Source organism: Pipistrellus kuhlii, unplaced genomic scaffold, assembly GCF_014108245.1.
Source record: "Pipistrellus kuhlii isolate mPipKuh1 unplaced genomic scaffold, mPipKuh1.p scaffold_m20_p_16, whole genome shotgun sequence".
NCBI classification, from domain to species: domain Eukaryota; kingdom Metazoa; phylum Chordata; class Mammalia; order Chiroptera; family Vespertilionidae; genus Pipistrellus; species Pipistrellus kuhlii.
Genome location: NW_023425471.1, coordinates 9,226,661 through 9,370,154, shown reverse-complemented (window position 1 = coordinate 9,370,154; position 143,494 = coordinate 9,226,661). Strand labels below are relative to the sequence as shown.

General features: G+C 43.7%; 3 protein-coding genes, 2 long non-coding RNA genes, 1 other non-coding gene and 1 pseudogene across 10 annotated transcripts; 3 read left to right on the top strand and 4 right to left on the bottom strand.

The window, feature by feature from the left end:
• Positions 1–16,388: 16,388 nt before the first annotated feature.
• SAT1 (spermidine/spermine N1-acetyltransferase 1) lies at positions 16,389–19,204 on the bottom strand. Of its 2 annotated transcripts, XM_036439632.2 has the most exons (6): positions 19,065–19,204; positions 18,716–18,767; positions 18,538–18,621; positions 17,170–17,271; positions 17,036–17,076; positions 16,389–16,904 (listed from the first exon to the last, which is right to left on the bottom strand). In XM_036439632.2, the coding sequence occupies exons 1-6, from the start codon at positions 19,128–19,130 to the stop codon at positions 16,734–16,736; spliced, it is 516 nt and encodes a 171-aa protein (XP_036295525.1). In that variant the 5' UTR covers positions 19,131–19,204; the 3' UTR covers positions 16,389–16,733. The 2 variants fall into 2 exon arrangements, with proteins under 2 accessions (XP_036295525.1, XP_036295526.1); XM_036439633.2 differs by lacking the exon at positions 17,170–17,271.
• A 17,023-nt stretch (positions 19,205–36,227) lies between these two features.
• ACOT9 (acyl-CoA thioesterase 9) lies at positions 36,228–69,115 on the top strand. 3 transcript variants are annotated; one of them, XM_036439625.2, is made up of 16 exons: positions 36,228–36,402; positions 44,997–45,094; positions 46,045–46,071; positions 46,680–46,725; positions 47,385–47,555; positions 47,811–47,848; positions 52,344–52,427; positions 54,038–54,141; positions 60,851–60,924; positions 64,763–64,830; positions 65,297–65,408; positions 65,824–65,914; positions 66,090–66,175; positions 67,555–67,642; positions 67,788–67,938; positions 68,816–69,115. In XM_036439625.2, exons 1-16 carry the CDS (start codon positions 36,383–36,385, stop codon positions 68,938–68,940), a joined length of 1,383 nt encoding a protein of 460 aa, XP_036295518.1. In that variant the 5' UTR covers positions 36,228–36,382; the 3' UTR covers positions 68,941–69,115. The 3 variants fall into 3 exon arrangements, with proteins under 3 accessions (XP_036295518.1, XP_036295519.1, XP_045438281.1); XM_036439626.2 differs by lacking the exon at positions 46,045–46,071; XM_045582325.1 differs by lacking the exons at positions 36,228–36,402; positions 44,997–45,094 and adding an exon at positions 45,342–45,359.
• On the bottom strand, positions 61,830–61,900 carry LOC118720323. Its single transcript, XR_004988416.1, has one exon. It is a non-coding gene; the product is annotated as a small nucleolar RNA SNORD56 (small nucleolar RNA).
• A 13,351-nt stretch (positions 69,116–82,466) lies between the features above and the next one.
• PRDX4 (peroxiredoxin 4) lies at positions 82,467–99,289 on the bottom strand. 2 transcript variants are annotated; one of them, XM_036439630.1, is made up of 8 exons: positions 98,932–99,289; positions 94,861–94,978; positions 92,652–92,768; positions 89,821–89,943; positions 86,600–86,730; positions 85,569–85,603; positions 82,795–82,841; positions 82,467–82,577 (listed from the first exon to the last, which is right to left on the bottom strand). In XM_036439630.1, exons 1-8 carry the CDS (start codon positions 99,173–99,175, stop codon positions 82,574–82,576), a joined length of 819 nt encoding a protein of 272 aa, XP_036295523.1. In that variant the 5' UTR covers positions 99,176–99,289; the 3' UTR covers positions 82,467–82,573. The 2 variants fall into 2 exon arrangements, with proteins under 2 accessions (XP_036295523.1, XP_036295522.1); XM_036439629.2 differs by lacking the exon at positions 82,795–82,841 and having other exon boundaries at positions 98,932–99,287.
• Positions 94,949–97,283, top strand: LOC123652432. The gene is made up of 2 exons (XR_006741781.1): positions 94,949–95,638; positions 95,872–97,283. It is a non-coding gene; the product is annotated as an uncharacterized LOC123652432 (long non-coding RNA).
• A 1,676-nt stretch (positions 99,290–100,965) lies between the features above and the next one.
• On the top strand, positions 100,966–107,794 carry LOC123652445. Its single transcript, XR_006741800.1, has 3 exons — positions 100,966–101,080; positions 101,361–101,437; positions 106,428–107,794. It is a non-coding gene; the product is annotated as an uncharacterized LOC123652445 (long non-coding RNA).
• A 15,815-nt stretch (positions 107,795–123,609) lies between these two features.
• Positions 123,610–126,399, bottom strand: LOC118720156 (annotated as a pseudogene).
• Positions 126,400–143,494: the final 17,095 nt, after the last annotated feature.

Genomic DNA, 143,494 nt, shown 5'->3' with positions numbered 1-143,494 from the left:
TTAAGTCTGTATCACAACAGTCCCCTTGTTTACTGTGCTTTTTCCTGGGAAGCGCCTGTAACTGGTTCCCCAGACAAACATCTTCCTTTGTCTTTATTTTTTAAAAATATTTTAATTGATTTTAAGAGAAGAAGGGAGAGGGACAGAGAGTCAGAAACATCCATGAGAGAGAAACAACGATCAGCTGCCTCCCGCACGCCCCCCACTAGGGATCGAGACAGCAACCAAGGTACATGCCCCTGACAGGAATCAAAACTGGGACCCTTCGGTCCACAGGCTGACGCTCTATCCACTGAGCCACACTGGTTAGGGCTCTTCCTTTGTCTTTAGCTGGGGCTGGTATTTAAGGTGGAGGCTTGGGCCATTTCAGGGAGTTACTCAGTTTTCCTGGGTCTCTCCCATGTATACAGGAGGCATACATGTTATTTAACGTCTGTTGGCTTTTCTCCTGTCAATCTGTCTTTTATTAATTGGGGAGGGGGCTGGGAAAGGGGTGTCCAAGTGAAGAACCTAGGAAGGTAGAGGAAAAGTTCTCTTTCCTCCCTGACACTGACTTAACTCCCAGGGAACTGTTCCCTCAGGAGTTATACATTCCTGAATTATTCTTTGGTTTGGGGCTCAGAGGTTTTTACACTTGAAGGTAGCACACTCTGCTAAGATTCAGGGTGGATGGGGCATACATCTTATTTATTTATTTATTTGTTTGTTTGTTTGTTTACTAGAGGCCCGATGCATGAAGATTCGTGCAAGAATGGGCCTTCCTTCCTTTGGCTGCTGGCACTGCCTTTGCTCCAGCTAGAACCACCTTTTCCCTGGAGCTTCCTTTCCTCCCTGCCCCCAGCTGCTTGGCGCCTGTGTATGCAAATAACTCACCATCTTTGTTGGGTTAATTTGCATACTCATTCCTGATTGGCTGGTGGGTGTCGTGAAGGTGTGGTCAATTTGCATCGTACTCTTTATTTTTATTTTTTTTTTATTTTTTTTTTTTAATATATTTTATTGATTTTTGTACAGAGAGGAAGGGAGAGAGACAGAGAGTTAGAAACATCGATGAGAGAGAGTCATCGATCAGTTGCCTCTTGCACACCCCCTACCGGGGATATGCCAGCAACCAAGGTACATGCCCTTGACCGGAATCGAACCCGGGTCCCTTCAGTCCCCAAGCCGACGCTCTATCCATTGAGCTAAACCGGTCCCGGCTATTTTTATTTTTTAAAATATATTTTTATTGATTTTTTATAGAGAGGAAGGGAGAGGGATAGAGAGCCAGAAACATTGATGAGAGAGAAACATCGACCAGCTGCCTCCTACACACCCCCTACTGGGGATGTGCCTGCAACCAAGGTACATGCCTTTGACCGGAATCGAACCTGGGACCTTTCAGTCCGCAGGCCGACGCTCTATCCACTGAGCCAAACTGGTCTTGGCAATCTTACTCTTTTATTAGTGTAGATTTTTTAGGCACGTGGGAGAAGGGTAATTATGAAAGGCGAGATGGGCATACAAAAACTGAGGCTGACCTGTTCACCTCAGGATCATTGTCAGGCAGATTATTTCTTCTTTTTTTCCCCCCTAAAAATGTATTTTTCTTGATGTCAGAGAGGAAGGGAGAGGGGGAGAGAGAGATAGAAACATCAATGATGAGAGAAAATCATTGATTGGCTACCTCCTACATGCCCCCTACTGGGGATGGAACCCACAACCCAGGCATCTGCCTTTGATTGGAACCGAACCTGGGACCCTTCGGTCTGCAGGCAGACACTCTATCCACTGAATCAAACTGGCTAGGGACAGATTATTTCCAGAAGGAGTATATACTGAGTGGCCAGATTATGATGATCTCTGAACGCATAATAATCTGGCCACTCAGTGTATATCCTATATAATAAAAGGCTAATATGCAAATTGTCCCCTCAACCAGGAGTTCGACTAACAGTCAGGCTGGCCAATTGCCCATGTCTCCTCTTCCTGGCCAGGCTGGCTGGACCCCACCCATGCACGAATTCATGCACCAGGCCTAAAATATATATATATATATATATATATATATATATATATATATATATATATATATATATATATATACACTGAGTGGCCAGATTATTATGATCTCTGAACACATAATAATCTGGTCACTCAGTGTATAAGGAAACTTGAAGTCTGGAAACCAAGTTCCTAAAACTCAGTCCCCTGGAGAATTCTCCTATATCTCAAGTGGCAAATGTTTCTCAGTTCGAAAGCCTTAAACTAGGTATTCCTTCTGTCTGCTTGGGGCAGAGGCTTATATAAATGACCATAGAGAGCGACTTAACACACATCACATCCAGATGTTATTCTCAGGCCTCTGGGACAGAGGCCCCAAGCAGCATCCCACCATCTTTCCCAGTTTCCTCACAGCCCATTCTTCTCAGTGGCTCCTTTGACGACAGAGTGATTATTATTCAGTGCTTATTGTTGCAGGCAGATCATGTGGCGCCTCAGTCTGAAATGCAGGCCTCGGTGAAGTGGTCTAGACAGAAACAGAAACTTTTCTGAATGTGTCCCTCAGGGCTTGGAGCACTTGATACTTAAGAGCTTGTTTTCAAAGCCAAGTCCCAAAGAATTAACATTTGGGCTAAAAGGTTGTGTCTATGTCATTAGAGGAAAAGCACCGCTTAAAAAAAAAAAATGCTGCTGGTTTTGCCATATCGCTCGCAAATGTCAACTGTCAATTTTCACTTCCTTTCTTGATTCAAATCTCAGGAAGATACTTTCCTACAAATCACTGCCAGGAAATACCTAGGTTTTCACATGTACACTTTGCTTTTCCCCATTGAGCTGGAGTAAGAAAGAATAATAAACTCAGTGAAATTCAAACCTGGGACAATACACGGGGAAAAAGCAGAACACAATAACCTGGGTTGCAAAACTTGTCCAGCTAGTTTCAGCCGGCGGTTAATTAGAATCTGCTGGGAAAGTTCTTAAGTCCCTGGCAGGAATGACAACTGCACACACCGCCTAGGTTTCTTCCCTCAGGAGCCGTGTCCTCACCACTTCCCTGAAGCTCTGTGGGAACATTCCTCTTGAGTTCCATCTGGTCTGGCCTGAGACCACAGCGTCTGGGACCTTGGGGGTCGCTGACCGTGGCACAAGCCCTTTCCTCCTGGAGGGGAGAGGAAAATGTCCCATTTCTCTTCTCAGTTCTTCGGGGCTGGTCGAATAATGAAGACACCTTCACAGGAGAAAATAACTGAATTTAATTCCTTAAGAACATGGGGCCTTCCCGGCCAGTGTGGCTCAGTGGTTGAGCATCTTTGGATAAGCCAGGAGGTCACGGTTCGATTCTGGTCAGGGGCACATGTCCAGGTTGAGGACTTGATCCCCAGCAGGGGAAGTGTAGGAGGCAGTCATTCAATGATTCTCTCTCATTAATGTTTCTACCTCTCACTCTCTCTCTCCCTCTCTCTCTCTCTCTCTCTCTCTCTCTCTCTCTCTCTCTCTCGCTCTCTCGCTCTCTCGCGCTCTCTTGCGCTCTCTCGCACTCTCTCGCACTCTCTCTCTCTCTCCCTTCTTCTCTGAAATCCAATAAAAATATATTAACAACAGCCAGAACCGGTTTGGCTCAGTGGATAGAGGTCGGCCTGTGAACTGGAAGGTCCCGGGTTTGATTCCGGTCAAGGGCATGTACCTTGGTTGCGGGCACATCCCCGGCGGAGGCTGTGCAGGAGGCGGCTGGTCGTTGTTTCTCTCTCATGGATGTTTCTAGCTCTCTATCCCTCTCCCTTCCTCTCTGTAAAAAATCAATAAAATATATTTTAAAAAATATTAACAACAACAACAGCAAACAACACGTTAAAGAAAAAGAAGTTGGGTAGTTGTGGTTTCGGAGTTCAAAGGAAGGACAGCAATTCCCATGGAGATAGAAAAGCAAAGCAAACGTTTGGTAAATAAATGTTTGCTGGGCCAGCTTTAACAATGGGCACCAGAGGACTTTGATCAAAGGAGCTTTGTTAGGTTCCACCCTATCACACCTAATTCACATGAAACTATCTTTATCTGTAACTAGAGGCCCGGTGCACAAATTCGTGTACAGGTGTGGTCCAGCCGGCCTGCCCCGATGGGGGCTGTTTAGTCCGGGCTGGCGGGGGTTGGGGGCGGCTGATCAGGGGCGGGTGGCTGTGGGGGAGCTTGTGAGGTTCAGGGAGGGGGCCCCTATCCTGTCGGTTGGCCGCCGCAGTACACATCATAGCCACTGGTTGTTCCGGTTGTTCTGTCATTCTGGTTGCTTGGCTGTTATATATATAGACGCTAGCTTCCTTCCTGGAGCAGGTCCCGATCTCAGTTCTTTTAGGCAGCTGGGGGGAAGGGAGAAGGTCAAAGGTTTTTTCTCAGTATTTATTTCTTAAAAATAACCCTAGCTGGGTTAGCTCAGTGGATAGAGCATCAGCCAGTGGACTGAAGGGTCCTGGGTTCGAGTCCAGCCAAGGGCACATGCCTAGGTTGCAGGCTCGATCCCCAGTGGGGGAATGTTCAGGAGGCAGCCGATCAATGATTCTCTCTCATCATTGATTTTCTATCTCTCTCTCCCTCTCCCTTCCTCTCTGAAATCAATAAAGAAGTATATTTTTTAAAAGGATGGATTCCTGGTCAGGGCACATGCCTGGATTTTGGGCTTGATCCCCAGGGTGGGGCCTGCAGGAGGCAGCCATTCAATGATTCTCTCTCATCATTGATGTTTCTTTCTCTCCCTTCCTCTCTGAACTCAATAAAAATATTTTAAAAAATAACCAGCAGCTCTAACTGGTTTGGCTCAGTGTATAGAGTAGGGGTGTCGAACTCAATCAGAGAAGGGGCCAAAATCTAAAATCCAGCCTAAATCGCGGGCCAAATGGTTTACTGAACAGTCATAAACTGTCATTGTGATGGAAACGCAGCGGAGTGCAGTGATGACAGCGCGGTGCGGGCCACATTGCAAGGCCTGGCGGGACGGATTTGGCCCGCGGGCCTTGTGTTTGACACATGTGGTATAGAGCATCAGCTTGCAGACTGAAAGGGTCCTGGGTTCAATTTCGGTCAAGGGCATGTATCTTGGTTGCAGGCTCCTCCCCAGCCTGGGCCTTGGAGGCAACCAACTGATGTGTCTCTCTCACACCAATGTTTCTCTTTCTCTGTCTCTCCCCCTCCCACTCTCTCTGAAAATCAATGGGAAAATATCCTTGGGTCAGGATTAAGAAAAAGCAGCACAAAAATATAACCACCTGAAAACAATCAGCATCTCATAGAGGCATATTCTGGGGTTGCAAACTCTGCTCCCCTTCACGCCCATTGCAGGGGAGAGACAGCTGGACGGCGGGCAGTCAGTCCCACCTCGGCAGGTGTAACCAACTGCCTGTGTCACCGCTCCTGGGACAGTTAGCTCATCTGAGAGGTGGGGAGATGTCGGGATCCAGGACTGAGGGGTTGTAGGAACTTCCCACAGTGTTTCATGGTTTTTAAAAAATATATTTTATTGATTTTTTACAGAGAGGAAGAGAGAGGGATAGAGAGTTAGAAACATCGATAAGGATCAGCTGCCTCCTGCACACCCCCCACTGGGGATGTGCCCGCAACCAAGGTACATGCCCTTGACCGGAATTGAACCCCCCTTCAGTCCGCAGGCCGACACTCTAACCATTGAGCAAAACCGGTTTCAGCTCATGTTTTAATCCCATGTTTTAGGGCCACGTGCTTTAAAATACAGAGGAGCTGAGTGACTCTTCTGGGTGAGAGATCACAAAGACAGGCTCAAGGCAGAATCGGAGAGGTGGAAATGCCGCCTGATATTTTTGCCTGGCCTAGAAGAGCCTATTGAAGTGGCTGAACATTCTGGAACATTAGCTGAATACTCTCTCAGAAGTTCCTCAAGGTTCCGCTATCATTTCTTCTGTCCGGGCTTGTTTCGAGTGCTTGTCAGTTAACCCTGCCAGTGGGTGGATAAGCATCTGCGAGATGGGCAGGAAGCAGGGCTGGGCTATAATTATAACATAACGCTCTGACAACATTGCACAAGCCGGCCTCAGAACTGGATGCCAGAGCACACAGCGCCCGCTGGCTGACGGGCATTTGGATGGCACTCAGCGTTGGATCACGTCCTGGAATGAGGCTGGGAGCCAGAAAAACTGGAAAATGATTTTTGTTTTTCAACTCCTGGGAGGCCCATGTGGAAAATTTAGGAGAGCAAAGTCTTGTTTCTAGTAACAGAACTCAATCTAACTTGAGGAAGAGAAAGCAAAGGGGCCTGGTTTCCCAGCCCCTGGCCTTCCTGGGAGCGGGCCTCCTGTGGGGCGGGGGGTTCCTCGCAGAGCTGGCTGGGAAGTGAGGCGGGGAGCAGGGAGCAGGGAGCTCACATCCCCTTGGTTCCTCCAAACCTAACCTGACACCTTGTTCAGGTGACAAAGAAACAGCCAGCCACCAGTAGTAATGGCTGAAGGCCACTATGTCTGGTTAACTTATTATTTTTAAAATATATATTTTATTGATTTTTTACAGAGAGGTAGGGAGAGGGATAAAGTTAGAAACATCGATGAGAGAGAAATATCCATCAATTGCCTCCTGCACCCCCCGCCCCCACTGGGGATGTGCCCGCAACCAAGGTACATGCCCTTGACTGGAATTGAACCCGGGACTTTTCAGTCCACAGGCCGACGCTCTGTCCACTGAGCCACACCGGTGAGGGCTATGTCTGGTTAAATGAGACAGGTGTGATTCATGAGGTGTGTGTGGAGTCCCGCTGTCCACTTCAAATCTCAGCCCCCTCGCCTCTGGTTGTGTAACGGAAAACTGTAAGCTGCTTGGCCCCTACACCGTAGCTTCCGCATGCACACAAGGATGGCTTTGTTTTAAGGATTAAAGGACATAAGTCCTGTATCGCTCAAGGGGTATAGAAAGTGCTTTAGAATTATCAGCTCTTTTGTTTGTTTCCAATTAAATTGTGACTCAAAATGGGTGCCGGGCCCTGGCCAATGTGCTCAGTGGTTAGCGTGTTGGTTAGCATACCAAAGGGGTCATGGGTTCGATTCCTGGTCAAGGGCATGTATCTGGTCTGCAGGTTCGATCCCGGGCCACAGCCCGGGTATTTGTGGGAAACGATCAATCAATGTGTGTCTCTCTCATGACGATTTTTCTCTTTTTCTCTTTCTCACTCCTTCCCTTCCTCTTCCCCCTCTCTCCCTCCCTCTCTAAAAATCAGTGGGGAAAAAATACCCTCTGGTGAGGATTACCAACAACAACAAAAACACACACATTCTTTTCTTGCCTGTTACAAGAATGACATCAGAGTTGATTCTATCTGTTTTCCCATAAAGGGGGGCTGGTTATCCCACTTATTTTTTTTAAAAAAATGTTTCCTCTTTTCACTGAATTTAAACAAGTTGCAGGTGCACAGTTCTACAACACACCATCTGCAAACTGTATAGTGAGTTCACACCCTGAGTCATAGTCCATTTATTTAATGAATAAGTGTGCACTGTGTGCCGAGCATGGAACAAGGCCCTCGGGGTGTAGAGATAATGGGACATTGAGTCCCTGATCCCAAGCAGTGGACATGCAAGAGTCAATATTTACGTTCATGCCGTTATGGCAAAGGATAAATAAATCAGTCAGTCCGAGGTCAGATAGCGCAGAGCAACTGCTTAGGGGTGTCGAACTCAATCAGAGAAGGGGCCAAAATCTAAAATCCAGCCTAAATCGCGGGCCGAATGGTTTACTGAACAGTCATAAACTGTCATTGTGATGGAAATGCAGTGGAGTGCAGTAATGACAGCGCGGTGCGGGCCACATTGCAAGGCCTGGCGGGACGGATTTGGCCCGCGGGCCTTGTGTTTGACACATATGGCTTAGAAGGAGGGCATGCGTGTGGAGAGAATGCCATATTTGCAGGCGCACTGACCTGGTTGCCAGCACGGCCCGCAGCCCCTGCAGGGAATCCAAGTTGCTCAACTTCTCTAAGCCTGTTTCCTGATTGCAAAATGGGCCTGACTCGGTGGTGGCTGAGGCCGGCTCCTACCAGCTCCGGAGAATGGGGGATGTTTGCAAGCCAGTTGTTGAAACCATTCGTAGCTTTGAGTTGAAATCAGCCTTGGTGGAAATATTCATACCGTGTGAACCAGCAAATTCTATAAATCTAAGCTTCGCCCACCCCCGCCTTCTCCTGGTTTAAGCACACCGCTGGCATACTTGCAGAAGGTAAAACATTACCTTATCTTGATTCTCTTGGGGGTTTTGGCTGACAGGCATTTGGATGGTGAGCAGGCATTTGGCTGGGCCTGAGAATTAAGTAACAGAAAGCAGAAGAAGCGAAGAAGAGCATACATGTTTATTCAATGGAAGTTTAACATCACGTGGCTTATAAGGAAATGAAGGCTCAGACAAGTGGCAAAACCTAAACCTTACTATACCAGGTGGAACAAAGGGAGGCAACTGGGCAAACATAACTAAAATACTGTATATGGGGAATAAAGAAAGGATTATTTTTTAAATATATTTTTATTCATTTCAGAGAGGAAGGGAGAGAGAGAGAGAAGCATCAATGATCACTGTAACCGGTTTGGCTCAGAGATAGAGCATCAGCCTGCAAACTGAAAGGTCCCAAGTTTGATTCTGGTCAAGGGCATGTACCTTGGTTGCAGGCACATTCTTGGTAGGAGGTGTGCAGGAAGCAGCTGATCGATGTTTCTCTCTATCCCTCTCCCTTCCTCTCTGTAAAAAGCAATAAAATACTTTTTTTTTTTTAAAAAGAAAAAAAAGAAATATTAATGATGAGAGAAAATCATTGATTGGCCGCCTCCTGCACGCCCCACACTGGGGATCAAGCCCCGAAACCAGGCATGTGCCCTGACTGGGAATCGAACCATGACCTCCTGGCTCATAGGTCCAGGCTCAACTACTGAGCCACACTGGCTGGGCTCACGTAGAATCTATTAACACATAATGTCCCTCAGTTTCCTTTGACTTCAAGGGGAGTGTTCCTTCCTCCAGACCCTCACTGCCTCTGGACCTTGTCCCTCTGCAGTCAAGGATCATCGTCCTTGTGGGGTTAGCTGTTTCAAAACCACTTTTGTTGTTGTTATTGATTCACAGGAGAAAGAGAGAAGTTTGAACCAGGAGGCCCACAGCTGCTGGGAGCTTCTCTGAGCTTTGCTGGAAGGGAACACCCCTCCCCCCCTCAGTCCCCACTTAAAAGGCTCTCCCTGCTGTGCCTGTGTCATTATCAACACAGAGAACTGTGAACACTGCTTGTCCCAAATAAATGTTGCTTTTCTGGAAGCCTCTGAAGCTCAGAGTTCCCTAGACATTGATGTCAGGTCTTGGGTGAGGAACATTCCAGATGCACCTGGGACATCTTAAAAGTGAGGGAGCTCCCAAAGGCTTCTGGGGTCGTGTCTAAAGGATTCGGAGGCCATCTTGAAGGAGACCTCACTGGGCAATATGGGCATCCTGAGCTCCAATGACAAGTACAATGACAGCCCTAGCTGGTGTGTGTAATGGTTAGAGCATTGGCTTGATTACCGAAGGGTCGTGGGTTTGATTCCTGGTCAAGGGCACATACCTGGGTTGCAGCATCTGGGCTCCAGATTTGATCCCCAGCCCCATTTGGGGCATGTTCAGGAGGCAAACCATTAATGTGTCTCTCTCACATCGATGTTCTTTTCTCTCTCCTCCCATCTTCCTCCCTTCCACCCTCTAAAAATCAATGGAAAAAATATCCTCGGGTGAGGATTTACAATAACAAAAAAGAAATACACTGAGTGGCCAGATTATGATGATCTCTCAACGCATAATAATCTGGCCACTCAGTGGATATCCTATATAATAAAAGGCTAATATGCAAAATGTTCCCTGGACCAGGAGTTCAACCAGCAGGCAAGCCGGCCAACCACCCATGTCCCCTTCCCCTGGCCAGGCTGGCCGGACTCCACCCATGCACGAATTCATGCACCGGGACTCATATATATATATATATATATATATATATATATATATATATATATATATATATGTGTGTGTGTGTGTGTGTGTGTGTGTGTGTGTGTGTGTATGTGTATGTGTATGTATATGTATATACACTGAGTGGCCAGATTATTATGCATTCAGAGATCATAATAATATGGCCACTCAGTGTATAATGACAATGAAGTAAGACACAGGAAATGTTTAAAGTCTCTGAGTTAATAAAAACGATACTTGGAGGAGGGGGTGAGCCTAATTGGAAGATGCTGGAAAAGCCAAGTCATTCTTTTGAAAGTTAGTAAATACAAGGGAAGAATCCAGCATTTATCCTGCCTTTGCTAGGTAAACTATACTATGGCAATGAAATACAAGATGGGAGAAAGTTTTCTTTATAGAAGCATTTTAGCTAAAGAAGAAGAAATGATAAAAATATGATATAATCATTTTGGAACTCCTAATGAATCAGACGACCTAAGTATTCATTTGAACAGCTGTTAACATTACAAAAAGAGATGACCAGACATTATATGCCTCTTGATGGGAACAAAAAGTCATGTATGAAATATTCTTGCTAAAAAATCAAATCTGAATTTGATCAAGTTGGGGCCCAATTGGTAAAGTCTTACGTCTGACACCTTTGGCTTTTATTTTGTAACCAAGCAGAAGCAGGCACTATTTGCATTATGGTCATGGCAATAACTTGAGTGACATGGACTCTGTTTAAAAGAAATAACTTTCAGATCCCAAGTGGTGATTGGAATTTATTTTTTAAAAATATTTTTATTGATTTCAGAAAGGAAGGGAGGGAGAGAGAGAGAGAAATAAACACCAATGATGAGAGAATCACCAACCAGCTGCCTCCTGCACGCCCCACAGTGGGGACTGAGCCCACAATCTGGGCACATGTCCTGATCAGGAATCGAACTGTGACCTCCTGGTTCGTGGGTTGATACTCAACAATTGAGCCACGCCAGCTGGGCTGGAATTCTTATATTACTACAGACATACAACTAGATATGAACATTTTATGTTCATAACTGTTATATAACTCTAAAACCAGCATATTTATAAATCCAATACAAATAAAACTACCAAACTCATAAAATTCAAATGAACAACACTGATTGAATGTGAGGGAGGATGTTTTGCTGAAATGAAGTTGCTGATCCCTGGGATTTTGGGTTTCAGCGCTGTACACAGTTGGATGACACAATTCTGCCGCCATTTTTCTCTATGAACTTTCCAGATGGTTCCTTTCATGTAATGTGATGTCACTTCAGTTTGTCTTTACTTGGCAAGAGCTCACTATGAACGACCTGGTGCTAAGGCAAACAGCCTGGTTGTTTAATTCCGTTACAAGATGATTATCTGTTCATCTGTATCAGTGGCTCACAACCCTGGTCTCACTTTGGAATACCCATTAAAATGTAATTAAATTAGGAGTCTCTGGTGTGGACCTTAGTATTTTGTAAAAGATTTCTAGGTGATTCCAATGTGCAACCAGTACTGAGAACTACTGATTTTGATGATCCAGAAGATGCTTATAATGATTATTTTTTAAAGTATAATAAAAAACACCAAATTTAATCATTCGTATAGAGAATATGAAGTTTTTTTAAGATATGGCAGTGAGCGCCCAGGGTTTTGAGAAACTCAGTTTGGAGTTTGATTCCCAGGCCTAGTTATGTGCCCTTAGACAATTTCACTTCTCTGAGGTTTAGTTTCTCATTATAAAAAGAAGCTAGTCCCACCGGTGCGGCTCAGTGGTTGAGCATCGACCTCTGAACCAGGAGGTCAAGGTTTGATTCTCACTCAGGGCACATGCCTGGGCTGTGGGGCTTGATTCCCAGTAGGGGGCGTGCAGGAGGCAACCATCACTGATTCTCTCTCATCACTGATGTTTCTCTCTCTCTGTCTCCCTCTCCCTTCCTCTCTGAAATCAATAAAAATGTATTGATATTTAAAAAATAAAATAAAATCTAAAAATAGTACCTACTTAATAGGATGTTTGTGAGAACAGGAGGAGAAAATAATATATAGAAAAGCCTAAATATAATAACTGGTTCCTGCTGAGTACTTACTGTTAGCTCTTATTATAAACTATTATGTGGATAACCATCTGGAAGCCACTAAAACACTTCTCTGGGCTAATGTGAGCCCCAAGAAAGAAAGAGGTGATGGGGGAAGAGGATGCTGGGAGAATATTCTGAAGACGAGCACTTGGTGGCCTTTGATAAGTAGGGCAACAAAGGCAAGGATGACGGGGGTGGGGTCAGTAAGGGAATAGGTCTGTCAGTCTGAGCTGTGGATGACTGACTGCCTTCAAGCTCTGGCTTGCAGCACAAAGTCACCCTGAGCTGACAATCCAAGGAGGAGATGTTGAAGCAGGAAAACAAAGAGCGGCCAGTCAAACAGACTCCTAGGAGCAGACATGGTCACGTGCAGACTGAACAGGAAGCCAGGCCTGCCACAGTCAGGAGGAGGTAAATGGCTTCCCATGGCAATACCAGTTCCATCACTTGCTATTGAGCAGCCACTTGCCTCAAGGAGCAGTGATAAGTGCCATCCATGTAGGCCCTGCTGGGAACTCACAGGATAGGGGCACAGTGGCCTTACATCATTCATAAATCATTAGGTTTCTTCTGAGTTGTTGCTTCCATATTTCTGTGAAAAAGACTCCACTTTCTTCCCCTGGAAAGGCTGTCCCATGAAATCTCAGCGGTTGATGATAATCTTGGGCTATGGCTGGGACCACGACAGACTCTACTATGGATTTTAGTCAGATCTGTAGCAGGATGTCACAAGCCTATTCGTAGACAAACTCAGCTACTTCCTGTTTCACTAAAAAATGGCCCCCAAGTATAAGAGTAGAGATGCTGGCAATTCGGATGTGCCAGATAGAGGCCATAAAGTACCTGCATTAAGGGAAAAGCGAGTACAGTGCAGTAGGAAATTTTGAGAGAGACATAGAAACTGAGGTGACATTCATATAACTTTTATTACAGTATATTATTATAATTATTCTATTTTATTATTAGTTACTAGAGGCCCAGTGCACATCCGTGCACCAGTGGGGTCCCTCGGCCTGCCCTATGGGGATTGGGCCCAAACTGGCACTCTGACATCCCCCAAGGGGTCTGGGATTATGAAAGGGCGCAGGCTAGGCCAAGGGACCCCACTGGTGCATGACCAGGCCAGGGGGGGACTGTGGGAGGGCTCCAGGGCGTGTTCTGCCCTTCTGACCCAGCCCCGATCCACCGACCCCAGCAGCAAGCTAGCTAACCTACTGGTTGGAGTGTCTGCCCTTTGTTGGTCAGTGTGTGTCATAGTGAGTGGCTGAACAGTCAAACAGATAGTCAGACACTTAGCATATTAGGCTTTTATTATATAGGATTGTTGTTAATCTCTTACTGAACCTAATTTAGAAATTAAACTATCATAGGTATGTATGTGTAGGAAAAACATAGGATATTTAGGGCCTGGTATTATCTGTGGTTTTAGGCATCCACTACTAGAGGGTCTTGGAAGCATTATCCATGGATAAGGGGGGAACTGTATAAAAATTTTGATTTGATATGTTTTTTAATTGCCAGCTTTATTTTTCTATTTATTTATTTTTTTAAATCCTCACCCAAGGATATTTTCCCATGATTTTTAGGGAGAGTGGAAGAGAGAGGAAAAGACAGAAACTTCATTGTGAGAGAAACACATTGATTGGTTGCCTATTGCATGAGCCTGACCAGGGCCTGGGCCGGGACAGAGCCAACAACCAAGTACGAGCCCTTTGGTCCATAGGCCATAGCTCTAGCCACTGAGCCAAACTGGCTAGGGCTGCCAGCTTTATTTTTACTTTATTTTTATTGTTGACACTATTATAGATGTCTCAATCTCCCCTTCTCCCCTTTCCACCCCCCCTTTTCCCCACCTGCACCCAGCCCTGCCAACCCCCTCTCCAGCCATCACTACACTATTGTGTCTATGAGTTATGCATATACACTGAGTGGCCAGAATATTATGATCTCTGAACACATACTAATCTGGCCACTCAGTGTATATCCTATATAATAAAAGGCTAATATGCAAATTGTCCCTTTGACCAGGAGTTCGATCAGCAGGTAGGCCAACCGCCCATGTCCCTTCCCCCTGGCCAGGCTGGCCGGACCCCACCCATTCACGAATTCATGCACCAGGCCTATAATATACACACATTCTCACACACACACACACACACACACACACACACACACACCCTGAGTGGCTAGATTATTATGCCTTCAGAGATCATCATAATCTGGCCACTCAGTGTATGTTCTTTGGCTAATCCCTTATCTTTCTTTCATCCACTCTCCCCTCCCCCTGATTTTATAAGTTTTTTAAGAGATAGAATAAACTTAGCAAATAATAGTTATTTTAAAAAAAATACACACTCACCAGAGAAAACCCCAAAGTAGCCTTAGGCCTGCAATACAATTCCCAAATGACTGTCGGGATAATATTTTAGTAAAATAGTAATTTTAGTTATCTTTTCAGAAGTGTTGCTTACATGGACTTTTCTCCGTTTCCAGGCTTATGATTGTTTAATATTTCCTTTAATATTTCCCCAGAGCACGTTTTCTTTTTAAAAAAAATATTTTATTGATTTTTTTACAGAGAGGAAGGAAACATTGACCAGCTGCCGGGGATGTGCCGGCAACCAAGGTACATGCCCTTGACCGGAATCAAACCTTGGACCTTTCAGTCTGCAGGCCGATGCTCCACCCACTGAGCCAAACCTGTTTCGGCTAGAACATGTTTTCTTACTTGCCCAGGGATTTCAGGCTTTTCAGATTTGTTTTATAGTTCAGTTTTTAAAGAGGTGTCTGTGATTGAGGTGAATATATAGTGAGCTGGTGCTGGGGTGTTCAGCTTCCAATATTAAACGTAAGGAACTTCTTTAAAATGGACACAAAAACTTCATAAAAGCTTTCGTGCTGACTACACTGGGCCTTTAAGGTCAAGCTCAAAGAATGAGAAAACAAAGAGTTGTTATTGTAAGTTGCTTGGTTAATCTAATTTATTCACATATTTAACCACAGTCAGCAGGTAGTTGTTTTCCTTAAAGAGGCTCACTTTCCAAAACATCATTTTCAAAATGTTTTCTTTCCCCACAAGCTTCTTAGGTTCAGTTAACCCTTTTTCTGCTAACCAGCGTCTTGCCTGTGGTTACTGGCCACCTAGCAGTACCATGGGTGTGGGTGGACTCTGTAGGCCTGTTTTGGGGGCATGCTGAGCCACCAGGAAGATCTCCGCTGGATTAATCCAATATGAGTTCACACGTGTTTATATGGCCGCCCTCTGATTTAGGAGCCATAACAAACACTGAAACAAAGGGATTCAAGCCGAAACCAGTTTTGCTCAGTGGATAGCGCGTCAGTCTGAGGACTGAAAGGTCCCAGGTTCGATTCCGGTCAAGGGCATGTACCTTGGTTGCAGGCACATCCCCAGTGTGGGGGGTGTGCAGGAGGCAGCTGGTCGATGTTTCTCTCTCATCGATGTTTCTAGCTCTTTATCCCTTTCTGTAAAAAATCAGTAAAATATATTTTAAAAAAACAAAAACAAAGGGATTCAAGGCAAAATCCCCCTTCAGAGGAGCCCAGGATTTATTCCCTAGACCAGCCGTCACCAACCTTCCAGGCCTCACAGACGGTTGGTGTCCACTGTCCTAGCCAACACAGAAAGCAGAAGCGGAGGGTGGGTTTTTCAGGGATCTGTCAACTTCTTTTGGAAAACATTCATCTTGGCAATCAGTACAATTGTTCTTATCAATTACCATTTTCCTTATTGTGGTCATTAGTGGGTGCAGGGACTTAGATCAGTGCAATGGGTAATAAAAGTAGTTCTGAAATAGTCTCTTCCTCATGCCTCTTCTGAAGTTCTTTCTTCGTCCTGGGGAATATTTTTCTAGTTTGTTTTAAGGAACTGCCCTCCCAATAGGATGCTAATTTCCCTTCTTGGCACCTGTGTCCAACTCCAGCCTATTTGCAAATGTCCTGTACAAATGTGGGCTTTTTTGTTCCTGTCCGATTAGCAAAGTGAGCCACTTTTCCTTTGAGTAGTATTTTATGTAGGATGAGACTGTTTTGGGCAAGGTGTTTTTTTCTCGTGTTTCAGAATCCCACCTCTGACTCTTGTGTAACATACAGGCTTATTTAGGGAGTTCTAAGCTCTGGAAAATTCTGCAGGTGAAATGTAGTGTCAGCAATATAAAGTTATCTTACAGGTGTCGCTACTAATAAAACCGTGGCTTTCAACTGGCTTCTTTCCAGAGTTGTTTAAACAATTACCAAGTTTTAGGTTCTGTTTCTTGGCCATTTTTATTTTACACTCAACAGGAAAACTGTCTTAAGAAATAAAGGAGTAGTAAAAAGGCGTACAACAAACAATGAAATCAAAGCGTAATTTATTAAAAAAGAATCACAACAGAAACTCTAAGTACCAGTGTGTACATTGTACACATTTAAATGACTCACAAGAATGAAGTTTTTTTTCATATACATTAAGATTACACCACCGTGTTACGTTATCAGAAGATGTTCAAGGATAAATCTGCCTCCAAACTGCATTGCCATCTTAAAGTGACCACATTTCAAACATGCAACAACGCCACTGGTAATAAAGCTTTGGAATGGGTGTTCATTGTCTTATTTCACTACAAACATGATAGAAAGAAGAGAAGTTGAGAATCTGCTCTAAAATACAAAGGGAGGTGTCGTCTCCACCAGCACGCCTCACTCCTCCGCTGCCATTTTTAGCAAGTACTCCTTGTCAATCTTGAAGAGTCTCCATCCCTCTTCGCTGGACAGGTCAGAGGCCCCTCTCTTTTTGTAGAAGTTGATAGATGGTTTATTCCATTCTGCCACCAGGAAGTGCATGCTGCTGCAGCGACATTTCATCGCAACCTGTGACCCAGGGGAGAGTACGATACAAACTCAGTGGCCTTTTACTTGCTTTCCAGGATCCACTTTTGATTCAGTGGTTAGAATAATCGAGTTAACTCATACAATTTCAGGAAGCCAAAACCAAAACATACCTGGCTTAGATTCTTCAGAATTTCTGATCCTATCCCAAAGCCTAAAAGAGAGAGAAGTACCATTGAAAAAAGTCACGTGAAGGACTTTAAGCCCTGATTCCTCTTTAGGGCCACCCTTCTGAACTTTACCATACCTCTAAAATCACTCATTACGAAGAAGTCCTCAAGATACAGGAGTTTTCCAATCCATGGGTCATAGGTAAAATAGTACATGGCAAAACCAACAATGCTGTGTCCTGTAATCAGAGTACCGTATGAGCTATGGACAAAATGGATTCATGAAAGCTGTAGTTGCAAAATCCAAAGCCTATCATAGGTTTTAAAAACATACATGCATGTATTAGCGAGAAGAATGCTTTCATTACTTGCCAGAGCAAAACCGCTCTAGTCTTCAACTAAAGTCACACATTATTCACATCCTAGTCATAGACTCGTATGGTGACTTGGGAATAAGGCTTACACGGCAGTTCAGAATAGTAAATATCTGTAGTTTAGAAACCCTGCTTCCTTAAAGTCAGGACATGAGGCCAAAAGTGCAACATTTCATTTCAGATCTTTCCTTCCATTTCAAACATTTTCAATTTGCTCTCCCCGGTTTTTAAGCCAGAAGAAGCAGAGGTATCCAGAAACAGGTATCATGTAACATCCACATATCTCTAAAAAAAAAAAATACTTCATCCCTTATGCTTTCTGCTCATTTCTTCTAGCTTGGGGAACAGACTTCCGGGGGAAAAAGAGGTAAGCACCTACTCGAACAACTTCCCCTTTTAGTTCTGGATTGCTTTTTGTTGTTGTTGTTTTTTACCAGTTAATAGGGACCAGCAAATAAATAAAATAAGACTCCCTTTTATTGAATGTCTACAATTCCAAATGGAGGCAAAGGTTTCAAATTAAACTTTCTTGCCATTTGATAGTCCTTTGTAAACAAAGGAAGCGAGAATAGAGTTTCTGATCTACCGTGTTTAATATCTACCATGTGATAGTAGGGCCTTACCTCATTTTATCATGATCATCTACTTTATTGTGTAAAGGATCTTTTAGTTACCTCCCCGCCCATCCATGTACACGGAAGGGCCATGTACATGGCGAAGCTAGAGACTGTAACCTGAAGATTGGGACAAATTAAGAAAAAAACGTGATTTAACAGAATTACAAAAAGAAGAGCTTACGATAGGGTCAAACAAGAACCACTTATGAAACTGAATTACAACACACGACATACCTAAGTCTTTGGGAGCTCCACAGCACTCTGATACTTACTCTGAAACAGCTCAAGTACTTCCGGGTCTCCACGGCACTCTGATACTTAAATAGCTCTTTTCACCCGCCCTAATAAGCATGTCACCTCTATTTTACTTCCTCAGTGGTTAGAACACTAGCTGGCTATGATCTCTGGCCACATCTCAGGCACTTAAAGCCTGTGTTGTCAGCAGTGCTACACAGCAGACTACGTTCCTATCACGCTAGGCCTCTCTGGTTTCTGGAAGGGGAGGGCGGTTTACCTTCCGGAGTGATGTGCTCCTTGGATACTTCTGCCACCAGGCAGTGGTAGAAGGGATGGTCCCCGAAGCCATCCTCCAGCAGATCTGTGGGAAAGGGCAGTGGGGTCACTCAGTGTTGGCGTCGGGGAGGGTGACAGGCACCTGCCGCGCCCCCTCCAACCCGCCACTGTTGCGTTACCTTTTTCAGTTATTATTACTTGTTCTTCCATATATTCATATTTAGCCAGTTCCTAAGGCGATGCACATAGGAGAAAGGAAAAGAGGCAGAAAAGTGAGTGAGGGCCCGGCCAGCCTAGAGGGAAGGGGGGGAGGGGGTGGCGAGGCGGGGCAGGGCAGGGCGCGGCGGGGCGGTGATTCATTGGGGAGTCCCGTCCAGAGCCGCTGCCCGGCAGGGGTGGGGGGCGGGGGGAGGCGGGGAGGCGGGTGGAAGGAGAACCGGCCTGAGTCCCAGGCTCAGCGGAGATGGCGGCCTCCGACCTCCCGCCTCGCCCCCCGCCCCCCGGGGGAAGCCGGCGCCTCCCGCTAACCTTGATCAGGCGCAGGATGTCACTGCAGTCGGCGGCGGTGGCGGGGCGGATCACGAAGTTAGCCATTTTCGTCTTTTGCTTTTCTTCCCTTTGCGGACTAAGCCTCTGTACTTGAACAACAGGAGAAGGTGGTTCTTCATTCGTTTCCCGGGAGCGGCCTCTTCTCAGTCAGGCTGGCACCATGACCCGGGAAGCCTCGGTGAGCAACTGAAAGCCGTGACCAGAGCCGCTGGAAAATGTGAGGTTGTGGCGCAGCGCTCGGGCTTTTCAGCGCGAGGAAGCCCCGCCCCCGTCGTGAGGCGATGGCTCCTCGTCCAATGAGGCTGCGAGCTCCTTCCGGGGGTGTGGCCCTCCCTTCTGGCTCCCGTGTGAACCCTCGGGGCGCGGGCGGGGCGATGACGCACGCCACCAGCTCGCCAGCGGCGCCCTCTAGCGGCGATTTGCCGAATCTCCCGGAAGCCCGACGAGGGAGCCTAGGTGTCCCGTCACCTTTGCAAGTGGAAGAGGGTGACTTAGCTGTTTCCTCCTTGAAACGTGAGAGAAGAGAACTCAGGAAACCAGGGTTTTGAGCAGCGCTTCCGAAATTGTGGCCTGGGGGAGTCTTTGGGCTCCAAGATCCTCGTAGGGAGTCGGCGTCAAAACTAGTTTCATAACAATAGTAAGACGTCATGTGTCTTTTTCAATCTCCGTAGAATTTTCCAGAGGCAATCTGATGTGTGATTAAGTCATTACTCAGATGACTAAAGGAATAGGTTCTTGTATATTCTGTGTTTTGTAGGATGTCCTAGAGGAAGCTATTTGGATTTCTCAGTAATTTTTTTTCTCCTGTACAGTACTTGTAATTTAGTTAACAAAATATTTTCTTTTTTTTATTTAAAAATTTTCATCTTCCTATGGGAACACTCCTAAATTACACTCTTCAAAATTTCCTTTAGTGAAAGTCTGCTTTTGTAAAATTTTGTTGTGCTTGTATAAATGTATTTATTTCTTATTAAAACTGTTTTCTAAAAAATATATTTTAGCCAAGACTGGTTTGGCTCAGTGGATAGAGCGTCGGCTTGAGGACTGAAAGGTCACCGGTTCGATTCCAGTCAAGGGCATGTACCTTGGTTGCGGGCACATCCCCAGTAGGGAGTGATGCAAGAGGCAGCTGATTAATGATTCTCTCTCATCGATGTTTCTCGCTATCCCTCTCCCTCTCTGTAAAAAATCAATAATATATATATATTTAAAATATATATATATTTTTAAAAAATAATAATATATATATAAAATATATATATTTTTTTAAAAAAATAATAATATATATAAAATATATATATTATTATTTTTTAAAAATATATATATCAATAAAATATATATATTATTGATTTTTTACAGAGAGGAAGGGAGAGGGATAGATTTGGAAACATCAGATGAAAAAGAAACATCAATCAGCTACCTTCTACTGGGGATGTGCCCGCAACCAAGGTACATGCCCTTGACCAAGATCGTACCTGGGACCTTTCAGTCCTCAGGCCGACACTATCCACTGAGCCAAACTGGTTAGGGATCTTCTTAAAATTCTTGAAGGATTTATTTCACTGCTTATAGAATTTGAGGTTGGAAGTTATTTTCTTTCAACATATTGATGACATCTATGTTGAGGGTTGTTGTAATCCCTACTTGCTCCATCTTCTGTGCTTCTTTTTTCCCTTTATTTTTTATTTCGAAATAATTATAAATATACAGGATGCAATGGCATATTGCTCTGGTGACTAAAGGAATGTGTGCTTGTGTATTCATGTTTTCTAAAATTTTCAAACAGCATTTTTGCATTCGATAATTTAAAAAATATATTTTATTGATTTTTTTTTTATACATAGAGGAAGGAAGGATAGTTAGAAACATCAATGAGAGAGAAACATCGATCAGCTGCCTCCTGCACACCCCCTACTGGGGATGTGCCCGCAACCAAGGTACATGCCCTTGACTGGAATCCAACCTGCGACCCCTGGGTCCGCAGACCTACGCTCTATCCACTGAGCCAAACTGGTTAGGACTCGATAATTTTTAAATGTCAAAATGTTTGAAAACAGTTAAACTAGAATATAGCTATGCCTGGAACAATTACTCAAACCTCTTGCACATAGTTTTTCTTTTACAACCCACCTTCCCAGACAGACCCTCCTGAGGATCTTGCTTGGGCTGCCGTGCCTGGGTTTCCGGATGAGTCAAAGAGAAAGAGAAAGCATAAAAGGAGCCTGCAGTGTGTTCAGTCTGTAAAATGAGAGGTTGAACTATCACCAAATGATCCCCACCCCAACCATTCAACAAGTGATTTTCTGCCTTTGCTAGGAATATCCCACATGTAGAAAAGAAAGCAAAAGTAGGTTCACAGTTTTGAGAACCTCCTGGGGATGTCATGCGCAGTGACTCACAGTAAGAGTTTACGAAATGTCTTTCTCAATGATCTTTAAAAATGCCATTAGTTCTCAGTTGCCTAAGCTACTGTAGGTGTTTTCTTTCCTGACACCATGACGCACGCATGACCATTCATAGGTTCTTCCCTCCAGTGCTTTGGTCAAACATGCAAGAGGACTTAGGAGAACTTGCAACAAATTTACTGCTAATTATAAATTAGACTTCCGTGACTAGGCTGTAATGAGAGCTGCTTAGTTGAAGCAAAATGAAACCATTTAAAAAATATGTATTTTTATTGATTTCAGAGAGGAAGAGAGAGGGAGAGAGAAAGAAACATCAATGATGAGAATCATTGACTGGCTGCCTCCTGCATGCCCCCTATTGGGGATCGAGCCCACAATCCGCGCTTGTGCCCTTGACTGGAATCGAACCTGGGACCACCTTTTAGTCCCCAGGCTGACACTCTATCCACTGGGCAAAACCAGCTAGGGAAAAAAAAAAGCCATTTTTTATTTGGTTGCTTAGTGTTTTAGAAATTAATTATTTCATTAAAATGCATTATACTATTTTTTCTTTTTTTAAATTTCTTTATTGATTATGGTATCACATAATTGTTCTCATCACCCCATTCCCATCCCAAACCCCTCCTCACGTATGCTCCCACCCCCCTGTTGTCCATGGCCACTGGCTAGGCCCATATGCATGCACATGAGTCCTTAGGTTGATCTCTCCCCCTTACCCCACCCTCCCCTACCTTCCCTCTGAGATTTGAGAGTCTGATCACTGCTTCTATCTCCGGGTCTGTTCTTGTTCATCAGTTTATGTTGTTCATTATTTCCCCTATATGAGTGAGCTCACATGATACAAGAAATACACTTATAAGAACCGAGAATGAGACCAACCATAATGGTTATGCTGAGAGGCAAATGAATCAGACTGTAGCGAGTTCCTTTCTGGGCCAACAGTTCTTTTGAGTCCCAATTTCAATGTCAAACAGTTCCTTATGTGTACATGTCAGCCATGATATTTCAGATCTGGTTTGTGGACAAATGGTGGTGATGCAGGTCCGACCCTCTCTGGTTTGGTCCTGGGCATCCTTCAGCACAGCTGCTGTCTGCTAGTATGACGAGGCGTCGTCAGCGTCCTCCATCTCTGGACTGCTTCTCTTCTGTCTTCATGGCTGGGGCATAGCAATATGAAAACAGGTTGTATAATTGTACAGAAACTTCATTTCTTTAATATGACATTTTCTCCTTTCTTTCCTTTGGATTCAAACTGGCCTCATCCAGCACCTAACTCACCTGCCTCATTCTCCCTTGCATGTCCACTCCCGTAATCAGTAAGCCCGCAGGACACTGAGGCTCTGGTCAGCATCAAGTAACCTTAGGAATAAAACCTTGGGTCTGTTGACCCCAGAGATAGTTTCGGTCAAGCTAGAGATAACATCTAGGCCTCAGTTGTGTTTCAGCTCCAGGCCCCGCAAAGTGGCAAAACCAGATGGAGCAACGCCATGGCTGATATCAGGACCAGAAGTACTGATCAACTACCTGGTACCCTAGCACTAACCAGTAGAGACCATGACCCCTAACTTCCTTAAACACCATAACTAGTGATTTTACCCCTACATAAACCATCCCCTAGACACCAACTGGGAGCTAGGCTTTAGAGCACATGTGTCAAACACAAGGCCCGCGGGCCAAATCCGTCCCGCCAGGCCTTGCAATGTGGCCCGCACTGCGCTGTCATCACTGCACTCCGCTGCGTTTCCATCACAATGACAGTTTATGACTGTTCAGTAAACCATTCGGCCCGCGATTTAGGCTGGATTTTAGATTTTGGCCCCTTCTCTGATTGAGTTCGACACCCCTACTTTAGAGCAATAGCTCACCTGTAATTCAGGTTTGGTACCATTTCCTTAACTAATACACCTTTACTTCTCAACTGCAAACTCCTGTTCGAGTTTGATGGACTCAGGGGAACAAACCTTTAATTCAGTAACAGTTATCTTATAACATCCCTTTTGTATTAATCATCTGTTGTCACATAAATTAATGCAAATCTAGTGACAACTTATACATGTTTATTATTGTGGTGTTTGTAGGTCAGGAGTTGGGCAATGGCTTAGGTGAGTCCCCTGCCCGAGGTGTCAGCCAGGCTGTGATCTTGGGATTGTGACTAAGGAAGAATCTACTTGCAAGCTCAAGTTGTGGGCTTTGGAAGAATTCATTTTCTTGATTGAGGGTCTTGGCTTCTTGCTGCCTGTTGGCTGAGGCTGTCCATTGCTTTAGAAGCTGCCTGCAGTTTCTTATCACCTTGGCTTATCCAGCATGGCCATTTATTACTTCATTTGATATTATTTGATACTTCATCAAGCCAGCCAGGAGAATCTTTAGAGTAGTCTGCTAGCAAGATACAGTCTTTTTGTGTGTGCGTGGAAAAAAAACACCCATATAACATAAAATTTACCATCTTAGCCATTTATAAGTGTACTAGAGGCCCAGTGCACAGATTCGTGCACCAGTGGGGTCCCTCTGCCTGGCCTGCAGGGGGCAGGCCAAAACCGGCTCTCCAACGTCTCCCAAGGGGTACCAGACTGTGAGAGGGCACAGACCAAGCTGAGGGACCCCATTGGTGCAAGATCCGGACTGGGGTGGGACTCGGGAAAGCTCCAGGGTATGTCAGGCCCGTCTTGCTTAGTCCTAACTGGCCGGACCCCAGTAACAAGCTAACCTACCAGTTGGAGCATCTGCCCCCTGGTGGTCAGTGCATGTCATAGCAACTGGTTGAATGGTTGGACAGTTAGAATATTAGGCTTTTATTATATAGGACTAGAGGCCCAGTGCATGAAAATTCATGCACTTAGGGGGGCTCCTCAGCCCAGCTTGTGCCCTCTCACAGTTTGTGACACCACGGGTGATGTCTGACTGACGGCTTATGCCTGCTCCCCAGGGGATCGGGCCTAAGCTGGCAGTCAGACATCCCTCTGGCAGCCTAGGAGCCCTTGGGGGATGCTGCCATGGAGGCAGGTGAGGCTCCTGCCACTGCAGCTGCACTGGTTAGCCATGAGCTGGCTTCAGGCTGAGCCGTGCTCTCCCTGTGGAAATGCATTGACCACCAGGGGGCAGCTCCTGCATTGAGTGTCTGCCCCCTGGTGGTCAGTGCACATCATAGTGACTGGTTGTTCTTGGTTGTTCCACTGTTAGGTTCAATTTGCATATTACCTTTTTATTATATAGGATAGTAGTGTTAACTAAATGCATATTATTGTGTAACAGATCTCCAGAACTTGCAAAACTGGAACTCTATATGTACATACTGAACAATTCTCCATTTCTCCCTCCCTCAGCCCCTAGTAGCCACCATTCTGTCACTAGGAGTTGGAGTATGTACTTTAGATGTTTCATATAAAAGTGGAATCATATGTAGTAGTGTCTTTCTGTGACTGGCTTATTTCACTTAGTAAAATGTCCTCAAGATTTATCCATGTTATAGCCTATGGAATAAATTTCCTTTTTCAAGGCTTAATAATATTCCAATTTATGTATATACCACATTTCTTTTTTAAAAAGATTTTTATTGATTTTAAAGAGGAAAGGAGATGGAGAGAGAGAGAAACACCAGTGATGAGAGAGAATCATTGATTGGCTGCCTCCTGCCTACTCTCTACTGGAGATTGAGCCCGCAACCCACTAAGCTGTTCTGACTTGGAATTGAACCATGACCTCCCAGTTTATGGGTCAGTCAGTGCTCAACCACTGAGCCATGATGGCCAGGCAATACCACATTTCTTTATCCGCTCACCCATCAATAGATATTTAGGTTTTCTCCACCTTTTGGTTATTATGAATAATGGTGTAGTGAATATAGAACTGCAAATATCTTTTCAAGATCCTGTTTTCAATTCTTTTGGTTATATAAGTGGGGTTGCTGTTCATGTGGGAGTTCTATTTTTAATTTTTTGAGGAGCCTCTATACCAACAGTGCACAAAGGTTCCCTTTTCTCCACATCTGCACCAGCACTTGTTATATTCTGTTTTTTTTTTTATTTTTATATTTTTGGGTAATGACCATCCCAATAGGTGTGAGGTGATATCTCATTGTGATTTTGATTTGCCTTTCTCTGATGATTAGTGATGTGGGACATCTTTTTAAAATATATATATATTTTATTGATTTTTTTACAGAGAGGGATAGAGAGTTAGAAACATCGATGAGAGAGGAACATTGATCAGCTGCCTTCTGCACACCCTCTACTGGGGATGTGTCCGCAACCAAGGTACATGCCCTTGACCAGAATCGAACCCGGGACCTTTAAGAACGCAGGCCGACGCTGTATCCATTGAGCCAAACCAGTTTCGGCCGGGACATCTCTTTTATTGAATCTATTGGCGTGGCATTGGTTAATAAGATTATATAGGTTTCAGGTACACATTTCTGTGATATATGATCTTCATATTGCATTGTGTGTCTACCACCCAAAGTCAGATCATTTTCTGTTACTATATATTTGACTCCCTTTACCCTTTATGGTCCCACTCCCCTTTGAACATCTTTTTGGCCATTTAAATGTCTTCTTCAAAGAGCCGTCTATTCAAGTCCTTTGCCCATTTTATTCAAAAAATATTTTATTGACTTCAGAGAGAAAGGGGGAGACAAAAACATCAGTGATAAGAGAGAATCATTGATCGGCTGCCTCCTGCATGCCCCCTACTGGGGATCAAGCCTACAACCTGGGCATGTGCCCTTGACCAGAATCCAACCTGGGGACTCTTCAGTCCTCACTCCAATGCTCTATCAACTGAGCCAAACCAGCTAGGGCTCAAGTCCTTTGCTCATTTTTAAATCAGGTGTTTTGTTATTGAGCTATTGTAGGTCTTTTGGTATTCTGGATATTGACTTCTTATCAGATACATGAATTGCAAATATTTTCTCCCATTCTGGATATTGACTTCTTATCAGATACATGAATTGCAAATATTTTCTCCCATTTTACTCTGTTGGTTGTTTGCTAAGATGTGTGAAAGTTTTAAAAAGTTTGATGTAGTCTCATTTGTCTATTTTTTTCCTTTTGTTGCTTGGCAAGAGAGAGCTTTCCATAATGTAACATAATCCTGGGAGTGACACGCTATCGCCTTCAGCATATTCTGCGAATTAAAGGCAAGTCACAGATCTTGCCCACACTCAAGCAGAAAGGGCAATACAGAGGTATAAACATCAGAAGACAGGATCATGGGGGTCACCTTGAAGTCTGTCTGCATTTGAAGGGCAGTAAAAGCCTGCTTCTTATTCAACAAATATTTATTAAGGTCTGTTTCCTGCCAAGCACTGAGCTCGGGGATTGCTGAAATTAAAAAGGCTTAGTCCCTGCCCTCCAGGGATTTATAATTCAACATTACAATCCCTGACAGTTCTGGTTACGGTTGGAAGGGATTCAGGCACCTGGAGAAAAAAGATAGGAACATTCAGAACTGAGGGGCAGAGACACAGTCAGTGACCCATTCAGCATGACCTGCCTTCTCCAGGCCGCCCTCCCTTTCTCTCCTTCTGAAGTCATGCCCAAAGGGAAGACTAAGCTCATGGTCCAAGACTTAACTCCTCAGAAATGTGTAGGAAATCTGCAAAGTGCAATCAGCTATCCCTAGGTCTCCTGAAATGTCACCTCTATGAATCTGAGTATGGAGGTTACTCAATGAGACCGGTTTGGCTCAGTGGTAGAGCATCGGTCTGCGGACGGAAAGGTCCCAGGTTCGATTCCAGTCAAGGGCATGTACGTTGGTTGTGGGCACATCCCCGGTAGGGGGTGTGCAAGAGGCAGCTGGTCGATGTTTCTCTCTCATCGACGTTTCTAGCTCTCTCTCTCTCTCCCTTCCTCTCTGTAAAAAAAAAATCAATAACATATATATATATAAAATAAGACCAGTCTAAATAATTGCCTGTTGGTACACAAAGTAGAAGACACCCCCTCTTTTCTCTGTGGCTCCTGGGCATACACAATAGATTTTATTTTATTTATTTTTTAATATATTTTATTGATTTTGTACAGAGAGTAAGGGAGAGAGATAGAGAGTTAGAAACATCGATGAGAGAGAGTCATCGATCAGCTGCCTCTTGCACACCCCCTACTGGGGATGTGCCCGCAACCAAGGTACATGCCCTTGATCGGAATCGAACCCGGGACCCTTCAGTCCTCAAGCCAACGCTCTATCCATTGAGCCAAACCGGTCTCGGCCATACACAATAGATTTTAAAGTTCAGAATCCAGCTTCCCATTCTTTGTACCATTCATAAACTGGCAATTACATGTTAACAGTGATTCTAGGAAAATAGAGGATACTTCAAAGAAGGAAACACAGTCAGGAGTGAACTCCAGTTGAGCAGCCTCTGTTGACCTGAGAACAAGGAAGAGACTCACGTGCTTGCCTCATGTGAGTGGAGAGTGGGTATATTCTGCTGGAGACAACAGAGGTTATTACCTGAGAACTCATGCTGGGTGATGGAGGATATGGGGTGAGTGATTCCTTATTGGGGGATAATGGAAGTGGGAGAAGGGTGCAAGATCAAAAGGGGACCCCAAACCACAGGAATGATGAGATGTAATACATTTTAAGGTCTTCTTAAGAGATAAATCATAGGAGGCGGCTACAGGAGAGGAAGAAGTGAAATAACACAACTAGCATTTCTTAGTGTCTATTATGAGTGGCATGGCATGCATTGGTTGGCAGTTTACAGATGTGATTTTATTTAGTCTTTTAAAAATTTAATTAAGGGAGAGAGACAGGAGAGAGAGAGAGAGAGAGAGAGAGAGAGAGAGAGAGAGAGAGAGAGAGAGAGAGAGAGATTTGTTGGTCCACTTATTTATGCATTCATTTATTGCTTCTTATATTGTATTAATATGTGCCCTGACCAGGGAACGAACCTGCAACCTTGGTGTATCGAGATGATGCTCCAACCAACTTAGCTACCCAGACAGGGTTCACATAGTATTAATATTACTTATTTTTTTTTACATATGTCATCTAGATTTTTTTTAATTGAAAGGATATTTGTTGGTATACTAAAAAAAAAGGGTTAACTATACAGTTCCATTCAGAGCTTCAGGGAATATAATATAATCAGTCATTCAAATACAGCTGGCCTGGATAAATATAATCTGGAAGAATAAGGATGTTTTCCTCCAAAGCTCTTTAGTCAGTGTTGTTGAGAATTTCGCCATCATAGACACATAGGATGTTAATGATTCTCTAGTCCCAAATTCCTCATCTGGGAAAACCGAAGCCCATAGGATAAAGCACGTGTCCAAGGTCACACAGCTTGAAAGTAGCAGAGTCAGAAATACAACTGAGATCTCCTGACTCTTAGGCAAGAGATCTTTGACTACACCCTGTAATTATAGCCCTCGTAGATCTTCTGGCAAACATGGAAAGTTTAAAAACAGATTTGATGAAATACCGTCCTAGGGCTGGCCCTTCTGCTAAGAACTGTAAATATTCAACACACTTGGTCCCCTTTTCACAAATCAAGTTTCTCTAGCACACACCTTGTTTCATCACAAGATTGCTTGCTCTTAACCAGTTCCAGTCTTCCTCATGTGTCCAGCTTCCCTTCTTTGCCTTGCATCTATGCCCCCCATAATCCCAAGAATGGGACTGATAAGGACTGCAGTGTGGATCGGGAGCGCCTACAGCTTGCTAAGAGATCTCTGCACCCCCAGAGGCTGCCCCCATCCAGACTCCTTCACAGAAGGAGAATTCTCGAGGCCATAGGACTTTCTGCTCTTGGAGGATTCCTCTCTGGATGCCTCGTCAGTGAATCTGGGGCATCATAATAATCATCATTCTTTCTGAGATAAGTGCTATCCTACTACTTTGAAAATGGTCCACTGTTCTTCATGTATGTTCTTCCCTCTTAGAGAGCGTACCTCACCATCAGACGGGAAGTTTGCGTTTTCTTATCCAATCAAGTGACTTAGACAATGCCAACCTTGTTGGCACGGAGCCGAAGGGTAGTTGACTCAGTAAGTACGTTTATTATTTTTTTAATTTAAATGTTTTTTATTGATTTCAGAGAGGAAGGAAGGAGAGAGAGATTGAAACATCAATGATAAAAGAGAATCACTGATCGGCTGCCTCCTGCATTCCCCCAACTGGGGACCAAGCCTGCAACCTGGGCACGCGCCCCCGGCTGGAATTGAACCCGGGACCCTTCAGTTCACAGCCTGACGTTCTATCCACTAAGCCAAACCAGCTAAGGCAACAAGTAATTTTTGATTGGTGGAATTGAGTTCACTGGTTTGGCAGGAAAAGTAGGGATTTTTGAGGTCAGGCTGACCTAGTGCAAACCCCAGCACTGCCAGTTATCAGCTGTGTGATTTGGGACAGGTTTATGAAACTCAGGATGCTTATCTGTAAAATAGAGTTAAAAGTTTCCTCCTTCTGCCGAAACTGGTTTGGCTCAATGGATAGAGCGTCAGCTTGGGGACTGAAAGGTCCCGGGTTCGATTCCAGTCAAGGGCATGTACCTTGGTTGCGGGCATATCCCCAGTAGGGGGTGTGCAAGAGGCAGCTGATCAATGACTCTCTCATCGATGTTTCTAACTCTCTAGCCCTCTCTCTTCCTCTCTGTACAAAATCAATAAAATATATTAAAAATAAAAATAAAAGTTTCCTCCTTCTAGGGTTGTGAATATTAAATGTTGTGGAAAAGTCCTTTGTAGAGTGTTTAGAATATATAATGAGTGGCCAGATTATTATGATCTCTGAACACATAATAATCTGGCCACTCAGTGTATATCCTATATAATAAAAGGCCAATATGCAAATCATCCCCTCAACCAGGAGTTCGACCAACAGGCAGGCTGGCCAACCGTCCATGTCCCCACCCCATGGCCAGACTGGCTGGACCTCACATGCACGAATTCATGCACCAGGTCTCTAATATATAATATATATATATATATACACACACACACACACACACACACACACACACACACACATATATACACTCACACACACTGAGTGGCCATATAATTATGATCTCTGAACTCATAATAATCTGGCCACTCAGTGTAGTAGGTACCCGCTAGTAATAATTCCAAAACATATGTCTACCTGGTAATATAAAAATAGCAGGAATAATTGTGAATGTTTCAATGGGGAGAGAGAATAATTTGACCCTAAATCTATTTTTATCCTGCCTCTACACAGGATCATTCTCCTATTCATTGACCCATATCACGAAACTTTGACTTTCCTCATGAATAACAAATGTGCAATGATTCCGTGAATGTTCCCAACCAAAAAGCCCTGTACCAATGGTCACAGAATGAGGAATCAACATTGCAATGACTATTGCACTCTGCCCGTAGTGTTTTGTCTGCCAGGGCATGGTCTCTACTGATTGGTTGGGTAGTTGATAAGTGCATTGGTCCTGATGTGAGCCATGAAGTTGTTCTGTCCAGTTTTGCAAGAATTTGTTCTGTGAAATTGTTCTACTTTCCTGGGTTCAGAGCTAAAACACAACTAAGAAGGGAGGGTGGGAGATCAACCAAAGGACTTACGTGCACACATATGAGCCTAACCAGTGGTCAAGGACAATAGGGGGGTGGGGGAATGAATCCGGGGTGGGGATTGGAATGGGGGGTTGAGGACAAATATGTGATCAATAAAGAAATTAATTAAAAAAATAAAACACAACTAAGGCTATGATATTATTTTTAACTCTATCTCAGTAGTCAACAGCCCCAGGACCTTGTTCCTAAGATTATTGGATGCTGACCAGAACCTCATTGTCCTGAGGGCTTAATGATTAAGCAAGGGAGAAGGGAGGTGGGTGAGTGAGGGCATTAGGTGAGAGGCCAGTTTGAGTCAAAGGAAAAAAGAAAGGCCAGATTAAAGAACATAAAGTTTCTGCGTGGTTACAATCTGGAGGGATCAATTACAGAGAAAAGGTAAATGTTTCAATATTGCTTTCAAATCAGGGGCGGGGCACTTTGTTCAGTCAAGGGCCATTTGGATATTTATGACATTATTCGAGGGCCATAAAGATTATCGACTTAAAAATCCACCTGCTGTACTTGGTCAAACATTGAATTAACTCACCCCTAATGCCTTGGCAGGGCCAGACCAAATGATTTCTCAGGTCTTCTACAGCCCTCGGGCCGACGTTCCCCACCCCTGATGTAAAGCATAAAAGTTATTTATATCTGCAAAACAAAAGATTTAAAAAATTACCAACATTTCAAATAGAGAGTCATACAATTTTAGCTCTTCTCACCAGTTCATTCAGTTGGTTTATTAATTCAACTTGCTCTGCTGGAATCCAGTTTCCCCTTTAGTTCTCTTGGCCTTGACTGACAACTGAGGGTGATAGGGCTGGTGATGGGGTCAGTGATAATTCCAAGAAGTTTGCAGGGCCCTAACTGGTGTGGCTCAGTGGATAGAGCGTCAGCCTGCGGACTGAAGGGTCCCAGGTTCGATTCTGGTCAAGGGCACGTACCTGGGTTGCAGGCACATCCCCAGTGGGGGGTGTGCAGGAGGCAGCTGATCCATGTTTCTTTCTCATCGATGTTTCTAACTGTCTATCCCTCTCTGTAAAAAATCAATAAAGCATATATTTTAAAAAAAGAAGTTTGCAGGACCGTCCATCACGTCTTTTTTTTTTAATATATATTTTATTGATTTTTTTACAGAGAGGAAAGGAGAGAGAGAGCTAGAAACGTCGATGAGAGAGAAACATCTACCAGCTGCATCTTGCACACCCCCTACTGGGGATGTGCCCGCAACCAATGTACATGCTCTTGACCGGAATCGAACCTGGGACCTTTCAGTCCACAGACCGATGCTCTACCACTGAGCCAAACCGGCTTCGGCTCCATCACGTCTTGTATGACTTGCTTGGGTGCCTCGATCACTAGAGATTTTGGAAGATGTACCCCAAGTGGGAAACATTTTCTAACAGTTTCTTTGCCATTGTGAGGGCGTCATCCTTGTGGCAGGGGAAAGCTTTAACTCGTGCAGAAAACACATACCCAACAAGAAGAACATATCGATAACAGACTAAGTGGCAAGTGAATGAAGTTAAGCCCAAATGGTCTACGGAAGATGAAGGAATGAAAAAGAAGAAGAAGAAAAAAAAAGAATGCTAGGAACTGGGAAGAACCAAGCAGTCATTTGGGGTTTCCCATAGCCCTAACTATAGGTTTCTAGATTATTTTTTGTTTTCCAGTTTGGTCCCTCTGAGTCTGCAGAATCCCATGATTCAAACAGTGATTGCTGTTACACATGTCTGGAATCAGGAGCCTAATTCTCCAGATCTACTCCCATTAGCAGTTTTTCAGGGCAAGCCTGGGGTACAAGACTCTGCCCTCTGGTGGAGGACACCACTCACTCCACATCTGTAATAGCTCTTTAGACAATGCTTGCCAGCCATCACAATTTTTTTGAAAAGTTATTTAATGTCTCTATAACCCAATCTCCTTATCTATAAAATGGAAATGATGGGATTATCCCTCTCCTAGACTTTGTGAGGATTAAATAAGATAATAGAGCAATAAGTGCTCAATAAATAATGATTCTAATTTCTCATTAAAAAGAATATTTTTTATTGATTTTAGAGAGAAAGGGAGAGGAAGAGAGAAAAACATCAATGATGAGAGAGAATCATTGATCAGCTGCCTCCTGCACATCCCCTACTGGGGATTGAGCCCACAACCTGGGAATGTTCCCTTGACCGTATTCGAACCTGGGACCCTTCAGTCCATAGGCTGATGCTCTATCCACTGAACAAAACTGGCCAGGACATTTCCTCATTTGTTTAATAAATACTTATTTATGTCTGTTTCAACATGTTAGGCACTGAGATAAATACTTGATACATGGTAGCTATCATACTACTATTTAGTTACTTGGTCAATCCATATTATTTTATAATTACAGTGTATCAGGCACTATGCCTAGTATAAGATCCACAGTAGTAGACTCTGCATTAGCTTTTCTGGTTCTCCCTTATGAATTCTTTGGACTTATTTGATGATACCTTCTGTTAAGTGAATGAGATCACTGTTAGATGTCTTCCTATAACATGCCATGTTCTGGCTGACTACAGGTTGGAATGGGATATAAAAATGGGAAAAGCCTTTGGCTCATAGAGGCAGATGGGAGATAAGCTGCTCACGATGAGGGCTTTTTCCTTCCTTTCGCTCCCCTCTTCTCCCCTTTTCAATAAAATACATATTTTATTGATTTCAGAGAGGGTGGGAGAGGGGGAGAGAGAAACATCACTGATGAGAGAACCATTGATCTGCTGCCTCCTGCATGCCCCACACTGAGGATCAAGCCCACAACCCGGGCATATGCCCTGACCAGGAATCGAACTGCGACCTCCTGATTCATAGGTCAATGCTCAGCCACTGAGCCACGCCACAGAGGGTACTTCTGGAAATAGCCATGTTAGTAGATTCTGACCTGGCAATGGGTCTGGGCTGAGGGGGTTTCTGAGAAGTCAAATGGACCAATCATAAGACCTTTCCCTGCTGCCACAGGCAACCATGTTGCAATGCTGGGGCTGCAACAACATTGATTTTAAAAAAAATCCCTGCCTTCTGGGGACTTCCCTGGCAGGAAAGGAAAACAAATCAGCAAGCAAGTTAGCAAATAACATTTCAAGCATAGACCTTTTGTGCCAATGAATCTCTTCTCAGGACTTTTCGTACTTAGGATGCAGATTTTGGGGTCAGTATCTGTGCACATGATTGTGGTTGTAAGACGGAGCTTCTTTTTTTTAAATATATATTTTAATGATTTTTTAAAGAGAGGAAGGGAGGATAGAGAGCTAGAAACATCCATGAGAGAGAAACATCGACCAGCTGCCTCCTGCACACCCCCTACTGGGGATGTGCCCGCAACCAACGTATATGCCCCTGACCGGAATCGAACCTGGGACCTTTCAGTCTGCAGGCTGATGTTCTCTCTATTCTCTGAGCCAAACCAGTTTCGACTGGAGCTGCTTTTATCACACGGAGAAAGCCATTATACAGAAGAAAAGAGAATGAAGTCAATGCACAAAGGAGTGCCTGCTTCCAGCTATTCCAGTCCAAATTGATACTGTTGACACACCAGTGAGAACACATCTGGCTGGAAGGTGACTTGATTGCACACAAACTATAAGCTTTCCGTACCCATTGTTATACCATCTATGTATAACAATGGAAAATTCTCTTGAACTTAATTTTTCTCCCTGAACTTTCCATCACCTCACCCTAAAAGTTCAAATAAAAACAAAAAACCCAAACAGTATAATTCAATAAAATATTTATTGCACCGTTAGGTGTGGCAGAGTATAAAGAAGTATCGCTGACACAAAGCAAAACTAAACCATCACTGAACAGGTGCAGACAATGTGAACCAAAATAAAGGAGAGTCTTCTGGATGCCAGGCTGATCAAAGGGAAAAATGGGTGAAGACAAAAAGAGAAAGCCAAAGACCATGTCCTATTTGTAATTATAAAATTATTTTTATGTTAATCCACACCCGAGGATATCTTTTTCTATTGGTTTTTAGCAACCAAGGTACGTGTACTTGACCAGAATTGAACCCGCAACCATTCAGTCCACAGGCCTACACTAACCACTGAGCAACATGGCTAAGGCTAAAATGATTTTTTTTATTTTATAAAAAAGCCTGCTTACTCAGGCTGGTGTGGCTCAGTTGGTTGTGTCATCCCATGCAGCAGGAGATCCCCAGTTCAATCCCAAATCAGGGCAGTTGATTGATGTTTCTAAGTCTCCCTTCCCCTCTCTGAAATCAATAAAGACATAGTAGGAGAATAAAAAGCCAGTTTAATTAAAATCGGCACATTTTTGGTAAGCACGGGGTATCAGAAGAAACACACAACATGGACCCTGCCTTCTAAGAAATTACCATCTTCTCGAAAGACACTCCCTCATTACCTTATTTTATTTCCTCTTTAGACAGCTGTCCTACGTTTGAAATGTTATTTGTTAACTTGCTTGCTGACTTGTTTTCCTTTTCTGCCAGAGAAGTCCCCAAAAGGCAGGATTTTTTAAAAAAATCAGTTTTGTTGCACCCCCAGCATCTGCAACGACGCTCTGGCGCATTGCAAACAGCCCAGTAAGAATTCGTTGAATGAAATGCAGAATAAGGTCCTAGGGTAAAATCATAAGGGCGTGACCTTGAATTTTTCTGGCTCGACCCTAGGTTTCCAACTTGTCAACACTAGGGGGCAGGCGGAGACTAGAAGAGGGACGGATTTTTTCCCCATTCAGGGCAGTGGTTCTCAATCTTTGCTTACTTTAGCATCACCTGGGGCTCCTTAGACTCATCCTTAAGACTAAGGCCACACCCCTGACATAACTATAATAAATCAAGTCTCCAGAGGGTGGGGCCAGGCAGCAGCAGTTTGGAAAAATGCCTGGAAGATGACAACCTACAGCCCAGAACAGGATGGATGGGGAGCCGAGGCGTGGCCGTCAAAGGGATAATGGGGACACGCTCTCAGGACCTGGCAGCACTTGGCCCCCACCTCGCACCCCGGCCACGCTCCGCGGTGCCTTTAATCCACAATGGCGGGGTGCAGCCGGCCCGAGACTGAGTGGCAAGCTCCGCGGAGAGACGGACGCCAGTTTCCCGCCAATGAGCGGAGCTGCAGGCCCAGCGTGGCCACGCCCCTGGTAACGAGACCACGCCTCCTGTCAGCTAGACCCCGCCCCTGGCAGCGAGGCCCCGCCCCAGGCCACGTGGTTGGAGGGGCCGCCCCCGGGCTGCCAGGCTGCCGGGGCGCGGTCGTCCTGGGAAGCGAGTTCTGGTCTCCGTGGCGCTCGCTGTCGCCCTTTTCATCGCTTCTGCTTTCCCCCGCCGGGCCCGGGTCTCCGGTCACGTGCACAGCGGCGGAGCGCGATGAGGCCTGTGGCGCTGCGGTAGGTGGTGGGGGACCTGACGTGGCTTCAGTCGGGGGACGCCCACGCCTGTCAGCGGCGCCGCTAGCGGGCCCGGGCGGAAGCATCGGCTTGGCGGCGGGTGGCACCCATGCTAGGCATCTGGGCACAAAGGGAGGCTGGAAGGCAAAGGGCGCCCTCCGGCCCGGACCACGCCGGGCCCGGGTGCGCCCCCGCCTGGGGTGGGGCACCGCGCGCCCCCGCTTAGCGCCCTGTGGCTGGGAGGGCGATATTAATAGCGAAGCGGCACTGGAAGGGAGGAAGTTGGGTGTTCCCCGAAATTCCTTTGCGTTTGCTCATCCTGGGTGTGGTTTGGGGGATAGCCCCTAATCAGAAAGCTGGCATTCGGAGTCCCGTATCACCTTTGCAGCCCTTTGCCCTTCTTGGGAGAACATTTTTAGGGTGAAGTGCTTGGCCTACTTGGACTCAGCCTTAAGTGTGTTGTAATGTAGGGTGCTTACTGGGCTCGCAGGGCTGGATGACGAGGACCCCTGGTGCTGATTGCGACTTTTCCTTTAATGAGCAGCAAGGCGAGGGGAGGGGGGGAGCTTTGATGGGGTCGCTTGGACGAAGAGGATGCTATCTTATAAATGTCATCATCCCAGCTTACCCAGTTGAGGCCTGAGGCGTTAGATTTCAGGGTGTCTGGCTCTCTCCCAAACCCCTTCACTGGAGCGCTCCAGCTGTTCGAGTTCTTTCTGCTTGACTGGGTCCCGCGGGGCCCTTCACCCTTCTAGCTTCTGGAATCATCCAGCTACAGTGGCCCCGCCCGGCCCCTGTAGTGTGGCCCACAGTGCTTCTGACAGTGATTGCCCCTCAATTCTCTTGGGGATCCTGGTTCTCTCTCCGGGGGTCTCTGTGGCCCTTGCTATCACTTGAGAAAAGTTCTCTCTGTGTGTGTGTCTTGTTTATACCACTTAAAAATCACTTTTTTTTTTTTTTAATACTATTTGAAGACAGGTATAAAGTCAGGTTCAAAGAATGACCTGGGGGGTGGGGGGATGACATATGTAATACTTTTAACAATAAAGATTAAAAAAAAAAAAAGGACCACAGTTGGACATCATGTGAAAGGCTTCTACAAACTCCACAGTCTTGCCCATGCGCATTCTTCCAGGAAGCCTTTCTTGATCTCTCCCCCAATTTGGAAGTCCGCTTTCTTTGCAGTGGACACGCATACATGTGCATTCTGTTCTCGCGAGTCCTATTGAATCCTAAGATGGTACTCCTTAGTGCTTAAGAGAAAGCGTTCATCAATGCAGGCGGACTGTCCGAGATGATTAGGTTATTTGACTGATATTAGGATATTTTTGTCCAGCCGCTGAGCCATGCCAGCTGGGCCCGGTGGGCAAGCTCTGTAGCTTCTTTTCCTCCCACTCACAAACACCTGAATTTGTTTATTTCTAAATTGAAGCACTCCTTTAGAGCCGTGTTTCCCAAACTTCTCTCATGACGAGAATCACCTGGGGGAGTTAAGCTACAGATTCCTGAATCCCAACTAAGAAGTGCTAAACCAGAATTTTTGGGAACATATAGGTAAAATTGTATACCGTATTTTTCGGACCATAAGACGCACCAGTTTTTAGAGAAGGGAAATGAAGAAAAAAAGATTCTGAAACAAATAGTGTCCTAAAATATTTTATGTGCATTAAAACCCAACATCACAGTCATAAACACATGTAATCAACCCTGTAAAGTAAACAGCAGCATTTAGAACCATTTTAGAGCCGGGCAAGCACACAGAGACCACACAGAGCCAGGCAAGTAAAAAAACTTTTTTTTAAAAGTACCGGTATATGTGTAGGCTATATTTGGACCATAAGGCGCAGAGACTTTTTCCCCCCACTTCTGGGGGAAAAAAAGTGCGTCTTATGGTCTGAAAAATACGGTACTTAACTAGTGCTTTGTCTTCGTGTGGGAAACACTGCTTCAGAGTGTCAGGCAAGAATGGCGCTGCCTGTTATTGCGCTGAAAATGCTTCGCAGACACCCACCCTCAGCTTGGGATCCAGAACAGAGCCTTAAGCCGTGGACAGCTTGGGCTCCTTGGGCTCCTTTCCTTGGAAAGATTTAATTGGAGAGCGCTAGGGCCTGGGTTTCCCCAAAGCCTTTCGACAGTTTCTTCTACAGTAAGGTGACCAGACGTCCCGCTTTTGGCGGGACAGTCCCGATTTTTAACAATTTGTCCCATGTCCCCCGGCTGTGAACCTTCTGAAATAGTTTTTAAAAAGTCTTGCAAAAAATCGGGACTTTTTTTTTAAAACGCCGAGGGACACGGGACAAATTGTTAAAAATCGGGACTGTCTCGCCAAAAGCGGGACGTCTGGTCACCTTATTCTACAGGCCTAGGGCAGTGGTCGGCAAACTCACGTCACCAGAGCCAAATAGCACCAGTACAACGATTGAAATTTCTTTTGAGAGCCACATTTTTAAAACTTAAACTTCTTCTAACTCAACTTCTTCAAAATAGACTCGCCCAGGCCGTGGTATTCTGTGGAAGAGCCACATGTGGCTCCCGAGCCGCAGTTTTTCACGGAATAAGCCAGTTACTGTGGGGTGCTTGGGTGTTGGGTAATGACTAAATCATTCTCCCTCTCCCTTTCCTCACTGCTGCATATATAAAGGGAAGTGGCCGGGATTGTGAAAAGAGCAGCTGCATATGTGTGTGTGTGTGTGTGTGTGTGTGTGTGTGTACGGACATGTGTACGTATGGAAGAGGGATCAGAAGAACTGGGCGCTCTCTAGTTGACTGGCTCTGGGAAAAGTCATCTAATTCTTTGAACCTCAAGTTTTTCAGGCTGATCTGAATTAGAAGTTTTAAATATAAGGGCCTATGAGGGTGTCAAAAGGGGGTGGACTGTGAACCTTCTGAGATAGTATATGCTATTTTTATATATCCATTTTCATCAGATTATCAGTAGATAGAATACTAAATTGGAAGTTATAGGCTGAATGTTCAAGAGCAATAGAAATTTGTTATACCATTGTTTGATTAGTATAGTCAACAATTTTTTAAAGCATTCAAGTTGCCGGAACCGGTTTGGCTCAGTGGATAGAGCATCGGCCTGCGGACTGAGGGTCCCAGGTTCGATTCCTGTCAGGTGCACATGCATTGGTTGTGGGCACATCCCCAGTGGGAGGTGTGCAGGAGGCAGCTGATTGATATTTCTCTCATCGATGTTTCTAGTTCTCTATTCCTCTCCCTTCCTCTCTGTAAAAAAATCTATAAAATATATATATTTTTAAAAAAGTATTCAAGCCTTTGTTCTGTTACAGGGATATATCTCCAAATTTGTTAAGGCAATATATAAAGAACAGGACTGCAGGACCGCAGTTTTCCAAATAATTTGTCTCAAGTGTTTCTCTATGTCCATCAACTCAATTTGGTTCTCAATTCAGACATGGCCCATCATAGTGCCTCGCTTATGCTTTCTAAATTTTTAGTCCTTTTTTACTTTTAGGGGAGACTTTGGAGAAATATGAATTTCTGCAATAGTAATAGCTGATGTAGGTGTTTTGTGTGTGTGTGTGTGTGTGTGTGTGTGTGTTTTGAGGACTTTGCCAGTGTATCAGGCATACTTCTAAGGGTTTAACATAATAACTTCTTTTTTTTTTAAATATATTTTATTGATTTTGTACAGAGAGGAAGGGAGAGAGAAAGATAGTTAGAAACATCGATGAGAGAGAGTCATCGATCAGCTGCCTCTTGCACACCCCCTACTGGGGATATGCCCGCATCCAAGGTACATGCCCTTGACCAGAATCGAACCCGGGTCCCTTCAGTCCCCAAGCCGACGCTCTATCCACTGAGCCAAACCGGTCTCGGCATAATAACTTCTTGATCCTTATGACAATCCTATGGGATAAGTACTATTATCCCAATTTTAGAGATGAGGAAACTGAAGCTCAGAGAGGTCAGATAGCTTGCCCAAGGTCACTCTGCTAACAAACAGCACGTTCAGCCTCTTCTGTACTGTACTGCTTCTCACTCAGGCAGCATGGGATGGTTCTCATCACTCTTCAGAAATGCTGTTTCTTGGGGTAACAAAACAAAAATGCTTATGTATATGTGTATTTACCCAGTTTATGAGATGGTTATATACCTCCCATTAGTTTGTAATGCATATCTACACTAATAAAAGAGTAAGATGCAAATTGACCATACCTTCGTGATGCCCATCAGCCGATCAGGAGTGAGTATGCAAATTAACCAAACAAAGATGGCGGGTTAATTTGCATAGGCAGGTGCCAAGCGGCCAGGGGTGGGGTGGGATGCTCCATTGTCACCATGGCGATGATGCAGGTGTTTTGCACCGCTCCAGGCTTCTGGGCAGTGTGGGAAGGCAGAAAAGCGGCTCCAGCTGGAGCAAAGGTGGTGCCTACAGCCAGGAAAAGGAAGGCTCATTCTTATATGAATCTTCGTGCATTGGGCCTCTACTTCAATATATTTAGCTACTCAGAGTCAGGTCTTATTTCTTATATTGGGAGCATGTATTGCATCTATTGTAACTGCTAGTTAATATTTTGAGGGCATGATTTTTTGCTTTCAGCTAATAGTAGCAATGAGAAATACTGTAACCTAAATCAAGGTTCAGCTGCGAAAACCATACTCATGAAACAGATGCTGGTGAAAAAGGAAAGAGGTTTATTCAGGTGTTGGTCACTTTTGTCCAAAGCCCATCTTTATACCTCAGTGCAGGCAGAGGTTTTTATAAGGAGGGAGAGGGAAAGCAGAACAAAGAGATCAAGGGGAGGAGGTTGAAAAGTTCTCTCCATGCAGGCCAACACAGTTCATTCTGTTCAAGTGATGGTCTGCTGTGTATCATCCCGGTTTTCATCATCCTGGTTTTACTGTTGAAGGTCAGCAATTCTAGAGCTGGGATGACTGAAGGTCAGAGTCTTTATCTTCTGAAGTTTGTTCCTAGGATTTGTATACAAACACTAGAGGCCCATTGCATGAAGATTTGTGCAATGGGCCTTCTTTCCTCTGTCTGCCCGCATCGGTTTTCCTCTGGCACCTGGGACCCAGGCCTCTGCTCCGGCCGCAGCGGAGAAGCCAAACCTATTCCATCTTCAGTCTTCACTCAGGCCAGAGCCTTTAGTCTTCGCTCCACGCCTGCATATGCAAATTAATCTGCCATCTTTGTTGGGTTAATGTGCATACTCCTGGTTGGCTTGTGGGCGTCATGGGGGTACTGTCAATTTGAATATTTCTCTTTTATTAGTGTGATGCTGTTTATAAGCTACATATAAGTTTGAGTCAGCATTTACAGAAACAATGTCAGAACAATGGTGGGGTGAGTTACAGTTGCTCACTGTTATAATATTAGCTTTTCCCAGTGAGCTTAAATCCAATAAGTTCAATTGCAGAATGCTAGTGTCTGAGAAGGCAGAATGAAGGACTGTCTCCTTCAATAAGGGATTTGAACCTACAGAAAATATGTAAAGTGAAATAGTGAGAACAAAAGAAAATGCAGGTCATGTTCTAAGAAAATGCAAATTAGAAGGTCAAGACTTAGAAGACTTGAAATATTAATATACGTATAAAAGTATAGAAGTGGAAGGTTTATTGTGAAAAAAAAAAAGCCAAAATATTTAAGGTAGAGAGACTTATTACTTATTTGATTAAAGAATAAACACAAGGCCCAGCTGGCATGGCTCAGTGGTTGTATCAACCTATGAACCAGGAGGTCACGGGTTTGATTCCTGGTCAGGGCACATGCCCGGGTTGCAGGCTCAATACCCAGTATGGGGTGTACAGGAGGCAGCCGATCAATGATTCTCTCTCATTGTTAATGTTTCTATCTCTCCCTCTCCCTTTATCTCTGAAATCAATTAAAAAATATATTTTTAAAAGAATAAACACAAACCCCAAACTCCAAACACCCGAGCAAGTGTTCTGTTCTTAGTGGACCAGCAGGGATTGTATCACAGCTAGTGTGATGTTTGCATGGCTAAGGAGTTACATGTAGGTCTTACCAAATATTTTTTTACTGAGAGACTTTTCCTGAATGCTGTATATAATTCTGGAGAGGAATCTGTAGTGAAGTTGGGCTCTAAAGAAAATAAAAAATATACTTTATGTTGGGAGGGGAGTCATCACTTGTTCTGGTTCTAGGTAGAAGGACTTGTATGCATGCGTATAAGCAAAACCAATGGACGAAAAACTCGGGGTGGGGGGAGGGCATGTATGGGTGTAGGGGGGGCAATGGAAAGATATGTACACACATAATACCTTAATAAAAAAAAAAGAATTTACTAGTTAACTTGAGCTAGAGAGAGTAACAGTATTTAGGGTTTATGACCTCTTCAATACCTCGTCCTCTTTACCTGTGCTCTCAACAGTTCAGTTTGTTAATCCCTGATATATATATGTTATTCTTGATATGGCAGTGTATGGCTAGGAGTCAACACAGAAAGCAATAGTGAATAAAAACCAACTTAACTTATTTTTTTAAAATATATTTTATTGATATTTTACAGAGAGGAAGGGAGAGAGATAGAAAGCTAGAAACATCTATGAGAGAGAAACATCGACCAGCTGCCTCCTGCACACCCCCTACTGGAGATGTGCCTGCAACCAATGTACATGCCCTTGACCGGAATCGAACCTGGGACCTTTCAGTCTGCAGACCGACGCTCTACCACTGAGCCAAACCGGTTTTGGCAACTTAACTTATTTTTGGAGAACAGGGTAGGCACATTTGGATCATTAGCTTTTATTTCATTGGGGATTCGAAAATTTCTGCCTAAGTGCAATAAATACTGTCTTTGAATCTGGAAAGGGTTAATTCTCTTTTCAAAGTTGATAAATTTATAATTGGGTTTAGCTTATCTGTTGAGGAAATATGGTGTGATAATGAAAAAATATGTTTATAATTGTTTATTCATTTATCAAATCAATTCTGGGCTTCTGAAGCTAATCAAATAGAAAGAGCAAGAATTTATCCATTAAACCTGATTAGTATCTTTTATGTGTTTTGTAACTAGATACCTAATTAGTCTCCGCTCTCAAGAAATATTTACTTTGGCCAAAACCGGTTTGGCTTAGGCGTCCTCAAACTTTTTAAAGTGGGGGCCAGATCACGGTCCCTCAGAGAGTTGGAGGGCCGGACTATATGAACTACTAATTCCTACTGTAACACCTCGGCTGCGCTCACTGCCCAAAAAACCTGGCGGGCCGGATCAGACTCCTCTGCAGGCCGCATGTGGCCCGCGGGCCGTAGTTTGAAGACCCCTGGTAGTGGATAGAGTGTCGGCCTGTAGACTGAAAGGTCCCAGGTTCGAATCCGGTCAAGGGCATGTACCTTGGTTGTGGGCACATCCAGTGTGCAGGAGGCAGCTGGTCGATGTTTCTCTCTCATCCATGTTTCTTGCTCTCTATCGCTCTCCTTTTCTCTCTGTAAAAAAAGTCAACAAAATATATTTTTTTTAAAAAGAAAAGAAATATTTACTCTGAGCCCTGGCCAGTGTGGCTCAGTTGGTTGAGTGCTGTCCTGTGCATGGAAAGGTTGCCAGTTCAGTTCCTGGTTAGGACACATGCCTGGGTTGTGGGCTCAATCCCCAGAAGAGGCAGCTGATTCATGTTTTGCTTTCTCTCCCTCTCCCTTCCCCGCTCTGTAAAAAATCAATAAAAATATTTTTTTTAATCCTCACCCAAGGATATTTTTCCATTGGGATTTTAGGGAAAGTGGAAGAGAGAAGGAAAGAGAAAAACATTGATGTGAGAGAAACACATTGATTGGTTGATGGTAGAGAGGAGTCTGCAACCAAGGTATATGCCCTTGACCAGAATCGAACCCGGGACCCTTTGGTCTGCAGGCTGATGCTCTATTCACTGAGCCAAACCGGCTAGGGCCAATACAAATATTTTAAAAAAAGAAACAAGAAAAATGTTTACTCTGAGACTGATGGGTGTCAGAGGAGAGAGGTTTGGGGGACTGGGTGATGAGGGTGAAGGGACTGAGAAGTACAAATTTGTAGTTACAAAACAGTCACAGGATGTAAAATATAGCAAAGCAAATATAGTCAATATTATTGTAATAACTGTATGGTGGGTACTGAGAATACCAGGGGGAACACTTTGTAAAATATATGATTGTGTAACCACTATGCTGTACACCTGAAACGAATACAAAATCATATTGGATATAAATTGTAATTGAAAAATAAAAAAAAATGTGTACTCTGGAGAGATGATTTACGGAGTAGCCTCATATGCAAATGTGCATACACTGGAGAAATAAGTATAGACTCCTAGAAGACAATATACAGTACATCATGCATTGCTTAATGACGGGGAGAGTTCTGAGAGATGATTTGTTAGGTGATTATGTTGTTGAGTGAACATTATAGAATGAACTTACACAACACAAACCTAGATGGTATAGCTTACTATACTCTTAGGCTATATGGTATATATCATGTCGCATATGCGGTCTGTTATCAAAATGTTATTTGGCGCATGATTATGCCAAGGATGTGGGATAGCCAAGTCTCTGGGAGGAGGCGCAGGTCTTTGGGACAAGCCATGGGACCTCCTTTAAGTGTGTTTATTCTTGTTTATTTTTTTTGTAGGCTTTCTACCTTGAGCAGGGGGCTGCTTACTCCCGGCAGAGGTCTGACTCAAGGGTTCCAGAATCCTGAAAAACAGAGAGTCTTCCACATTCACGAAGGCAAGTATGGGTGTCTACTTTTTAGACTCAAGCGGTTAAAAAACCCTGTTTGATTTGGGAGGCATCTAGATAGAGAATTCAGGGCAAATGAGGCATACGACAGGTAGATACTTCATAAGCTTCTTATTGATAAAATGACCAGGTAGCTGTGGGCAGAGATCACATTCAGAACCTTGGGGACCGAGTTCTTTTAGTTAAATGATTTCCACTTCCCATGTGTAGGTACTGAAGAGGAAGACACGGAAAAGAGAAATCTGATACATGAGTAAGAGATGGATACTTTAGTCGTACCAACTAAACACTGCTAGTGCATAGTTTTTAGAGGGACCCCGTTTAATCCATGTTTAATTGAAACTAATTTCAATTATTAATCTGATATGCAAATGATAGATGTCTTTATCAACTTAGGAGTACTCATTATAATTAAAAGTGTGGGTTCTTTAAAAGGTCCACATACATATATATGTATAAATATAATTTAAAATTCGACTTTCCTTCTTGGCCCTCAGCACTGGCCTTCCTTCTTACACTGACTAAACCAGTAATAATCGTTTTACATTAGCGAGCATCAGTAGTCTGTACACTGTTCCAGGTACTTTCTGTTCATTTGTTTAAGGAACTCAGGAGAAAAAAATCAGAAATGAGACTAATTTACTAATTTCTTTTTAGTTTTCTATGATTTATTTATAATTAGAGTTTGCACCAAATTGACGGGATTTATATAATTGACAAAAAGCCAACCATTTTCCCATGTTAATCTAATCATATTTGGTTTTGCTCAGTTAGTATTGAAGGACAAGGACCATTAATTTCCTGTCACTGGCATATATATTGTTAAATGCTAGAAAGAAAAAACATGAACTCAACACATTATTTGAAATCCTAAAGATGTATGTTTTAGTTTTGAATCGCTACTGCTCCTCTAATTTATTTTCCCTTTATCCATATAGCGTCTTCACCTATACACGTGAATAATGGTGTGTGTGTGGTAATTAGTATCAACCAAGTGATTATTTTTTTATACTAATTATTCTACCTTTGGGCAGTGGCCATTAACGAAAATTAAATCACGCTCTTTGCCTTTCCTTGATTTACATTTTTGCTTCATTTTTTACCGGCTTAAGCTTTTCTAACAATTGGCATAGTATAAATATATGAGAAATCAATTAGAATAATCCTCAGATTTGGATATTATTGTTAGTCCCTGAACTAATTTGCTCTACTGCCTATAAGATAGATGGGGATTCTGTTCTTAGCATCTCCGTCAAAAAGGGGCTCCTACTAACACTGACATTGCCCTATCCAATGAATAATTGGAATTATCCTTTTTTTTGTTTGCTTATGTAAACCCCAGTGATTGGCACAAGGGTATTCTTTTCCTGCGCCTAGGAGACAATAATTGTTTCACGTTTTCAGGAAGCAGAGACCTAAACCCTTCTCTGAGCTGTCTTTGTGGCATTCAATGAAAATTCATGGATCTTTAAAGCTTCTGAGTGCATGAATCGCTTCTCATAGTTCTTGCGCTTGTTGCCATCGCTCTCATGTTTCTTTGATTCAAGGGATAACCTCTTTATTTTTCTTTCAGTTCGAGATAAGCTGCGGGAGATAGTAGGAGTATCTACCAACTGGAAGTACGCACTCTTGTATATCATTCTTTCATTCCTGAAGTGGTATGTTAGGCTGTGATTAGAATCAGTTGACGGTCTCGCTGTAGGGTGGGGGAGGGAGGAGCTGTGTATGGAAATAGGTTGAAAGGTGCTTTTTTGACTTCAGGGAGAAGATCAGCATTTCAACATATTCGTCATTGTTGACATAAAATAATGTGATTTACATGTACTCCACATTCTTCAAAGTGCACTCAGGTGTATTACTTCACTGGTTCTCAACAAGAGTTGTGAAAGGCATATGGTATATGTTCCTATCCCTTTTTATGTATGATGAAACAGAAACTTCAAGAGATTCAATAATTATCAGGGTTTGGGATTTGAACCCAAGCTTCCTGGTTTTTCTATTTCATGTAGCCTGATTCCTTTATTGTTTCTTGTTGACAGTTGAGAGAGAGACAGAGACAGAGACAGAGACAGAGACAGACAGACACAGACACGGGGGAAGAAGAGAAGAGAGGAGTTGGGGCACAGAGAATATGAGAACTTTCAAGTACAGAAATGGGAATATGGAATTCAGTGGAATTATTTCCTCTTTTGATGGTGCCTGTCTGGCCTGTGTACAACTGAAATTGTGGGGCAGCACTGCTCCTGTGTTGCATGAAGCTTTTGTCCTTTCTTCTCAGAGACCACATGAAAGCAATGGAGGAAAGAAAATTACTTCGTAGTTTTTTGGCGAAGTCACAGGAAGCACTGCCGCCTAGGAGAATGAAGGACAGCTACGTTGAAGTTCTCTTGCCTTTGGGCAGTCAGCCTGAATTACGAGAGAAATATTTGACTGTTCAAAACACCGTAAGGTAACATAGCACTATTTTTATTTGTGTTGTTTATTTGCCTTTATTTTATTTCTTTTCTTTATTGCAACTTTGAGATATCCTTCACACACCATGCCATTCACTTATTGAAAGTGTGCAATTCTGTGGTTTTTTTGTATATTCAGAGAGTTGTGTAGCCATCACCACAATTAATTTTTGAACATTTTCATCACCCCAAAGTGTTAGTTATTTCTATAAAAATTATTTTCACTTAATTCCGTTTTCTTTATCCCACAGATTTGGCAGGATTCTTGAGGATCTTGACAGCTTAGGAGGTACTGGTATTATTTTAGTATTTCGAAATACGTATTTAGACTAATACATTGAATCCTATGGCTAGAAAGGGATTTTTTTTTTTATTAACTTGTACAAAAGAGTCTATTGTAAAAGAGGAAAAAAACAAACAAAACAAAACCAGCTACTACTTTCGAATTGGCATAATTTCCCCCAATAATGTAGATTTCTACTTATCAGTTAGAAACTAATTAATCCTCCTTTCTAATAACTTTTTAAAAAGTCTTAAATCTACAGAAAAGTTGCAAACAAGTACAAAGAATTGTTCTTCCCTGAATCATGGAAGAGTATGTTGCTGACATGCATATCACCCCCAAATATTTCTTTTCTTTTTTCCTCCCCATAGCTCCCCTCCACCCGGTTCCCACCCCAACCTCTGCCCTTATCCCCTGCCCCCCAACTGTCCTCATCCATAGGTGTACAATTTTTATCTAGTCTCTTCCCCTACCCCCCACACAGACATCCTTTTCCCCCTGAGAATTCTCAATCCACTCCCATTCTATGCCCCTGATTCTATTATATTCACCAGTTTATTCTGTTCATCAGATTTTTAATTCACTTGACTTTTAGATTCACTTGATAGATATGTATTTGTTGTTCCTAATTTTTATCTTTATTTTTTTCTTCTTTTTCCTCTTTTTAAAGAATACCTTTTAGCATTTCATATAATACTGATTTGGTGGTGGTGAACTCCTTTAGCTTTTTCTTATCTGTGAAGCTCTTTATCTGCCCTTCAATTCTGAATGATAGCTTTGCTAGGTAGAGTAATCTTGATTGTAGGTTCTTGCTATTCATTACTTACAAGAAGTTTTCAGTCATTATTTCTTCAAATAGGTTTTCAGTGTCTTGCTCTCTCTCTCTTCTTCTGGCACCCCCATAATTTTGATGTTGGTTTGCTTGAAGTTGTACCAGAGGCTTCTTACACTATCTTCAACTTTCTGGATTCTCTTCTCGTCTTGCTTCTCTGGAAGAATGTGCTTTGCCTCTTTGTATCCCAAATCTTTGATTTGATTCTCGTGTTCCTCTAGTGGGCTGTTGGGTCTCTGTATAATATTTTTTCTTTTAGTTGTAGTTTTGAAATTGTGCGCGTCATCAGTTTAGTTGTTTACCTTTGTCACCATCTTGGTTTCTCCTCCATCACTTTGAATATTTCTTGCCACTCCCTTCTGGCCTACATAGTTTCTGTTGAGAAATCAGCTGACAGTCATATGGGTACTCCCTTGTAGGTAATTAACTGTTTTTTTTTCTTGCTGCTTTTAATATTCTCTCTTTGTCTTTTGCCCTTGGTATTTTAATTATGATGTGTTTTGGTGTGGTCCTCTTTGGATTCCTTTTGTTTGGGGTTCTATGTACTTCCTGGACTTGTAAGTCTATTTCTTTCACCAGGTGGGGCAAGTTTTTGGTCATTATTTATTCAAATAGGTTTTCAGTGTCTTGCTCTCTCTCTTCTTCTGGTACCCCCATAATTTGGATGATGGTATGCTTGAAGTTGTTCCAGAGGCTCCTTACACTATCTTCAAATTTTTAGATTCTTTTCCAGTTGGGTGTGTGTTTGTTTTTTGCTTCTTTGTATTTCAAATCCTTGACTTGATTCTTGTGATTCTCTAGTCTGCTATTGGATCTCTGTATAATATTTTTTATTTTAATCTGTGCTTAATTTCTAGTTGGTCCTTTTTCATATCCTTGAGGGTCTCACTAAATTTATCAGCCTTTTCCAGAAAATTCTTGAAAAACCTTATAACTGTAGTTTTGAACTCTATATCCAGTCATTTGTTTTCCTCCATTTCTGTCATTTGTGACCTGTTTCTTTGTCTCTGCATTTTGGCTGCTTCCCTGTGTTGACAGAGTGGCTTTGTGTGCTAGGTGTCCTATAGGGCCCAGTGGCTCAGCCTCCCTAGTTACCTGAGGTGGACACTCTTGGTGCACCCCTTTGTGGACTGTGTGCACAGTCTCATTGTAGTTAACCCTTGATTGTTGCTGGTATCACTGGGAGGAATTGACTTCCAGGCCAATTGGCTGTGAGAATCAGCCGTGTTTATGCTGATAGAACTTCTGTGCTGGAGACACCCTTATGAGGCAAGACTTGCTTCAGATGGGCTTTGGTGCTCACTGAGTCTGCCCCCTGAGTGTGTCCCTTATGGATCTGAGGAGTTGTAATCTGGATGGTCCCACTCTGACCCCTGGGTAAACTGGCTCTTGGATCTCCAAGGAGTTGTTAATTTAGCCTCTGCCTGAGGCCACCCAGCAGGAGCTACAGAGAGATCTGCAGATTCCTCTTCTTTGTTTGGGTTTTGGAGGTGCCCAGATGAGGCCCAGCTATGAAGCAGTGCAAGCTGCTGTGGGCCTTGGGCCTTCTTTTGGATGTTCTGGGTCTCTGTGACCCAGTTGCAGTTTGTTAGCTAAGTTTAGATTTCAAAGGACCAGGCCATTCATATGCAAAAGCCTCTGCGCACAGCTTGGATGGGGCAGAGTCTCAGAGTGGAGCAAACAGCAATGGCTTCCCATCAGCCCTGCCCTAAAAGGCTCCCTGGTCTCAGTGACCCTTGAAAATCACTGCAAGCACCTCTGAGACAAAGCCACCCTCGAGTTCTGCCCGCTGCCAGACAGCCCAGTTTCTCCCCATATGAATCTGGGTCCCCAGAGTCTCGCTCGGAACTGGAGTTCAGAGCAGTGGGGAACTGGTATCTCCCTCCCACTTGAAAAAGCCATCTGCATACTTAGTTGCCAGCTCTCTCCTCACTCCTGCACCTCCGTACCTCTGCACTTTACTTCCACAGCTCCTCTGAGTCTCAGTGTGCTGTTCTCTTCCCTTCTAGTTGTAGAATTTCCACTCAGCCAGCCTTCCTATGGTTCTGGATAATGTCTGTTTTGTCTTTTAGTTGTAGTTTTAAAGTTGTTGTGTGAGGCAGCAAGTTCAGGTGTTTACCTGTGCCCCCATCTTGGTTTCTCTCACCCCCAAATATTTTCATGTCTGTTTCCTACCAACAAGGCCCTTCTCTTACAGAACCACAATACAACCATCAACATCGAGAAGTGGCGAGATTATATATATATATATATATATATATATATATATATATATATATATATATATATATATATTTTAAATAAATAAATATAATATATATATATTATTGATTTTTTACGGAGAGGAAGGGAGAGGGATAGAGAGCTAGAAACATTGATGAGAGAGAAACATCTATCAGCTGCCTCTTGCACTGGGGATGTGCCCGCAACCAGAATTGAACCTGGGACCCTTTAGTCAGCAGGCCGATGCTCTATCCACTGAGCCAAACCAGTCAGGCAGGCATCTTCATTTAGATGGGCCAAAGGCTTCTCGAATTTGACATGTGGAAAACAGCCCCTTTTCCTCCTTCTGTATTATATTTTTCAGTGAATGGTATACCATCTTCATTCATGCCAGCTGGAAACCTGGCTTTAGTCAAGTCTCCCTTCTTTTTAGCTCTTGGATCTTTTTTGTTCTCTTCATTTCCATTGCTCTTAGATGAATATGGTTGTTTTTTTTGTTGGGGGGGGGGGTACCACAAAGGCTTTTAAATGGAGTTTCTTTGCCTTTAGCTTCTTATTCCCACTTACTGTGGTCGGCAAACTGCGGCTCGTGAGCCACATGTGACTCTTTGGCCCCTTGAGTGTGGCTCTTCCACAAAATACTACGGCCTGGGCGAGTCTATTTTGAAAAAGTGGCGTTAGAAGTTGAAGTTTAAAAAATGTGGCTCTCAAAAGAAATTTGAATCGTTGTACTGTTGATATTTGGCTCTGTTGACTAATGAGTTTGCTGACCACTGCCCCAGTACATCGTTTACCAGGTGCATGGATGGAAAATTCACTGTCACACAGCAAATACTTATTGAGCACACACCCAGTGCTGTTGGTGGTAAACATTTGAACGAATCATGGAGGAAGCAGGGAGGCCACGGAATACAGAAGTAGAATGATATTTGTAAGGTGCATAGAACCATACTTGGCACATACAAATGGTTGCTAAGTGATGGAAAGTATACAGATAACCGCAGGGTGGTATGGGGAAGGCGGGATAACTCTGAGTGAATTAATTGCTTTCTGATTAAGGAAGAGTCGGGAGGAAAACTGGGAGCTGAGTCCCTGTGATTGCTTTTCTTTTCTGAAGATGTTTGACGCCATCAGACTTTTGTGCCGGGCTATTTTCTGACTTAGGTACTGAGTCTCTCTGGAGTGGTGACAGGCCACCTGATGGACCTACGCTTTGGGCTTCAATTTCCTCACCAAATCTAAAACTGATTGGACAGCTAGACTAGAGGGCCCCTAGATTTCTTCAATGTATAAAAGTCTTGGGTCAAAGGATAAGACCACCAGTGGGACAGGGGGGTTGGATCTTCAAAACAAGATAAGACTTCTTCTAGATCTCAGGAGTGAATTGTAAATGCTGAGAAATAATTCTCCTTCGCTTTTATTTGGTTCTCTTCTGTCTTCCTACAGTTCTTATTTGCTATATGCACACCAAAGTTCATGAAGCTAAGATGTCTCCTTTATCCATAGTTACAGCCCTGGTGGACAAAATTGGTAAGTGATATTATTTTCTATGCATACTTTAAATTCTTAAAAATTACAAGACATTATTTTTTTTGTTATATTTTATTGATTTTTTACAGAGAGGAAGGGAGAGGGATAGAGAGCTAGAAACATCGATCAGCTGCCTCCTGCATATCCCCCACCGGGGATGTGCCAGCAACCAATGTACATGCCCTTGACTGGAATCGAACCTGGGATCTTTCAGTCCACAGGCAGATGCTCTATCCACTGAGCCAAACCAGTTTCAGCATTATTTTTTAAAATTTAAATCATTTTTTATTTTTCAATTACAGTTGACATACAGTATTATATAGTTTAAGGTGTGCACCCCAGTGATTAGACATTCTATAACTTAGTAAGTGATCATCCTGATAAATATTGTACCCGTATGATACCATACCCAGTTATTAGAATACTATTGACTGTATTCCCTATGCTGTACTTTACATTCCCATGACTATTCTGTAACAACCAATTTAATTACAAGATATTATTGCGATTAAAATTTTATAGGGGAATTTTTATGCATGTGGAAATATCTAGAATGCTGTATATCAAAATATTTATTATAATTACCTTTAGGTTGAAGGATTTTGTGTGGTGCCAGTTTTATTTTTTATATTCTTTACATTGTCTACATCAAAAAAAAAAGAAAAAAAAAAAAAAAAAGACATACAGCCTGGCTGGCATGGTTCAGTGGTTGAGAGTCGACCTATGAACCAGGAGGTCACAGTTTGGCTAAGGGCATAGAGAGTCACCTGAGGACTGAAGGCTCCTGAGTTAGATTCCGGCCAAGGGCACATGCCCAGGTTGCAGGCATGATTCTCAGTAGGGGGTGTGCAGGAGGCAGCCGATCAATGATTCTTTCTTTTTAAAAAAATATATTTTATTGAGTTTTTTATAGAGAGGAAGAGAGAGGGATAGAGAGTTAGAAACATCGGTGAGAGAGAGTCACCGATCAGCCGCCTTCTGCACACCCCCCACTGGGGATGTGCCCGCAACCAAGGTACATGCCCTTGACTGGAATCGAACCCAGGACCCTTCAGTCCACAGGCTGATGCTCTATCCACTGAGCCAAACCGGTTTCAGCAATTAATGATTCTTTCTTATCATTGATGTTTCTATCTCTGTCTCCCTCTCCCTTCCTCTCTGAAATAAATAAAAATATATTTTTTAAAAAGACAAGTTTCTGCCTTGACTGGTTTGGCTCAGTGTATGGCTCATCGACCTGCAGACTAAAGGGTCCCAGGTTCGATTCCGGTCAAGCGCATGTACCTTGGTTGTGGGCACATCCCTAGTGGAGGATGTGCAGGAGGCAGCTGATCGATGTTTCTCTTCCATCAATGTTTCTAACTCTCTATCCCTTTCCCTTCCTCTCTGTAAAAAATCAGTAAAATGTATTTTTTAAAAAACAATTTTCTTTTGTGTCAAAAAAGTCATTAGTTTTGGAAGACAAGAAATGTAGTGGAATTTTCCAACATTTCAAACGAAGTGGAATTTACCAAATTTTAAACGAAATTCTCTGTTTGCAGCACAGGAACGTTTGGGTATGATTTGAACTCAGATGGATTTTCTTTTCTTTTTTTTTTTTTTTTTTGCAGACATGTGTAAGAAGAGCTTAAGCCCAGAACGGGACATCAAGCTCAGTGGCCATGTTAGCTGGGTGGGGAAGACATCTATGGAAGCGAAGATGCAAATGTTCCAGGTCTGTAAGCTCCCCCTTGTTTCAATACAACCCACTAGTCTTAGTTAAAGGAAAGCTTACTTACCTGTGTGTCCACTTACCTGTATGTAGCCCCCCACTTCTAGACAAACTATTGAAAGTTCGGGTCACATAGATGGTGGATTATTAATATCCTCCTCCTGGACAGAGACCGATACATTACTTGGTGTGTATGTTTAGTGTTTATTACCTTCAAATTATTTCCGCTCCATGGTAAGGTACTTGCTTCTACTTTTGCATGGAGCGTTTCACAGATGTCTGAGTTCCGTTAGGCATGAATGGGGTCGGTCGCTGTGTTAGTTTCCTAGGGCTGCTATCACAAAATACTGTAAACCAGGTGGCATAAAACCACAGAAATGTATTTTTGCACCATTTTGGAGGATGGAAGTCCAAGATCAAGGTCTCAGCGGGATTCCCCCTCTAAAATCTGTAAGGGAGAATCCTTCCTTGCTCCTTCCCAGCTTCCGGTAGTTTGCTGCCAGTCCTTGGCATTCCTTAGTTTGTAGCTGTAACCCTTCAATGTCTGCCTCATCGTTACATGGCATTTCCTCTTGTGCACCTGTGTCTCCTCTCTTTATAAGGACATCAATCATTCATATTGGATTAGGGTCCACTCTACTCCAGTATGACCTCATCTTAACTGATTATATCGGCAACAACTCTATTTCCAAATAAATGCATGTTTATAGATACTTCAACATACATATTTGGGGACACAATTTAAAAAAAAATAATTTTATTGGAAGGAAGGGAGAGAGATAGAGAGCTAGAAACATCGATGAGAGAGAAACGATCGATCAGCTGCCTCCTGCACACCCCCTACTGGGGACGTGCCCGCAACCAAGGTACATGCCCTTGACTGGAATTGAACCCAGGACCCCTCAGTCCGCAGACCAATGCTCTATCCACTGAGCCAAACCGGTTTTGGCTGGGGACACAATTTAACCCAGAACAGACACTTAGACTATCACAGCAGTTAGGAACCTCTAATGAGCAAAACATAGAATAGCTACTATAAAGAAATGAAGAAATTTGACAAGGAAAATTACCTCAAAGAGGATAATAGCACAGAAATTAAATAATTCAGCATATGTCTAAGATTTCATTATGAAAACGTATTTAAGAATGACTTTTTAGTTTAGCCAGGGTATTCAGTAGACCTGTTACTTAGATACATTTTTTTTCTGCTATGGAATTTTGAAATACTTCACCTTTTGGAAAAAGTTTGAAGCTTGCTCTGCAGTAATTAAAGTTATTTGTTAAAAAAAGTTATTTGTCAAAGCCCTGGTTGGGTGGCTCAGTTGGTTAGAGCATCATCTGAGATGAAATTTGACATGGAAAACTACCTCAAAGGGGATAATAGCACAGAAATAAAATAATTCAGCATATGTCTAAGATTTCATTATGAAAACGTATTTAAGAATGACTTTTTAAGTTTAGCCAGGGTATTCAGTAGACCTGTTATTTAGATACACCAAAAGGTTGTGGATTTGTTGCCTGGTCAGGGCACATATCTAGGTTGCAGGTTCTATTCCTGATCGATGTTTCTCTCTGCCTCTCTCTCCTTCTCTCTCTTAAAAAAAAAATCAATAGTTATTTGTCAAAAATAGTTTAGTTTTTAAATCCTTATTCAAGGATATGATTATTAAAATTGAGAGAGAGAGAGAGAGAGAGAGAGAGAGAGAGAGAGAGAGAGAGAGAGAGAGAGAGAGAGAGAAAGAAACATCGATGTGGGATTGGCTGCCTCCCATACCTGCCCTGACTGGGGATTGAACCTGCAACCTTTCGGTATATGGGGTAGTGCCCCAACTAACTCATCCACCCGGCTGGTGCTTAAGTAGTTTTGTATTTGATGCTATATGTAAGCAGTTGGATTCTGTAACTCCAGTCCAGCTGTAACCGACAGTAGTACTGTTTTTGTTTTTGTTTTTAAGATTGGTTTTTTGTTTGTTTGTTTTTTAAAATATATTTTATTGATTTTTTACAGAGAGGAAGAGAGAGGAACAGAGAGTTAGAAACATCGATGAGAGAGAATCATCGATCAGCTGCCTCTTGCACACTCCCCACCGGGGATATGCCTACAACCAAGGTACATGCCTTGACCGTAATTGAACCCAGGACTTTTCAGTCCCCGGGCCGACGCTCTATCCACTGAGCCAAACCGGTCTCGCCAGTAGTACTGTTTTTAAAACAAAACACCATAAAGTTGTTGGGGATGTTGTATGATTTGTCCACATACTTTTTAAATCTTTATGGTTGATTCCAAGCCTGCTCAGTGCCATGTGCTGCAGATTGCTGTAATAGGACCAGCATTCTAGGGCAGTGGTCGGCAAACTCATTAGTCAACAGAGCCAAATATCAACAGTAACATGATTGGAATTCCTTTAGAGAGCCAATTTTTTTTTAACTTCTTCTAATGCCACTTCTTCAAAATAGACTCGCCCAGGCCGTGGTATTTTGTGGAAGAGCCACACTCAAGGGACCAAAGAGCTGCATGTAGCTCGCGAGTCACGGTTTGCCGACCACTGTTCTAGGGAATCTTGACAATTTGAATCTTGGACAAGTCAATTGAAAAGGAGATACAAGGATTATTGGGAGGAGAGAACCAATGAAAATCAGTGTTAGGCAAGTACGAACTTTTAAAAAAAATTTTCATTTCTTGTTGGCTATTTTGCCTAGTAACTCATTACTGGAGTGATCCTTTCCATTCCAGAGAGGAGCTTGATGATAGGTGCTTCCGGTTTGGGTGCATGTAGGTTCAAATCCCAGCTCTGCTGCTTATTAGCCACAGGACTGTGGGTAAATCACCTTTTCCGAGCCTCTGTTTTCTCAAGTGCAACATGGAAGCAGCAGCAGTCCCATGTTATATGGTGTGGTACAGATGAAATGGAAAACATATGAAGAACTTGTTACGTTGTTGACAATAATGCCAATTTATTATTGTTACTATGGAGATGATCCCAAATCCCTGTTCTGGGCTTGACCTTCAGACCCAACTTTCCAAGTACCTATATTATCTCCCCCGACCTGGGCTCTGGCTACTCCAGTCCAGTGTGTTTCAAATTGAGTGTCAGCTTCGCTTCTGATCCTGATCTTCCTTCAGTGTTTCCCCTTTGTCATCCTCCTGGTTTCCCAGCTGCAAACCTTTGTGAAAGCTTAAATGCTTCCCTTTCCTGTGAGCCTTTTGCCAAGTTTTACAAATTCATCGTCCTCCGCAACTCACCAGGGTCCTTTCTCCCTCTTGCCCTTGGCCCCTGTATTCTGCTCAAGCCCTCACTGCCTTCATGTGAGCATCTAAACTGTATTTCAGTTAGTCTGCCTGCCTGTTGCATGTTTTCACCCTCTGTTCATTTGTTACATTTTTATCAGGCCTTCCAAAGCTGATCTTAAGTCACACCACTCTCCTTCTCAAAAACCTTGACCATTATCTGCTCATTAAAGTCTAAACTCCTTTGATGAGTTAGGATCCAAGGGTCTCCAGAACCTAGCTCTAACATCATTTAAATACCTTCTTAGAGCTCACTGCTAGACGCTTTGAGCATCCTAAGAGTAGGCAGTTGTTCATTTTTTGCATTCCTCGTACTTGGCGCTAGTAGGTGTTCATGATAATAAACCATAATGGAAACAGTAAGCAAGTGGCTGAGTATTGTTGCTTATGCTTTTTCCTTTTCCTGAAATCCTTGTGCTCTGGCTCTGTACATCCACATTCCACTTGTGCTTCCAGGTCACTCCATGCTCGAATCCTTCCCTGGTCCTCCAGCTCATAATACCTGTTCCTTCCCATGATGCCTTCCTCAGAACCCTTCCTCTGACCTGCTGATCTCTGCTCCTCAGAGCTACGTAGGAACATGGTTTCTCTTTTACTAGGACATATGCTTCTCAACAACAGGATATGGGTGTGAGTCACCAAGCCCACTTCCTGACGTGCACTCATTTAACAGTTCACTTAGCAATCATGTATTGCCTGCCTTTCTTTGTTAGGTATACAGCCAGAAGCAAAACCCAATTCCATTTTCTTGGAGTTCACATTTTGGTAGTCCTCAATAATTACCCGCCTCAATTCATACACTGGTAGTCATTGATCAGGTACCTGTTGTGGGCCAGTCTTTGTGCTAAATGCTTAGGGTACAGATGTCAATGAAAATGGCCTTTGTCCTCAAGGAACTCATGATGCAGCCACTTGGTATAGTAGATTGAGTATTTATGCAGCATTTCTCAACAGGGACACGATTGGCATTGTATGTGGGGAAATTCTCTGTTCCGCAGGACTTTCCCCTGCATTGTGATGTGTTCAGCTACTTGCTTACCCCCATCCTGCTAAGAAGGTCTCCCAAGTCACGTGACAACCCTACACATTTCCAAATAACTCTACAGGGGTGAGCACCACTGTCAGGAGAGGACTTCCCATGTAGCCAGCAAACAAAGGAAGGAATGATGAGTTGTCTGGGGAGAAGGGATGAGTGTTTGCTGACTGGGCCCAGGAAGAGTGGTTGTGATGAATGTAGTCATGAGGAAAGCATCAGGCGAAGGCATGGAACAGAGGTATTCAACAGCATGGCCCATTCCAGGGCCTCCAGGTGGTTAGCCGTGGCTGGATGGGAAAGGTGCAGGTATGAAGAAGTTGTTTGGGAACAGCTGGGGAAGAATTGGGCTCTGGGGTGAAGAGCTGTATATACAGGGCCCACAGGCTTCGAGCAGATGCTAGAAGAAAGTCAAGGTGGGAGGTGCTAGGGCCCAAACAGGTGTTAGTGGTGATGAAGGAACTGAATGGACCCTCAGGTTATGATAGGACTATGATATGACTAGAGGCCCAGTGCATGAACTCGTGCACTAGTGGGGTCCCTCTGGGTGGCCTTCAGGGATCTGGCCGAAACCCACAGTCCAATGCAGCTTGCAGCTCCTACCTGCTGCTCCTGCTCATCCTGCCAGCCATGAGCCCTACATCTGGCGTCTCCCAAGGGAAGTGGCCTATGGGATCGGGTTGAAACCGGCTCTCTGACATCCCCCGAGGGGTCCCAGATTGCAAGAGGGTGCAGGCCAGGCTGAGGGACCCCACCAGTGCGTGATCGGGCCAGGGAGGGACCTCGGGAGGGCTTCAGGGCATGTCCTGCCCATTTCACCCAGTCCCTATCGGCTGAACCCCAGCAGCAAGCTAACATACCAGTCAGAGCAACTGGTGGTCAGTGCACATCATAGCAACTGCTCGACCAGTTGACTGACTGTTCCCTGGTGGTCAGTGCATGTCAAAGCAAGCCATTGAGCAGCCTTAGCATATCATTAGCATATTGTGCTTTGATTGGTTGTTTGATTGTTCTGCAGTTCAGTCTATTTGCATATTACCCTTTTATTATATAGGATTGTCCTGGAAGTACAGACTTCCAAGGGATAAAGAAACACCTTAAAACTTACTTCAAAGGCTTTTGTGCATTGTGAGTAATTAGCTTAATCCACAGATTTGTCACTGACCTTATTCCTTCTTGGGTGCCCCTTTGCTCAGCTAAGGGATCCTAAACGTGCTGATGGTTGGCACACCAAGGCTCCTGAAAACGCTCATGTCTAGGAGAGTGGCGGGAGGTCCACCTGGCTCCGTGTGCCATTTTGAGGACAGGGAGGCCTGGAGAAAGCCAGACTTCTGTCTGAAGCGGGACAGGGAAATGATGATGTAGAAGGTCCCTCTGTGACTCCTGTCGCTGGGGCCCAGTCAGGCACAGCTCCGCAGCCTTAGCTCACGTCCATCCCAGCATTTCCCACAATGCACTGTTTGGAGTTTGGGGTGTCTTTCTCCTGCTAGACCACAGGTTCCTGGTCATGCTGCTGTCCCCATACAGTGTCTAGTTCTGCATCTGGCAACTTAGCTGGTGGTTCATGAACGCACTTCTCTTTTTGTTTCTTTAAAAAAAAAATGTTGCCGAAACCGGTTTGGCTCAGTGGTAGAGCATCGGTCTGCGGACTGAAAGGCCCCAGGTTTGATTCCTGTCAGGGGCATGCATGTTGGTTGCGAGCACATCCCCGGTACGGGGTGTGCAAGAGGCAGCTGGTCGATGATTCTCTCTCATCGACGTTTCTAGCTCTCTATCTCTCTCCCTTCCTCTCTGTAAAAAAAAAAAAAAAAAAAAAAAAAAAAAAAAAAAAAAAAAAAAAATCAATAAAATATATATATAAAAAAAATGTTGAGGGTATTACCTGTGTCCCCCTTTTTCTCCCCCCTTGGCTTCCCTCCTCCGGACTCTGCCCCACCCCAGGCCTTCCCCGCACTGTTGTCTGTGTCCATGGGCTATGCATATATGTATATAAGTTCTTTGGTTAATCTTTTCTCCCCCTCTTCACCCCGTATCCCCTCTGAGGTCTGTCAGCCTCTTGCATGCTTCCATGTCTCTGGATCTGTTTTGTTCATCAGTGTATTTTGTTCATTAGGCTCCACATATAAGTGAGATCCTGTGATACTTGTCTTCCTCTGACTGGCTTATTTCTCTCAGTATAATAATCTCCAGGTCCATCCATGCTGTCTGGAAGGCTAAGAGAACCTTCTTTTTTCATAGCTGCATAGTATGCCATTGTATAAATGCACCAGTCTCTCCTCTTTTTCTAATTGCTGCCTTTCTCAAAGTATGCACACTGTCTGTTAGAATTGTAGTAGTCTTCCCAGGAAATGCATTTTTTACATCTGCATTTTCTTTCCTTTGTTCTTTAGTTACAAGACAGTGAATATTGTCCTGTTTTGGAAGCAACATTTGTAATGGTGGCCCGTGATTCTGAAAATAAGGGGTAATTGTTCTTTTTTTTTCTAATTCTTTAATTTGAAACATTTTAAAGATACACAGAGAGAAGAGCATAATGAATGTCTATATACCCATCACCTACACTGGAGTTTTAATATTTTTGCCATATTTGCTTCATCTTTTTTTTTAAGTATATTATTTTCTTTATAATATTTTAAAGCAAATCCCAGACATAATGACATTTCACCTCTAAAAACTTTAGTTTAGGCATCTCTTTAAAAAAAATGAGGATAGATATTTTTACCTGGCTGATGTGGCTCAGTGATTGAGCATCAAGCCATGAACCAGGAGCTCAGGGTTCAATTCCTGTTCAGGGCACATGCCTGAGTTGTGGACTCGATCCCCAGTAGGGGGGATGCAAGAGGCAGATGATCAGTGATTCTCCTCATTGATATTTCTCTCCCTCTCCCTCTCCCTCTCCCCCTCCCTCTCTCCCTCTCCCCCTCCCCCCCCCCCTCCCCCCCTCTCCCCCTCTCCCTCTCCTTCTCCCTCTCCCTTCCTCTCTGAAATAAAAAATATATGTATTAAAATATTTTTTTTAAATGAGAACATTTTCTTAAGTAACTACACTACCATTAGTACACCTAACAAAAATACTAGACAATCCTTAGTATATTCCAATAGTTCATATTCAGTTTTCCCCAAATATCTTTTTAATGATTTGTTCAAATTAGAATACAAACGAAGTCCACATACGGTATTTGATTTTTATGTCTCATAAGCCTGTTTTGTTGGTCAGTAGCTTCAGTGAGATAGAATTCACATACAGAATTCACCCATTGAAAGTGTACAATTTTATGGCTTTTAGTGTATTCACAGTTGTGCGGTGGTCTCTATGGGTTGTTTAAATCCAGAATAGTTGTGTGTCTCCACTGTCCTCCTCTTTTCCCCCCATTCAGACCCCAAGTATCAACACTCACTAGGTGAGCTGCTGTTGACATGAAATGTTAACATCATTGCATGCTCCCTTATTGTTTTATCAACTCTTGAAAGGCTCTTCTAGACAGGGATGGGGAACATCTTGCGCGCGGGCCATATAAGGCCAGTGAAATCATTTGGTCTGGCCCTGCCAAGGCATTAGGGGTAAGCTAATGAAATGTTTGTCCAAATAGAGCGGGCTAATTTTTAAAAAAATACGGACTTTTTACAGAGAGAGAGAGGGATAGAGAGTTGGAAACATCGATGAGAGAGAATCATCGATCAGCTGCCTCTTGCACACCCCCTACTGGGGATGTGTCCGCAGCCAAGGTACATACCCTTGCCCAGAATCGATCCCGGGACCCTTCAGTCCGCAGGCCGACGCTCTGTCCACTGAGCCAGACCGGTTTCGGCAGTGGGAGCCCCTTTAAGCTGCCTCCTGTGATAAGCCCTTTTGACATTTCCCCATTGGTTTTTGATGCCTGCCTGCTCTCTGGTGCAAGGAGGTATCTTGGGCTCATCTTACACATTTCCTGCCGCCCCGGCCTTGGAACAGCCATTTCCCCAAGCAGTCCTAAAGTTCCTTTTAGTGGGAACTGGTATTTAGAGACCAAAATCTAGGCACTAGAACTGTATTGTTACTAGTCTTTCATCATGTCTAGGCCTTTTAGTGGACAGAGCTTGGGTATATGTTATAAAGCAAATACATACACAACCTCATGAGTGTATAGTGTCATTGTTGAGTTTACTTGTACAGGCCTTACCTTATTTGGCCTTCCACTTTATCTTTTTTCTCTTAAATTGATTGATTGGTTCTTAACAACAGTTACACCCAAGGCCTTCAAACTGAGAAAAACCATCTAATTGTGTGTGGGGGGTGTAGGGTGGGTGAGAGTTACAGGATTGCTGTATGTACAGGACTGTCTAGAGGCAGTTGGGGAGTCTAATTTGTATTAGAAACTTGAGTGAGGAGTTTGCAATGAGAAGTCAGTTTGCTGCGTGGAAAGCTGACATGGAAAATGTGATAAGATTGAAAAATACCGCCGAAACTGGTTTGGCTCAGCGGTAGAGCGTCTGTCTGCAGACTGAAGGGTCCCGGGTTCGATTCCGGTCAAGGGCATGTACATTGGTTGCGGGCATATCCCCGGTGGGGGGTGTGCAGGAGGCAGCTGGTCGATGATTCTGTCTCATCGATGTTTCTAGCTCTCTATCTCTCTCCCTTCCTCTCTGTAAAAAATCAATAAAATATATTAAAAAGAAAAAGAAAAAGAAAGCAAAATACCTTGGTGAGGACCAAACCGGTTTGGCTCAGTGGATAGAGTGTCGGCCTGCGGACTGAAAGGTCCCAGGTTCAATTCCGATCAAGGGCATGTACCTTGGTTGCGGGCACATCCCCAGTAGGGGGTGTGCAAGAGGCAGCTGATTGATGATTCTCCCTCATCGATGTTTCTAACTATCGCTCTCTCTTCCTCTCTGTGAAAAAAATCAATAAAATATACATTTTTAAAAATACCTTGGCAACTGTTCTGAGCGAAGAATGCACCCAGATAGCTTCAGTCCTCCCACCATCCCCAGCCGAACTGCTTGCTGCTGCAGTGCCTGGCCTGGGGCTCCTTTGCCAGTACCGGGGGGTGGGGGGGGGCATTACTTAACGTTCCTCCCAGCTGATGGATTTCAGGTTCCCAAACTGCCATTTCAGGTTTTTTCTTGCCATTGTTCTTTCATTCAACTTTTGGGTTCTACCACAGTGCAATACTATGTTCCTTTTTGCTAGTTTTCTATTTTAAAAAAGTTGACACTTACAGAAAAATAGAATAATGCAATGAACAGTTATATATACCCTTTACTTAAATTCGCCAATTCATGTTTTGCCATCAACCTATTTTACATATACATTTCCCCCCCACCCCCGAAATCCTTTGAAAGTCTGAGACTGTTTCATGCATAAATAGTTTAGCATATATCTCCTAAGAATAAGATAATTCTCTTACATAACCTCACTGCTTTTATTATACCCAAGAAATTGAACAGTGATATAATTGTATTATCACATATATGATCCATATCCAAACTTTGCCAATTGTCCCTAAAATATCCTTTATGGCTTCTTCCCTTAAGGAAGATCTGGTCAAGGATCATGTATTGCAATTGGTTACCATGGTTCTTTAAATTAGTCAAGCTGCCGTTCTCTGTCTTGACATTTTTGAAGAGTGGAGTCCAGAGGTCTCATAGGATGTTCTGCAACCGGTTTTAACTGCTTCCTCGTGATTAGGATCAGGTGAAACACGTTGGCAGGCAGCCACGTCCTTTTGCGAATGTGAACTTTCTACTGTGCAGATGGGCCTGTAACCAGAAGCTTCCTCTATTGCTCCAGAGTCCTTGTGTGAGGCAGTCAGTCAGCGTTATTCCAAATGAACATCAAAGTCCTGTTGGTGTGGCTCATTGCTTGATTGTTGACCTATGACCTATGAACTAGGAGGTCACAGTTGGATGCCCAGTCAGGGCACATGCCCGGGTTGCAGGCTCAGTCCTCAGTGGGGGGGCATGTAGAAGGCCGGTCAAATATATTTTAAAAAAATGTTATTCTCTAATAAAAATGGAGGATGAACTATTACCCACTAGTTTTCAAGTCTTTGCTGTTTGCTTGCTTTTTAAAGAATATTTTAAAATATATTTTTATTATTTCAGAGGGAAGGGAGAGGGAGAGAGAGAGAAACTAATCAATGATGAGAGGGAATCATTGATTAGCTGCCCCCCATTGGGGATGGAGCCCGCAACCCGGGCTTGTGCCCTTGACTGGAAACGAACCCAGGACCCTTCAGTCACAGGCCAACATTCTGTCCACTGAGCCAGACTGGCTAGGGCAGATAATAACATTTTAATTTATACTCTTTTCTTCTTTTTAGGTCGGCATTTGTAAATCCACTCATCCCTGAAGGCCCTAAGGAAGAAGCACTCTTTAAACAAGGAGAATGTATATCATTTTTTTTTTAATTATAAGATAAACTTTTAAAAGCACATTAACTGTACTGCAGAAGAGATGATGGTTAAGAGTATGCATGGACTCCTCATATCAGTCAGGTGTCTTACTCATTCCAACAATTTATTGAAATTGAAAAATACCTTATTTTTTGTTCCATGAAGTTCATACTTTGAACAATTTTATCGATCAGACAACATTTATTAATTGAAGTAATTTTTTCTCACTGTTAATGAAATGGTAAATGTATCTTTAAGGTGATAACTTGGTTGGGGCTCGAGGTCAGGATGATCATAGCTGGTTTTACACTGAGCTGGCGAAGAATCCCAGAAGGCTTTTGTGAGATACGTGGACAATTCCAGGGGGATTGTTGCAGTCTGGAAGTACAGCCCAGCTCAGAAACCCCGGGGTGCAGTGTGACCCTCCTGACACCATGGTTCCTCATTGTCCCATATTTCAGTGAACAAGGGGAGAAGGGTCGCCTTCAGCTCCATGTCGTTACTGAAAATGGCTCCAAGTGCCGAGGAGAGGACGACCATTCATGAGATGTTTCTTAACACACTGGATCAAAAGTAAGTTAGGCTGGCCCGGCCGGTGTGGCTCAGTGGTTGAGCATTGACCTATGAACCAGGAGGTCACAGTTCGATTCCTGGTCAGGGCACATGCTGGTTGCGGGCTTGATCACCAGTGCGTGTGTGTGGGTGGGGGGTGGGCGGGGGTGTGCAGGAGGCAGCCGATCAATGATTTTCTCTCATCAGTGATGTTTTTCTCTCTCTCTCCCTCTCCCTTTCTCTTTAAAATAAAATATATTTTGAAACAAATATTAGTTAGTTAGGCTGGTGAGATTCCATGTTAGGAATGCACTCACGCTTGGTGTTCTCCATCGCCAAGCTTGCCTAAACATATTGGAAATTGTTTGCAAATATTTGACTTGTTAGCAGCTAAACCATGGTCCTAACAGGGTTTCCTGATTCTCTATTTGCACAGGACTATAAGTTTTCAAAGTCGAATTCTGCCCCCTAATGCAGTATGGATGGAGAAATCAAAACTGAAGAGCTTGGAAATTTGCCACCCTCAGGTATTGTGAGATGATGAAAAATCTTCTGAATGGGATAACTTGCATCCATGATATTCATCTAAGATATGACATCTTTACACTGGCCTCTGTTCTTTGGCATTGGTAATTCCTTTGTTCTGTATATGCGGCTGGCCATATATATTGTATTTCCTATCATTCATTTCATGCCCTATAGGAGAGGAATATTTTCAATCGGATCTTTGGTGGTTTCCTTATGAGGAAAGCATACGAACTCGGATGGGCTACTGCTTGTAACTTTGGGTAAGTTGGATTTAAGGTACTATTGACTTCTGAGAAGCAAATTTTACTACCCCACTGAAATGAAACTTTTTTTTTTAATACACCAGAGAAAGAAAAGGCACAGGTGCCGAAACCGGTTTGGCTTAGTCTGCGGACTGAAGGGTCCCAGGTTTGATTCCAGTCAAGGGCATGTACCCTGGTTGTGGATACATCCCTGGTGAGGGGTGTGCGGGAGGCAGCTGATAGATGTTTCTCTCTCATCGATGTTTCTAGCTCTCTGTCCCTCTCCCTTCCTCTCTGTGAAAAATCAATTAAATATATTGAAAAAAAGAAAAAAAGAAAAGGCACAGGTGTGTTCCAGAAAGAGCCCACTGAAATGAAACATTTTGGTCCAGTCTGGATGTACTAGGGAATTTGTTGTGTTTTTAAAATAAATGTCACACTTATACCAGCTGGGTTTGATCCTCATTTTAGAAGAATTTTCTTAAAAATATATTTTATTGATATTTTACAGAGAGGAAGAAGGGAGAGAGATAGGGAGCTAGAAACGTCGATGAGAGAGTAACATCGACCAGTTGCTTCTTGCACACCCCCACCAGGGATATGCCTGCAACCAACGTACATGCCCCTGACCGGAATCGAACATGGGACCTTTCAGTCCGCAGACCAATGCTCTACCACTGAGCCAAACCGGTTTTGGTTGATCCTCATTTTAGAAGTCTGTTTCTCTGACTAGGTAAATTAGTTAGCACATTGCAGGCATACCTCGTTTTATTGCGCTCCGCTTTATTGCACTCCACAGATGTTATGGTTTTTAAAATATATATATTTTATGATTCTTTACAGAGAGGAAGGGAGAGGGATAGACAGTTAGAAACATCAATGAGAGAGAAACATCAATCAGCGACCTCCTGCACCCCCCCCCCACTGGGGATGTGCCCGCAACCGAGTTACATGCCCTTGACCGGAATCGAACCCGGGACCCCTCAGTTCACAGGCTGATGCTCTATCCACCGAGCTAAACCGGTTTTGGCAGATGTTGTGTTTTTTACACATGGAAGGCAAGATTTTCCACCAGGAAAAAGGTTATGCCTCGCTTTATTTCAATGCTTGCTTTATTGCGGTGGTCTGGAACCGAACCTGCAATATCTCCGAGGTCTGCCTGTAAAGACCTCCGAGAAAGGGAGGTGATAACATGCTGAAGGGAAAAGATACAGTGACTTTGGCACTGATCTGGTCACAGTGATATGTCTTACCATTCCTCGCTGGTATGATTGCTTTCCCCTTGTCTAGGTTTATTTATTTATTTATTTATTTTTACCATTTCAGTCATTTGTTAGGGGGAAAATAGAGAGCATCTGAATTTTACACTTGATCCCAAATTCTGCCTTTCCCAATAGTGGTTCCCGGCCATTTGTAGTGGCGGTGGATGACATCATGTTCCAGAAACCTGTGGAGGTTGGATCATTGCTGTTTCTGTCTTCCCAGGTAGGTGTGCGACAAGATAAAATACAATCTATGATCATTCAGGCCTGGAAGAGAAGTTTTGGTATCCTACAGCTATCGCTTCTCTCGTGACTGCCTGTTCCCCCTGCCCGATGCGATGGGCTCACTCGTGTCTGTAATCCCTTAGGTTTGCTTTACTCAAGGCAACTACATTCAAGTCAGAGTCCACAGCGAAGTGGCCTCTTTGCACAATAAAGAACACACAACCACCAATGTCTTTCACTTCACGTTCATGTCGGAGAACGAAGTGCCTTTGGTTTTCCCCAGGACATATGGAGGTAAGCTGCCAGGATTGTCCCTGACAAAGGCAGGAACTTTGCAACAAATTTTCTCCTTTTCCCTGGCCGGTTTGGGTCAGTGGATAGAGCACCGGCCTGCGGATTGAAAGGTCCCAGGTTCGATCCCGGTCGAGGGCATGTACCTTGGTTGCGGGCACATCCCCAGTGAGAGGTGTGCAGGAGGCAGTTGATCAATGTTTCTCTCTCCTCAATGTTTCTAACTCTCTATCCCTCTCCCCTCCTCTCTGTAAGAAATCAATAAAATATTTTTAAAAAAGAAATTTTCTTTCAAATTGTTGTAGGAAGCACACTGATGCCTGTTAGCTCAGAGCACATCTTAAAAAAAAAAAAATATATATATATATATATGTGTGTGTGTGTGTGTGTGTGTGTGTGTGTTTTATTAATTTATTAAAAATATATATTAATTTCAGAGAGGAGGGGGGAGGGGGAGAGGGAGAAGGGAGAAACATCAATGATGAGAGAGAATCATTGATTGCCTGCCTCCTGCACGCCCCCTACTGGAGATCAAGCCCTCATGTGCCCTGAAGGGGACTCACACCACTGAGCTTCTCTTTAGGAGATTGCACATTTTCAGGTTCTGCAGCCCTGAAGGCCAGAATGCCTCCTGGCCCCACGGGTGGCTATGGCTGCTCTGCCCACCTGGCTGTCTCCTGAAGGGCTGGTGCCAGCTGCGAGCAGCCACTGGAGGTCAAAGACGGGTCCAACCAAAGGAAAGGGGTGCGGGTCGAGGCTTGCTCCCCTGGGAACCTCGCGCACTCCTGGCCCAATAGCGCTTGCCGAGTAGTCCTGTGTCTGTACCTCGCTGTCCTGAGACACTGCAAGGTTCTCCGTGGTCCTCTCTCTTGTGTTTCAGAGTCCATGCTGTATCTAGATGGGCAGCGGCATTTCAACTCCATGAGCGCATCGCAGACCCTGAAAAAGGACTACCTTCTGAAGCCGCAGGGCCAGCAACCCTTGGAGACCAGCGTGTCTCAGTGACGCAGTGCCTGACAAGGCCCATCACGTGGATTGGTTTAGCGTTCATGCTCATCCCCCGCAGAGAAAAAGAATGTATTCAGCTTTTAGGGTGATTAGAAAAGTAGAACGAGACAGTGGCTGGCTGGGGCAGAGGGAGAGAGAGTCATTAAAGAATAAACGCTTTCGAAACGATTGACATTGTGAATCCACCATGTTGCTTCCTGTCCGCTGAAGAGATCGGGACACATGCCTTTGTATGCCACTGAAAACTGCTTTTTCTTACACACATCACAGGCTGGCCCTGTGTCCACGGCTTCTCACCCAGGCATTTGGAGGCAGTTCCCCCGTGTCCTCTCAATCCCAGCAGCCCTCCATGATTCCTTAGTGTTTGCCTCCCCCTGCTTTCCAGCTTTTGTTGTTAGCAAAAGGTAGATGAAAAGGGGGGGGGGGAGGGGGATTGGATGACAGAGGTGGTATTGTGAAAGATTTGTGGGAAGCTTTAGACCTGAAGCCATAAGCAGAGGTGTTCAGAGATGAGCCAGATGAGGAAACAGGACTGCGTGTTCACTCTTTCACTAGACAGCTCCTGGTACTCTGCTGGCACTAGGTGGGATATATAATAAAAAACAAGTCCTGCCCTGAATGGTGTGGCTCAGTGGATAGAGCATCGGCCTGCGGACTGAAAGGTCCCTGGTTCGATTCCAGTCAAGGGCATGTACCTTGGTTGTGGGCACATCCCCGGTGGGGAGGGGGGGTGCGGGAGGCAGCTGATCGATGTTTCTCTCTCATCTCATCGATGTTTCTAACGCTGTCCCTCTCTCTTTTTCTCTGTAAAAATCAATAAAATACTAAAAACAAACAAAAAACAAGTCCTAGCTGGTTTGGCTCAGTGGATAGAGCATTGGCATGCGAACTGAAGGGTCTTAGGTTTGATTCCAGTCAAGGGCATGTAGCTCGGTTGCAAGCTCAATCCCTTGCCCTCATTGGGGCTGGGGCGCATGCAGGAGGCAACCAGTCGATGTGTGTCTCTTACATAGATGTTTCTCTCTCTGCCCCCCTCCCACTCTCTCTAAAAATCAATGGAAAAATATCCTCGGGTGAGGATTAACAACAACAACAACAGAAAACACATCCAAGAACAATAATAACAGCTGCGTATGCTTACGGATCATACTTGCTATGTGGTAGCTCATTTATTTCTTTAAAAAATATTTTTATTGATTTCAGAGAGGAAGGGAGAGAGAGAAACATCAATGATGAGAGAGAATCATTGCTTGGCTACCTCTGGCATGCCCCACACTGGGCAATGAGTGCGCAACTGGGCATATGCCATGACCACCGGGAATCAAACCATAACCTCCTGGTTCATAGGTCGACGCTCATCCATTGAGCCACACTGGCTGGACAAGCTCAATTATTTCTTCCATCAGTACTATGTGGTAGGTTTTGTAACCCCCTCATAGGGTTAGGTCGGGAAACAAGTACAGAGAGGTTAATAACTTGCCAGGGTCCCACTGCTAGTAGTGGGTGGTGCTGGGATTTTGTTTTTCTTTTTAAAAGAATATATTTTATTGATTTTTTACAGAGAGGAGGAGAGAGGGGTAGAGAGCTAGAAACGTCGATGAGAGAGAAACATTGACCAGCTGCCTCCTGCACACCCCCTACCGGGGATGCGCCCGCAACCAACGTACATGCCCTCGACTGGAATCGAACCTGGGACCTCTCAGTCCGCAGACCGACGCTCTACCACTGAGCCAAACCGGTTTTGGCGGTGCTGGGATTTTAAATGAGACTGTGTGGGGCCAGGGTACTCTTGACCAGTAAGTACACTGGACTGCTTTCTAGGAATGTAGCAAGGGAGGCCACACCCAGTATCAATCACAGTGTCACCTAGGGGGGAGCTGTACCCAATATCACAATTACCAAAGGGGGGTAACCTTTGAGATCGCAGCCAAGACACGGTTTCTTCCTGGATGGGACAGGAAGTCGATCAAGGTCAGAAGAGACAAAGACCGGGCTGCAGAGAAGAAAAAGCCATCTCTGGAAAGGAAGGAAGCAGTCTTTAGTGGGGGTTCCAGATCAGTAGTCACAAACTTGGCTCTGCCTCAGAGTCAGCTGGCATGCTTTAAAAATCCTGCTAGTCTAGTTTTTATGGAAATCATAGTTACTAGGAACAAACCTTTCTGACATCGCCAGTCCTGAGAACAAACAGTAGCCTGAGTGGCGTTCATCAGTCTTGGCCTCCTGAGCTGCATCAGGCCCTTTAGCACAGCGTTTTGTATATCTACCCACAATCCAGTGCGGCCCCTGAAGTGGCTTCTGGGAGCGATGAAGGAAGAGGGAGGAGCTCTGGGGAGTTGTGTGAATGTGTTAACTGGAGTTCAGTGAAGAGACCTAATCCTGTTGTGTGAAATGTACATTATCCATTCATCCATTTATTGCTGTGCACTGTAGCTTCTTCTAAAGCTTTCCTTGCTGTTTTAAGTAATCTATAATAATAAAAGCGTAATATGCTAATTAGACTGACGTCCTTCTGGACGACCTTCCAGAGGGAAGTGGGTGCCGGCAGCCATGGGAAGGAAGGCCTACTCTTGCATCAATTTCATGTATCGGGCCTCTAGTGTTGCAATCAAATATCTTAAGTAGTTAAAATATTTAACACTGCCAAAACCAGTTTGGCTCAGTGGATAGAGCGTCGGCCTTCAGACTCAAGAGTCCCAGTTTGATTCCAGTCAAGGGCATGTGCCTTGGTTGCGGGCACATCCCCGGTAGGTGGTGTGCAGGAGGCAGCTGATCAATGTTTCTCTCTCATCGAGATTCTGGCTCTCTATTCCTCTCACTTCCTCTCTGTAAAAAATCAATAAAATATATTTAAAAAATAAATAAAATATTTAACCCTTAAATTATTGTATTTTCCTAGGAAAATTGTAGAGAAGTGATGTTCAGGACCAAATAGAACATATGTTGAAGGCTTTGATTGTACTGCATATACCCCTCCAGAACAGTTGCACATGTTCATACGTTGAAGTACATACATGTTGAAGGCTTTGAGTGTATTTCACATTACCCTCCAGAACAGTTGCATGCGTTCACTTACTCATCAGCAGTTGGCCTGACCTTAGCCACATTTTATCCTATTTTAAAAACATCTTTGCCATTGATAGGCAAAAAAATTACATTCATCAATTGCCTGTCTTTTAATTCTACTGAGATTGAACTTTAAAAAATTTGCTCATTGTCTTTTTTAATCCTGACCTGAGGATATTTTTCCATTGATTTTTAGAGACAGTGGAAGAGAGAGGGAAAGAGAGAAATATTGATGTGAGAGAAACATATTGACTGGTTACCTCCTGTATGGCCTTGACCAGAATCAAACCGGGGACCTTCAGTTTGTGAGCTGACGCTCTACACACTGAACCAGATCGGCCAGGGCTCATTGTTTCTTTGGTTGTTACTTGTTCGAGTAATTTTGGATATTGGAGTCTTAACCACAAATCTGTTATCTACCAATATAGTTTTTTAAATGATAGAAACTAGAGGTTTTTGTTCGGTAACACTTTTAAAAAATGTATTTTCTTGATTTTTTACAGAGAGGAAGGGGGAGGGATAAAGAGCCAGAAACATCAATGAGAGAGAAACACCGATCAGCTGCCTCCTGCACACCCCTACTAGGGATGTGCCCACAACCAAGGTACATGACCTTGACTGGAATCTAACCTGGGACCTTTCAGGTGCAAGCTGACTCTCTATCCACTGAGCCAAACCAGTTAGGGCTAAAAAATTTTTAAGATATGTTTTATTGATTTTTTTTACAGAGAGGAAGGGAGAGGGATAGTCAGAAACATCGCTGAGAGAGAAACATGGATCAGCTTGTCTCCTGCACCCTCCCCCCCCACAACTGGGTACATGCCCTTGATCCAAATCATATGTACTATAGATCAGTAGTCACCAACCGGTGGTCCGTGAGGTCCAAAAGGTTGGTAACCACTGCTATAGATCCTTTCTTGCAACTTGAATACCCTGTCTCCATGTTGCTTTTGCTGCCTGCATGCTCTATGACATGATCTACTTTCTCTCATTTCTTTGTATAGAACCAGGAGCTCGATTCCTGAAGAACTGGTCTTTCTCTTACCCCAGAGAGTTCAGCATATTCTTTTTGATGAGTTTGTGCAGTAAGAGACCTTTGACCTTCTAAAGACATTTGATTCTTTGGGATGGCTGGGCTCATCTGGAGGTTCTTCTGCTTGATGTGGCACTGGGGTAGCTGTGTTCATCCGGGAGCTTGCCTAGTATGGGCGCATCTGGCACCTCAGCTGGGGTGGTTGGCATGGGTGGGGGCTGCCCACGCCTCTCTCATAGGCTGTTTGGATTTCTTTAATTGAGGCTCAAGGGGTCTAAGAGCAACCAGACACATTCTTTGGTCATAACTATATCCCCCTCCTGCCTCTCAAAGCCGTTTTTGTGGAGGGAATAATTGGTGGAAGCTGACAAAGATGAGCACTGGGAAAAGGGTACAGGTTGGATGATCAAGAGGTGCTGGTAAGGAAAAACAATTTTAAAAAGCTGAATAAGCCCTAACCAGTTTGGCTCAGTGGATAGAGCATCGGCCTGCAGACCCAGGGGTCCCAGGTTTGATTCCGGTCAAGGGCATGTACCTTGGTTGCGGGCACATCCCCAGTAGGGGGTGTGCCGGAGGCAGCTGATCAATGTTTCTCTTTCATCAATGTTTCTAACTATCCTTCTCCCTTCCTCTCTGTAAAAAAAAAAAAAAAAAAAAAAAAAAAAAAAAAAAAAAATATATATATATATATATATATATATATATATATATATATATATATATATATATATATATTTCATTTTTTTTTTTTTAAAGCTGGATGACAAGGGGCTGAGTCATTGCAAACATCCAGCTCTCTTTCCTGGGTGAATTCCTTGGATGCTGCTGCTAGTGAGATGCTGTTTTATAAACATTTTATTGACAACGTTGGGAAACAGCCTAGGACAGTGGTCGGCAAACTGCGACTCATGAGCCACATGCGGCTCTTTGACCCCTTGAGTGTGGTTCTTCCACAAAATACCATGTGCGGGCGCACACGTACAGTGCGATTGGTGAAACTTTGTGGTCCATGCGCAGAAGTCAGTTTTTGGCTCTCCAAAGAAATTTCAATCGTTGTACTGTTGATATCTGGCTCTGTTGACTAATGAGTTTGCCAACCACTGGCCTAGGATAACCCTCCTCTGATATCTAACAAATGGATATTAGCTTACAAAAGACTGAAAAGTAGGACCATAAGAACACCTGTTTAACTTGACCATGGACCTTTTTCTTTTTGTTAGCACCTACAAATAAATAAAAACACTAGGAGTTTTTATAACTCTTACAAAGCTGGGATCACATTCTTTATTCTATTTTGTTACATGAAAGGCCAGTATACTATACAGTATGTCCAAGGAGTAAATCATTTGCACTCTTTTTCTCTGAAAAATAAAATATTAGTATGATGTTTATTTTTTGTTGTTGTTAATCATCACCAGAGGATATTTTTCCACTGATTTTTTTAGAGAGAGTGGAAGGGAGGGAGGGAGACACAGAGAGAAACATCAATGTGAGAGAGACACATCAAGTGCCTCCTGCATGCGTTTGGACCAGGAACAGAGACGAGCCTGTAACCAAGGTACGTACCCTTGACCAGAATTGAACCGGGACCCTTCAGTCCATGGATGGATACTCTATCCACTGAGCAAAACCAGCCAGGGCAGTATTATGTTTCTTAAAACCAAAGGTTGGATAGCATTTTAGATCCCACTGACATTTTCATCTTTCAAGAGTTGGCAGTTTTGCTTTGGAGTATAATTGCTGTCATTGTTGATGTTTTATAAAATTAACTTCTAATAATGTGTTTAACTGTACAAGGAATTCTGAATAATAATATTTTAGCATTTAATCCTTTACAGATGAGAAGAGGGAGGTGAAAGGAAGTGCATCAGGAGGAAGGTGAAGGTTAGTTTATAGGCTATTTGCCTCTGTTTTGGTACATAGAATACAAGTTTGTGTCGCCCGTTTCTGTTTCTGGGAAAGAGCCTGAAGTTCAAAATGAATGCTTGGTGCTTTAACATGAAAGCTTAGGGATTTTTTAAATTTGTTTATAGAACCCCATGGCAACTTGTATGTTAGTGAAGTGTAGCAAAAACATCAGTTATAAGATGTAATCATGGGGCTGGGTGGGCCTTGGTGGAGAGAGGGGAGGGAAAAAAAGATGTAATCATTACAAAATAAGGATTTTTATATATAGCTAAAGCATGCTGGATTCTTTCTATGTGTCAGGCACTGTGTTGATGACATTAAAACGTACTTTCTTGACCTGGCTGGGTAGTTCAGTTGGTAGAGCATTGTCCTGATAAGCCAAGGTTATGGGTTTGATTCCTTATCAGGGCACATACAAGAATCAACCAATGAATGCATAAATAACTGGAGCAACACATTAATGTTTTTCTCGCTCTCAAATCAATAAATAAAATTTAAAGATGAACTTTCTCATTTAATTCTTACAATTGCCCTTTGAGGTAAATGCCATTATTACCCCCATTTTGCAGATGAGGAAAGTGAGGCTTAGAGAGGGGAACATAGACACAGACTAGATCTAGAATCTTGGCCCTTTGCCACATTTTATACTTATTTTCTCAGCTGTTAAGATAAAAAGTTAACACGATTTTATGTATATGGTATGAATATACTATATATATATCAGAACATGATAGAATCTCAACCATAATAGATGAGGTTGGCTGAGATATTTTTAGCATAAAAAACTCTCAGAATAAGACGTTTTCTACATTTGTGATTGACTCTTTAAATTGACTTGTGAATGTTTTCAACCCCTCGTTTGGCAACAAATAATGAATTACTATAAAACAGGTAACAGGAAAGAGGAATTAAAAACTAAGGCTTTGGTAAGTTTAAAATGGACTTAAAGGTCCTTAATAAATCACATTGTTTCATGAAACTGTTGTATCATAAGATTATTTGGATTTGAGGGGCTCAATCTGAGGGGGATTGGGGTGCTGTGGTCCAGGTGGGTGGGCTTGTGGCAGGCAGAGTGATGTGGGCAAGCGTGCTGGCCTGAATGTTCACGCCCGTGAGGTTGATCTGTGTCTTCAGGCCTCTAGTTTAGGGGTGTCGAACTCAATCAGAGAAGGGGCCAAAATCTAAAATCCAGCCTAAATCGCGGGCCGAATGGTTTACTGAACAGTCATAAACTGTCATTGTGATGGAAACGCAGCGGAGTGCAGTGATGACAGCGCGGTGCGGGCCACATTGCAAGGCCTGGTGGGACGGATTTGGCCCGCGGGCCTTGTGTTTGACACATGTGGCCTAGTTCAAGGGGTAGGGTGGGAGTATTCATTGCTTCAGGTCTGATTCTTCCTCCATAAAAGTAGGGGCATTGTTCTCACCCCACAGCCTTCTGATATCCCTTCACTTGAGTCAGCTGTTCAGTGAGTGAAATATTTTAATGAACATTTCTTTCAATATCATCTTAAAAATCAAATCCTATTTAAGATTTGTATGCTAGAAAGAAAAGGGACCTCAGAAGGAAAGAGGCCATTCTGAAAACCATTTAGGAATCCAGAGGCGCTGAGAAATTAATAGCCCAGCGAAAGGATTATAGTAACCAAAGGCAGGGTAGGAATATTTTGATTTAAATTTAAAAAAATGATTTCGGAGAGAGGAAGGGAGAGGGAGAGAGGAGTAGAAACTCAGTGATGAGAAAGAATCATTGATCGGCTGCCTCCTGCATGCCCCCTGCTGGGGATCAAGCCCGCAAGCCAGGCATGTGCCCTGACTGGGAATCCAAACATGACTTCCTGTTCATCAGTTGAGTATGCCAGCCGGGCTGGATATTATGATTTTTGTTTCACAGAAATTGTGCTCTAATAGAGGGAATAATATGGGTAATATGCCTAAAACAATATAATGGAAGTAAAATGAAAAGTATAGATGACAAGGTATTTATTTATATAGTAGGCATTTATTTTTATCCTGAAGATATATATATGTGTGTGTGTGTGTGTGTGTGTGTGTGTGTATGTATATATGTGTGTGTATATATATATGTGTGTGTGTGTGTGTGTGTATGTGTATATATATATATATATATATATATATATATATATATCAGGTGGTCATAATAATCTGGCCACTCAGTATACCACCTGAGATTTGTAGGCAAATTGTCTTTTCACTGCATCGTATGGGATACGGAAGCCGAAGGCCTGTTCGAACACCTTTGCTGTCTTCAGTTACCAAGATAAAACGTCTCCAATTCGCACAGGAACACAAGGATTGGACAATCAAGCATTTGGAAAAAGACATGTGGTCTGATGAATCATGTTTCCAGTTGCATCATGCAGATGGCAGAGTGAGAATTGCACAGAAATAGCATGAAAGCATGCACCCACATGCATGAGTACAACCTTCAAGCTGGTGGGGGCAGTGTTATAGTTTGGGGCATGTTTTCCTGGCATGATTTGGGCCCATTAATTCATGTGGAACAAGGTCTGAATAGCACAACATACCTAAGTATTGTTGCTGATCAAGTTTATCCTATCCTGTTGATGGCGGATCCCACGGAGATAGCTGCTTCCAAGAAGACAGTGCGCCATGCCACGGTGCTTGTATTGTGCAGGAGTGATTTCAAGAACATGAGGGAGACTTTACCCTACTTAGGTGGCCCCCACAATCACCAGATCTCAATCCAATTGAGCATTTGTGGGACGAAATTAAAAGCTATCAGGCAGCTGGTTCCACCACCATCCAATCTCACAGAACTGGACAGTGCTATTTGTCAGGCATGGTGTCAGATTCCTCCCATCACCCTTCAACATCTCGTGGAGTCAATGCCTAGAAGAATCGCCGCAGTACTGAAGGCAAAAGGTGTCCCAACGAAGTGCTGATGGGGTGGCCATAATAATCTGGCCACTCAGTATATATCTTGGGCCATGAAATTTAGTGGGTTGTGACCAGCATTACAAAAATAAAAGCTCAGAATGCATCATGCATAACGGTGTGTGAAACTCATTGTGAACGTGCAATTGCCCACGCATGCACCTGCATACTAGGTCACGATGTAAAATGTGCCTTTAACTGGGTCAGGGTCATTAGTGGGAGTATACTCAGTACAAATTAAGATGCCTACTTGAGTTGTAATTAGTTTTGAATTGGTCTGATTTTTTTCTAAATTATATTGGTTAAAAAATCCCATAAAATTGTTCTCATTCATTGTTGCTAATCAGTTGTAGCTTGAAGGGGGGGCGGGGGGGCGGGGGGGCGGGGGCGGGGCAGATGGCTGAGGGATTTCAGTGCGCCGAGCGCCATCTCGTGGCCTTTGGGTTACAATGCAGTGTACTCCCTTTAATAAAAACTTGTAAATCCTGTTTCTGAGCTATATAAATGACCAGAATATAAAGTTTAAAAAACCACACCTGCAGATTCAATTTTTAAAAATATATTTTTTGTTGATTTCAGAGAGGTATGGAGGAGAGAGAAACATTAATTATGAGAGAGAATCATTGATCAGCTGTCCTTTGCACGCCCCACACTGGGGATCAAGCCCATAGCCCGGCATGTGCCCTCACTGGGAATCGAACCATGACTTCCTGGTTCATAGGTTGACACTCAACCACTGAGCCATGCTGCTAGGGCTGCAGACTCAATTCTTACCTTCCATCTCACCTTGGCCATACCCTCACTGCTGACCCTAGCCCCATGGTCGGCAAAATGCGGCTCGTAAGCCACATGCGGCCCCTTTGACCCCATGAGTGTGGCTCTTCCACAAAATACCACGGCCTGGGCAAATCTGTTTTGAAGAAGTGGCATTAGAAGAAGTTTAAGTTTAAAAAATTTGGCTCTCCAAAGACATTTCCATCGTTGTGCTGTTGATATTTGGCTCTGTTGACTAATGAGTTTGCCGACCACTGCCTTAGCCAGTAAGCTCCAAAGTATGTGCCATTTCCCCACAAGATTATGAGAGGAACACCAGTCAGTGCTTTGTCTCTTGAAGTTGGGTCACAGTCTTTTCATTATAAGGACATTGCACTCATAGGTGACAGCCTTCAGTGGAGCAATCGGAAATGGGTTTACAATTCCCTCCTCTGTGACACCTTCCTTCATCCCAGTTTTTCCTTTTAGTTGCTTATGCTTGCTTTGGAGCTACCACAGGTGACAGTGTCTTTTAGCATTTATTACACCGTCTTGCTCTTTCTGCATGCTCTTATTTGGGAGACTGTGGGCTTCTTGTGGGAAGAGATGTCATATCTTTGTATCTGCATTGACTAGCAAAGTACCTTGTTTATGTGTAAGTAATAAATATTGTTTGTATGAACAAATGAATGATGTAGGTGAATTTGGGTGTTTGGCTTGGCTTTTGAATTTTGTAATTTAAAAAGTTGTCACACCGAAACCGGTTTGGCTCAGTGGATGGAGAGTCGGCCTGTGGACTCAAGAGTCCCAGGTTCGATTCCAGTCGGGGGCGTGTGTCTTGGTTGCAGGCACAACCCTGGTGGGGGGCGTGTAGGAGGCAGCTGATCCATGTTTTTCTCTCGTTGTTGTTTCTGGCTCTCTATCCCTCCCTCTTCCTCTCTGTAAAAAAAAAAAATCAATAAAATATATTTTTAAAAATTGTCAGGTTAAGCCTCGACTTAAAACTATATTGTCAGGATTTTACATAAATGTACATTATGCCAAAATTATATTATGTGAATAATGGAATTGGTAAAAGTTGCTTTGCTGTCTAAGACTAAATACCATGCTAAATATTTTCCTTCCTTTTAAAAGCTAGGTAAAATTTTTAATGAGTTTATAGAAGCATGTATATATATACTGTATATGTATGTTATATATATACACACACAAGCATATATCGATCTCCCCTGATATGGAGACCTTTATAGAGCTGTTTACCTGAGATACACGTTTTATCTCATTCATATATTAACTAGAGGCCCAGTGCACGAAATTCATGCACTTGAGGGGGGATCCCTCAGCCCAGCCCAGGAGCCCTTGGGGGATGTTGGAGTGGACCTAAGCCATCAGTAGGACATCCTTAGTGCTGCTGCAGAGGTGGGAGAGGCTCCCACCACCACTGCTGTGCTTGCCAGCCATGAGCCTGGCTTCTGGCTGAGAGATGCTCCCCCTGTTGGAGGGCACTGACCACCAGGGGGCAGCTCCTGCATTGAGTGTCTTCCCCCCCTGGTGATCAGTTCACATCATAGTGACTGGTTGTTCTGCCATTTGGTTGATTTGCATATTAGCCTTTTATTATATAGGATAAGTCTATTCAAAAATATTTCAGTGACGTAGCATCAGAAAGTTCATGGGTAATGAAATACAGTGATGCATTCCGTGATATCAGATGGTGGGTGGTTAGAGTATAGAGCATCATTACCTAGTGAAATAGTGATTAATGTTTATTTTATTTATTTTTAATATATTTTGATTAAAAAAAAATTTTTTTGCCCCCCTTTCCCTCCCACACATAAGTGATTAATGTTTTTGTGAACAAAATATATCATACAACCAGGAAGACTACCAACAGATGGAAAGTTTAGGATGTAGGATTAGATGTGACCATGGACAGAAAAGAAATGATGGGAGTAGGGACTGATTTCTTGTATGAGATTCTGGGATTCAGAAATCCCTGGAAGAACAGTCTGCTACAGTCACTGTAAAGCTCGGCATACTGGCAAGACGTAACTGGGAAATACTCAGCAGATCAGACCTGGAGGGAGAAGCATGGAATTATATATGATACATACTAGCATGTGTGTATATAAATGTGTGCACTGAAGAGAGATTGCCTAGTGATTTCATAGAACCTCCAAGTCACTCTTGACCTATTATTTTGGATAAGCTCCAAATGTCATGGCATGGTCTGTCTTGCTGCAGAGGCAGCTAGTAAACTGTACTGGTCTCCTTTCCTCAATCTGTGGCAGCTGTCTCCAGAGGGATCTGTCAACCTTGCCACTATTAACATCTTGGGCTAGATAAGTCTTTTAAAAATATATATATTTTATTGATTTTTTACAGAGAGGAAGAGAGAGCAACAGAGAGTCAGAAACATTGATCAGCTGCCTCTTGCACCCCCTCTCCCCGCACTGGGAATGTGCCCGCAACCAAGGTACATGCCCTTGACTGGAATCGAACCCGGGACCCTTCAGTCCGCAGGCCGGCGCTCTATCCATTGAGCCAAACCAGTTTAGGCTAGGTAAGTCTTTGTTGTGGGGTTGTCCTGCCCATTGTAGGATGATGGGCAGCACCCCCACAGATGGTGACAACCAAAAATATCTGGAAATTGCCATGTCCCCTGGGGGCAAATTGTGCTGGAGAAGCACTTCTCGATTGCATAGGTCAGCATGTTCTGGGAATGTCTCCTATAGCTGCCACCCTGTCAGGCCCAGGGCCCATCCTCTCCAGGGGGACTATCCTTTCTGGATGCTCCTTTCCCCCTCTTTTCTGTAAATGGCCACATGAGATCATCTTTAGGATGTAATTTTGGACATGTGGGCATTCCGGTCAGTTGTTAGAAGGGATAGTTGATAAAAGGCACTGAAAAGGAGTGCATTTATTTTCTTATTTTTTAAAATATATTTTGTTAGTTTTCCACAGAAAGAAAGGGAGAGGGACAGAGAGCTAGAAACGTCGATGCAAGAGAAACATCAACCAGCTGCCTCCTGCACATCCCCTACCAGGGATGTGCCCGCAACCAATGTACATGCCCTTGCCCAGAATTGAACCCGGGACTTTTCAGTCCACAGACCGACGCTCTGTCCTCTGAGCCAAATCGGTTTCGGCAGCAGTGCATTTATTGCTGTTTTATTCATGGCTATTTAATATCAAAGTGGTGAGTCAGGATGTATTTTCACTCATTTGTTGGTCTCCAGAAATTACGCTATCAACACCTGCTTCAGTAATCAAATACTGAGCTCCATAAGGGCAGAAAACTATCTTTGGTTGCTGATATATATCAAGTGTGTAGAGTAGGCGATCGATAGATGCTGTGTTGAATGAAAACAGTAATGAGTGGTAAGAGCCACGAACTGGAAGGAGACCGTCTGGGGTTCAAAGTCTCTTTCTACCTATCTAGCTGTGTGACTTTGAGTTAGTTGATCTGAGCTTCAGTTTCATCTGTAGAATAAAATGCCTGGCAGGTAGCAGTACCACATAAATGGCAGTTGTTGTTGTTACTAGTTCCATTCCATTGGACATTTTAAAAAATATATTTTATTGATTTTGTACGGAGAGGAAGGGAGATAGAGTTAGAAACATCGATGAGAGAGTCATCGATCAGCTGCCTCTTGCACACTCCCTACCGGGGAATCGAACCAGGGACCCTTCAGTCCCCAAGCCGACGCTCTATCCATTGAGCCAAACCGGTTTCGGCCAGTTCTTAGTTTGGAAAGAGAGGATAACTGCCTATCTTTTGGCATCAGTGTCTGACCCTGACATGGTGGTTTTATATTCTCCAAGAAGTAACTACAGTAACGCAATGTGGTAACAACATGGCGCCTTTTATTGAAGGCATTCAAGCATCGTGGCCTGAGGAAATTTTTCAGTTCAGTTTGTCGAAATACTTCAGTTTGCCAGCTGGATCTGGGATTATCTATGGAAAGAAAAAAGCAGATCGTTCATCATTAGTTGCCTGATAATACTTTCCCATCTCTTGACTAAAGAAGACTGTGTTTGTGTGCTAATGATATCATATATGTGTATATAGGAAACACTGGATTTGTTTGACCTACTAATCTCAGCGATGCCAAAAGGAGAATCATTTGTCAGTAAATTAACATCTGTACTCAAGCACCCCCGAGTTTACTTACAGCTCTTCTCTCGGCCACCAGGCTTTCATGGCATCTTCGGGTTTGATCTAATTAAACCAAACACATTAAGAGAGCATGGCTACAGATGTTAATGTATCTCTGAAATCATCTGCTGGTGAAGTGTTGGGGTGCCAACCACCAGAAAAGGGGGCAGTGTGTTCAAGTGGATTTTTTTGGAGGTCCAAAATGCAACCTTTTAACCTCAAACTGCAAAGGTAAAAAAAAAAAAATACTCAAATACAACCATGGAGCATTAATTTCAACAACTAGTGAATGGAAAAATACTCCAAGCAATAACAAAGCTCCCTACTAGACCTGTTTACTTGATAGTTATAGGTAAGTACTTCCATCCCTACATATAAAAAACCTCTTGTAATCACCTTATGATAGTTCTATATGTCTTCTATTTTTATTTTTTAAAATATATTTTATTGATTTTTTACAGAGAGGAAGGAAGAGGGATAGTGAGTTAGAAACATCGATGAGACAGAAACATTGATCAGCTGCTCCTGCACACCTCCTACTGGGGTTGTGCTTAAAACCAAGGTACATGCCCTTGACCAGAATCGAACCTGGGACCTTTCAGTTTGCAGGCTGATGCTCTATCCACTGAGCCAAACAGGTTAGGGCTATATGCGTCGTCTTCATAATTTTTCTTTAGCATAAAATCAACATTACCTAGTTTTTCAGGCATCACTTCAAGGAGCATTATGTTTTTGTCAGTTTATAACCTCTCTGAAATTAATATTCAATTTTTAGGTACTTATGGAATAACTACGTAGGGCCAATAGTGCACTGGGCAATGGGGATGTAGGATAGCTACCATGGTCACCACCTCTGAGGCTCAGACAAGCACGTGGGAAGGATGTCTGTGTCCGTGGCTATTTTGATGTGTATGACCCAGGCTGTGTGACTCAGTGAGGCTGAGATGGCATCAGGGACGGTCTCTGATTGGAGGTGACATTTCATTTGGTCTTGAAAGAGGAGTAGAATTTAGAGAAGGGGACAGGTATTTCAGGCTCTGGAAAGACCTGAGCAAAGTCACAAAGGTGTGACAAAACAGGGCTTAATTGGAGGGAAGATGAGTCATGATGTGGCGGGAGCATAGCATTTGTGCGTGAATCACAGGGAAGATGACCTGGGAGAGACTGATGGGAACAGAATGCAAAGGCTTGAAGGCTGTGCCCTGAATATCGGACTTTGTCCTGTGACGGTGAGCCGCTATGAGGTTCTGGTCTGAAGAATGACATGCATTGGAGAGAGACTGAATAAACTGAGGGATATAGAGGTGAAAAACTCATCTATCTTAAACACCAGCACAAAACCTTTTCTGATCCTGTATCCCCCTTTCCTACTTCCTTTCCATCTACTTTCTTTCTGTCTTTTTATTCAGAGACTGTCTATAAACTATACAGTCCCTCCCCCCCTACTGCTGTATTTCTTGTACTAGTTTCATATTTCATCTTTATTTCATCCTGCTCTCTCAGCACATGTCTGCAATACAAGGTGATGTTAATGCATCGGTCACTGTTGGTTCTGCTCTTGCTCCAGGGGGAAGTGCCCCGAGCTGGATACTTTTTAAGGCTTCTTAGGTGATACCTGTAGCTTCTGCTTCATATTTCTATCTGTGAGCCTCACTCAATAACTGTAAATTAACCCAATGACTGATTTATAATTTAAAGCACCAAGTGCTCAAAGTCTCTTTAACGCTTAACTTTAAATCCATCAGGGATCTGTGTGGAGTTGAATATTGTATTGTAGCATTAACTTTGACCCGTAAGGGCAAAGCTGCTTTGCATACTTATTGAAACTAGTTTAAATCAATGGAATGTTATTTTAACTAACCTGAGTGAGGTTACAGAGTGAATTTCTACCTCTCATCGTACTGTTTTGTTGTTGTTTGCTAAGGAAGAAAGTCTTAGGAGTCTATATTTTCCTTTTATCCTAAGATAATGCTTTCTTCCTCTAATTCTCTAGGTATTTTTCCTAACTGGAGTTTGTGTAAAACTCTTTCATTTTTAGAAGATAACATGTTCATTAAAGATTCAAGCCTGGCTGGCATGGCTCAGCGGTTGAGCATGGCCCAGGAACCAGGAGTTTGCTGGTTCAGGGCACAAGCCTGGGTTGTGGGCTCCATCCTCAGCAGGGGCCGTGCAGGAGGCAGCTGATCGATGATGTTCCTCTCTCATCGATGTTTCTCTCTCTCTATTCCTCTCCCTTCCTCTCTCTCTCAAGATTAATTAATGTATTTTGGCCAGAGACTACTTCAGGGACTATCTATAAACTATACAGCCTCCCTATGAATGTACTTGCTTCAATCTTTTCTTTCTTCAAATGATGAGAGAATCATTAGCTTCAATGTTAGTTAAGCCTGATTTTTTTTCAAAAGCTTTTTACCATGTATAGAAAAGCTTTGCTTGTGACTGTTTTCTTTGCCCACAATATAGGAAGAAATTCCGCAAATGTTCTCCCAGCCCTCTGATTTTTTTGATTCTACCAACTTTCCGCTGCTCCCTTTTGTTGTTGTTGATGTTAATGACATAGTCTGATGGTTATTAAGCTTTAACATTCACAGCATGAAGTCCTATCTTCTGCTTTCCCCGGTGTCAGCTACTCTCTTCACAGTTCAAAGAATGCCTGTGCTCTTCTGACTTTTGCTGAGCAATGTTTAAGTCATTTACAAAATCCAGACAGTGCTGTTACAGATGAGCTTAAGGCTGGCATTTTTGTTTGGTCCCAGACATCCCCTTAACAGAAAAATCAATTTGACTTACTGTATCGCTACCAGGTTTCCAGCCAGCAGGGCAGACTGAAAGGAACAAAAATTGGTAAAAGACAATTTAAAAACAGAGTTCAATTCTCTTCAGCAACTCTTGGCTTTTCTTTTCCCGAATGAAAATAAAAATAAAAATAAAAATGGAGCCTCTATTAATGAGACCATTTCTAGGCCACTGACCACCTGGCTCTTAGCTTGCTTGCTCGCACCAAGGAAGTTTGGTCACAGAGCGTAGCAGTAGGTAGCTAATCTATTTTCCTTTTTGCCAATTATGTTTACTTGCATTTACAGTATAAAAAACCAAATTGAGTGCTCCTCTAAGAAAGTTGGAAACTTTTGGGATGTGGTGAACTGAAAGGTCTGGGCATGGCAAAAATTTCTCAATGTACATAAACTTAAAATAAGCTGATTTGCTGTTTGTCAAAAGAGACTTTAAAATTATTCAGAAAGTAGGATTTTATTTGGAATATAACTTGACCCAGGCACTGAGTTACACATTTGAAAGAAATATAAAACATATATTTTATTTTAGGAAAATCTGACCTTTCCCATTTAGCTACCGCAAAAACTTGGAGTGAAAGGATGAATAGATTACTTGTGTGATCCTGAATAACCTTGCTGATTACTGAATTACATTGAGGAAAAAATCTAAATCAAATAATGTACCGATGCAAATAAAACCTACGTTACTAAATATTGCTAGAATGGTACATTTTAAGTTTTAGAAACATAATTTGAAATATTACAGCAGCAGAAACTTTTCTTTGTGCTTATCCAAAAGGACTATGCAAATAATGAATACTTTTGGATCTTTTAATTCAGTTAGTAGAATATATTAGTGATATTTCATTAAAATCACTTTAATAATTTGATTTACTAAAAAGATTAGCTAATGATTTGAAAACAGTCAATCAGATGACTTTGGAACCATCCGATGTACTTATAGGATAATAAACCAAACTAGTTATACTGCTACCTCTTCTCAAACTAAAAAATCAAAAGGCTATGATGTTTGGAAGGAAAGAGTACCTTCTCCATGTTTATCGGTGTACTGGAATGCTTGAACCAAACGTAGTGTCTCATCCACTGATCTGCCCACAGGAAGGTCATTGAGAGTAATCTGTCTTAGGATCCCTTTGTCATCAATAATGAAGAGACCTCTATAAAACACAAAAGTGGTAGGGGTGAGGCCATTTCACCTCAGTTAAGACAAATACTTGTTAATGTGAATCCACACAGAATTGTTATACAGAATCAACACACTTGACTAACACACACACACACACACGTATCTACTATACAATTTGGGATTATAATTGTTAAATTGCAGCTTTAAATTTTTTAAAAGGTTAAATTTATTGGGGTGACATTGGTTAACGAAATGACACAGGTTTCAGGTATACATTTCTCCTTTAACTTCTCTTACCATCCCCCAGCCCCCCATTAGCTTTAAAATTTTGTTTTGGTCTCTGAAATGTCCTGTAGTATTTATAGCTTAATCTTCACGTGCACTAGGTTTGGGATTTTATTGTACTGGAAATGAAATGAGGAAACTACACAGCAGAGTCTTCCTTGAAGTGAAGGAGTGATCCATCTTTCTCTTCACTGGCTGTTTGGAATGTCTTTTTATTTCCTTTTAATGGTGGAAAAAGAAAGGTTACCAATATAAGTGAAGTCACCTTTCCCTCTAAGTATGTGTGACTCTATGGCCTGGGGACTACCCTGTTTCCCTGAAAATAAGACAGTGTCTTATATTAATTTTTGTTCCCAAAGATGTGCTAGATCTTATTTTCAGGGGATGTTTTATTTTTCCATGCACTAGGTCTTATTTTTAGAGGATGTCTTATTTTCAGGGAAACACGGTAATGAAGCAGTTTGATTTAAAAGACCTGTTACTGAGATTGTGATGGCATTGCAAGAGTTAAAGTAGACTAGAGAAAAAATTTTTCAAAGAATTTATTGTTTATTTATTTATGTCAATATGAATTTCAATCTAATACTTACTTTAGATTAGAAAAAGATCTCAGATACTGGGACTAATTGCTTGTGTACAAGTATTATAAATGATGGGATATTTTTAGTATAAATACATGGTATTACATATCTATTTCATAATCATATTAAACATTACTAAAGTATTTGTGCTTATCTCACAATACATTTTTTGAGTGAGCAACTTGATGTCTGAAATAACTAGGACTCACTACCCTTGGACTAGGTCAACTTGCTTAATTATCCTATCTAATAAAAGAGTAATATGCAAATTGACCATCACTCCATCACAAAGATGGCTGCTCCCACAGCTGAGGCCAAGTTTCCTTAAGGAGCTTTAATGAGCAATCAGCAGGGACCTGAGGCTAAGCCCTCCCCTGCACCCATGGGGCTTGACAGGGGACCTTAGGCTGTGCCCACCCACCCAGCGGGTGCAACCCCAGTGCTGGGTAAGGGAAACTCAGGCTGGCTGTACCCCCTGCCCAGTGGGGCTTGATGGGGGACCTGAGGCTGCACCCCCCCACCTGGCGGTGCTTGATGTGGGATCTCAGGCTGGGCTTGATGGGGGACCTCAAGGCACATCCCCTGCTCCGGTCTGGGCTGGGGGATTCAGGCCATGCCCCCCAGCCAGGGCACCTGAGGCTATGCCTTCTGCTCGGTGGGGCTTGACAGGGTGGGACTGGCCGGGTCTGGGTCTCACACGATTTTTGAGGAGCATGTGGGAGGGCAGGGACTTGATTCTGGGTCCCATGGTGCACCCCAGACTCTGACAGGAGGAAGGTCTTCATATACATTTTACTAATTTTCTTTCATCTCTGACACTTCTATTATAGAGAAAGGGCAAGTAGCAATATTAAATTATTTCCTCTAATCAATGTGCATGAATTTCGTGCACTGGACCACTAGTTATTTTATGGGTGTTATTTCATGTAGCTGCTTTTACAGCTGAAAACTGTTGTCAATGGTAATCAACTCTGTTCTGAAGTAAGTGAGCCTGATCTAAAATTTTGAGCTTTCCTCTGTAACACACACCACACAAAAACAAATCTGCCTTTCTATTGCTAGCAAATTCTAGCTTTTGTCTTCTGTTTTAATTTTGCGAACTGTTTCTTTGGTAGACTTTGAGATTAATACATTTGCCACACTTGGTGTAATATATTAATACATGTATGTCTCTTCCACAGAGAAGAAACAGGTCATTTGTACAAAAATCTGAAATTAAAATGGCAAAAGACATCTCAATAACAACCCCAGAAGCTAAAGGAAGCAGGGCAATGCTTTCAAATGTTTGCAGAAAAATTGCCTTTCAATCTACAATTCTATATCCAGCCAAATTATTAATCATCATGAGAGTAGAATAAAAACATTATCTGATATGTAAGGTCTCAAACCATTTTACCTTCTAAAGATCTTTTACTAAGAATCTATGAAGATGTGTGTCACTAAAACAAGGCAGGCAGTAGTAGGAACTAGAAAATTAGAGAAAAGGGGGAATAAAATGGGTATGAGGTTTGTTTTTGGAATAATGAAAATGTTCTAAAATTGATTGTGGTGATCACTGCAAAACTCAATATACTAAAAGTATTGCATTGTATGCTTTATATTGGGTGAGTCATATAGTATATGATATATCTCAGTCAAGCTGTTATTAAAAAAACAGGATTATAAAATAATGAAACTTTCACAAAAAAACACTTAAAAAAAAGAAGCTATTAGCATTGAAAAGCTAATAAATAACACGACTATACCAAAATTAGTTGTTTTAAGCTAAAACTGTCCCTTTTCACCCAAAGAATTCTATTAGCATTTATTAGCTCAAGTAACCCAGTGAGAGCTGTTGGGTAAAATATTTCCTTAATTTTCCTTTCCAAAGACAAAGATTTGCTAAATACTATGATACTTGTATTAAGGAAAACCATTATTAGAGTCAGTTTGGAGAAGAGGAGAAAGAAATGGACAAAGAGTTTGGGGACCAGGGTTCAAGTCTACACTCTGCCATTAACTAATTATATTTCTCTGGCTAAGTTCATGGAACTCTATGAATCTGTTTATCTGTAAAATAAAAATAGGGTTGGTCAAAGACCTTTAGATAATATTCCAGCTCTAACAGTCTATGGCACTAATTATTTTAAAGAGTATACCATTTTTGCAAGTAGAGCAAATATTTCTTGATCAAACTTTGTCTCTCCCAACTCCGTTTCAATGAGGGTGACAAATATATTTGGATTGGTCATAATGTAAAACCACTAAAAAGGTACCTAAGAGTGTGGCCTGAGTCTTCCAGATATACACCGTAGTCCTTTGCAATCTGATGGGTCAAATCTGAAAGAAGTGGAATCTTTATTGGTCCAAGTCCTCCTTGTTTTCGAGGGGTGTTGATCCTGTAACAAACAGAACATTTACCTCTTAGAGTCAAGTAAATGGCATATATCAAAACAGCACTTTTTCTCTGCATGTGCACACACATGGACAAACGCCACACACCCATTCTTTCTCTAAAAAAGACAGGCTAATATGCATTCTATTTTCTTGCCCTTTCCCCCACTTAACAATATATTCATATCCTTTAAATACTAAATATGGAGCTACACATCACATTTTTAATGTATAAACATACCACATTTTACTAATCTCTACCGACATACATTTAAATTGCTTCAATTTTTTTTTCCTCTTATAAACACTGCTGGGAACATCCTTGCGTTCTTTTTAAAAAATATATATTTTATTGATTTTTTACAGAGAGGAAGGGAGAGAGATAGAGAGTTAGAAACATCAATGAGAGAGAAACATCTATCAGCTGCCTCCTGCACGCCCCATACTGGGGATGTGCCTGCAACCAAGGTACATGCCGTTGACCAGAATCGAACCCGGGACCTTTCAATCCCCAGGCCGATGCTCTATCCACTGAGCCAAACTGGCTTCGGCACATCCTTGTACTCTTAACATTATACACTTGTCTGATTAATTTCTAAAAGTAGAATTAATGCATAAAGAATAGACACTGTCATAAGCATAACCTTAGAATTGTGATCATCAGGCAATTCCTTGAGAGTCAGGCAAACAATGGGATATTTTAATATTCTGAGAGACAAAGAAATGCAGTCTACTTGCAGCAGTGAAGGAGGTTAGTTATAATCTCAGACACATAAGTTTTGAGATTTAAGTATTCTTTAAGTTGAAACGGGGGGATGTGGGCTGGTGCCCCAACTGGAAGACATTGACATAGCAGCCAGCAAACAGGGAAATAATGCTCCCCATGTCTGCAGCTCCAGTTCTGACATCCAAGTAGAAATCTCTGGTTGACATGAAACCTATCCAGCTGAGAATGCATACCCAAGAATTCCTTGGAAAGACAATCCCAAATTATTTGGGATGGCATAGATGTTTTCCCTTAGTGGATTTGTTTTAATCATATGGAGATACAGAATTAACTATAGAAGTGATAAAGCAAATTAAACCCATAGTTTTAATATTCTTACATTGAGAAATAATTAGTACCTATTTGTATAATGAGTTATTTATAATGTTTAAGAGCATTTGGCATATTAGAATAACATATACCTTCTGATTCCAATTTAAAATGTGTAAATTGAAATTTTATTCAGTTTACAAATAGTAACGAAACAATTTAAAAGGACTTAAGATGCACCACATCTATTTATTAGATTGCAAGAATTGCTTATATTTTTGGGATACTCAAGGAAAATAAAATAAAATATATAGTTGCTTTAAAAAATACTTGAGAGTTAAGTACTTAAGGTAATATAAATTAAATTATAATAAGTTGTGGCTCCTGAACCAATTAAAATTTTAGTTTTATATACATATACATGCACATATAATTTATATGTACACATAATTGTAAATGGAGGAAAACTTGTTTTGAATTTGTTACTCTATGAATTTAATGTTAAGTTTTTTTATAGTGATAATTATTTTTTATATATATTTTATTGAGTTTTTACAGAGAGGAAGGGAGAGGGATAGAGAGTCAGAAACATCGATGAGAAAGAAACATCGATCAGCTGCCTCCTGCATCCCTCCTCCCCCACTGGAGATGTGCCTGCAACCAAGGTACATGCACTTGACCGGAATCGAACCTTGGACCTTTCAGTCCGCAGGCCAACGCTCTATCCACTGAGCCAAACTGGTTTCGGCTAAAACAATGAACAGTCTTTACCATGCATAACATTTTGTGCAAAAAACTGTGGACATGATTAAGAACACATCAACACACACATTTCAGATTCTGAAACATGTTACCCAACTATTTTCCAGAAATGCTGAACCACCTGTGTGTTTGGGAATGCTGTTTCTTCCCACCTTTGAAACTTTAACTTGCAATTAATTAGGTGAAACAATTACCGTATTTTTCGGACCATAAGACGCACTTTTTCCCCCCCAGAAGTGGGGGGAAAAGTCCCTGCGTCTTATGGTCCAAATATAGCCTACACATATACTTTAAAAAAAAAAGTTTTTTTACTTGCCCAGCTCTGTGTGGTCTCCGTGTGCTTGCCCGGCTCTAAAATGGTTCTAAATGCTGCTGTTTACTTTACAGGGTTGATTACATGTGTTTATGACTGTGATGTTGGGTTTTAATGCACATAAAATATTTTAGGACACTATTTGTTTCAGAATCTTTTTTTCTTCATTTCTCTTCTCTAAAAACTGGTGCATCTTATGGTCCGGAGCGTCTTATGGTCCGAAAAATACGGTAATTAAAATATTTCTAAAATAAAAAATCATTGCTTCTGGAAAATTATAAAAGCTATTTTGAATTTGGCTTTATACTATACAACTGTATAACAGAGAAATGGTATTTTAAACATTCCCCCCCCAGATGAAGGCTACCCAAAATTTGTCATAATAAAATAATCATGCAACTCAATAGTTTTTGTTATGGACATCTTTTGCATTGAACTTTCCCCCTCAATTTTATTTTTATGTAACTTCATTGAAATAGCTTTACTCAGACAAATCTGAATTGTCTGATAAATAACTGTATTCCTATAATGTTGAGTTGTCTGCCAATAATTTAAAAGTAAATCCATTTCCCCCCCTACAAATGTAAATGTAAGATACTGACCAGGCCAAATGGGTAAACTGAGAATCGACAGAGCATGCCACCACTTCAGTGTTTATGGATCTAAATTCTTCAATTCTATCACCAAAGGCGATAATTTCAGTTGGACATACAAAAGTGCTGAAAGTAAAAAGAAAATATATTCAGTATTTTCAAAATACACATATATGCGAGTTTTGAAATGACTCAAGTCTTTACAAACACATTTAGTATATAAAAATGCACATTAAGAACAACTTTATATAAGAATCCTCTCAATATTGAGTAGTCTAAAATGCTTTACAGCTTTCAAAGGATCTATACAAATCTGACATTTCATGATTTTTACATTCCTATACCAGCCTTATGAGCTAGATGCATCTATTTGGATTTTGGAAATGAGGAAATGCCCTCCCATTCCTTCTATTTTTTGATAAAGTCCCGTTGTCAGAAGGGTATTATTTAGAGAATATTACCTTAGGGAATTGTTTTTCAAGCTGTGGTAGGAATTAAGTCAATTTACTGAGTTCCAATTAGCGTTTTAGAAAATATGAGAATACATCCTTCACAGTAAGGGTAAGTTATGAAACATGTATATACCAGTGCATGTACATATATGTGTGTGTTCAGGAATAATACTAAAAACACTTAACAACCTTATTTCAAAACTAGAGGCCAAGTGTACGGATTCATGCACACTGAAAGGAAATTAATTAGAAAGTGGCAGGCGGGGCAGGGCTGGTTGAGACTGGGTCCCTCCCATGGTCCCTCCCTGGCCGGCCACACCTGGGGTGGTGCCAGGGCTCAAAGGGTGTCTGCGGAGTGAGCGGGGTCCCTCAGCCTGGTCTGTGGGGATCAGGCCAAAACCGGCAGTCTGACATGCCCCAAGGGGTCCTGGAGTGCAAGAGCGCACTCTGCAGTTACTGTCACTTAGCAGCTCCTATGTTGAGCATCTGCCCCTGGTGGTCAGTGCATGTATGTCATGCCTACGGGCCAATTGCTTAGCCTTTTATATATATAGATTGGCTTTAGTGCTGGAGGTTTCGAAAAAGGATCAGGTAGGAGGAGCAACTTGGGGAAGGGGTTGAGAAAGTGGCTATTTACCCTCTGGTATGGAAGTTTTTCAGTATTTCAGTATAGCATGGCTGTACTGGTGCATACAGACTGAATGTTACCGTTTATGTGTGTGTAAGTGTATTGGGCAGCAATTAAACATTTATTTCCTATGGTGTGTGATGGCCAAGAAAGTTTAAAAAAAATGTAGATTTAGGGGCCAAGTTCCTACCACCCCCCAACATAGGCTTTTCAAATGTTTCAGTGGTTCAAGTGAAGGACTGTCATATGCAAGCAGAAAGTTCTAGACTATGTCCCTGGAACCTGGGCTATACTGTGTATTTTTAATATTTTCCACAATGTAGGTATGGTCAGGCCCTGCCTTCCTTCCTGTTATCCCAAGAAATGCTATTTAGAGACACATTTGCCTGACTTATTAGTGAAGACAGAGAAAAGGGTCTGGCAGAAAACTGAAGGATTGTTTGCGACTTTCATCCTTATGGACTGTGGCAAATGCCTGAGAATTCTTCCTTATCTAACTAGGTCCTGTCTGACTTTATACAGTAACAACAGAAAGAAGCTATCTTAGCCAGGAGACCATTGCTAGCATCATGCATAATTAGCTATGTCTTATTCATTATGGAGTTTTAAATAACACTGGAGAGACAGTGTATTTGTCTGCTATGTTAGACTAATTTCAGAATTCAGATTTAATGTTTTATTTTACATACGTTTTAACTTTGGTTTTAGAACATGAATTTAGAAGGCCTATACTTTTTATATATTAAGACTTCAACTTCTGGTTTCTATTGGAAATTAGATTATACATTTCAGCTAGTCAAGCTTAATTTAAAAGGTTACGTATTATGTAGCTTCATGACTTGTATTTATCTCCATGTACTCATTTTTTTGAGAATCCTTCCCATTTGGATAGACTAGGTGTCAGCAAACTTTCAGCCACAGGCCAAATCTAGCCTATCTTATTTTTTGTAAAGAAACTATTCTTAAACTATATATTTTTATTGATTTCAGAGAAGAGAGAGGGAGAGAGGACATCAATGATGGGAATCATTGATCAGCTGCCTCCTACACACCCTCTGCTGGGGATCGAGTCCTGACCTTGATTAATGATTGGTAATAACTGAGGTCTTACTAGCTGCTGTGTACATGTATTACTTACAAATCAAGCGGGTAGAAGAAAAAAACCAGGTATTTCCCGTGGTAATCAGTTAACTTGAGCTCCTTAAATTCTCCATTTATCACAGCGGTTCCTTCCCAATAAGGTGCTGGCTTGGAAACTAAGGAAGAAAAATAGAGGATGTTTTATAACACTGAGAAAACTGATGGGACGACAGGAGGAGAGCTTTAGGAAATTACTGAAAATCAAGGGTTCTAAACCTTTGGACCTCTTTAGCAGTCTGGTGAAGCTTACATACTTCTCAGAATAGTGTTATTGGATATATAAAATCAAATATACAGAATTACAAAGCAGAAAAATTATATTAAAATGAAATGATCAAAATTTGACAACAGACCCATATTGGTGATGTGGTAATACATGTTCCCTTATATTGAGACTTTAAAAATGCAAGATCTAGCAGTGATCTAATTAACTACCAAAAATAGTGAAGAGTGTAAATGTTTCAGGATACCTGTAACAACCAACAACCAGAATATGGCATGAAAATACCTGGGGGTCTATTGACAACAGGTCCAAGCAAGTCCTGCTGAAGCTAATGTGGTTTGTTGCTGATGTTTATAATGGAAAGTAATGCTCAATTTCAGTTGGAGGTTATTGACAATGCTTTTAATTCTATTCATGCTCACAGGAACCCCCTCCCCTACATCCCATCCCTGCACTACCCTCTACTGGATCCTTCACTATAGCCCCTCCAAGTTGAATAACTTAATATATTTCAGATAATTAGGTATGCCTTTCCCTAATGGCAGTCTTTCAGGTGTACTGATTTATTTATTTTATTTTTTAATTGATTTTTTTACAGAGAGGAAGAGAGAGGGATAGAGAGCTAGAAACGTCGATGAGAGAGAAACATCGGCCAGCTGCCTCTTGCACACCTCCTACCGGGGATGTGCCCGCAACCAATGTACATGCCCCTGACTGGAATCGAACCCGGGACCTTTCAGTCCGCAGACGACGCTCTACCACTGAGCCAAACCGGTTTCAGTTCAGGTGTACTGATTTAAACATTTGGCCAGTTTCTCACATACTCACGGAGGACCTGTAGCCACACTCAAAGAGTAGGAAATGTACAAATACATCAGGCCGGAAGTGCACAATCCCAGACCATGGGATTCTTTTCCTAGAGGGCTTTGAAAGAAAAGACCCCCCTGAACAGGTTTCAAGTGACCTAATGCAAATTGAATAGTTGGTGCTGCTCTCTTGTAAGGGCATGCTGCAATTCTAGCCAACATGCTTTGAGAATATACCTTCTGTTACATTCAGATAACACTTGAACTTTCAGAACCATTACACATATGGAAGTCAATCCTTGCTTCCAAGTCTGACTATGGTTCCTAGAAAGTAAGGCTCATAATAGCCAGCATTTACTATATTTGGTATAATAGCCAGCATTTTTGGTCACTCTGAAAAGAGACATAAACTTAAGATGAATTTCTCTGTGAAGTGAATATATAGCATGTGATTACTTGTCTTGAGTCAGCAGCCTACCTCATATAAATATCCTGATCTGATTAGGTAAGGTCAAGGGGGGGGGAATTAAGTTAGTAGAAGGGTACTGAACTATACATGCTTTGTATACATTACTGAAAATGTTACTCAATGGGGTTGGTTAACAGGATATGTTAAGTAAATTTGTGGTAGGAATAATAAATGACCTGTTATTCCTTAATGATGCTAGCATATGAGGACAACCAAGTCTGAGAAATAAATTTTGTTCTCAAAATTCTGAGTTTGACAATTTTGGGTTCTTAAGAATTACAAAGTTAATTCAAAGAAAAAAAACCTGTCATCAATTTGTGGAGCAAAAAAAGAATGCAGTTAACTTTGCTACGATCTATAAATAGAATCCCCAAAGCAACCCCTTGTGTGTATTGAAATCTTGAATATAAATCATGCAACAGATTCCGGCAAATGCAAAGCAGTATAAAGGATATTTAAACCTCCTCTTCCCATAACCCCATTAATTTAACTACTGTTAACGTTCTGATGTCTTTCCTTTAAACACAAATTTGGATCTTGTTGCAGCCCTTTAAAAAAAAAAAACCAACAGTAAATCATTTGCAGTTTTCATGTCACTAAAAATTATTTTAAAGTATGACCTTAATAATATTCCACTTTATGAATAAAAGTCCTCGTATCTTTAATTCTAGATGAACCTACACGACACAGAGATGTAGCAAATATCTAACATGTGAAGACGTTGTCTGGTCAAGGGAAATCTATTACCACTGGTTTTTGCTTTTATGAGCAGACTTGGATGGGATTTGTTTCTTATGGGAAATATGCAATGCCTGACACAGTTCAAAAGATCTTCCCAGGTAAGTGAAACAAACGACACTTTGAAATACTGTGATTTTAAAAGCGCAAGACTGGGACTCAAAGATTCTCCCCTGCTGGCCTTGACAAAATAAGCTGCTATGCGGTGAGAGGGCCTGAGAATAAAGAAACTGCAAGCAGCCGAAACCGGTTTAGCTCAATGGATAGAGCTTCGGCCTGCGGACTGGAAGGTCCCAAGTTCAATTCCGGGCAAGGGCATGTACCTTGGTGGTGGGCACATCCCCAGAGGGGGGTGTGCAGGAGGCAGCTGATCGATGATTCTCTCTCATCGATGGTTCTGACTCTCTATCCCTCTCTCTTCCTCTCTGTAAAAAAACCAATAAAATATATTAAAAAAGAAAGAAAGAAAGAAAGAAACTGCAAGCAGCTGGTTCCTAGGAATTAAGCGTGGCACCAGGTCACAGCCAGGAAGAAAACAGGGACCCTGTCCTTAACCTCAAGAACTGAATTCTGCCAACCACCATGTGGGTTGGGAAGATGATGTTGGAAAGGAATGCAGCCCAGCCAACATCTTGACTGCACTTTGTTAAGATCCTGAGCAGAGAACCCAGCTAAAGCCTCCTGCGAAATACCTAATACACATGTTGTTTAAAAAAACAACAACAGCGCGAGACTGGTTTTTTACACAAAATCCAAGTTTTCAGGAGGAAGGAACTGCACATGTTTAAGAAGGCAAAACAGTTTTTCTCACTTATTACTCCCACTCTGTCCTAAGTTATAACATCCCACTTAACACTGAGGATTGGTAACTGTGAAGCACACTCTTTTCACTGAATATGGGCATAGAAATGGTGTAATTGAACCACAATACACATCTTCAGAATGCGGTAGGAAAAGCAGGTTACTTAAAAGCAAGCAAGGGACAGTCTTTATCCTTTAGTCCCTGCCCACTTCTTTTTGGCTAATCTTAGAGGCAGCAGGCGATAGCTTTCTCAGTATCTCAGCCTGACGTGTCCTTCCTGAAAGTGGCCATTACCTGTGTACACTGGACAGAAATGTAAATAATCAAAAGCCAAACTGGCAGGACACAAATTTGCCAGGAGGTTTATCATCAACCAAAACACATTACGTTGAACCTCCTTTCTCTTCCTTTCCTTACAAAGAGCCTTCAAAACACACCCTGTAAGAAGTTCTTCACTTCTAAGAGACACAAAGAATACCCATTTATTATAGGCTTTGGGGAAGGGCTTTTCATAGTCTTTATACGATGAAAACAAAGAAAAAAGGTGACATGTTTGCTCTCCTGAACATTTTGTTTGGCCAATTTTCTGTTTAACCAAACTTTCTATGAATCATTATTCAACTTAACCCAGTCTTCCCTGGACTAGGACTTGGAAACAGACGCGATCGGCTGCAGCCGCTTTGCAATGTTTGAGGAAGTGTTTCAGTTTGCACAACATCCTCCGATGCCTGCAAGCCCGGGACCTGGACCACCCTCTTTGCTTTTTCTGCGGCTTTTGGGGTAACCACTACTTACAAAATCTGATTAATGGAAACAATCCTTTTCTCACAGCAGGAACCCTCCACCCTTGCCCTGCTCCCAAAGAGCCAGGCCCGGGGACCAGAGTCAGGCCGGGCGGGGGGTGGGGGTGGGGGGCGCCGCCCCAGTCAGGCTCCCCGGGAGCCTAAGCAGGACACACGTGTCTCCCGGTCCTCCCAACTTCCCGCCTCCCTCAGCCACCGCTCACCCCCCCTCGGCGGGGCACCACCTACTCTTGGCTTTGCTGAGGTGCAGGGAGTGGTCGGCGGCCGACACTCGGGACGCCTCCCCGGGGTACACTTGTCCCCCCGCGTAGAAGTGGCACTCCTCTTCCCGGGTTCGGGGCCTCTCCTCCGCCTCCGAGCCCCGCAGGGTCTGGGCCAGCAGCAGGAACAGCAGCAGCGGCAGCAGCAGCAGCTTGAGGCTCCGGCTGGCGGCTGGAGTCTTCGCGGCTGGAGGCAACCCCGGCGCCTCCATGACCACGCGAGCGCAGAAGCACGTTCTTTGGCGCGAGCGCTACTTCTCCCGCCGCCAGGCAGCGCCGATCGCGCGCTGGTCACGCCGCGAGCCTGCGCGGCCTCGCGAGAGCTGCCCCGCCCTCCCCCGCCCCCCGCCCCCTGCGCCCCCTCCCGGCGTTCCGCTCGCCGGATTCCAGGCTGCCCCGACTCCCACCGCAGTCCCCTCACCCCCCCCCCCCCCAACCCTGAGCCCTGCCACGTGGCCTGCTGGCAGCGGCCCGCTTTTGCGCCTGCGCCTTGGGGAAGACCTGTCTGGCGCGCAGCCCCTCAGCGAAAGCTGTTTGTGGAGAGGCCAGTGACTGGCCTGGCCTTAAGATTCCATCCTGTGCACGGTTCCCCGGCCATCTCTTCCCAAAAGCCTCAACACCGCCCGCCATCCCCCTTAACGAACTGAAACTAACCTGTCTGCCCCTGATCCGCCTGCATTTTATGCTTGTAACAGTCTTTTCCTTGTAGTGATCTGTGAACAGTGCCATGGCTACCCCCGCTAGTTGCAGATCTTTTAAGTCCCGAGAAACTCGGGAGAAGAAAGGTCTGTCTAATCCAGTGGTCGGCAAATTATGGCTCGCGAACCAGATGCGGCTGGCGAGCCTTGGTTTGCCGCTCTGTTGACTAATGAGTTTGCATGCCACTGGTCTAATCATTTATTCTCCAGCAAGCAAGGGCAGCCAGGCACTTAGGTGACCTAAGCCTGCCTCAAGGTATCTTTTCTTCTGTTTTTCCCATCAAGACTTGAAAAGTTCCTAGACTTTCTCCCAGGACATTATGGTTCCATTTGATGACAATTATCCTATCATATTATAGGGGCCAGAATCCCTTTATCCTCCTGGGAGCTGCTGTCTTATTTCTGAATCCCACAGAAGGCTATCAGCCTGCCAGCTCCCTGGGATCCAAGTGGGTGTGGAATTCATCTTTATCTCCCAGGAACCTATCCTTACACCTGCGACGGCCCTTCGAGGCAGACAGGACACCCGCCCTGTTCACACGTGTCCCTCCTGGCCCTGCCCGCTGTGCCCCGCCCTCACAGCCGCTGGCGCATGCGCCCCGGGGGCAGGCCGAAAGGCGCATGCCCAGTCCGCGGCCACCCGGAAGCATAACTGGTGGGAGGCCCAGTAATGGCGTCCACTGTGCCGGGTCTCCGCTCCCCTGCCCTCCCTTCTGCCAGCTGTCAGCATTGTGTGAGGCCCGGCTCGTCCTTCTAGGCCCATCTCTTCCCAAAAGCGCCCGCCTTTGCTACTCTACTGTTGGCCTGCCGCCATCCGGGAGCCGGTCCTGCCGCCATTACAGCAGGTGGGCCTGCCGCCATTACGGGAGCCGGGCCTGTCACGCTTGTGGCCATTGCAGTAAGAGTAAGGTGACCAGACGTCCCGCTTTTGGCGGGACAGTACCAATTTTTAACAATTTGTCAGGCGTCCGTGGCGTTTTAAAAAAGTCCTGATTTTTGGACACTTAACGTTACAGGAGCCGGTCCTATCGCCATTAAGGTAGCCGATCCTGCCGCCATCACTGAGGGGTCTTCGCACGCAGCCTGTGTTACATCCTTCTCACCCTTCCGCACCCGCGCATAAAAGCCTCTCTGCACCACACCATCCTACCTCCTCCCCAAAGGTGACATGAACCCTCTGCCTCTGAAATGCTGCCTTTTATACCTTTACCGTTTATTTTCCTTTTCCTTGTGCTGAGCAGGGTGAACAGTGCCCTGACTTCCCGCACGGCCTTAGCCCTTTTAAGTCCTGGGAAAACTGGAGAAGAAAAGTCTAACCTGAAAAGCAGTATCTGAAGACCCTGTATTCTCTTCCAGCAGGAAAGGACCGTTTCCAGCCGGGAAGTCACAGCTTGGTGACCTCACCCTGTCTGCCTTAAGGTATGTCTTATGTTTTAAATCAGCACTGGGTGAGTTCCCAGAACTTACCTCTTCTCCCAGCTCAGTGTGGTTCCCTCTCTGACAATCCGCCATTCCTCACTCTTTGGCTGGAATGGCAGGTGAGGATGGGGCAGGGCAGGAGAGGTGAGACCCAGCCCACAGGGAATGGCGGGAGCCATTGGCAGTCTCTGTGTCCCAGGACCCTCCCATCTTCCTAAGCCCTTGTCCTCCTTCCGAATCCCTCAAAAGCTCCCCTAACTGTCTGCCTTTTCTCCATTAGATTGTCAGCTACCTGGGGTGGAAGTCCATGTCAAACTCATCTGTTTCCCAAGGCTCCTCCTCATGGAAGTTGCTATTGTAAGTACTTGGCTTTGTAAACACCACCAGCAGCCTGTCTGGGTTACAAGTGACTTTCACACATTATAGCTTTGCTCCTGTGACAGCCCTTTGAGGCCCACAGGAACGTGCCCTTTCTAAACTCACCCCCACCCCAGCCTGTCCATAGAGGTATGCTTTGTGCTCCCTGACCCCTGTCTCCTGTGGGAACAGGAAGAAAGATAGGAAGCCACCCCCCTTTTGTGAGAAGGGGAGAGCTGGCCCTTACCCATCACATGGTCTGGCAGCTCCTCCCTTTCCGGGGGCGTGTGGACAGCAGTCCTCTGCCTGGGGGGCTCTCGCCGCTCCTGTCCTCGTTCACTGACCCCCCGTTCCACTTGCCAGGGGAACGGGGCTCTGGGGGTTCGGGACCGAGTGCGACGGGTTTGGCCCAGGCGTCTGCTGTGAGATCGGCTTCGGTGATCCATGGTGAATCCCCAGCCACGCAGCCTCAGTGGTTCTAGGCCCTGTGCTGGGCCTCTGAGTTTGGGAACTGGGAGAGGGAGTTGGGTAGAGAGTTCTCTCCTACCAACTGTGCTCTGGGCCGAGCTGAGGTGCCCAGTCGGCAGCAGGCGTGCCCACCAAGTGGGCCCGGGACCTCCTGCCACTGGAGAGGCCAGACAGGCCAGCTCCCCAGCGCCAGCCAACTGTGCGCCCCTGAGTTCCAGCGGAACCCTTGGGCAGCTGAGGTTCTGAGTGGCGGTTTGCTGTGAGTCCTTGTGTCCAATGGTGTTTCCCGAGGGCCCCCTCCTCAGGCAGGCATTGTGCTGTCACAGTGGCAGGCAGTCCCAGGGAGCTGGGCAGGGGCACTGCCCCAATCACCCACCAGCCAGCTGGAGCCGGTTAGCCATGGGAATAGCATGCAGCCCTCAGGCACCCGGGGGTGGTTCTCTATACAGAGTGCACCTGGGAAACACCCGGGGAGATGAAAACGCTCAGGTGTATGGAACCAGCCCCAGAAATGATGTACAAGTTCCGGGAGGGGTGGTCCCAAGTGTCCATGGTTCCCAAAGATGTGTGGGGTGAAAACCCACCCCTGATGGAGGCTAACAGCACAGGTTTGGGGTCAGCTGGTTCTAGTTCCAGTGAGAGTTCCAGGGCCCCTTGTCCTTGTGGCCTTGGGAAGGTATTGGAGCTCTCTGAGCCTGAGCCTCCTCTGTGATGGGAGACTGACGTCCTACCTTCCCCTGTGACACTGAAAGGGTAATGTGTTGGTGACATAGTGTAAAACCTGACTGGGAATGTGGGCCGACTGAGGGACTGACTTTGGTGCACCCGATGGGAGGAATGCTTTGTGCCTTCTGAGGCCAGATCATAAAAAGATGGTTTCTATCTGTCTTGCAGGCAGATTACTTTTGTCCACACATTTTTTGAGGTGAAATTCAGAAAACATGATTTATCCTTACAAAATGTATAATTCAGTGGTTGTTGGTGTAGTCATATTGTTCTGCTTTGTGCTCACTGCTGTGTAATTCCAGAACGTTTCTATCTCCTCCAAAAAGAAACCTCCTGCAGGCCAGCAGTGAATTCCTCCCTTTCCCCAAGCCCCTGGCAAAGACCAATCTGCTTTCTTTATGTATAGAATAGAGGCCCGGAGCCCTTCAGCCTGGCCTGCACCCTCTCCAGTCAGGAATACCAATGGGGATGTTGGACTGATGGTTTAGTGGGACTGAGCCGTCAGTGGGACATCCTCAGCTCGGCCAGGGAGGCGGGAGAGGCTCCCACCACTGCCCCTGTGCTGGCCAGCAGTGAGCCCGGCTTCTGGCTGAGTGGCCCTCCCGCTGTGGGAACACACTGACCACCAGGGGCCAGTTTCTGTGTTGACCGACTGCCCCCTGGTGGTCAGTTTTTATCATAGTGACCTGTCATTTCTCCATTTGGTTATTTATTTATTAGCCTTCATTATGCAGGATATATGCTGTAGATGTGTATCCTAGAACCATAAGAAATGGAAAAAATTCACTGTAACTCATTCTCAAATTGCCCCACTTAAAATCCAATTGCCCCCCTGTGGGGCGTGTGCTGCACCTTGGGATCCCCTGGCCTCGGCACTTCCTCTCTGAGCTGCATTTCTGAATACATACGCATATTCCATGGGAGCTGTCATCTCTCCTCCCCTACCTCTCTGGGTTGTCATGAGGAGGTTCTGATCTGATAAACCTAGAAATGTTTCATCAAGTAACTGTCTGAACGGGAAGGGATTGCTATTTTCAAGCCCACGGGTAACCTGGCAGGTAGCAGGTGCTGATTGGGGGCGGAGGGCATGATTGTTTCCTGGGACTGTAGCTATGGAAGCTTTGCAGAGGGTTCTGCAGGCCTTGGAGGGGCGGGCTCTGGCCAGCAGCCCTGTATCAGAGGTTATTCTTGGAGGCACTGGTGGGGGTTGGGGTGTTGGGGGCACTAAGAAGGTGGCAAGGCCAAAGGGGGAGTAACTGCATACCTTCCCACTTTGCGCCATTCTTTAAATTGTATGCAGTTGTTTTGGAGCTGTACCTGCTCAGGGCAGGGCTCCAATCTCCTGGAGCGCAGTGGTGTCTGATCCATGGCGAACCAGGCAGGCTAGGAGGGCGGATATAGCGATGCCCCCCTGGATGTTCAGAGTGCTTGCGCTGTTGAGATGGAACTGCTGTGTTGGGTGGGATAAGGTCTAACCCTGGGGGGCCGCTCAGTCCTGCCTCCACCCGGGTCTGGAGTTGTAGGGAGGAGAGGCATTCTAGTCCCCAGCAGAGGTTGCCTGGCTGAGCCATCCTCCCCATTGGGCTAGATCCAGATCCGGCCAGTCCAACCCTTGTCAAGTCCTGCCAGTCAGGGGGCATAGCCTCATATCCCTCGGTCCAGCGCCAGGACGGGGGGCATGGCCTGAGTCCCCCCAGTCTAGACCAGGGGCGTGCCTTGAGATCCTCCATCAAGCCCTGCTAGGTGAGGGACACAGCCTGAGATCCCTGTCAGACCATACTGGGCCAGGCTAGGGGGGCAGAGCCTCAGGTCCCCCGGCCCAGCACCAGGAGGGAGCGCAGCTTCAGGTCTCCCATCAAGCCCCATGGGTGGGGGGCACGGCCTGAGGTCCCCTGTCAAGCCCAGCCAGGCATGTATTATAGCACATGTGTCAAACACAAGGCCCGCGGGCCAAATCCGTCCCACCAGGCCTTGCAATGTGGCCCGCACCGCGCTGTCATCACTGCACTCCGCTGCGTTTCCATCACAATGACAGTTTATGACTGTTCAGTAAACCATTCGGCCCGCGATTTAGGCTGGATTTTAGATTTTGGCCCCTTCTCTGATTGAGTTCGACACCCCTATATTATAGTCTTAGCCTCAGGTCCCCTGGCCTGGTGCTGGTGTGGGGGGTGCGGCCTGAGGTCCTCTGTCAAGCCCTTCTGCATGGGGGTGTAAGAGATGTAAATGTGTGAGGGCCTTTGCATTGCTCACAGGACTTGATTGCTTGTTTTATGAGTCTGATGGGCGTCTTCAGGCGCTCTAGACCACAACCCAGGCACATGCCCTTGACTGGAATCGAACCTGGGATCTTTCAGTTCCCAAGTCAATGCTCTGTCCACGGAGCCAAACTGGCTAGGGTGGGAAGCACATCTTGAGGCCCCCTGTCAAGCCCTGCCGAGTGGGGTCATGGCCTGAGGTCCACCTTCAAGCCCCACGGGGTGGGGGAGGGTGTAGCTTCAGGTCTCTGCTGATTGCTCTTTAAGGCTCCTATGGGACCTTGGCCTCAGCTGTGAGTGCAGCCATCTTTTGGATGGAATGATGGTCAGTTAGCATATTTCTTATTAGGTAGGATTTTAAACAGTTTAAAAATATATTTTATTGGTTTTTTTTAAAGAGAGGAAAGGAGAGGGATAGAGAGTTAGAAACTTCGATGAGAGAGAAACACTGATCAGCTGCCTCCTGCACCCCCCTGTGGGAATGATCCCCCAATCAAGGTACATGCCCTTGACCGGAATCGACCTGGGACCCTTCAGTGCGCAGGTTGACTCTGTATCCACTGAGCCAAACCAGTCAGGGCACTGAGAACTTTTTTTAAATGAAACATGGGTGTTGCATTTTATCGAATGTTTTTCTGGCTCTACTGATATTATCATGTGTTCTGTTTTTTCGGTTTGTTTATGTGATGTGTCACATTTATTGATTTGCAAATATTGTGCCAGCCTTGCATTCGTGTAATAAATCCCACTTGGTCATGGTGTATGATCTTTTTAATATATTGCTGGATCTGATTTGCTAATATTTTGATGAGGATTTTTGCATCTATGCTCATCAGGGATATGGCCTTTACCATAATTCCATTTCTTTGTAATGTCTTCTGGTTTTAGAATTAGGATAATGCTAGCCTGGGAAAAGAGCTTGGAAGTGTTCCTCCCTCTGGAATTGCCTGGAATAGTTTGAGGAGGATAGGTGTTACTTCTCTTTTGAATGGTTGGTAAAAGTCCCCCGTGAAGCCATTGGGATCAGGACTTTGGTCTGCTTGGAGTTTTGTGGTTACTGCTTCAGTTTCATCAGTTGTTTTCAGCCTATTCAGGTTTTCTGATTCTTTATGCCCGAGTTTTTATACAAGTTTTTATATGAACATATGCTTTTAGGCCCTCGCAGTGGTCGTCATACTCCCCCACCTCCCAGTCCCTAGGCCTTTTGTGACCCACCCCTGTACAAGGTTCTTCTGCTTCCCTTGGTGGCCTGCGTGGCTGTTTTTCCTTTTATGACAATCTCAGCCTACTGTTTTTTGCGGGGTCCTTACCTACTCACCAGAAACACATATTTTTCTGCATTTTCTGGCAGTTCAGTTTCCATCTAAGGCTATCATTTTATTGTCCCTTCTGCCACAGACAGTTCCAACTCCAGTCTGTAGACTTGACTTGTGTGAGTCAGATGCTAGTTCCTGTGATCCTCAACCTACAAGGAGACACAGCTTTCTGAAACCTTTTTGTCATGTGCTTGAGGTAGCAACATTTGTCTCTCATTCTAGAAGTCCTCTACTAAGTCATAAGGACGCCCAAGCCGTTCCTGGAGAAGCCCCGGTGGGAAGACACTGAGTCCTCCCAGGAAGTGCCAGCACCAGCTCGCCAGCCTTGTTGTGACTGCACCTCTTTGAACCGGGTCCTGCAGCTCCAGTCAGGTCTGATGACTGCAGCCCCAGTGACATCTCAGCTGAAGCCTCATGTGACATCCTGGGCCAGAGCCACCGAGCTCCCTTCTTCGTGAATTCATGACCCACACGAACAGTGAGTTTGAAAATGTTCGTTACTGCCTAAGTTTGAAGGGTTTTTTTTTTTGAAACACAATTCATATACATAACTGTCAGCATATTAGAGTGTACAGTTCAGTGATATTTAGCACATTCCTTGTTATACGACCATTGCCACTGTCTGATTCCAGAATATTTCCATCCCCTCAAAATGATATGCCATGCCTCGTAGTAGTCACCCTTATTTCTCTCTACTGCCCATCACCTAGCAACTGTTAATTTACTCTCTGACTGTAAGGATTTGTTTATTGCTGACATATGCTATAAATGGAAACAGAACATATGGTTTTTAAAAAATACATTTTTATTGATTTCAGAGAGAAGAAGGGAGAGGGAGAGAGAGCTAGAAACATCAGTGATGAGAAAGAATGATTGATCGGCTGCCTCCTGCATGTTCCCAACTGGGGATCAAGCCTGAAAACTAGGCAGTGCCCTAACTAGGAATGGAGACATGACCTCCTGGGACCTGGGTAGACACTCAACCACTGAGCCACACCAGCCAGGAACAATATGTGGTTTTTTTTGAATGACTTCTTTTAGATATCACAATGTTTTCAAGGTTTATCTGTGTTGCAGGACAGGTCAGTCACTTATTCCTGTAAAAGAAAGACTCTTTTTAAAAACAGTTCTAGGTTTATATCAAAATCTAGAGGAAGGTATAGAGACCTCACATAACCTGCTGCCCTCACACATGCATAGCCGCTTTCATTGTCGGCATCACTAACCAGAGGGGTACATTTTTAACCAGGGATGAACCTACATTGGCACATCATTGTCACCCAAAGTCCATGGTTTACCTTAGGGTTCACTTTTGATATTGTGGGAATAAGTTTGGATGAATATATACTGGTATTCAGCGTTGGGCAAAAGTGGGTTTACAGTTGTTCCTTTGAGAAAACAATAGTTAACAATAATACAAGAATAAACTGTTTTGCATATTCATAAATGTGAACCTACTTTCCCCCCACCCTGTATATCCATCATTATAATATCATACAGAATGCTTTTACTACACTAAAAATCTTCTGTACTCTGCCTGCATTCTTTTTTGTAGGTGCATAATATTCCACTGTAATGCTATACTGCGTTTTGTTTACCCATTTATGAGCTGATAGATATTTGGACGTCTAGTTTGTTGTTATGAATAATGCTCCTATGAACCTTTGGAGATAAGTTTTTATGTGAACATATGTTTTCAGTTCTCTTGGGTATATATACCTATACTGGAATTTCTGGATAACAAGGTAACTGTGCTTGACATTTTGAGGGCTTGTCAAAGTGTTTGCCACAGCAGCTGAACCATTACATGCTGGCGATGTACAAGGATTCTGATTTCTCCAAACCCTCTGCAACACTTGTTAATGTCCTGGTGGTTATGCAGTGGTATCTCATTGTGGTTTTGATTTGCATTTGTTTAATAACTGATGATGTTTAGCACCTTTTGAGCATCTTTTTCATGTGCATTTTGGCCATTTGTATATCTTCTTGGGAGAAATGTCTATTCATGTTTTCCATTATTTAATTTGGTTGTCTTTTAAAAAAAGATTATTAATTGACTTTTAGAGAGAGGAAGGGAGAGGGGGAGAGAGAAACATCAATGGGCTGCTTCCTGCATGCCCACTACCAGGGATCAAGCCTGCAACCAGGCTTGTGCCCTGACTGGGAATTGAACCAGCAACCCTTTAGTGTATAGCCACCCAAGCCACACAAGTTAGAGCTAATATGGTGGTCTTTTGATTGTGGAACTTTTAAGAGTTCTTTGTATATTATGGATACTATAACCTTATTTTCCACTGTATGGCCCTCTGGAAAAAATTTAAAGTATGAAGAGTATGACTGAGTTTTTTTTGAGGTGACACCTAACATCTTTCTCTTCCCCCCTTTTTTATTGCATTTTAAGAGTAGGATAAGCTCTTTCAACTATTGCTTGACCTTGAGTGTTGTAAGGGATATCAGTTTTGTGACAAATTTAATATTGCTGACAAAAGTGCTGAAAAGCAGAACTACTATATGTCTGCCTGGGGCTTCTTTTTCTAGCATTAAGAAAGTTTCAGCAATCTGTAGAAAGGCTGTGTGTAGATTACATTGGAGTCCAGAGACAAAAGATAATTTTGAAAGGCATTGAGGGTCAGAGGAGCTTTAGCTAAATGAGCTAAATTCTCCTTTTCTAAGTACCCTTGCTTTTTATTAACACAATTTGTCCTAAGGCAAGTTGGAGATAATACACTTCAAAGGGTAGAGTACAGAAGCATTGTCATATTGAGGAATAGCCTATGGCTATTGCAGTGTTTGGCCAGCAGGAGGCAATAATTTGTAGATTAAGATGCCCTGAGATATCTGGCAGCAAACAGTCATCCTATCTATTCTTGTTTGGGCAATCTGTAGAAAGGCTGTGCGTAGATTACATTGGAGTCCAGAAACAAAAAGATAATTTTGAAAGGCATTGGGGGTCTTTTAGCCTTTCCAGCAGGAGATAACATATGTGACTCACCCCTTGTTGAGTCCCCATATTCCATCAACCTTTTGATGAAACTCTTGCAATTATGACATGCTGGAACTGGTTTCTGTCATATGCGGGTCCATTGTTTGTTTTTAGCTCTAAGGCAGTCCTAGTAATCAAATGCGGCTAAGCAAGGATATCAATTTGTCAGACTTATTTAGCTTTAACACCCCTAGGATTAGGCCCTAAAGATCGTACTGGGCAGTGAACCACACACTGAGGGCACTTCTTAACAATTTGAGATCTTGCTCAGGAGAAATATGGAACTGTTTGTGCAAGGCAGCAGCATTTTGATGCAAAGCATGGAAGCACTGGTCAAGCAAACATACGGTAGCCTCTTGCATTACTGCAAGGAGGCGATCAATATCCTCATTCCCTATAGCTGACGGAACAGGGAGACCTGAATGGGATCAGATATGACCGATAAAGTAGGGAAATTGTTCTCTAATGGCCTTTTGAAGGCTGAAAAAATAAATGAAAGAGTTCCTCCATATTAGTGTGCCCTATAGTAGCTGTTTTAATAATTTTTGCCATACCTACCACATAAGCACTATCACAGTATAGGTTGATGTGCTCCATAGCAAAATCAGTCAAAGCATAAATAAGATCTTACATTTCTTATTGTAAGAAATATAAGGGTTTTGAAGGACTTTTGCCTTAAGATCTCTAATACCTATGTGATATTTCAATTGGATGCCTGTAGGGGATGGTAACCCCGACTAAAGGGGCCTCGTAATCTTCATGGTTTTATTAATTGTTCTCAGGTCTTATAATAGTCTCCATTTAGCAGATTTCTTCTATATTACAAATATAGGTGTATTGCATGGACTGTGAGTGGGTTCAATATGCGCCTCAAGTTGTACTCACACCAATTCTTCTACAGCTTTTAACTTCTCTTCTAATGGGGGCCATTGATTAACCCAGACAGGAATATCTGCAAGCCTGGTCATTTTAGCTGCTGTATGCTGGGTCGGAGACATGATCAAGACACCTCTTGAAAATTTTGATAAACTAATCCATGCCTCCCTTTTGAGTGGATATTGGGATAGACGAACGCCTCCTTTGCTGATTTCTTCCCCAGTCCTTTTAGGGGGTGAAATCCTTAAGAGTCAGGTTTCCCAAAATTGAACACAGTATACTATTTGCGGGAGCCTTCTCCACTCCTTCTGAGCATTCACCAATGTGTGCTGGTCACTATGGTTCACCTTAGGTTTAGCAATGACAGGTTACTTGAATTATACAACTGAGGCCCTGGACTAGCCCTGCAGTCTGGCTCCATCCAGGTCATTTTTGTTTGCCCAATGCTGCTTCCTTACCAGGGGAATGGAGGAAATGACAGCTGGGAACAGAGTGTGCCCGGTGCCTGGCTACTTTCTGTTTCCCACATACTTCATGAAATCCTTTTCGTTTGCTTGACTTTCCAAAGCTGTCTTTTCAGACATTATGTGGGAAAAGGGAATTTGGTCCAGAGTGCAGATTCATGGGTCCCAAAGAAGAATACCTGGGTACTCCTGTGCTGGAGGCTTCTCCACTCCCTCTGAGCGTTCACCAATGTGTGCTGGCCACTGTGGGTCAACCTAGAGTTAACAATGACCAGATATCCTGCCTTGTACTGTTGAGGCCATGGACTAGCCATCCAGGCCCGCCCCTCCTCCCTTCCAGGTCACTTTTGGCCGCCCCAATGACGCTTTCTGATGTAGGGAAAAGAGGAAATGACAGAAGGGCCACTAGTGTGCCAGGGGTGCCCACATACTTCATGAAATCCTTTTCATTTGCTTGACTTTCCAAAGCTGTCTTTTCAGACATTATGTAGGAAAAGGGCATTTGGTCCAGAGTGCAGATTCAGGTGTCCCGAAAAAGAATACCTGGATACTCCTGTGCTGGAGGCTTTTCCACTCCCTCTGAGCATTCACCAAAGTGTGCCTGCCAATGTTGCTCCCCCTACGTTTAGCAACAACCAGACGACCTACCTTGTACTGCTGAGGCCCTGGACTAGCCATGCAGGCCACTGCCTTCCAGGTCATTTTAGGTCACCCCAAGGACGCTTTCTGATGGCGGGAAAAGAGGAAATGACAGCTGGGATCTGAGTGTGCCCAGGGTGCCTGGCTACTTTCTGTTCCCCACATACTTCATTAAATCCTTTTCGTTTGCTTGACTTTCCAAAGCTGTCTTTTCAGACATTATGTGGGAAAAGGGCATTTGGTCCAGAGTGCAGATTCGTGTATCCCAAAGAAGAATACTTGGACACTCCTGGGCTGGAGGCTTCTCCACTCCTTCTGAGCATTCACCAAAGTGTGCCTGCCAATGTTTCTCCCCCTATGTTTAGCAACAACCAGACGACCTGCCTTGTACTGCTGAGGCCCTGGACTAGCCATGCAGGCCACTGCCTTCCAGGTCATTTTAGGTCACCCCAAAGACGCTTTCTGATGGCGGGAAAAGAGGATATGACAGCTGGGAGCTGAGTGTGCCCATGGTTCCTGGCTACTTTGTGTTTCCCACATACTTCACTAAATCCTTTTCGTTTGCTTGACTTTCCAAAGCTGTCTTTTTAGACATTATATTGCAAAAGAGAGTTTGATCCATAAATTAAGAAGTTTCTCAAAAAAAGGACACAGGATGCTCCTTTGCTGGAGGCTTCTCCACTCCCTCTGAGCATTCACTAATGTGTGCTGGCCACTGTGGGTCACCCTAGGTTTACAATGACCAGATATCCTGCCTTGTACTGCTGAGGCCCTTGGCTAGCCATGCAGGTCGTCCCCTTCCAGGTCATTTTTGGTTGCCCAATGATGCTTCCTTGCCCGGGGAATAAAGGAAATGACAGCTGGGCACAGAGTGTGCCCTGGTGCCTGGCTACTTTTTGTTCCCAACATACTTCATGAAATCCTTTTCGTTTGCTTGACTTTCCAAAGCTGTCTTTTCAGACATTATGTGGGAAAAGGGCATTTGGTCCAGAGTGCAGATTCATGGGTCCCAAAGAAGAATACTTGGATACTCCTGTGCTGGAAGCTTCTCCACTCCCTCTGAGCATTCACCAATGTGTTCTGGCCACTGTGGGTTACCCTAGGATTAACAATGACCAGATATCCTGCCTTGTACTGCTGAGGCCTTTGGCTAGCCATGCAGGCTGCCCCCTTCCAGGTCATTTTTTGTTGACCCAAATATGCTTTCCATACCAGGGAATAGAGGAAATGAGTTTGGGGCGTAGAGTGTGCCCGGGGTGCATGATTTTTTCTGTTCTCCACATACTTCATTAAATCCTTTTCGTTTGCCTGACTTTCCAAAGCTGTCTTTTCAGACATTATGTGGGAAAAGGGCATTTGGTCCAGAATGCAGATACGTGAGTCCCGAAAAAGAATATCTTGATACTCCTGCGCTTGAGGCTTCTCCACTCTCTCTGAGCGTTCACTAATGTGTGCTGGCCAGTGTGGATCACCCTATGTTTAGCCACAACCAGACAACCTGCCTGTACTACTGAGGCCCTGGACTAGCCATGCAGGCCACTGCCTTCCAGGTCATTTTAGGTCACCCCAAAGACGCTTTCTGATGGCGGGAGAATAGGAAATGACAGCTGGGATCTGAGTGTGCCCAGGGTGCCTGGCTACTTTCTGTTCCCCACATACTTCATTAAATCCTTTTCGTTTGCTTGACTTTCCAAAGCTGTCTTTTCAGACATTATATGGGAAATGGGCATTTGGTCCAGAGTGCAGATTCGTGTATCCCAAAGAAGAATACTTGGATACTCCTGTGCAGGAGGCTTCTCCACTCCCTCTGAGCATTCACCAATGTGAAAAGGGCATTTGGTCCAGAGTGCAGATTTGTGTGTCCCAAAGAAGAATACTTGGATACTCCTGTGCTGGAGGCTTCTCCACTCCCTCTGAGCATTCACCAATGTGTGCTGGCCACTGTGGGTCACCCTAGGTTTACAATGACCAGATATCCTGCCTTGTACTGCTGAGGCCCTTGGCTAGCCATGCAGGTCGTCCCCTTCCAGGTCATTTTTGGTTGCCCAATGATGCTTCCTTGCCCGGGGAATAAAGGAAATGACAGCTGGGCACAGAGTGTGCCCTGGTGCCTGGCTACTTTCTGTTCCCCACATACTTCATTAAATCCTTTTCGTTTGCTTGACTTTCCAAAGCTGTCTTTTCAGACATTATGTGGGAAAAGGGCATTTGGTCCAGAGTGCAGATTCGTGTATCCCAAAGAAGAATACTTGGATACTCCTGGGCTGGAGGCTTCTCCACTCCTTCTGAGCATTCACCAAAGTGTGCCTGCCAATGTTTCTCCCCCTATGTTTAGCAACAACCAGACGACCTGCCTTGTACTGCTGAGGCCCTGGACTAGCCATGCAGGCCACTGCCTTCCAGGTCATTTTAGGTCACCCCAAAGATGCTTTCTGATGGCGGGAAAAGAGGAAATGACAGCTGGGATCTGAGTGTGCCCATGGTTCCTGGCTACTTTGTGTTTCCCACATACTTCACTAAATCCTTTTCGTTTGCTTGACTTTCCAAAGCTGTCTTTTTAGACATTATATTGCAAAAGAGAGTTTGATCCATAAATTAAGAAGTTTATCAAAAAAAGGACACAGGATGCTCCTTTGCTGGAGGCTTCTCCACTCCCTCTGAGCATTCACCAATGTGTGCTGGCCACTGTGGGTCACCCTAGGTTTACAATGACCAGATATCCTGCCTTGTACTGCTGAGGCCCTTGGCTAGCCATGCAGGTCGTCCCCTTCCAGGTCATTTTTGGTTGCCCAATGATGCTTCCTTGCCTGGGGAATAAAGGAAATGACAGCTGGGCACAGAGTGTGCCCTGGTGCCTGGCTACTTTTTGTTCCCAACATACTTCATGAAATCCTTTTCGTTTGCTTGACTTCCCAAAGCTGTCTTTTCAGACATTATGTGGGAAAAGGGCATTTGGTCCAGAGTGCAGATTCATGGGTCCCAAAGAAGAATACTTGGATACTCCTGTGCAGGAGGCTTCTCCACTCCCTCTGAGCATTCACCAATGTGTGCTGGCCACTGTGGGTTACCCTAGGATTAACAATGACCAGATATCCTGCCTTGTACTGCTGAGGCCTTTGGCTAGCCATGCAGGCTGCCCCCTTCCAGGTCATTTTTTGTTGCCCCAAATATGCTTTCCATACCAGGGAATAGAGGAAATGAGTTTGGGGCGTAGAGTGTGCCCGGGGTGCATGATTTTTTCTGTTCTCCACATACTTCATTAAATCCTTTTCGTTTGCCTGACTTTCCAAAGCTGTCTTTTCAGACATTATGTGGGAAAAGGGCATTTGGTCCAGAATGCAGATACGTGAGTCCCGAAAAGGAATATCTTGATACTCCTGCGCTTGAGGCTTCTGCACTCTCTCCGAGCGTTCACTAATGTGTGCTGGCCAGTGTGGATCACCCTATGTTTAGCCACAACCAGACGACCTGCCTTGTACTGCTGAGGCCCTGGACTAGCCATGCAGGCCACTGCCTTCCAGGTCATTTTAGGTCACCCCAAAGACGCTTTCTGATGGCGGGAAAATAGGAAATGACAGCTGGAATCTGAGTGTGCCCAGGGTGCCTGAACCGTGGGAGGCTGGCTATCCAAGGCCAGTGAGGCCAATGGAGGCCTGCAGCGTTGCCTTATAGTTCCACCGGGTTGGGATTCTGACTTGGAGACTCTCAGTCATAATCCCACAGACGGTAGCTTTGCCCCATTGGCTCCCCAGCCAAGCACATACACCAAATGTCTGAACCTGCTGTTCCTCTGGGACCGATCAGGATTACCATGGCAACAACACACCAGTAGGTACAATGTTCTTACCAGTTTCAAGTCTACTTCTTTCCTGCTGTTGCAATTCTCTGAACTCTAGTTTGGCAGCACTTGCTGCACCTCCCGGAGCCCACATCCCTCAGCCACCTAGGACTACAAGGCCATACTATAAGGTCAAGCTTACATATAACCATAGGTTTTGTCTGTAATTGTGTTGGGAGGGCTTCAAGCTGGGATTTGTATGTGGCTTTGCCACAAGAGGACCTTGCCCTGTTATCAGTTCGTGGCTTGAACCTGTTCAAACTCTGTAGCCACTCTCCACATTCAGTACCTGTGAGTAAATCCACATCTGTCTGCAAATACTTCTTTGTTATCTGCCTTAACAGATTGCTGAGCCTGAACATATAGTATGAAATTTGCCTTTCATTTTCAGTTAGCTTTTTCCCAACATCCTTCTCTTCTATAAAGTAGATTGCCGTTAATTTCATGTCTCTCTGTTTCCAAGGAACACTTTATGTTCTTTATGTTCATAATCCAATTACTCCCACCATTTTTCCATATTTCTCTTCACTTCCAAAGATTTTGCAATTTGGTTTTCATATACCATTTCATTGTCTTTAAGGTATATCATTAGGAGCTCAATGTACCTTTTGAGCTTCCTCCTGTGACTAGCTGCAGCTTCCTCAGTGGGTATCGGGCTGATCCTGATGGTCTGATGAGACCCTGTACTGGGGACACAACTGTTCCAGGTCCTTCTCACAGAACGGGGTCAGAAGCTCTTGGTGCTTCTTACACTGGGGATTATCTTGCCTTTTTCTTTTTCTCCTCATGGTGGGAATCTGCTTAATATCAGTCATGTGACATAATTGAAGTTCTCTTGAAGTTCTGACCAGGGCAGTGGTGGAGGCAGACGGGACAGAGAAAGATGCCTGTAGACCTACCCAGCATTGGTGGTGGTATACCCAGATTTGGTGATCCCCAAAGACCACCAGGGAGCCGAGTCTGATGCAATAGCAAAAAGCCAGTATTCGGACCAGTCCGAGCTCTGTCCCACTTACACTAACAGTGGCATGGCGGAAGAGATCGAGCTTCAACAGATTAAAGAGTGTTATAGGGGTCTGGGGGAGGGGTGGTGATATCACTGCTTTGGCTGACCCCGATATGTTGGGTAAGGGCTAGGGTCCACTTACATAGTGATATACAAAATGGAGGATCAGGAGTTAGCCCTGCCCTGCCTCACAGTACAAAATGGAGTCAGGAGTTAGCCCCGCCCAGCCCTTTCATTCCCCCCTTGTCTTGAGACTTATGGGCCCAATCATCGGACTGTTTGCACTTCTGAAGGGTGAATAAAGTCCCTTCTTCCAGGTATCCTGATCTGACATTTTGGGGGAGTCCACCAGATGTGTCCAGTGGAGACACAAGACTACACTGCGGAGTCGGGAGCGTCCAGGGCACATGCAGAAGTGAGTCTTTCCTTCCGAACCAGTGTATGGAGTGTGGGGACCCCCAGCAGGCGGAGCGGCCGCAAACAGAATTTCCAGTATCAGGCAGGTTGAGTACTCCGTAACTTGAGCTTGAGGGGGTTGTCTCGGTCCTGGTCGATGCTCCATCGGTTGGTGAAGTCTTCCTGGATTGCAGAGGAGTCAGCTGGCCGAACATGGTGTGGTGGACCCAGGTCGCAATGCTGTCCACTTTGAGGGCGGTGGGCCTAGTCAGCACCATGATGTATGGTCCTTTCCAACGTGGTTCAACCGTCTCCCAGCGTTGTCTTTTTTTTTTTTTTTTTTTTTTTTTTTTAATATATTTTATTGATCTTGCACAGAGAGGAAGGGAGAGAGACAGAAAGCCAGAAACATCGATGAGAGAGAGTCATCAATCAGCTGCCTCCTGCACACCCCCCAGTGGGTATATGCCTGCAACCAAGGTACATGCCCTTGACCGGAATCGAACCCGGGTCCCTTCAGTCCCCAAGCCCATGCTCTATCCATTGAGCCAAACCGGTCTCGGCCCAGCGTTGTCTTTTGACAAAGACCCAGTCTCCGGCCTCATAGATGGCCTGTAGGCATGGCCAAATGTCCTTGTGCACCCTCTGGAGCCCTCTTAAAGAAAAAGATATTTCTTGGTTTTCAAATTCAGTTAGCAGTTCTGCCTTAAAATTGGGGATGATAGGCAGGGGCCTACCAAACATAATTTCATAGGGAGTGAAGCCTAGTGTATAGGGTGAATTCCTCACCTGGTAAAGAGCATAGGGAAGGAGAGCCACCCAGTCCCCGCCAGTCTCCATCGTTAGTTTAGAAAGGGTCTCTTTTAATGTTCTGTTCATTCTTTCTACCTGTCCTGAGCTCTGGGGCTTATACGCACAAAGTAATTTCCAATTTGCCCCATAGCCTTGGCTACTGCCTGTGTTACCTGTGAGATGAAAGCCGGGCCGTTGTCCGATCCTATCATAGCTGGGAAACCGTACCTGGGTAGAATGTCCTCCAGTAGCTTCTTAGCGACCGTCTGGGCTGTTTCATGTTTAGTTGAGTATGCTTCTACCCATCCAGAAAAGGTGTCAACAAAAACTAGAAGATATTTATAGCCATACTTTCCCGGTCTTACCTCAGTGAAGTCAATCTCCCAGTGCACCCCTGGCTTAGTTCCTCTGAGCCGGGTTCCTTTTTCATTTGACCCGGCCCTTGCATTTGTAAGCTGGCAAGTTTTACAGGCTGATATAATTTGATCTATTCTGGCGTCCAGTTGGTGAATTTTGATCTTAGCATGCCGGACCAGATACTTTAGTTTCCTGGGCCCTAGGTGAGCCGAATGGTGTACCGTATTTTCCGGCGTATAAGACGACCCCCTAATTTTACAGTTAAAACATAGGGTTAGGCCTATATTCGCTGTATAAGACTACCCCCCACTTCCGAGGCAACACCAGTTCATTTTAAATTAAATTTTTAATGAATGACATTTTTCAAACATACCGTAATATACCGTACATTGATACGATAAATGGAAGGTCTCTTCACAAATGGCAGTGCCATGAACTTGACAGAGAAACAAGAAATCCAAAAGAGAACATTAACAACGATGGCATCATCTGGAAAGAAAATTACATGAAGAACTTGCAGAAAACGCTTGTTTGTGACTGACTGGGATTATAAGAGGTTTTTCTAGGCAGAGGAGCATTGTGAGCTTAAAATCCTTCAAAATCCTCATCATATTCTTCTGACATCATAAGTTCATCAATGACCTCTTGTGGTACATTTGTAAGACAGTCATCATATGGATCAAATTCCGAATCAGATGGTGTGGCTTCAGCTTCGGCTTCCCCTTCATCTTGCCACAAGAAGTCATCCTCCATACCGTCCAAAGAATTTGATATGCCACACTTCTTGAAAGACCTGATTACTGTTTCTTCAGTAATATCATTCCAGGCTTTTATGACAAAGTTACACAAAACATCCAATTGTGGTGCACGCATGTTTCCTCCTTTTGTGAATAACTTTTCGCTGCTAACCATCCACTCATTCCACTGTTCTCTAATGCCATCTTTAAACGGCTTGTTTAGGCACACATCCAGTGGCTGTACCAATGATGTCAATTCTCCAGGAATAACTGCCGCATCTGTGTTTATTCTTGCCAGCCTATTCTTTGTGCTAGTAGTTGAATGAGCCCTGAACATATCCCACACCAGTAGGCTACTTGATGAAGTCCACCTGGTTGTCTACTCCATACATTATCAAGCCATAGCTTTACCCCTTCTTCATCCATCTATCCTTTTTCATTCACATGTACAAAAACTCCAACAGGGAACTTGATTTTCGGCATTGTTTTTCTTTTAAAAATAATCATTGGTCTTACTTTGGCACCATCAGCTGTACATGCTAGTACCACTGTAAAACTGGGCTTCTCATGTCCTATTGTTTTAATTAACACTGTTTTTGCACGTTTTGGATTAACAGTTTTATTTCCAACCATATCGAAATTCATAGGAGTTTCATTCATATTTCCAATCTGACTTAATGCATAGCCATGTTTTTTGCACTGTTGTATTACATATTGATGGAAAAGACTTACTTTGCGGTCAAGATCTGCAGGTAATTTTTGTGCAATTTTGGTCTTTTGCTTCAGTACCAGATTGTGCCTTTGCAAGAACCTAGTACTCCAGGATACAGTGGCCTTCAATCCTTTGCTGTTATCTGGGTTAGATTTGGCCCACTGAAGTGCAAACATACGTATTTTGTTTTGTGTCACTACATAACCATTTTGACGATGCTCAAGAACCATGTCTGCAACATGCTTTTCGAGTTCTGGCCAATAAGGGGTGCCTCTTCTTAATGCACACTTACTCCTTGGCATACTCTTTAATGCATCTTCATTTGCTTTCCAGTCTCGGACCATTTTTTTCTGTTACTCCATATAGTCTTGCCGCAGCACAGTTATTGTGTTTTTTGGCAAAGTTTACAACTTTCAGTTTGAAACTGGCTTCAAATTTCCTTCTTCTTGCTGGAGCCATAATGGGTTCTTTTCTACCAGCCATTTGTTGTACACCTACTAATCTTTTAGGCCGGGGTTATACAGTACTGTAGCTTCAGCTACACACAGAATGTTCTATTATGGTACCTTTTAACTCACTATATGTGTCCTGATACAGCAGCTTTGGCTACACAGAACGTTCCTGTGCTGCAACTGTATGTACCACGGTGAGCCAATCACAACAAGCAAAGGTTCAAAGGTTATAATAGACCGCCTCTCTGACTCTGGCCAATCTGAGCAGGCTTTTTACTAGAGCACAGTGTAGCTTCGGTACAGAACATGTATAATTTGCATGCATAAAAAGCCTGCTTGGATTGGCTGAGTTAGAGAGGCGGTCCGAGCAGCCTTGCAGTGATTGGTGCGTGATCGAGTTGGAAAATTCATTTAGCGGCATATCAAGATGTTTTTCGGGATATACTCGGCGTATAAGACGAGCCCGATTTTCGGTTGACTTTTTTTTCGTTTCAAAAGTCGTCTTATACGCCGGAATACGGTATGTGTTTCTTCATAGGGATCCTTAGCTGGTCTGGTAGCAGGAGCTTCCTGTCCGGAGCATACCACCAGCCTCTGACTTCCTTGTTCGTGGGGTGGCTTTTGATTTGCTGTAATTCTTCCTGGGAGTATCCGGGCTGATCCGGCAGAACTGGGTTCTCTGGGTCTGGCAATTGCAGGGCCAATGCGGGGACTGCAGTGAGGGCTACTTCCTTGGACACCTACCTGGTCAGCCCTCTGGTTGCCCCTGGCTACAGGATTGTTGGCTTTCTGGTGTCCTGGGCAGTGGATGATGGCTAACTTGCCTGGGAGCCATAAGGCAGCTAGCAAGTCGAGTTTTTTATTTTTATTTTTTATAGTCTTTTCTTCTGCAGTCAACAGCCCTCTCTCCTGATAGATTGCCCCATGGATGTGAGCCGTAGCAAACGTGTATCGGCTCTGTAAAGATGCTGAGTCGTTTCCCGGCCCCTAGCGTCAATGCCTTTGTTAGAGCGATGAGTTCTGCCCGCTGGGCTGACGTTCCAGACGGCAGAGCCTCTGCCCATAAGGTGTCAGTCTCAGTTACTACTGCTGCGCCCATGTAGTACCTGTTTCCGGTTCTCATGAAGCTGCTCCCGTGGGTGAACCATGTGGCCTCTGCACCTGAGAGGGGCCGGTCTGTCAGGTCCTTCCGGAGTCCACGCACCTGTTCCAAGATCCCGGCGCAGTCATGTAGCGGGGCATCCAGGTACGGGTCAGGCAGGAGAATTGCAGGGTTCATCAGTGAGATGACACTGTCTTTGATCTGACAGTGTTCTTGGCTCCATTTATTCAGGGTAAGGTGCTGGATGATGGTAAGGTCAGGAAGGACAGAACAGTCGGGCCCTGCCATCTGCCTGGAGTTGAACTCGATTGCATAATTCTTCACCAAGACATGAGGCTAGAGTGCCTGGCTCTCCAAGGCAGCAGAGGGGGAGCACACTGGGTGCTTGGATCTGAGGTATGGAGGGGGTGGGGTATCAGCCAAGGATACCAAGTTGAAGGCCCTCTGAGCTGTGTCCACAGAGCCCCCAATCCTGAATTCTACTCAAACAGTACTCACCTCTGCTGGAGCCCAAAGTGAGTGGCTGCACACAAAATTTTATGCATTGGTCCTTTAAGAGGGTATCTGCTTTCCTAGCTGCTTCTCCCTGACAGACAAACTCTGCTGCTTTTCAAAGCCAGATGTTATATTGGCATCGTTCTCAGTTCTGGTGCTCTGGGTTGTGGAACCTAGTTTGGTGTTTAGACCCCAGAGTTCTCAGTGGGAACCCTCTGCAGCTTAGATATCCCTTTGGAACTTTACCTGCTGTTAGTAAGAGCCTGGTCAGCCTTCTTGCACCTCTGCCCTTCCTATCAATCTCTATGGTCCCCATTTTTCATCTTTGGTATTAGGGCTCTCTCCAGCTAAACTTGTTTATTACTCTGGTTTTTTTGAATTCTTTGGGTAAAGTGTTTCCCACATTCATTGCACTTCTAAGGTCTTTCTCCTGCATGAACTCTCTGATGATTATGAAGGCTACTACTACTGGTAAAGGAATTTCCACATTCACTGCACTTCTAAGGCCTTTCTCCAGTGTGAACTCTCTGATGATTAAGAAGGCTACTACTACTAGTAAAGGAATTTCCACATTCATTGCACTTCTAAGACTTTTCTCCAGTGTGAACTCTCTGATGATTAAGAAGGCTACTACTACTGGTAAAGGAATTTCCACATTCATTGCACTTCTAAGACTTTTCTCCAGTGTGAACTCTGATGATTAAGAAGGCTACTACTACTGGTAAAGGAATTTCCACATTCATTGCACTTCTAAGACTTTTCTCCAGTGTGAACTCTCTGATGATTAAGAAGGCTTCTACTACTGGTAAAGGAATTTCCACATTCACTGCACTTCTAAGGCCTTTCTCCAGTGTGAACTCTCTGATGATTAAGAAGGCTACTACTACTAGTAAAGGAATTTCCACATTCATTGCACTTCTAAGACTTTTCTCCAGTGTGAACTCTCTGATGATTAAGAAGGCGGCTACTACTGGTAAAGGAATTTCCACATTCATTGCACTTCTAAGACTTTTCTCCAGTGTGAACTCTGATGATTAAGAAGGCTACTACTACTGGTAAAGGAATTTCCACATTCATTGCACTTCTAAGACTTTTCTCCAGTGTGAACTCTCTGATGATTAAGAAGGCTACTACTACTGGTAAAGGAATTTCCACATTCATTGCACTCCTAAGACTTTTCTCCAGTGTGAACTCTGATGATTAAGAAGGCTACTACTACTGGTAAAGGAATTTCCACATTCATTGCATTGATGGACTCTGATGATAACGGAGGCCAGAAATGCTGGTTGCAGCCAATAGCTTTCTTACATTCTCTCCTAGTGTAATAACATTTTGCCCTCTGAAAAGTCATCCCAGACATCAAGACTTGATTTGTCCTGTCCCTAGTATGAGTAGCCTATTGTTAGTTATGTTCTGAGCTGATAAGGACATACTCCGCAACTGCCCCACAGGTAAAACACTTCTGGGACACTGAAACTGTAGCCCTTTGCAAGTGAGACCCTATCCACACCTTTTATGAAAGCCTTCTCTTTCACTTGCTGCTCCTCATGCTGGTGAAATTTTGCACCAAATAAAATCATTTTACACATGTCCCACTCTGAAACAGTGTCTGGCTGTGTTGTGTTCCTTGCTGTTCAACCAAGTGGAAAACTCTTCTCAACCCTGTCCTCTTAAGAGGGAAAACACAGCTACTTTTTGGTTGAGTTTTGGAAGATTGTATGTTTCCAGGAATTTTGGTGCAGAAATGCAGAGTCATGGGTCCCAAAAAAGAACATAAGATTCTCCTTTGCTAGAGGCTACTCACTTCCCTCTGGGAGTTCACCAATGTGTGTTGGCCAGTGTGGGTAGCCATGCAGGTCATCCTTGGTCGCCCCAAAGACGCTGTCAGACCCCGATGAAAGAGGGAATGCCAGGTGGGCACAGAGAGTGCCCAGGGTGATGGGTTATTTTCTGTTTCCCACAATCCTTCATTAAATCCTTTTCGTTTGCTGGACTTTTCCAAGTTGTCTTTTTATTTGCTATATGGGAAAAGGGTCCAGGAATGCAGATTCATAGGTCCCAAAAAAGAACACAGGATACTCCTTTGCTGGAGGCTTCTCAGCTCCCTCTGGGCATTCACCAATGTGTGCTGGGCAGTGCAGGTAGCGCTTAACTTCGCAAGGACCCGATCACCTGCCCAGTACTGCCAAAGCTGTGGACTCGCCATGCAGACCGCTCCCCTTCCAGGTCATCCTTGGTTGCTCTGAAAATGCTGGTTGATGAAAGGGAAGGAGAGAATGCCGGGTGCGTGCAGGGCATGCACGGGGTGCAGCTGGCCCGGAAAATCGAGGCCTGCCCCACACATCTGCCTGATATCAATGACTTAAACAGGGGTAAAAATGTCTTTTTTTTTTCATAATTAAAACACGAAAGGGTTACCTTAATTAGTCCATAGAAACTGGGGTTAAGTCAGAGACGACAAGGACCGTGTTGGTTCCTATGAAATCTGAGAACAAGAGACAAGCAAGTGCACAACCTTGCTGTGGCTTCTTTAAATTTAGTGTTCACCAGCGTGGTTAGTTCCCGGGGCTGGTTCGCTACAAGTCTGAAGTTGTGTTTCTGGTGACAGTGCTAGCCTGTTCTCCCTCTGCAGTGCTTTTTTTGTCCTCTTGGCAGTCTTTGTCTTTCTCAGCCGGAAGACTTCCAGGAACATATAGAGGTTTCATGGAAGGGTAGGACTGTCTCCCTTTGGAGGCAGTATTTTCATTCTTTTGCCTTTTCCATCTTCTTTGCTTGTATCCTGTTCTTCCATGCTGCTTGTATCTGCAGTGTTCCAGCGTTCACCCTCACTTATTGAAGAGCTCTGCTGTTCAATTACACAAGATCCAGTGAAATTTACTCCCAGGTCATTATCCGGATCCAACAATCTTTCATGAAATTCTGGTCGTTTGCTGGACTGACCAAAGTTGTCTTTTATTCACTATATGGGAAAAGTTCCTTTGGTGCTGAAATGCAGTTTCATGGGTCCCCCAAAAAACCACAGGATACTCCTTTGCTAGAGGCTTCTCTACTCCCTCTGAGCATTCACCAGTGTGTGCTGGCCACTGTGGGTCACCATAGGTTTACAAACAACCGGATAACCTGCCTTGTGCTGCTGAGGGCCTGGACTAGCCATGCAGACCGCCCCCTTCCAGGTATCCTTGTTCACCCCGAAGATGCTTTCTGATCCAGGGAAAAATGGAAATGACAGCTGGGCACAGAGTGTGCCCGGGATGCCTGGCTTTTTTCTGTGCTCCACAATACTTCATTAAATCCTTTTCGTTTGCTATACTTTCCAAAGCTGTCTTTTCAGACATTATGTGGGAAAAGGGCATTTGGTTCAGAATGCAAATTCATGAGTCCCAAACAAGAATACCTGGGTACTCCTGTGCTAGAGGCTTCTCCACTCCATCTGAGCATTCACCAATGTGTGCTGGCCACTGTGGGTTCCCCTAGGTGTAGCAACAACCAGACGACCTGCCTTGTACTGCTGAGGACCTGGACTAGCCATGGAGGCTGCTCCCTTGCAGGTCATCCTTGATTGCCCAGTGACGCTTTCTGAGCCCGGGGAGAATAGGAAATGACTCCTGGGCCAGGATTGTGGCCTGGGTATCTGGCTACTTTCTGTTTCCGACATACTTCATTCAATCCTTTTCGTTTGCTTGACTTTCCAAAGCTGTCTTTTCAGACATTATATGGGAAAAGAGCATTTGGTGCTCAGTGCCGATAAGTGCGTCCACTGTGGGTCACCCTAGGTTTAGCACCAACCAGACAATCTGCCTTGCACTGCTGAGGCCCTGGACAAGCCATGCAGGCCACTCCCTTCCAGGTCATTTTTGGTCACCCGAAAGATGCTTTCTGACCCCCGGAAAAAAGGAAATGTCAGCTGGGAGCCATGTGTGCCCAGGGCGACTGGCTACTTTTTGTTTCCCACATAATTCACTAAATCCTTTTCGTTTGCTTGACATTCCAAAGCTGTCTTTTGAGACATTATATTGCAAAAGGGCGTTTGATCCATAAATTGACAGTCAGGTTTCTCAAAAATGAACACAGGATAGTCCTGTGCTGGAGGCTTCTCCACTCCCTCTGAGTGTTCACCAGTGTGTGCTGGCCACTGTGGGTCACACTAGGTTTTGCAACAACCAGATGATCTGCCTTGCACTGCTGAGGCCCTGGACTAGCCATGCAGGCCACTCCCTTTCAGGTCATTTTGGTCACCCGAAAGATGCTTTCTGATCCCGGGAAAAAAGGAAATGTCAGCTGGGAGCCGTGTGTGCCCAGGGTGACTGGCTACTTTTTGTTTCCCACATACTTCACTGAATCCTTTTCGTTTGCTTGACTTTCCAAAGGTGTCTTTTTAGACATTATATTGTAAAACGGCGTTTGATTCGAAAATTGAGAGTCAGGTTTCTCAAAAAAGAACACAGGATACTCCTGTACTGGAGGCTTGTCCACTCCCTCTGAGCATTCACCAATGTGTGCTGGCCACTGTGGGTCATCCTAGGTTTAGCAATGTCAGATTCCTTGCCTTGTACAGCTGAGGCCCTGGACGAGCCCTACTGTCCGCCCCGTTCCAGGTCACTTTTGGTTTCTCAATGATGCTTCCTTGCCCGGGGAATAAAGGAAATGACAGCTGGGCCAGGAGTGTGCCTGGTGCCTGGCTACTTTCTGTTTCCCACATACTTCATTAAATCCTTTTCATTTGCTTGACTTCCCAAAGCTGTCTTTTCAGACATTATGTGGGAAAAGGGAATTAGGTCCAGAATGCATATTCATGGGTCCCAAAAAAGAAGACTTCATATTCCTGTGCTGGAGGCTTCTCCACTCCCTCTGAGCGTTCACCAATGTATGCTGGCCACTGGGGGTTACCCTAGGTTTAGCAATAACCAGAAGACCTGCCTTGCACTGCTGAGGCCCTGGATTAGCCATGCAGGCCTCTGCCTTCCAGGTCATTTTTTTTCACCGCAAAGACGCTTTCTGATCTCGGGAAAAGAGGCCATGACAACTGGACCAGGAGTTTGCTCAGGGCGCAGGCTACTTTGTGTTTCCCACATACTTCATTCAATCCTTTTCGTTTGCTTGACATTCCAAATCTGTCTTTTTGGACATTATATTGCAAAAGGGCATTTGATCCATAAATTGAGAGTCAGGTTTCTCAAAAAAGAACACATGATACGCCTGTGCTAGAGGCTTCTCCACTCCTTCTGAGCATTCACCAATGTGTGCTGGCCACTGTGGGTCATCCTAGGTTTAGCAATGTCAGATTCCTTGCCTTGTACAGCTGAGGCCCTGGACGAGCCCTGCAGTCCGGCCCCGTTCCCGGTCATTTTTGGTTGCTCAATGATGCTTCCTTACCAGGGAATAAAGGAAATGATAGCTGGGCCAGGAGTGTGCCCCGCTGCCTGGCTACTTTCTGTTTCCCACATACTTCATTAAATCCTTTTGGTTTGCTTGACTTTCCAAAGCTAGCTTTTCAGACATTTTGTGGGAAAATGGTATTTGATGCATAAATTAAATCAGGTTTCCCAAAATTGAACACAGGGTACTCCTTTGTGGGAGGCTTCTCCACTCCCTCTGAGCGTTCACCAATGTGCTCTGGCCACTGGGGGTTACCCTAGGTTTACAAACAACAAGAAGACCTGCCTTGCACTGCTGAGGCCCTGGATTAGCCATGCAGGCCACTGCCTTCCAGGTTATATTTTTTTCACCGCAAAGATGCTTTCTGATCTCGGGAAAAGAGGCCATGACAACTGGACCAGGAGTTTGCTCAGGGCGCAGGCTACTTTGTGTTTCCCACATACTTCATTAAATCCTTTTGGTTTGCTTGACTTTCCAAAGCTAGCTTTTCAGACATTTTGTGGGAAAATGGTATTTGATGCATAAATTAAATCAGGTTTCCTAAAATTGAACGCAGGATACTCCTTTGTGGGAGGCTTCTCCACTCCCTCTGAGCGTTCACCAATGTGCTCTGGCCACTGGGGGTTACAAACAACAAGAAGACCTGCCTTGCACTGCTGAGGCCCTGGATTAGCCATGCAGGCCACTGCCTTCCAGGTCATTTTTGGTCACCGCAAAGAGGCTTTCTGATCTCGGGGAAAAGAGGCCATGACAGCCGGGCCAGGAGTTTGCTCAGGGCACAGGCTACTTTGTGTTTCCCACATACTTCATTAAATCCTTTTCGTTTGCTTGACTTTCCAAAGCTGTCTTTTAGACATTATATTGCAAAAGGGCGTTTGATCCATAAATTAAGTCAGGTTTCTCAAAAAAAACAACACAGGATACTCCTGTGCTGGAGGCTCCTCCACTCCCTCTGAGCATTCACCAATGTGTGCTGGCCACTGTGGGTCACGGTAGGTTTACGAACAACCAGAAGACCAGCCTTGTCCTGCAGAGTCCCTGGATTAGCCATGCAGGCCACTGCCTTCCAGGACATTTTTGGTCACCCCAAAGACGCTTTCTGATCCCGGGAAAAAAGGAAATGTCAGCTGGGAGCCGTGTGTGCCCAGGGCGCCTGGCTAGTTTGTGTTTTCCACATACTTCATTCAAACCTTTTCTTTTGCTTGACTTTCCAAAGCTGTCTTTTCAGACATTATATGGGAAAAGGGCATTTGGTGCAGAGTGCTGATACGTGCGTCCAAAGGAAGAATACTGGAGACTCCTGTGCTGGAGGCTTCTCCACTCCCTCTGAGTGTTCACCAATGTGTGCTGGCCACTGTGGGTCATCCTAGGTTTAGCAATGTCAGATTCCTTGCCTTGTACAGCTGAGGCCCTGGATGAGCCCTGTTGTCCGCCCCGTTGCAGGTCATTTTTGGTTTCTCAATGATGCTTCCTTGCCCGGGGAATAAAGGAAATGACAGCTGGGCCAGGAGTGTGCCCCGCTGCCTGGCTACTTTCTGTTTCCCACATACTTCATTAAATCCTTTTCATTTGCTTGACTTCCCAAAGCTGTCTTTTCAGACATTATGTGGGAAAAGGGAATTAGGCCCAGAATGCATATTCATGGGTCCCAAAAAAGAAGACTTCATATTCCTGTGCTGGAGGCTTCTCCACTCCCTCTGAGCGTTCACCAATGTATGCTGGCCACTGGGGGTTATCCTAGGTTTAGCAATAACCAGAAGACCTGCCTTGCACTGCTGAGGCCCTGGATTAGCCATGCAGGCCTCTGCCTTCCAGGTCATTGTTTTTCACCGCAAAGACGCTTTCTGATCTCGGGAAAAGAGGCCATGACAACTGGACCAGGAGTTTGCTCAGGGCGCAGGCTACTTTGTGTTTCCCACATACTTCATTCAATCCTTTTCGTTTGCTTGACTTTCCAAAGCTAGCTTTTTGGACATTATATTGCAAAAGGGCGTTTGATCCATAAATTGAGAGTCAGGTTTCTCAAAAAAGAACACATGATACGCCTGTGCTAGAAGCTTCTCCACTCCCTCTGAGCATTCACCAATGTGTGCTGGCCACTGTGGGTCATCCTAGGTTTAGCAATGTCAGATTCCTTGCCTTGTACAGCTGAGGCCCTGGACGAGCCCTGCAGTCCGGCCCCGTTCCCGGTCATTTTTGGTTGCTCAATGATGCTTCCTTACCAGGGAATAAAGGAAATGATAGCTGGGCCAGGAGTGTGCCCCGCTGCCTGGCTACTTTCTGTTTCCCACATACTTCATTAAATCCTTTTGGTTTGCTTGACTTTCCAAAGCTAGCTTTTCAGACATTTTGTGGGAAAATGGTATTTGATGCATAAATTAAATCAGGTTTCCCAAAATTGAACACAGGGTACTCCTTTGTGGGAGGCTTCTCCACTCCCTCTGAGCGTTCACCAATGTATGCTGGCAACTGGGGGTTACCCTAGGTTTACAAACAACAAGAAGACCTGCCTTGCACTGCTGAGGCCCTGGATTAGCCATGCAGGCCACTGCCTTCCAGGTCATTTTTGGTCACCGCAAAGAGGCTTTCTGATCTCGGGAAAAGAGGCCATGACAGCCGGGCCAGGAGTTTGCTCAGGGCGCAGGCTACTTTGTGTTTCCCACATACTTCATTAAATCCTTTTCGTTTGCTTGACTTTCCAAAGCTGTCTTTTAGACATTATATTGCAAAAGGGCGTTTGATCCATAAATTAAGAGTCAGGTTTCTCAAAAAAACAACACAGGATACTCCTGTGCTGGAGGCTTCTCCACTCCCTCCGAGTGTTCACCAGTGTGTGCTGGCCACTGTGGGTCCCCCTAGGTTTAGCACCAACCAGACGATCTGCCTTGCACTGCTTAGGCCCTGGACTAGCCATGCAGGCCACTCCCTTCCAGGTCATTTTTGGTCACCCGAAAGACGCTTTCTGACCCCCGGAAAAAAGGAAATGTCAGCTGGGAGCCGTGTGTGCCCAGGGCTTCTGGCTACTGTTTGTTTCCCACATACTTCACTAAATTTTTTTTCGTTTGCTTGACTTCCCAAAGGTGTCTTTTTAGACATTATATTGTAAAAGGGCGTTTGATCCATAAATTGAGAGTCAGGTTTCTCAAAAAAGAACACAGGATACTCCTGTGCTGGAGGCTTCTCCACTCCCTCTGAGCATTCACCAATGTGTGCTGGCCACTGTGGGTCATCCTAGGTTTAGCAATGTCAGATTCCTTGCCTTGTACAGCTGAGGCCCTGGATGAGCCCTGTTGTCCGCCCCGTTGCAGGTCATTTTTGGTTGCGCAATGATGCTTCCTTGCCCGGGGAATAAAGGAAATGACAGCTGGGTCAGGAGTGTGCCCGGTGCCTGGCTACTTTCTGTTTCCCACATACTTCATTAAATCCTTTTCGTTTGCTTGACTTCCCAAAGCTGTCTTTCCAGACATTATATGGGAAAAGGGCATTTGGTGCAGAGTGCTGATACGTGCGTCCCAAAGAAGAATACTGGCGACTTCTGTGCTGGAGTCTTCTCCACTCCCTCTGAGCGTTCACCACTGTGTGCTGGCTAGTGTGGGTCACCTTATGTTAGGCACAACAAGACGACCTGCCTTGTATTGCTGAGGCCCTGGACTAGCCATGGAGGCTGCTCCCTTGCAGGTCATCCTTGATTGTCCAGTGAAGCTTTCTGAGCCCGGGGATATTAGGAAAAGAGTCTTGGGCCAGGATTGTGGCCGGGATATCTGGCTACTTTGTGTTTCCCACATACTTCATTAAATCCTTTTAGTTTGCTTTACTTTCCAAAGGTGTATTTTTAGAAATTATCTTGGAAAAGGGCCTGTTTTTCAGAAATGCAGAGTCATCTTTCCCAAAAAAGAACACAGGATAATCCTGTGCTTGAGGCTTCTCCGCTCCCACTGGAGTTCACTTGTGGGCTGGGAAGTTTGGTTCCCACTAGGTTTAGTATCAATCTGACGACCTGCCTTGTACTTCTGAGGCCCTGGACTAATCATGCATGCTCCCCCTCCCAGGTTATCCTAGTCTCCCCAAACACTCTGTCAAACTTGAGGAAAAGAGGAAATGACTACTGGGTGTAGAGTGTCCTTGGAAAAGGATTTTTGGTCCAGAAATGCAAATTCATGTGTCCCAAAGAAGAATGCAGGATACTCTCTTGCTGTAGGCTTCTTCGCTCCCTTTGAGTGTTCACCAAGGTTTGCTGGCTATAGTATGTCACTCTGAAGGCAGGTTCTAATTAAACAAGTTTATTCTGTATCTATAAAAGGCTAAGTTGAGTCACGCTTGCATGATACATATAAAGAAACCTCTTGCTGGCACCAATCATTGGTGTGTTTCCATCTATCATTGTCGTTCATGAGTTTGGTTGACACTTCTATTATAAAGGTTGAGTAGGGATATTAAAATATTCTAATTTCCTTCAACGTGCATGAATTCATGTACTAGTCCACTAGTATATGACAGAAGTACATTGGAGTAAAAGTACAGTGGCAACATACAACCTCATATTCCATATTGTATATATAAGCTGGGAATGAGAATACTGTGCCAATTTGCACGAGAGCCCATCTTCTGAGTGTAAATTTAGGTAGAATGTGATTCATGACTCTTCCATCTGATCAGTTTATGACGACTAACAAAATGTGCAGGTCCATGTCTTCAGATGCCTTTTCCTCTGTATCTTGTCCCTTATACTTGATTTTTGTAGGTTAAGGATTTTGCATCAAATACACAGAAGTTTTACTTTTACAACCACAAATTCATGTAACCAAAAAGAAGCAGATGAAAGTAATGAAGTGGAATAACCATGTGAGAGGGGGAAGAAAAATGTTTCCATGTAAAATTTAGTAGTTCCTCTAGGTGGTAGCAAATGATTGCATTTTATACATTTACTATTTTATATATAATGCTCACTTCTAAAATTAGAAAACAAAATTCTGAAAAAGTACAAGAAAACACTGGTACCTTAAAAGCTCCAAGTGAAATCAAGGGGCAACTATCACCTCTTTTAGGAAAAAATTCTAAATTAGATAAATTCCTGAAAAAGGGAACTGGTTCTGTTGAAACTAGAACAAAAGGGAGATCCTTGGAAACTTTTACCCTTATGCTTGTCACTTGAAATTACATTTACTGAAACACCCCCAGATCCTTTCTAGCCCCCCCCCCCCTTGTCTAGCACCCAAACTACCCTCTACTTCCCCTCCTCCACTATCTTTGTCTTCAGATGGGCAAAAGCCATGTGATCCTCAGGCTTTGCCTCTTGAGCCACTTTTTAATCTTTACCCAGGAAAACCTGCCGCTTTATAGCTTTTCAGGGTCATTCTCTTTATTTGTGGATCCATAGTTTTTCTTTTGTGTTTTGCATTATTGTACCGTGTGTTTATACATGTCTGGGTTTGTTTCTTATAGATACATCATTAGATGGTGCTGCCAGAATGTTTTGTTTTGTAAATTCAAATTTAGATTATAAAAGAGCCCTATTTAATGGCTTAAAACAAATGCAAGCTCATACAAATAGGAGAAACTTAACACAATTACTTTTAAAGTGCACATGAGGCAGGATTAATCTTAGTGAAGAAAAATGACCTTACGGATGTTGGCTTCATTAAGGACAGGCAGCTGTTCACTTCTCTCTAGCCTTGAAGCTAACTGACCAGATGGGAAACCAGAGTAATGAGGTGGAGACTTTAATGTGTCCTTTTGCAAGGTTAGAGGGGCATAAGATGCCTCAGTTTAAGATCCAGACACTTGTGATAAAGCCTGAGTAGGATGTAATGGTGATTTTAAATGATTTCTCATAAAGAATAAGATGTGTGGCTTGGGATGGTTTTCTCAGTGGTTAGACTAGAGGGTCAGCCCTGCACACCAGAGAGTCAAAGGTTTGATTCCTGGTCAAGGGCACATACCTGGGTTGCAGGTTTTATTCCCAGCCCTGGAGATACAGGAGGGAAACAATCGATGTATCTCTCATATATATATATATTTTTTTCTCCCTCCTCCCTCCCTCTCTTACTCTCTCTCTCTCTAAAAAAAGATGTGTTTGGTTAAAGAAGGTACGTGGAATGGAAATATATTTTTATTGAAGACAAAAGAAAGTAATTTTGTTCTGAAGTAAATGCAACATGAAAATAAGACAAAAGATGAAAGGTTTATGAAAGGTGCAAAATGTTTGTGTATACTGTAGAAGGTTCACAGAAATGGAATCTTGAAAAAGAATTCTTAGTTATGGTCAAACTAAGACTGGAACAGGATTTTTTTTTTCCCACTAAAAGTACACTGATACAGAACTGGAATTTGAGTTTCGGTTAAAAGGATGAACATTTTTTTCCCCTCTGCTATTGGTATGTTGTTAATATGAAATTATAAAGGGAATCTCTCTTTACAAAAGGAGGAAATAAGACTAATGCGATGTTAGGAAAGTGAATTTCAATCCATCTGCCCTCCCTTAAGGATAAAAATGTATTAATGATGATTCATGTGTATCCTATATATTCTCATTGGGTAGATGCATTCCCATCTTAAAGGGTTACAGCCATAGCAGCTACTAAAATACTCCCTGCAGAGTTCCATAAGGAAAGGGGAACTCATTTTACTAGACAGATTCTATACCAGGTTTGTAAAACCAGGCTGATACTGGAGGATTGCTGTTGCGCTTATCATCTCCAGCCCTCTGGTTTTATAGAACACACTGACAAGACACGTAAAATTCAATTGGTAAAACTTACCGAATCTGAATCTTTTAATCTGCCTTGGCCCGATGCCCTTCCCTTGGTATCGCTTAATTTAAGATGTATTCTTTTGGTAAATATCGATTGTCCTCTCCTAAAATTATTACTAGAAGACATACCTGTGAAACTGGATCAGACTGTGCAAACGTGTCTTATAAAGGAGACCTTCTATTATAACTTACTACAAAGAATTTCAAAGGCTCTTCAAATTCACTCAAGCTTGTAGAGTAGTCTTTCCACAGAGCACTCCGGGAGACGAAGACACTGAACATTATGGCCTACAACCTAGATATGTGATCCATTAAAAAGGACATCTCCACAAGGACTCCCTCCAGCAAGGCTGGACCACATTGGGTATTGTTAACTAATCGTTGAATTGCAATGTTAAAAAGATATTGATAAATAAATTTATGTTTTTCATTTTATGTGTTTTTGTGTGTGTAAATATTAGTTTTATTTAACCAGTTTTCATAGCTGAACAGTCTATAAAAACTTTACATATTATATAGTTTATATATATTTCAAACTACTGAATGAAAAAGTAGGTCCTACAGATGCAAAAACACTGCACCACACAATTCAAGGTAAAGGCAGATTTATATACTGTACAGTTCTCCACACAACGTAGGTATGTTTCCCTGACTTGGAATCGAGGCAGCAACCTTTTGGCATACAGGATGACTGTCCAATTAAGCCACCCAGCCAGAGCTGTCCAGCACCTTTTTAGAGTCTGTCCTAGAAGGGAAAAATAAGGAAAACAAACATTATTCCAGACTTTTCTGCCACCCAAAACCAGCAAAACATACTTTTTTAAATACAAGCCAAAATAATGAAAACTAGAGCTTCAAAGAATAGTCTCGATCTCACCATTATATACACTTTTGTGTATATTAATTGTATAAAATGATATTTAGACAAAGGTAATTTTTTACTTCTAGAGTTATAGTACTTAAAACCTATTGACAATGAATAGCTTGGATATTTTAAGTCCTGCTTCCAAGCATGAGCTAAGAGTGAACTTGTCTCAGGCTATGAGTACCCCCTTGGAGCCACAGGTGTCCTGCTCTACAATTCCAGTGTCATAAGGCCTCCTGCCAATCAAACTCATCAATCTTCCTCTACAAACATTTCAACATGGAGTCCATCCCGGGGGCAGAGCCCCAGATTTTCTATAGCACTCACACCTCTCATTGGCCTGCTCCAAGTCCATCTTCACATTACAGAGCGCAACTGGATTGCATGACGCAAATTCCTAAATGCGAGGCATGACTTCTTGGGTGGAGGTCCAGGGCCAGAACACCTGTGAGGTGGCTGAGGGGAGCAGGGGGCTCAGTTCCTGGTTAATCTTTTTATTGTAAAAGGCTCCCAAACCTGTACCTCATTCACTTGATTATACATTATATATATATATACTAGAGCCCTGCTGCATGGAATTCGTGCACGGGAGAGGGGTGTCCCTCAGCCCAGTCTGCACCCTCTCCAATCTGGGACTTTCAACCGCTTGCCTGCCTGCAGCCTGATCACACCCCAACCACTCCCCTGCCAGCCCTAATACCCCCAACTGCTCTTCCTTGCCAGCCTGGTTATCCCCAACTGCCCTCCCCTGCAGGCATGGTCCCTCTCAGCTGCCCTCCCCTGTAGGCTGTGGTTGGAGCCTGCAACTGAGGTACATGCCCTTGACTGGAATCAAACCTAGGACTCTTAATTCCTAGGACTGACATTTATCCATTGAACCAAAACTGCTAGGGCATCTTCCTATGTTTTAAATTGTGTGTTCTAATTACTCCATATAATTAACCCTTGACTATACAATACTTCCTGATTTTTGCTGTTTTAACCCATGCAAATGGGAAACCTTGGGCATAGGTGTATTATTATACAGTACAATCCTTTCAAACTTTAGCCTTTTCATGGAACCTATCTGAATGTTGGATTGCCATCTAATGCCAATTTCTGCCTCTAGTAGAACTTGTGATTTCATAGTTATTTCTGTTAGCAATTTCTCAACAGTCCCTAACTTTAGTAACGATTTCATTCTGAAACTTACCACGTTAAATTGCAAAAGGGAGTAACACATTTCCCTGGTCACACTCTTTCAAGGTGGGACCCAACCATCTTCCAGAGTTGAATTATTCAATGTGATAAGCTACTCCTTATCACATTGCTAAATGCCTTGAATATGGTTGCACCCATTTCAACCCTGACTACTGTGGAAACTCCCCTTTATAATGTCATCATGAGTGAAAATAGCTCACGCTGTCATGAACCTAAATGTTCACCCCACAGTGTTCAAACATACCGGGCAAGACTTTCAGAGATACGTTAAAATTAGACTGAGCCCTGATTGGGAAATACTGTGTGATGAGAAATGGCATCTCCCTTCCTGTTAATGAATGTTTAAATGAACAAACCCTTGCAGGCACTCTTTATGCCCCCTCCCCACAGGTTATGATTTTTTTTCTGTCTATATGTAAATGAGCCTTGGCATTTGATTGCCTAGATCAGTGGTCAGCATGAAACTCAGTCAACAGAGCCAAATATCAACAGTACAATGATTGAAATTTATTTGAGAGCCAAATTTTTAAACTTAAACTTCTAACACCACTTCTTCAAAACAGACTCGCCTAGGCCATGGTATTTTGTGGAAGAGCCACACTCAAGGGGCCAAAGAGCCGCATGTGGCTCGTGAGCCGCAGTTTGCTGACCACTGGCCTAGATAGTTGGAGGCTGACTGGGCACTGCCTTTTGAGTCACTTGACATCCTCTTTTACTCTCCTCAAAATGATAATAGTCCCTCCTCCAAGTTCTGATCAGAGGTAAAAAAAAAAAAAAAAGGGGGGGGGGTCTTATCACTACTAGATTACTAGCCTGATGAGGTTCCCTCTGTTTATGAAGATGACCCTTTCTGTGGGATCTGACGTGCCAGCAGATGTTTCAGAAGATGAGGGTAATCGCTGTCTCAGAATTGTATTTCCATGGGGTGGCCTTGGTACTTAGGCTTAATTAGATGTAATGCAAAACCTAACTAGAACCATCAATCAAATTGCTTGCTCAACTGTCAGAACCACTTGAGCCCAGCAAGCATCGTCAGAGGTGAGTAGCTGATGAGAACAGAATCGCCCTTGGGCTCAGAGCCCCAGGAGGAGGCTGTGCCATAGCCAGCGCCTCCCGCTGCACCTGGGTAAATACTTCTTCCCAGATAGAATTAGAAACCAGAAACCTTGCCACAACCCTTAAGGACATTCCAGTTTTGCTTCTAGTGTCGATGGGTGGTTAAGATGTAAAATTTCTGACATGTTTTAGCTGTTCCCAACTGGGCTCAGAGCTATTTTAAGGTTTAGATTGCAAATTGTTTTTGCTTTATGTACTGTTATTCTAGTCTATTCTGTATAACCAAATGTTTAAAACCTACTATAAAAACGTGAATAATAGTTACACCAAGGATATAAATGATTCATCAAGCCACTGTATCCCCTCCATGTGTGTAATTCATAATGGTTGGAACCTTTACTTGATGCTGAATATTTTTTTGTCAATTACCTATGATTTCTCTTAAGAACTATGTTGTTTTTGTTGTTCTTTAACAATCCCCAAGTTGTTCTAGCTGCTTTTATAAGAGATTGTGAATGTTGAGTTTGGCAGGTACCTGAGAGATCTTTTTTAAAGCAAACGGCTCTGCTTCCTCTATTGGCTACTGCACTGCCACAGGAGTCCCACCGAGAGACTAGATGGAACCAGAGCAGGTAGCCAAGCCACTCTGGCACCGACATGGGACAGACTGACCTGATTGATCATCAGCACTGTTAACAGGTTCTGATCAAAAGGGGGGAGATGTGAACCCTGAGGGGAAGAAGACACCTACTAAGAAGGGTGCCTGGTGGCTAACAGGGCTCAGATTTTAATAAAACAGAGCCTAGCAGTCATTTTTGCACAGGAGCCTCTCACACAAAGTACACTTCATGAAGCTGGCACTGAGCTGCCTGCCTCTGCACTGAACTGGCTGCCTGCGCTGTGCTTCTGTCATCTTCACTGCACCCCAAATTGGGGATTCTTGTTGGCTTTGAATTGGTGCCAACGACTACTGTTTGACATTCCCTGAGATACCGAGAAATAACCTCCAGCAGCGTACAACTTGTCTTCTTCCTTCGCTGGGGCAGCATCGAGGGCAGTGAGCCACCCGTTCTGGGGCCACTGTTAGCCTCCCCAACCACACCAGCTCCACCAAGGGCAGGACAGTCCGCCGTTTCCCAAGAGGCTCCAGCTCATACCCATCCAGCTCTTCAGACAACTGGATGACCCTTGAATTCTTTTTAAAAATATATATTTTATTGATTTTTTACAGAGAGGAAGAGAGAGGGATAGAGAGTTAGAAACATCGATGAGAGAGAATCATCAATCAGCTGCCTCTTGCACACCCCCCACTGGGGATGTGCCCACAACCAAGGTACATGCCCTTGACCGGAATCGAACCAGGGACCTTTCAGTCTGCGGACCGACGCTCTATCCACTGAACCAAACCGGTTTCGGCAACCCTTGAATTCTTACCTGTTTTTTTTTTTTTTTTTTTTTTTTTTTAATAAGTTTTCTGAAATTATTTTATGGAATTAAATAAAGTATCAACAAAATAAAAATGTTTGTTTCCCTTTCTGTTTCCTTAGAAGCATCTTTTATTCTTAGATTTTTTTCCCCCTCTCTCTCAGAATTACAGTTTTGGTACTTTAATTGTCCTAGAGCAGCAGGATTCCCCAGAAGCAGGGCAAACATGGTAGGTGCTTTTGGACAAGACTATGACAATTGGGACTGAGTACATTAACTGTTGAACGAAAGATGTGAGTTTCTGCATCCACTGTGAATGCAAAGGTGTTTTGGACTGGGATATAGTCCAACGGGCAGGATTATAGATAATTAGATTTTTACTCAGTGAAAAGAGTTTATGTGGTGAGCACAGTATATGATTTAGGGAGCAGGGCTCAAGGGGATGTCTGGGGCTGGGACTGGGCCAGAGGCTACGGTTAGGGAAGGGCTGGGAGTGGGGGGGTGTCCTTAGGGCAGGGGTGGCAAGGAGCTGGGGACTGCAGAGGCAGAGTACCACGATGTTGATTATGTGGGCATTTAATATTCCAGGATAAGTTTGAATAGAGGAAACAAGTCCATAGTAATTTAAGTCATCTGCCTGATAGGTTGGCCAGTCAACTAATATAGAATTAAAGATGGGAACAAAGCAAGGCCTGGACTGGAATGGACCTTCAAATTATCTATCTATCTATATATTTTTAATAATGGTTTTCTTTTTTTTAAAATGTATTTTTATTGATTTCAGAGAGGAAGGGAGAGGGGGAGAGAGAAACATCAATGATGAATCATTGCTCGCTGCTTCCTGCACGTCTCACACTGGGAATCAAGCCCGCACCCCTGGCATGTGCCCTGATTGGGAATCTAACTGTGACCTCCTGCTTCATAGGTCCGTGCTCAACCTCTGAGCCACACCAGCCGGGCCACACCTGTATTTTGATCTTTTCATTGTATCTCCTCTGGAATCTTCCAGCAGACTGCTGAGTGCTGCCTGTGTTTCTCTATTCTGCAAGCCATCTGTACATCAAGAGCTATTACCTGAGTGGAACCCTGACTGGAGGAAGAAAGGGAACCGTGTGGGCACCCAGATAACATTATCTTCATGGTTTGACTGCCCAGACCACGACACATGCACTTGATTTTCTTACTCTTCAGTAAAGTTCAGAAATTCTCACGTTGTTGGGGGCCTAAGAATTAGTTTGTGGGTAGTGCAAAATACAGGGGTTGACAAAAGTAGGCTTGTAGTTAGGAGTATACAAAACACATTTTATTATTGTGTTATTTATTAATTATTGTATTATTTATTTGTATTGCAACTGCAAACCTACTTTTTCTCACCCCTGTATACCATTTGTTATACAAAGAGTTTTCAAAAGTGATTTTTACTGTGCAATATTTGCTTTACATGCTGAGTTTTAGTTGACTAAATTCCAAGTACACTTCTCTGTAGGCCTAAAAACATCATTATGTCACAAAGGGTTGAAGTTTGTAAGCTTGGGGGTGGTGATAAAGAAATTTTTATTTAGGAGGGGTAGGAAATTGAGCAAATACAAAGAACAAGGTAGAAAACCAATCAGCATTAACCGCACCACCCCAGAGATGACAACTGTTAGTAGTGGTTTGGTATGTATCCTCCTAGTTTCATTTATTTAATAAAAATAGGATAATAATGCACATATTCTGCACCATGCCAGCTACTCTGGTATGGCTTACAAACATTGTGCACCATCTCAGGTTTCTTTGACCATTTCCTCCTTTTTACCCATTTGGTTAGTGCCTGACCTGCACTAGTCACCCCTCAGACTGGAAATAATACCCCACTGTGGGATACGGGGTCTAGTTTCTTGAGTAACTGCCCAGGGGCTATGGGCTATTGCCAGGGAATGGGAGAAATGCGAGGTAGTCAGGTAGGTTTTCCTTCTTTCCCTCTCTGGAATGCTTTTAAGTGCAAGTCCTCCTAGCAAAACTTCTAGAGAAGTACTGTGTGCTGAGTGAACACACATGCTGAGTGTCCTGCTGTGTCTCTTCATGGCTCCTTGTGAAGCAGTAATAATGCTAAGTAATGCATCAAACTGTGTCTTTCCTTCTTTCACTTTTCCCTCATTCTCACTGCCCTAACTTTGTACCTCCTAAATAAAGTTTAATATCTTAATCCTTGCCTCAGGTTCTGATTTCTACATGACTTAGGATAAGGTGAATAAGCTCAATTAAATATTGTGCAGATTTTCATATTAAATAATTTTGGCGTTATAAATTATCTCTATTAAGTATTTTAATAATTTGTGAAATATGGTAAAATGTACACATCTTAATTTCAATGGGTAATCAGATGTATATGTATTTGTGACCAGCTTCCCATTCAAATATAGAATATTTCTATCATTTAAGAAATTCCTTTTTGCCCTATCATTAAATATTATTCACTAATATCTTGGCTATAATTGCTCTCTTATTAAAAATTCAATGCTGGAACTAGGGTTTCAGAGTTGTGATAGAAAGAATAATGAATCCTTATGAATAGTGTGGCATAGGTTTAAGTCTAATTGTCATTGAAGTTTAGTGACCTTAAAAGAATAATAAAAATACTTTGGATCTGCTTTATTGAATGTCACAAAGAGTCAAAGAATTTATTGTTTCTTTAATTTTAACACTATATGCCTCAACTTCCTTTGGGAAGTTCCTTTCCTTTTTTATCCCATGAGTATAGTAGTTGAGTGCTTCTTAAAGCAATTTTTTGCCCCCAGAGATCACTATCAAGAGCCAATTCAGTCACCTTATATACAATAGAAACAGTGACCTTATATTTTGTGCTCTACCCAGAATTTAGGTGACCATTTGTGTGGCCTCTCTCAAAATGGGGGATATCCTTCCCACCTCATCTCCCATGCTATTTCAATGAAATGAGAGTAACGTCATATAATCAATGAAAGTCCTCCTTGGGCCACAACAACATGTAGTGCCACTTTGTCCCTTTTCAGGCTTCCCTTTTGAGGTTGTGACCACTGAGGTGAGGGTTCACTTGGGGATGAGGTAGATATTGAATGATGGTGTTTCCCTTAAATGAATAAGATAGAAGTCACGACTATAAGAACAAAGTGTTTGTTTGTTTTCTTCAGGGCTTACTATTCAATAAACATGTATGCGGGTATATTGTTGCATGAGGTGTTCAGATTACATGAGGTGCCGTGTGGTTTGCTGACAGTATTTTCCAATCATTTCATTGTTTTTTAATGAGATTTTACAACACCCACCCACACACTTCATTTTATTTATAGCTAAGTTATGAAAACAACTGTTGTTTTCCACTGAATATTTTTTAAATAAAATTAGTAGGAAGGAACTATTGGAACTTGGCAGCAGTTTTATATTTGCTTGGACTGTCTCATTTAAATTGATTGGAGACTTGTTCATATTTTAAAGAATATAGGCCATTTAAGTGCACAGTTTAGAATTTAATAGGAATAGATAATTTCTACTGTAATTTGGTGTGGAATTATTCATAGTAGTGAAAAAAGTTAAATACTTATGAATAATAACTAATTTGTCACTTTATTTTTTTAAACATATTTTTTTATTGAGTTCAGACAGGAATAGAAAGGGGGAGAGAGAGAGAAGCATCAATGATGAGAGAGAATCATTGATCAGATGCCTTCTGAACACCCCGTATTGGGGATCAAGCCTGCAACCCAGGCATGTATCCTGACCGGGAATCAAACCCAGGACCCTTCAGTCCCCAGGCCGACACTAACCACTGAGAAAAACTGGCTAGGACAATTTGTCACTTCCTTTTTACCCCTTTATTGATTAAAGTATTACATATGTGTCCTTATTCCCCCATTGCCCTCCCACTCTTGCCCTTACCCCTCTGGTATCTGTGTCCATTGGTTAGGATTTGTCACCTCTTTAAAGGTTTCCAGAGAGTCATAGGCATTCAGTAGATTTATCATTAGCTTTTGTTTCTCTTCATTACTGGGATTCTGAACTATTTTTGAATTAAAGGGAGGAACACTGAAATGCATTATCTCCAATAGTTTGATCTTAAGAAAATGATAATAACATTTACTTGTATAAACTTTCACAGGAGAACAGAAAATTAATCCTTTCAACATCCTATTTAATAAAAGGCTAATATGTAAATAGACTGAATGGTGGAACAACAGGAACCACTCAACAAATGGAACAACCAAACAACCAGTCACTATGATGTGCGCTGACCACCAAGGTGTCTGCGCGGATTATGGTGGGTGTTGGCTGCGGCAGGATGGTGGAGCAGGTGAACGGAGGCAACAGAGCAAGGTGGGGTACCAGTCACTGTCATCAGACGAGCCTCTGGTGGTTACTAAAAATTCTTTGCTCTAACACGGCACTCACACCTGTTGCTGGCACTGGCCGTGCTTGCATCCGCTGCCAGTGCCCGGTGTTGGTCCCAATTACTCGGTGCCCATCAGCAGTGTTGGCTGCAGGCCCCGATCACCCCTGAGGGCTTCTCCACCTTCTCCTGCTCCTGAGGGGTGATCAGAGCAGTACTCAATGCTTGCACTTGCTGCTGGTGCTGGGCCCAATTGCTCCATGCCATTAGCAGGTGCGAGTAGGGTAGGCTGAAGATGGGCTAGAACCCACCCCCCTATACCTACTGCAGCCTCCGGGCCACAGTTCCTTTCAAAGTGCACAAATTTGTGCACTGGGCCCCTAGTATACAATAAAAATCCAGTTTCTCGTTGTTTTATTAGTGTTCTTTGTGCTTGGTTTAAAAAAGTTCATTAGTGCCCTTAGGAAGAAAACCTGTGTTAACCTTTTTGGGAGTAACTATTTTTAGTTGATGACATTTTCTTGATCTCTAGGTAATTATTATTGTCTTTCTTATATATTCTCCAGGCAATTTTTTCAAGACATGGACCGAGTGAGTGATTAGTGAGTGCTTAATCTCGTGAGAAAACTCTGGAACACAGCTCCCTCCTGAGGGGGAGTGGAAACTAGGAGGTTGATACCACCAATTCCCATCATTCATTGGTTGGGGCCTTCTTAGGAGCAGGTTGATGCTAAGTCTGGCCTGCTGTGTGAGCAGTAAGGTGGTCTTTGGTGGCCAGAGAAAGTCCTTACACACTGAAAGATGAAGCAGAGGGGTCGGAGAACAGGACACAGGCTTTATTGGAGGAGAAGATTGCTGCTGAGCTGCCTTCCAGAGGGGAAAGAGCACATGTGCAGGAGTGAACACGCCTTTTGAGGGGAGGAAAAGAAAGGGCCGGGGCTTAAGGCACTCAGCACACGCTGATTGGTGGTTTCATGTAAGGCATATGATTAGGGACTTAGGAATCAAGGGCTTAAGGTATTTGGCAGGTGCTGATTGGTGGTTCAATGTATAGTCCATGTAAGGTGCCCGGTCAGGTGCTCAGGAATGTCTGTGCTGCAAATGGAGTTTACATCATTCTCCATCCATCAGTTGGGGGAAGGGAGGATCTATCACACACAGGTTCTGGAAGTTGGAAAACAGATGGCATAGAGTGAGTAGGTAAGGACTGAGGCAAACGGTTGTGGGCTGCACAGATATTGAGGGAAAGCTTATTTCATAGCAAGGGAAAGCACTCGTACTGTTTCAAAGATGGAATTGATACATGGGACAGACAAAGTGCAATAATTCTAAAACTGTTAGAAGTAGAGTAAGATAGAAAGACCCGGATCGCTCGGTTAGCGTTAGCAGTAGAATTTGCTCATACTGCCGGTAAACAGACAC

What these genes read in the sequence shown, in the direction of transcription:
- SAT1 (XM_036439632.2), bottom strand. Translation starts at nt 19,130, where the DNA reads ATGGCTAACTTCGTGATCCGCCCCGCCACCGCCGCCGACTGCAGTGAC. An exon ending in ACATCCTGCGCCTGATCAAG is followed by an intron (nt 18,768 to 19,064) that starts GTTAGCGGGAGG and finishes GCATCGCCTTAG; the next exon opens with GAACTGGCTAAATATGAATA. An exon ending in TTCTGAAGAATCTAAGCCAG is followed by an intron (nt 16,905 to 17,035) that starts GTATGTTTTGGT and finishes CCTGGGTCACAG; the next exon opens with GTTGCGATGAAATGTCGCTG.
- ACOT9 (XM_036439625.2), top strand. Translation starts at nt 36,383, where the DNA reads ATGAGGCCTGTGGCGCTGCG. An exon ending in ACCTATACACGTGAATAATG is followed by an intron (nt 46,072 to 46,679) that starts GTGTGTGTGTGG and finishes TTTTTCTTTCAG; the next exon opens with TTCGAGATAAGCTGCGGGAG. An exon ending in CGAAGATGCAAATGTTCCAG is followed by an intron (nt 54,142 to 60,850) that starts GTCTGTAAGCTC and finishes TTTGTTCTTTAG; the next exon opens with TTACAAGACAGTGAATATTG.
- PRDX4 (XM_036439630.1), bottom strand. Translation starts at nt 99,175, where the DNA reads ATGGAGGCGCCGGGGTTGCCTCCAGCCGCGAAGACTCCAGCCGCCAGC. An exon ending in GCACCTCAGCAAAGCCAAGA is followed by an intron (nt 94,979 to 98,931) that starts GTAGGTGGTGCC and finishes TTTCTTCCTTAG; the next exon opens with TTTCCAAGCCAGCACCTTAT. An exon ending in CACCGATAAACATGGAGAAG is followed by an intron (nt 85,604 to 86,599) that starts GTACTCTTTCCT and finishes TGTTCCTTTCAG; the next exon opens with TCTGCCCTGCTGGCTGGAAA.